Source organism: Engystomops pustulosus, chromosome 3 (genome assembly GCF_040894005.1).
Source record: "Engystomops pustulosus chromosome 3, aEngPut4.maternal, whole genome shotgun sequence".
Taxonomy (NCBI): domain Eukaryota; kingdom Metazoa; phylum Chordata; class Amphibia; order Anura; family Leptodactylidae; genus Engystomops; species Engystomops pustulosus.
Window position 1 is genome coordinate 178,772,283 of NC_092413.1, and position 133,491 is coordinate 178,905,773.

The window sequence follows — 133,491 nt, forward strand, 5'->3', positions numbered from 1 at the left end:
TTGGGCAAAACATACAACACAGGTGTTACCGGTGTTTATACCAGAGGTGGAATAAACACGCTTGTTTGTTCACAACATTGGAGTGCTGCCGTTTTTCTTTGCTTTGGATATCTTACCCACTCAGACTGGTGTGAGTGGAAGGATAGCACCCGCTATATTTCATTACTAAGGACTGTGCTGCTGTTTTTTTGCTTTTTTATCTATCTATCTATCTATCTATCTATCCTTCTAAAAAAGAAGGAGAGTCGGAAGCAGCACAGGCAGGCGAGGGTGCAGCAGCCGTAGGACCCTTGGCTGGGGTCCGTCAAGATATTTGTAGGAAAGAGGCAGCACTCCAAAGTACGTGGAAAAGGGTGAAGCTCCAAAGGGCTCTACAAATATCTATCCTTCTATCTATCTATCTATCTATCTATCTATCAATGTATCTATCTATCTATGTAAAACTTCAGCACATGAGGGTGCAGCAAATGAGGGCACAGCACATACGGGCAGAGCACATGAGGGCGCAGCACATGAGGGCGCAGCACATGCGGGCACAGCACATGTGGGCACAGCACATGCGGGCACAGCTTGAAGACTTGTAGAGTGTCTCCTGCCACCTCCTGCTGTGGAGTTGAGGTGATGAGGGTGGGGAGGGCTGCAGTTTCTGTCTGTGTGGATTATGTGTGTACACACAAGTGTAGGGAAAGCTGAGGAGAGATAAGAGTTTAGGTGTTTGGTTATTACATTAGTGAGGGCTTCTCCCTGCACATGACTGAGTGCTGCAGCACTGAGCCATGAGGTAATCAGCTGACTGCAGGTAGAGAAATTGCGGCGTGTCTCTAGCTCCATAGTCTCAGCTCCTTTCTGAAGACGGAATGTCCATAGCAACAGCCATATAAGAGATCACTGACATCTAGGGGAAGTCTGCAGAATGCAAGAGAAAGGAGCAAGATTCGGGTAACTAATCCAATTGCAAAAGGGTTTAAAATTACCTGCCCTACAACATATTAAAAGTTTTTTTGAAATGACGGTTACACTTTAAGGACACCCGACATACAGACGACCCCCAGTTAATGATGGACTCCTCTGCCCCCTATGACCTCTGGTAAAGCTCTCTGCATCCTTTACTATAGTCCCAGACTGCAATAATCAGCTGTAAAGTGTCTGTAATGAAGCTTTATTGATAATCCTTGGTTCCATTAGAGCCAAAAAATTTTTTAAATCCAATTGTCACTGGGGCAAAAAAATAAATTGTCTAGAACTACAATTATAAAATATACAGTTTCAACTTACATACAAATTCAACTTAAGAACAAACCTATGGAACCTTTCTTGTACGTAACCCAGGGACTGCCTGTACTGTGAAATCACTATGTATATAATCCCTAAACTGTGACTGTGCTTATTATCCCCGTACTACAACATCACTATAATATCCTTGCACTGTAACATGAGTGTGTGTTTTATCTATGTACTGTGACAACCTTCTGTGTATAATCCATGTACTGTGATATCTTTGTGTATATTATCCCTGTACTGTGACTGTGCTTATTATCCCTATATTATGGCATCACTGTAATATCCCTGTACAGTGATATCAGTGTGTGTTGTATCTCTGTACTGTACAAATGCTCTTTGTATTATACATGTACTGTGACATCGCTTTGTATATAATCCCTATACTGTGAAGGTGCTTCCTACCCACCCACAAACATGGTATTATTTTGACCTTTCCTCCATCCTCTTCCTGCAGCCTCCTGTCCCCCAGCCTCCTCCTACTGTCCCCCAGCCTCCTCCTGTGGCCTCTTGACCTCCAGCCTCCTGTCCTCCAGTTTCCTTCTGTCGTAAAGCCTCTTGTCCTCCAGTTGTCTCCAGTCTTTCAGCTTTCTCATGTGGCCTTCTGCCCTCCAACCACCTCCTGTCCTCCAGCTTCCTCCTGTGGCACCCAGTCCTCCGGGCTCCTCATGTAGTGCGCTGTCCTCCATCCTCCTCCTGTCCTCCAGCCTTCTTCTGTGGCCTCCTGTCCTCCAGACTCCTCCTGTGGTCTTCTTTCCTCCATTTTCCTTTTGTAGGTTCCTGTGCCTGTGGACAGGCAAGATGGGGCACAGGGAGGTACAAGGGTGCGCCTGCATCGCAGGAGCACCCATGCAGAAAACAAATAGTCAGAACAGTCCAATAGTCAGCACATGCAGCAATCCAAAGGAATCAACGTGACAAGCCAAAGGTCAGGCCAGGCAGATATGGATCAGTGTCAGGTCAAGACAGGTTTTTCAATGGAGTAGAATACTGATATATGGAGCAGAAATAGAGTCAGGAAATAAAGCTGTGGTCAAACTAAGGAAATCCAATACACAGAAGAACAGCACAACTTTGCAAGGATCAAAGAACCACAACACTCTGGAAGCTACCAGTGTACTGGTTCGGGGGGGAACAGGTTAGCCGTGTGCACAATGGCCCTTTAATTATCATCAGCTAACAGACATACACAACTTAGGACCCAGAAGCCGATGGCCAGGAGCAGGATGGTGTGTGAGGGCTAGAAGGTGAATGACAAGCAGCAGGAACGGAAACAGGACAGTGCCTACGGCAAGTAATTTGGCAATGGGCATGGATTGCCAATGTTACAGAATATCCCATTTGTTCTCTTAGAAGAAAGCTTTGTTAGTTAGGCATCACTGAAACAATTGCAAACACAGGGCCCAACTATATGATTGGTCCAAGTAACTAAGCAATGCTGGCTGGTGAAATAGAGGCTGCATTCACACAATTATAATTAATAATTGAAAAATAGAGAAGCATATTGGTGTGTCGCCAGATAATATGAGGGAATCAGTCACTGATTTAGTTGTAGGCATCTACATTTACAAGATATCTGAAGATGTGAGAAAGCAGAGTGTTATAAGCAGGGGTGTTGCTAGGGTGGTAAAAGGTCCGGGGCACGGGTCCCAATCCATATGCATCACACTTTCAGTAATGTCTATTCCTGTACATCACCCATAGCTCCCAACCGTCCTGGATTTGGCAGGACAGTTCCGGTTTTTCACCTCTGTTCCGCTATCACGGGCAGCTGGGAGATTGTGCCAAATATTCTGCCTAGATTCTGCACTGGCTAGGGTTGTCCCGGCTCTATGTCCCACCTAGTATACTTTCAAAGCCAGAAGTATTCAATACCAGGTTTCTGTTACTTGTGGTACTGAATGACTTCTGCAGACTCTACAGATGTATGGCAGAAATCCTTTTGAGACAAGTATCGGGTTGGTGCAGAGCGGCATCAGGGAGATATTACCATCTATTCATTTATGGTGTTTGCACATCTCCCGGGGTTTCCCCAGAGCAGACATTGGCAGGGAATCCTCTGTGTAGATGTGTCGGGTTAGCAGCAGAGCAAGGACCATGTCATCAGGCGGTGGTCTGTCCAATCCTCACACATAAGGTCTCTATTTAATTCAATCAAATAATTTTTTGCCCATCGCAGGATTTGAACCGACAACCACCACACTCCACCTGCCATAGAGAGACAGAGCCTCTATCCACTAGGCTATAGGCTTAGTGGTTGTCTATAGGAGGATTTTGTGCAACTGTTACATTGTGACACAGGCTCAGGCCCGGCGTCAGCACCCAGCTGACCTGGGCCCTAGAGCTCCAAAGTGGCCCACCACAACAATGTGGCAACGTATTACGGGCCCCAGAGCTCCAAAGGGGCCCACCACAACAATGTGGCGACGTATTATGGGGCCCAGGTTCGCCGCTGATTGCAGGAGGTGGGCGGAGTGGTAGTGGGACGTGCCCGGGGGCAAAGTATAATTCACCAGCCACTCCCAGCCCGTCCCTTTACCTCCCCTGATTGCTGATGAAGAACCTTAGCAGCCCCGCCCTGCCCTATCCACCTCACATATGGCCACCCCGCCCTGTGCTCCCTGGCCCATCCTGGAGACTTAACCCTGTCTCCCTATAGATGTATTTAATCCGTATATTATGACTCTGCTTATTATCCCTGTACTATGACATCATTGTATGATGTACTGTGACATAAGTGCATGTGTTATACCTGTACTATGATATCATTGTATGATGAACCTGTATGATGCACTGTGACATCACTATGTATATAATCCGTATACTGTGACTCTGCTTATTATCCCTGTACTATGACATCATTGTATGATGTACTGTGACATAAGTCCATGTATTATCTCTGCACTGTGACATTACTATGTATATAATCCCTATACTGTTACTTTGCTTTAATATCCCTGTATTATGACATCACTGTGTACGTTATCCCTGTACTATGACATCACTGTGTACGTTATCCCTGTTTGTTGACATAACTGTGTGAATTATCCCTATATTGTGACTTCACTATGTATATAATCCCTATACAGTCAGTCCCCTACTTAAAGTGTAACCGTCATTCTGAAATGTCTCCACACAGCCAGCCAGTAATGTTTCCACACAGAAACTTAGTTATGCCCCCACACATCCCCCAAGTAATGTACCTCACACAGCCCCCCAGTAACTAGTGCTCTAGTAATGTGCTCACACAGCCCCCACTTATGTCTCCCACAAAGCCCACAGTAAAATCCTTAAAATTTCACCTTAAAATGTCCCCCACACAACCCCTAGAAATGTCACCCACAAAACTCCAAAGTAATATGCTTACACTGCCCCCAATAATGCCCCCCAAACAGTCCCCCAATAATGTCTTCACACAGCCCCCCAGTAATGTGCCCACAAGGGGCCTAAGTAATGTCTCCCACACAGCCCCCCAGTAATGTGCCCACAAAGCCCCCAAGTAATGTCCCCACACACTGCTTTAGTAAAGTCTCCCACAAAGCCCCCAGTGATGTGCCCATAAAGCCTCCCAGTAATGTCCTTCACATAGCCCCCAGTAATGTCCCCACACATCCCCCCCAGAAATGTCCCCACAAAGCCCTCCAGTAATGTCCCCCACACAGCCCTCCAGTAATGCCCCCACACAGCCCTGCATTAATATCCTCACACAACACTTCAGTAATGTCCCCCACACAGCCCCCCAATATTGTCCCCACACAGCCCCCCAGTAATGTCTCCCACAATGCCCCCCAGAGCTGCCAAATGTCTCAATAATTCACAAAAGAAAGAAAAAACTATGATACATGTGCCCCACTGACTACCCTTTTGCTTCTACCCTAGCCAAGCCTGCCATGCAAATGAAGTTTGATCTCACAGGGCACTGCGGCCCAAGTCCTTTAATGGTTGCCCAAGGGACATTATTTCTTGTCTACCCGACTTTAAACTCAAAGAACATTATGCTTGCAGCTAGGAAGCAACAGGATTTGAACTTTGAAGGTTGTAAGGTCCAGCTATACCAGGACCTATCATTGCTCACTCTACAGAAAAGACGTCTCCTTCAGCCGCTCCTAGATATCCTGCAGAAGAACAGTGCCTTATACTGTTGGGGCTTCCTGTTCAGGCTGACAGCTTAAAAGGATGGAAAGTCTGCAACCCTGAGATCCTTTGAAGATCTGGACCTACCTTCCCCATATGGTACTTGCCCATCCCAAATATGACAGACTAGGAACTGAATATGTCAGCCCCTGCTCCTCCTCCGATATGGCAACCTGAAGACAACCGGCATCCCAGAACTCCACACAAGACTCCCCGACTTGACTTGCACCATCTCCCTTCATGTATGCTTTACACAGTGAATATGGGGTCAAAGGCTTTTCCAAATTTACCCATTTTTTTTACCCCACCTGATTTTTCTGACTTTAACTCTACCAACAAGGCTTATTGTGGTATGGTCATGCTGTATTGCAGTTGCCTACTCAGGGCTCCATGCTTTCTTTATTGCTATTTGGCCTATGGGTCACCAGGGTTCAGTAAATCCTTCTACTGATTTTCACTTACACCTAAATTCTCTTGGTGAAACGGTGGTGCCGCTGTTCCCCGCTTTTTTTTTGGGGGGGTGGGGTTAAACCACGACCCCCCTGCTCCAGCAGAGTGATCATAGGACAACATGCTTTTTGGTATAGACTAGGATATTCCTAGTGGTTGTTGCCACGACCGGTACATAGTATCCCTGGTTAAGGAATGTGCACCGGAGCGCTCCTTTCAGTACAGAATTTTGTGCTGCGTCGTGTGTAATGCAGCTGCAGCACAAATAAGTTGTATATGACACGTATGTGGCGCTGGCGCTTCTTAATTACACGTACATGCAGTTTTCACATAAAAGAACATGCAAGTCATGACAGAAAATCCATGAATGTTTGAATAAAAAATGATCACACAGGTCCCACATTAAAATAAATTAAAATGTCAGTCTATCCTGCACAGAGTCCGTATACCAAAGTGTAAAAAAGTTATTGGCCTCAGAATTTGGCAAATTTATTTTGTACAAAAATTTGAAAAAAAATACTAAAAATATATAAATTTGGTATCCCTCTGATCATGCCGACCAAAGAACAAAGGGAAAGAGTCATTTGAAGCAGAGAATAAAAGTCATAAAAACGGAACCCACAAGAAAACTCTGCAGATGTGTATTTTTGTCAATTTCGCTGCACTTGGAATTTTTTCAGCTTTCCAGTACATTGCATGGAATATTAAATGGGGCCACTGAAAAGTACAATTTGTCCCGCAGATACCAACCCCAAACACATCTCTGTTAATGGAAAAAGAAAGAAGTTGTTGCTTTTGGAATGAGGGGAGTAAAAAACAGAAACACAAAAACAAAAAAGGGCTGAGTCCTGTAAGGACAATCTACTTGCCATCTAAATAGGTCACAGAATTAAAGGGGTTTTCCCTCAAAGGAAAGTGTGACCCTATCCACGGGATAGAGCCTAACTTGCTGAACAGTTGGGATCTCTGAGATCGCGAAAATGAGGGGCCTGTCAGAACCCTCTTCGCTCCATCAGATAAATGAAGCAGACGACCAAGCATGACCGTTCTGTTCCATTAATATCAATAGAGCTGATGGAGATCTGTGAGCGCCGTGCTCAGCAATTTCCATCAGCTCCATAGAGTTTAATGCAGAAGAAAGGTCATGTGCGGCCGTCTGCTCCATTAATCTGACGAACCCCTTGTTTTTTGCGATCTGCTAGCGGCCTTAGTACTGAGACCCCCACTGATCGGCAAGTTACTATCCTTTGTGGGAAAACCCCTTTAAACATAAGATTCATAAAGCTACATTAACAAATTGATTAAAAACAGATTATTGGACAATACAATCATTCCTTTATAATCTATGTGCTTGGCAGTAGCAGCTCTTATAATTATTGGATACAATCACCTCTCTTCATGGTGTGTGTACATCTCATGCTCCTAGGTCCAATTTGAAAAAAAAGTTCCATTCATCCTCTTGTGCTGTAATAGGTGCGTGTATGGAAAAATCCTATCTGAGGTATCTGTCTGGCAAATTAATTAACCCTGTACTGCTGCCTCATTCCTCCTGTGTAATGGTCTGTGGTCATTCAGGCAACATGGAAAACATAACGCAAAAAAATCTCCTGATGTATATGTGTGTATACACTGACTTCAGTGCGTGTTTTATCCCTGTACTGTGACATCGGTGCATGTTTTATCCTTGTACTGTGACATCGCTGTGCTTTTTATCCCTTTATGTGACATCAGTGTGTTTTATCTCTGTACTGTACAAATGCTCTGTGAATTATACATGTACTGTGACATCGCTTTGTATATAATCCCTATACTGTGATTGTGCTTGCTATCCTTGTACTATGACATCAATGTATCAGAGTGAGTGGTGTCTGTACAATTGCGCTGCATGTGCCCCATCCTGGAAGACAGAAGTCATGTCGGTGTTAGTTCTAAGCTCAGTGACACAAATGGATAACTGGGCTTCCCCCTACAAGGTTGGACGCTGCATAGGGGACACTGAGAGAAAGAGGGACAAAAGTCCTATAGTCTTTTTGTAAACCATGACCTCATACCCACCCACAAACATGGTATTATTTTGACCTTTACTCCATCCTCTTCCTGTAGCCTCCTCCTCCTCTCCTCCAGCCTCCTCCTGTCGGCTCCTGATCTCCAGCCAACTGCTGTGGTCCCCTGTCCTCCAGCCTCCTTCTGTCTTTCAGCCTCCTCATTTACTTCATGTCCTCCATTCTTCTCCTGTGGCCTCCAGACCTCCACCCTCTTCCTGTGGACCCTGCCCTCCAGCCTCCTCATGTAGCTTCATGTTCTCCATTCTTCTCCTGTCCCCCCTATCCTCCAGCCTCCTGTCCTCCAGTTTCCTTCTGTCGTCAAGCCTCCTCCTGTCTTCCAGTTTCCTCCTGTGGCCCTCTGCCCACCAGCCACCTCCTGTAGCCCCCTGTCCTCCAGATTCCTCCTGTGTCCCTGTCCTCCAGCCTCCTCCTGTCCTCTAGCCTCCTCCTGTAGCCTTCTGTGCCCTCCTGTCCTCCAGCCTCCTTTTAACCTCCAGTTTCCTCCTGTGGCCTCCTGTCCTCCAGCCTCCTTCTAACCTCCAGGCTCCTCCTGTGGCCTCCAGTCCTCCTTCTAACGTCCAATCTCCATCTGTGGCCTCCTGTCCTCTAGCCTCCTCCTGTGGCCTCCTGTCCTCCAGCCTCCTTCTAACCTCCAGTCTCCTCCTGTGGCCTCCTGTCCTCCAGCCTCCTTCTAACCTCCAGTCTCCTCTTGTGGCCTCCTGTCCTCTAGCCTCCTCCTGTAGCCTTCTGTGCCCTTCTCTGCCCTCCATTGTTTGGGGATATTTTCTGCAACAGGAGTTGGACCTCTAATACAGCTACATGGCGTGAATGCAAGTGTGCATCAAAACCAACATGCGGTTCCTTCCTTGTGTTCATAACTCAATCAGCAATTTCCATGCAGGACAATGCCACCTGTCAGTCAGCAAAATGGGTAAAACCGTTCTTTGAAACAGAAAACACTGAAACAATGATCTAAACCCAATGCAAAAACATCTGGAAAATCTTTGGTGACAATGTTATGGCTAAGTACCCAAGACAAACCGCACTCTTTTCTAGTGGTGGTGCTCAATGTGGGATTCTCAATCCAAACTATCAAATCGGAAAACATGGCACACACGTTCTGTATTCTTATTTTTCTTTTTTTTATTTTTCAACACATTTTTCACATGATATAGCCTTTACCATAAAACAATAAATTAGTGATAATTGTTCAAAAGAAACAGATCAAAATTACGATGTTTCGGTCCTCCCGACCATTGTCAAGTTAGATCTGACCTGGAAAGGATAGAAATAATGTGAGACTTACATGACTATTACATAAGATAAATCTTATGACATTAAATTGACGCAATGGGGGTCATTTACTAAGGGCCCGAATCGCTGTTTTTCGTCCGGTTTCCCAAATATTACCGAATTGCCCTGGGTTTTTGGCGCACGCGATCGGTTTGTGGCGTATCGGTGCCAGCATGAATGCAACGGAAATCGGGGGACGTGGCCATCGGAAAACCCGACAGATTCGGAAAAACCACTGTATTTTTTTTAAAAAATGTGTCGCTTGACACACGCTTACCTGCACCCAGGAATTGGATGGTGAACTCCAGTGAACTCCGGGGGACTTCGGCTCAGCAGCGACACCTGGTGGACATCGGGCGCACTACTGTAATGAATCGCCGGAAGACCCGAATCCTCGAAGGAGAAAGCGCTGCTGGATCGCGACAGGACCGGGTAAGTAAATGTGCCCCAATATAAGCAAAATCATAATGATGGCGAGGAAGCAATCAGATAATAGAAAGGAAGGTAGACATTCCACCGTAATAAGACACAAGTATAGAAGAGGGAGGTCTAAATAAGTATATGTAGGAGAGCTGTAGTCAGGTAAATGGTATATACAAATGGTGTATAAAGGAGAAAAGGTAGAATGGAGGAAATTTAGAGCTGATATTGGGTAACCAGAGGTCTAGGTTAAGGAGAACAGGCACTTTGTAAGGAGCAGAGTGAGAAACAAAAGTACTTACTGCAAGTTGTGTAGCAGGAGGTTTTGGTGAGGCTGTGTTGCTGGCATGGACTGTGTCTGCTTTATACTGTGAGTGCGCGTCCTGATGTGTGCGTGGCGTAAGACCGGAAGTACGTCATACCTTCGATCTATTCATGTCCTGGTATGTGTATATCTGTTGCTATGGAGAGCGACAAATTTCGGCACGGCGTTTAGCTGAGCGACAGATTGGGCACAAGTCATGTAGATAAGAGACAGATTGGGCCAACGTTATAAAATTGTGTCGGTGAAAATGTGTGATGCTAGATACAGTCTTATAGTATGAGACACAGTGGAGAATATGTATACTGAAGAAATGGCAAAGAGTGGAATAATGTAATGAGAAAATAAAAGGGTTGGGCGGTTATAAGCTGAAAAGACATAACAGTAGCACACTATGCTATGTGTATTTTTTACCATCCAGGAGATCTATATAGAGAGCAGAGCACAGTGGAGGAGACTACTTTCTCTGTAAGAAAGGGGAGAGGAATATATGTTAGCAATCACATATTGAGCAATTGTAGAGAATTACCGGTACATAATGAAATAAATGCAATAGCATAGATTATGTATCATAGGCTCGATTCAGTCCGAGGGGTTCAATAGTCTGTAACGTATGCATCCAGAAGGATTCACGGTTGCGTAGTAGCAATGTCCTGTTGACACCTCGTCTGGGAATCTCCATGTGGTCAATTACCTGATATCGTAGCTGCGATGGATGATGATGGTGGGTATTGAAATGTGCTGGTACTGGTAGCAAGTTCTGGTTAGTACTTCCGGTGTTGCACAACACACACATCAGGACGCACACTCACAGTATATCTTATGCCCCAGGTACCTTCCCATCTATAAGGGATTGTGTTTGGAATTTCCATAGCCTACTGCTCAATGGGAAAACTATGGGGGTCATTTACTAAGGGCCCGAATCGCGTTTTTACGTCGTTTTACCCGAATTTTACCGATTTGCTTCGCTTTTCCCTGAATTGCCCCGGGATTTTGGCGCACGCGATTGGATTGTGGCGCATCGGCGCCAGCATGCACGTGATGGAAATCAGGGGCGTGGCCGTCGGAAAACCCGTCAGATTCGGAGAAACCGCTGTATTTTAAAAAAAAATGTGTCGCTTGACATGCGCTTACCTGCACCCGGCCTGGCTTGGTGAACTTCAGTGCACTCTGACGGAATTCACCGCAGCAGTGACACCTGGTGGACATCGGGGGAACTACCTTAGTGAATCCCTGCAGAACCCGAATCCTCCACAGAGAACGCACCGCTGGATCGCGAATGGACCGGGTAAGTAAATCTGCCCCTATGGGGCTCATTTACTAAGGGTCCGAACGCCGCACTTTCGTCGGGTTTCCCGTATAATACCATTTTGCGCCAAATTGCCCCAGGATTTTGGCGCATGCGATCGGATTTTGCCGCATCGGCGCCAGCTTGCACGTGACAGAAATGGGGCAGGCGGGCCGTCGGGCAACCTGTCGGATTTGGACAAACCGCAGAATTTAAAACAAGATCAAGCACTCACAAGCACCAGGAAGAAGCAGGTGAACTCCGGCGGACCTCTGCACAGCAGCGACACATGGTGGACCTGAATCCTCATCGGACAATGCACCGTGGGATCGCAACGGGATCGGGTAAGTAAATCTGCCCCTATGTCCTTTTTTCTCCTATTGTAGCTAAATAGTATATAAGAAAGCCAGGTGGTAACTCTCCCTAATAAATGGAAATGACCAGTTAACCTTTATTGCAGAAGTAATTATTTATTTTACTTTGTGGAAATTGAGTCGTGAGACTACAGACGCTGGACTAATCAGTAGTACATCATTTAATGCATTTCTGTATACTTCAAAGTACTGTGTACACAGCGTCCATCCCCGCTTTCATGTGGTCATCCACGTGACAGTGCACAAACCACGTTCCTCGGTTCTTTGCTTTCATGACAGCAGTTTCAGTTGTTCCAGGGAAGAGGTCAAATACATCTGTTTGATAAGTTTCCCCTCTCTGGAAGATAAAGAATATTACAAAGATAGAGGGCATCTGGATATCCCTATCAATACTGACACAATACTGTTAAAAAGTTGCCAATGTGCAACTATTCTAGTAGCCAAGAAAAACTGATATAGTCTAATAATGCCTGCAGCACCCAAAAAGAAGGCTAGTAATACCATACAAGATCACTCCACCCAAAACTAATGTCCACATCTGGCACTGGACAATTCTCCTGCAGTTTCTGTATCTTAATATCCCACTTATACCTTTGTCATTCTATGTTGATTTACAGTATTTTTCGGACTATAAGGTGCACCGGAGTATAAGGCGCACCATCAATAAGTGCCTGCTAAAATGTCTAGGTTCATATATAAGGCGCACCGGAGTATAAGGTGCACCTGATTATAAGGATGAATGACCAGCAGGTGGCAGACCTGTGCACAGTTCAAGGCAGCTGTTGTCTGTAAGTAAGGTTCATATATAAGGTGCACTGGGCTATAAGGCGCACCTTTGATTTCTGAGAAAATCAAAGGATTTTTTGTGCGCCTTATAGTCCAAAAAATACGGTACGTGTCATTCGTTTAGTTACCAGAATTAACTTACGAATAATTTGCAAGTGTTGTCCCTTTCAAGTTCTCTACAGGGAGGAGACAAACTCCTATCATGGTTTCTGAAAATGATTAGACAGCTCCTGTCACAGTTACCAAGCACAGCTTTCCTGACTGCATACTTATGGTCTCTTAGCTCATTTATGAAAATATAGAGGGAAAGATCATCCCACTGTCCTCGCAGCAGGCAAAGTGGGTACTGACTCCAGTTGCGTGGGTGATAATATGCTGAGACGTAGGGTTGAACGTAAAACAGAAGGCTTAAAGGAAATCTACCATGAAAATCAAGCATTGCAAACCGGGGACAGTAATTTTTTTTTAATATTTGTTATCCATCCTTAATCTAAAAATCAGCTTTTTAAATAATGCAAATGACCCTGGTAGGCTAGCGGGGATGTTACCAGAGCCCTTTTGTGCTACAGCTATACAAGCTGTTACTGTCCCATCCTTCCCCTCCCTCAGAAACTTCCTGTTCCTTCAGAAACTTTGCACTGCCTCCCTCTGCCTGCTGTAATATCACTTCAGCAAAGGATGTTTCAGCACATAGTGGGAGGGGGAAGTGCTTCAGCACAGTGTAACAGCCTGTGAATCTGCAGCACTACGGGGCTCTGGTAACGCCCCCAGAGCCTTTCACGCTCAGTGGCATAGTTTTATAAGTTGGTTTTAGAAGGGAGGAGGCCATGGATAACAAAAATAAGAAGATTATTACAGTCACACTTCCTGGATCTATGAGTAACTGCCCCTGGTTTATCATGCAATGATAGACAGTTGTGTTTCTGCACAAGTTTAAAGAAACATTTTAATAGATTAAAAAGGAAGGCTCTTTACCTTATACATAAGGCTGTGTGCATGGAAATGTACAGTGTGAATGTCCACCTCATTTCCTAAACCTATAAGATGCCAGTTTACTGTATCTCCAACCATCATGGTGAGGCCTTGCAAGTTTCCATACATTAGTCCATTGATATCTGAAAAACACACAATCTACAGTTTGTGTTTGAGGCATTAATTTTTGCACCATGGATCATCCACATATTTCTATTTACCATTTTCTAACTAGTGGGAACCAGGAATGGCCACACTTACTTATCATTTGATCCCATGCCTTATACATGGCTTCCACTGCTGTGTAATCCTTACCAGAACTCTTATCCCCTTTAAGACGCAGACATTTTGTACGTCAAGGCTCAGTCCTTTTATATTTAAATCCGACCAGCGTTTCTTCCTGTGGTAATAACTTTTTAACCACTTAACGACCAGGCCCTTTTTCGTTTTTGTATTTTCATTTTTCACTCCCCACCTTCAAAAATCTACTGTATAACTTTTTTTATTTTCCATGTAAAGAGCTGTGTGAGAGCTTGTTTTCTGTGTACCAAATTGCACTTCATAGTAATATTCTATTACCGGGAAGCGGGAAAAATTCCAAATTGGTGAAGTGAAAAAATAAAGTGAAATTGGTGAAAAATGCATTCGCGCCATTTTCTTATGGGCTTAGATTTTAAGGCTTTCACTGTGCACCCCAAATGATATGTGTACTTTATTCTTTGGGTCGGGGCGATCATGGGGATACCAAATCTATTTAGGTTTTATAATGTTTTCATACTTTGGTGTACAAAGCTGTGTGGTGTAATTTTTTTTTGTACAATAAGTTGAGTTCCTGACACTTGTTAATCACTTTACTTTGGGCGCAATTTAGGCACAGTGTAGGTGCAATATGGGCGTAATGTTGGATTCAGGCACTTACATGTGATCGTCCCACACCCCAGCATGAGAATGACCCTCACAGCGGAGCCCATGTGCGTGACACCCTGCACCTAGTGATCTCCTCAGCACTGGCTTCTCCCAGGCCGGGGAAGGGGGGGATCCTATAGTGCTGATCTTTTGCTTCCTCCCTGTAATTTGTGCCAGTATCCTCCTCAGACACCAGTGTGGTTATCCTGCTACACAGGGACACTGTACTATCTGCAGATCACCACTCACTTCTCTTCTATCCTGCTACATGGGGACACTTCTCTGTACTATCTGCAGATCACCACTCACTTCTCTTCTATCCTGCTACATAGGGACACTTCTCTGTACTATCTGCAGATCACCACTCACTTCTCTTCTATCCTGCTACATGGGGACACTTCTCTGTATTATCTGCAGATCACCACTCACTTCTCTTCTATCCTGCTACATGGGGACACTTCTCTGTACTATCTGCAGATCACCACTCACTTCTCTTCTATCCTGCTACATGGGGACACTTCTCTGTACTATCTGCAGATCACCACTCACTTCTCTTCTATCCTGCTACATGGAGACACTTCTCTGTACTATCTGTAGATCACCACTCACTTCTCTTCTATCCTGCTACATAGGGACACTTCTCTGTACTATCTGCAGATCACCACTCACTTCTCTTCTATCCTGCTACATGGGGACACTTCTCTGTATTATCTGCAGATCACCACTCACTTCTCTTCTATCCTGCTACATGGGGACACTTCTCTGTATTATCTGCAGATCACCACTCACTTCTCTTCTATCCTGCTACATGGGGACACTTCTCTGTACTATCTGCAGATCACCACTCACTTCTCTTCTATCCTGCTACATGGGGACACTTCTCTGTACTATCTGCAGATCACCACTCACTTCTCTTCTATCCTGCTACATGGGGACACTTCTCTGTACTGTCTGCATCTGCCTCTCACTTCTCTTCTCTTCTCTCTTGCTCTGAGCTGCTGCTTTTGCAGATTGCTTTGTAAATAGAAGGTCATGAGGTGTGAACAGAGGCTGCACGTAGTGTCTGTTGAGCCCTGCTGCTGGGGAGAAGCTGCTCTGCGCAAGAGCTCAGTGTTGTTTCTCAGTCTATGCCACCTTCAGGCTGGAGTGGTTTTTTTTGCCTGTTTTTGCACCTAAATGAACATGTTGCTAATGATGAATGATGATAAGGTGTGACAAAACATCTGGATTGGTAGGATAATGACGAAAACATGGTTATTTTTGCTGCACAAAAATAGTGCAACAAAATGAAAGGGTGCAAAAACAACAGAAAAAACAAGTGATACATCTGGTCCTATGTAGGATTGTACATGTGCATTCATCACATGTTGTAAACATTTATTATGTAAATGAATTTCTTCTGATTATGTCACTTCCCCTATAAATCCCCTATTTGTTTGCAACTTTACCACATTGCTTGTCAAAAGCTTCTGATTGAGAAGCTGAAAAGTAGCGCTCAATGAATAAAGTAACCTCCTTTTATTTATTTATTTATGTACCAGTATCTATCTATCTATCTATCATCTATCATCTATCTATCTCTTCTATTTATCTACACACAAACACAAAGATTCATGAAGGATAACATAAGCATTACTGTGCATCTTGTTGCTTTCAATGAAGTCTCCATCATCTTTATTTACTTCCTCTGGATGCAGGGAATATGTCTGGATATTGTCATCTAGATACCACGATTCATTTTCATCAAATATCATAAAAAGAAGAGAGAAATGCAAAAGGGGTTCCCTCAAAAAACGAAGTGGAAAATAATTTCTCTTGCAGACAATTAGGGGTCCAATCAATCCGCTATATGTGTCCTAAGAAAGAATACAATTATCTCAATTTCATTCTTATTGTCTGATAAACAAAATTTTCTCTTTGGGGGATGTCCACGTTGAAATTAAAGGACATCTACCACCAGGATTAAGGATTGTAAACCAAGTACACTAACATACTGGTGTGTGTCCCTTTGGCACGATCTGCTATTCTTTTAAATTCTAATGAGCTGGTTTTTAAAAAATAAGTTTTTTTAAATTATGGAAATGATCCTGAGGAGCTCCAGGCTCCATTAACATCTACAGTGGGGAAGATTTACTTACCCGGTCCATTCGCGATCTAGCTGCGTGTTCTCTGCAGTGGATTCGGGTCCGGCCGGGATTCACTAAGGCAGTTCCTCCGACCTCCACCATGTGTCGCTGCTGCGCTGAAGAGCATCGGAACGCATTCGAGTTCACCGAGCCATTCGTGGGTGAAGGTAAGCGCGAGTCCAGCGACACTTTTTTTTAAATGCAGCGGTTTTTCCGAATCCGTCGGGTTTTCGTTCGGCCACCATATTCGGTATTACCCGAATATTTCTGATTTGCGCCGATTTTCCCTGTATTGCCCTGGGATTTTGGTGCACGCAATCAGATTGTGGCGCATCGGCGCCGGCATGCACGCAACGAAAATCAGGGGGAAACGTCGGGAAACCGCAAATCGGGCCCTTAGTAAATGACCCCCAGTATGTCAGTGTGCTTGGATTACATTCCTTCATCCTGGTGGTATATGTCCTTTAAAGCAGTGTTCCTCAACCACTGGGAAAAGGGACATTGGGAAGAGGGGACTGGCTCCGGAAAAGAAGACTTTGGGAGGAGGTGGTCAGCTCCAGAGGGTGGGGGGCCAGCTCCAGGAAAGGGGCAATAAAAGTTATACATTTTTGGCTAGACAATTGACCCCCTACCCATGCCCATGGACCCATGGTCCCTGGAAAAAATGTATGCTCACAGCTGGTCCCACAGCTTTAAAGGATATCTACCACCAGGATGAAAGACTAATACCGCTAATACCTATGGAGCCTGGAGCCCCTCAGGCTCATTTGCATACAGTTCTTTGTCCTGGTGGTAGATGCCCTTTAAATACATTGGAGAAAATTAATCAGCTGTGGCTATGTTGTATGTAGAATTTAGCTGTTTAAACAGTCACAGGTTGCCACGTAGATCAATTACTAGGATACATACATACATCCAATTACTGAGATCTTTCAAGGCAACTCAGTCCTGGTTGATGCTGCAAGTGTGATGCGAGTTGGATGTATGATACCCGCTAATGGGTATGGAACCTTACCAAACATTTATAGAACTCATACACCACCACCACCTCCAGGTTGTGTGATGTTTTCAGAATACACCTGATACTACCGCCCATTACTGTACTAACACTGCCCAAAACACGTTTTATGGCATGGTAGAATTACATTTATTGTTTTTGTGAGACATGCCTCATCTCTGACTGCTACTGAATGTAGATTGATATGTTTTCTCTCTCAGAATCCACTTCAAAGACAATGAGGCAGTTGGATAGTGTAAATTTGTAGGTAGTCTTGATGATCTTTAAAGGGGTAGACCCATCTGGGCATTCAAATTTAATTTAATTCATTTGCCGCATGTAAACATTTCTTCAATTGCATGGTATTGAAAAAAAGGTTCCTGTGTGAAGATAATTTCTCATAAATGTAATCATGTTGGATACAACCACCTCACATTTTGGCAGCAGTGGCCAAATATGCTCTATTGAATCCTGCCTGACCACATAGAGTCAGCATTCATTACCACAGGACGGCTGTGGGACATGCAGTAACTCCCAGACGTTTCATATACAAAAATCCCTATGTTTCTTTGTGCAATCTCTCCAGCAGAGGTGGTCGTATCCAAGGACACAGTCTTGTTTGTAAGGGACCATATGACTACATTTATGAGAAATTATCTTCACACAGGTAACATTTTTTTGAATACATCTAATTGAAGAAATGTTTATATATGGCAAATTAATGAAACTGAATATGAATGCCCAGACGAGAATAACCCTTTAACTTTGCTGGACTTATCATCCAGTATCAGTCAGTGGCATAGGTTAAGGCTGCACAGTTTAAGCTAATGACAAAAATCAAAACCCTGACTGTTTAGCATGCGTTCACACGTTCAGTTTTTCAGATACAGTTTTCAATTTCCAAATCAGGGGTGGACTGAAAAAAATGAGGAGGAGCAGCACCGCTCAATGATATGTTCTCACCCTTTATAATCCACACCTACTTTTGGCTTTGAAAACAGCAACATGTGACTGCACAGTTAAAGGGCATCTACCACCAAGATTAAGGAACGTATGCAAATGAGCCTGAGGGACTCTGGGCTCAATAGGTGTTATTGGAGCTTGTAGCCCCTCAGGATCATTTGCATACAGTCCTTCATTCTTGTGGTAGTTGTTCTTTAACATTGGTTTGAAAACATTCCCCAGCCTCATCAGTGAAAAAAAACCTGACCTGACTACAGTTTTTTCTTGCAGACACACAGACTATGGATCAGTGAAAAAAAAAGCCAATGTGAAAACACCCATAGAAATCAATGGCTCAGTGGGGCATCTGTGATAATCACTGAACCACAGGTGTGAAAAACAACGCCAATGTCAAAGAGCCCTTAATAAGATGATTTAGAAAATGCGCAGCTCTTACCAATTTTCTCAAGGGTCCCATCAACACAAAATCCAAAAAAAGATCCAGCTTTAATTGAATCTGAAAGATGTTTCATCCACACAAAGCAACATGTCAGCTGCAACATATAACTTTCGCTCTAACACCTTAACAAAAAACCCTGTAATAAGAGGGCACCATCAGATATGGCTGTATAAAGAGGGCTCATGGGCTACTGTTGTACAACTGGGTACCGGAGTCTTCTCTGTGCCTGTTGCACAGCTCTGCTTGGCTGTGGGCAATGTTCTTCAGTCATTGCCTCTAGGTTGTGCTGGTCCTGCAGTCTCCATCCTGACACTCATCTCCTATTCCTGTTTATCTGTTCTCCCGTTGTAAACTTTGGGTAGTTTTCTGACTATATCTCCTTTGTCTGACCTGGCCTATTTCATGAACTTTGACTATACACAAACTCTGCCTGCCTTCACCTCGGATTGTTTACCAACAAAATCTAAGCTTATTCTTTTTATACCAAACCTTGAAATATTGACCTACCTAGCTCAACTGTGACCTACACAAGTACAAGTGCAAGATTTAACAGCGTGGCATCAAGGCTAAAGATTGATTTGGTCACTTGAATGAAACACTTGGAGGAGAAGCCCAATGCCAATCCAGTTGGTGCCACCGTGGGTCCACATCCACTGCACTAAATATGTCAACTACTTTGTATATTATGTGTGTTATTTTTGTGGCATTATTTGCTAATATTTTAGCAACTTTATACATGATAGCAGAACTTTGCATACAATAAGTGTAAAAAAGAGCATTTCTGGTTTCCAGTGCATAATGAAAGGAATATGATACTAAGACAATGAAGACATTGAAGTATCTACAAAAAATACTTGCCTTCACTTGATTAACTGTTGAATAGTAAGCCCAAGTCAGGCAATTTATTTCTTGGCTACTGGGTCCTGAACGTTCAAAGACATCCCAAACATACATCTGTAGTTGCCCTGTAATAATGTGAAAACAGAGAGAATTGCTCCATTTAAAGCCCATTATAAGAAAGCACTTCTGTTAATTATCTACAATTCTTACCTGGTTTAGTAGGTTTTATATCATTATCATCAGTTTTAACACCATGTGCATAGATGGAGTACGGTCTACTTGCCATGTTTTTAAATATGATCTGAATTCTGTCATCAATATTTGCTGTGAGGAGAGGACCTGTAGTATGAAGAGCAATCGATGCTGTGATGAAATCTGATTTTTTTTAAAATAGATGCAAAAATTCAAGATTTCTATGTGCCATACTGTAATCACATTCAATGCAAGGGATCATTCGTGTATTTGTCACCTACAAATACACTTTCCTTAGAGGGGTTTGCTCTCAAATGTTAAACCCCAAGTGATGTTTACACAATAAAGATAATTTTTAACCCCTTACTTTACAATTTTACTCAGTTTAATTACTGTTTAGCTCCTATAACTTAGTGATGGTCAGTGTAAAATTCCAGAGTGTGGCGAGGACTCTCAAAGCAGACACTTCATGATCCATCTAGTGCTATGAGATGCTATGTACTAACAATGTGCTTAGATTATCAGGGGGCAGGGTTTATCTACACTTTTATTTAATTTCTGAACATTCTACTGGTATCTGACACATAGAAAAAGAGCTATGAGACACATCAGAGTCATGAGATGGATATAAAACACAATGACACATTCCAGCTCTGCTATCTCATCTATAACAGACAGAAGTGTCTGTGCCTCAACTGGTCTTGTAATGCAGGGGAAGGGACAGAAGGCAGAGAACTCTGCGCTGTGCAGAAAAAGATTGTCTCTCAGGACCACCTTTCCCATATCTTTACCTATTTCTTATATTTTTCAAATTGCTTTATTTTCTAGAAGTGATAAAACCAGTTTCACCATGCTGGTGACTGTCTATCAGGGGAACAGCTACAGTGTAAGCAGCCATAGCAGCTGCTACAGGACCCGGGGTGTCAGGTGGCCCAGCTATCTGACCTGCCACATTAAAGAACAGAAGATGTGCACAATTACATACATTTTATGCTGCGCATTGTGTAGCATAATATGTGTATAACAGTGCACATCTTCCTTAGTACAAGCCTAAGCCAGAAGCTCAGATAAGAAATGTTGGGGGGTGGGGACAGTGGAAGCACAGGACCAGAAATCTCTCATTGCTTCTTCCTGCCATCTACTTCCTGAATGTGGTCAGCAGCTACTGGGCCCCAGTATAAGAAGACTGCCTGACAGTGAGTATAGACATATGTGTGTATAAATGTTTGGATGTGTATATGTTACATGCTCTATATATGTGTATATATGCTTTATGTGTTTGAATATGGTGTAAGGTATGCATGTCAAACACAAGGCCCATGGGTCAAATCCGGCCTGCGCTCATTAGGAGCGCAGTATGGTGGCAGGGTAACTCCGATACTCACCTTTCCCCGCTCCCCCGAAGCAGCAACCATAATCTTTGTCTTCGCTCCTGTGTGCACCTGTTGTACACGTCGGCTCTAGAGTTGGCACAAGTGATGTGACGCTAACACGTGTGTGCCGGCTTCAGAGTCGCATGTACACTGGAGTGGAAACAAAGAGGGCGGCTGCTGCTTTGGGCACCGGGGAAAGGTGAGATTTTTTTTCCACAGCAGGGCAGGGTCTGCTGGGGAAGGATGTGGGCACTGCTGGGGGTGGAAGATGTGGGCTCTGTGGCTACTGCTGGGTGGGGAATGTGGGCACTGTGGCTGCTGCTGGGGGAAGGTGTGGGGCACTGTGGCTGCTAAAGGGGGGAAGATATGGGCACTGTGGCTGCTACTGGGGGGAAGATGTGGGCACTGTGGATGCTGCTGGGGGGGAATGTGGGCACTGCGGCTGCTGCTGGGGGGAGGTGTGTGGCACTGTGGCATCTGAGAGGCAGGTGTGGGGCACTGTGGCTGCAGATGGGGGGAAGATGTGGGCACTGTGGCTGCTGCTGGGGGGATATGGAAACTATGGCTGCTGCTGGGGCAAGGTGTGGGGCACTGAGTCTGCTGCTCGCGGTGCTAGTTGTGGACACTGTGCCTGATGTTGGGGGGATGTGGGTTTCTGGCGGGAGTGATGGGGTACTGTGGCTTCAGGGGGGGCACTGTGGCTGACTTACTGGCCATGCTATTCACACTAGGCTATTGCATTGTGGTTGCTTTTCATAACGCACAGACTCTTCCAGCACTTACCTATTGAAACAAGATTGCGTTTGTATTCCATTACGTAAATTCAGGAGGACTCTGTGTCTTTTGAAATGCAATGCAATCACCACGTGTGAACGCAGCCTCAGGTTATTGTTATTTAACAATACGTTCAGCTTTGTGGTTGCCCTCATAGGGCTGATTGTAATGGTAATTCTGTATAAATTACATTTATACAATAAAAAAATTACATTTGGCCCCCTTAAGGCAAACACAAGGCTGATGTAGCCCCCCAGCGAAAATTAGTATGTGTGTGTTTACTCTATGTCTGTATATGCTACTGTATGTATGTGTGTATGTTGTATTAATGTATACAAGTGTATATATGGTGTGTTTATACTGTGTGTGCAATAACATGATGTACATATACTATATGTGTGTGTATATGTGATGTGTATATGGTGTATGTGTTTGTATATATACTGCATGTCTCTATATGGTACTGTATGTATGTATGTATAAGCAATAGGTTTGTGCAGTGTACAGATATCATATATATATATATATATATATATATATATATATATATATATATATTAGTGATTTTTTTTATTTTAAAGGGTAAGGGTGACACCCCCAGAGCACTTCTGTCTAAAAAAAAAATAATTTAAAAAAATTAAGTAGAAAGGAGGCCATAGATGAGTAAGTGTCCCTGGTCTATCATACTTGATTTTCATGGTAGATTTCCTTTAAAGAACAACTGTAAAGTATAACAACTTTTGCCAAACTCTGCACTAAGCCAAAATAAGCAATTCTTTAACTTAATCTCATTAGCCATCTGCAGCCATTTGCCTGCTAGCAGGGATTTTACCTTGCCCCCCTGGCTGCTCTCCCTCACTTTGTTTTGATTAGTTATCATGGGAATCTGTATCTTGATGTTGGAGATGAGAGGAGGTGGGTGGATCTTGTTGGGAGGGCCACTAGGAGAGGTGCGCCCTTCTGATCAGTAGTCTGCTAGATTCAGGAGAATATCAGTCCTGCCCACTTTAGGAGAAGCTGATAGGATTTTACAGATAGGGCTGATAGACATATCAGGTTGGATCTCAGGCTAGGAAGAAACCAGTGGCATGATATAATTATTATTGGAATTGATGCCAAAGGCTCGATCCAGTTGTGCTCAAACTGTTTTTCGTCAAGTAACTTTACAGTTACTCTCTAACTTTAAGTTACCCCCTACTTGTATGTTAATTAAAATACACAAATGGTAATACCCATAATTGCCAAGTGCTCCTCATTCTTGGTCCTTTCCTTTCTTCTTCTGAATGTGCCATCAGTATATTCTCGGTACACAACCTTCTTATATTTTGACCCAATAGATGTTCGGGTTTTGTTTAGGAACACATCTCCAGGGCTAAATAAGAAAAATTCACATATTTCCATTATAATGTGTCTGCCATATCTAAATATGCAGTGATGTAGAACTATAGATCCTAGGTGTGCTGGCATACATTATTGGTATATAGTGTGGATATGTCATAAATGTATTTTCTGGAAAACTCTTTTTAAGCTTCTGACCTCATAATATTAACTTACCTGCCATTTTCATCTGTATACCACATATACTCCCAGGTGCGGGTGGGAGAATATTCCCATTCCACTTCTTCAGCTGCAATGTAATGTGTTAGTTTCCGGGCATACTTGAATGTAGAATCCTTTTTGTTACATTGGTGCACCTTGTAGAGCTGTCTCATTCCACCTGTGTAGTGATCTGCTGTCATACACTCCACATTGAAAACACCTGATTGGAAATGATAGAGTTGTCAACCCAATGAGATGATACAATTATTGTATACACACATTCTATTATCGCAAGTTTTATGTTTTCTACTTTGCTTTTGTAATATAAAGCATTAGCTTGTATGGATTTTCCTAGGAGAAACTAAATAAAAACATAATGTACACATAACGCGCTTCAGCGCTCCGTTTCAGAAATGTTTGAGATCTGAATATTGTTCAGGTGTTCCCTTTCAGTTTAATTTAATTTTTTTCATTTTGTAATAAACTAATAAACTGTAGAAATAAATAACCGCTGTTAGCTATAGCAAAATAGAATGGGTTAACCAGAAAGATTTTATATATCTGCTTCTCTCTATCTCTGACTCTCTCTGTGTCTCTGTCTTTGACTGTCTGACTGTCTCTTTCATGGATAGTCTCTGACCGTCTCTTTCAGTGACTGTCACTGACCGTCTCTGTCTCTGAAAGTGACTTCCTCTGAAAGTTACTGCCTCCGACAACCTCTCAGTGACTGCCTCAGACAGTCTCAGTGACTGACTTCGACTGTCTGACTGTGACTGTTTCTGACTGGGACTGGGTAGATTTATCAAAAGTGTCTCAGAGCATATCATTCAAGCCCACAGGCAATTGGCACAGTTACATTTTTTTTACCAATTTAACTGCATTTGGAATTTTTTTCCGGCTGCCCAGTGCACGACATGGAATATTAAATACCGTCACAATGAAGTGCAGAAAACAAGCCACCACACAGCTCTCTAAATGGGAAAAAAAAACAAGTTATAGATTTTTGATGACGGGGAGTGAAAAATGGAAATTATAAAAAAAGGCCAGGTTGTTAAGGGTTTAATAAGTGTATTTTGGAAAGCGTGGGATTACAATTTCGGCTTGAAACTTAGTCGATGATGTTCCCTGAGTCAGAGAGCGGCTGCACGAAATTTGGTGATTGCAAATGCAACAGTGCAGATTATTCTAGCGGACATATGCAACATCCCCCACGGGGGCCTAGTCTTTTCTTGGGGCCTAGAGACAGCCAGGGCCCGGAATACCGGAGTGGCCGGCGGTTGCGGCCTAGGCACGCTAGTGTCATGGTGCTTGGTATGGGGACCGGAGGGCTGTCCTACAGCCTGGCAGGTCTCCAGCAGGTGGTGTTGGCAAGAAATGAAATGGAGGGAGAATCTGATGTACTGGTTCTCCCTGGGGCAGCCCTTAGAGTCTGTAGTGTGTGTTCCTGGTAGACATATGGAGCGCCCTTGGTTGTGATGCAGCTGTAGCAGGGACCAGATGTAGGCAATGTTGTTCATAAAAGTAACTTACAGTTCTTTATTTGAACCAACAGCAGCAACCCCCAAACGGTTCGGTACAAATGCAGTACTGGAGTGATCTTGGAGAGGAACCTCAGGAGTTGTCTCACCAGCCTGGATGCAGGGGCAGGCTGGGATATAGCTGTGTCCAATCCTGGAAGCTGCAGCTTAGTCCTGTTTGTGGTTCAGTATCACTCTGTGTCAGGTTGATGAGCTGAGGCCTAGTAGCTTCTCCTGTGGTGAGAGCTGGACCTGAGAGATCTGCTCTCTTTGAAGTTTCTGGAACTCTCCCTCTCCTCTGACTAACTCCTCCTTAGTTACTCCCTTGTCAGGTGGTCTCCTCCTCCAATCACACTCCAGTTACAAACAGTGGAACAGCATTGGATGATGACATAACATTGCTTTAACCCTTGCTTATCCAGGCAGAATCTACCGCTGCCCAATTACCTCTATATGCATTGTATAGGAAAAAGGGCTTATTCGCAATTCCTCTGCCATGCGCATTGGCAGGGAAGTTGCACATACATACATACACATACATACACATACATACACATAGGGGCATATTATCATTATCAGATTTAGCGCAGGACCCTGCCTGATACATCAAGAAGCTGAATCCTCTGTGAAAATGAGTACCGGCGTACGATAAATATCCCCTATACCAGTGATGGCCAACCTATGACACACGTGTCAGCACTGACTGTGCCTGTGCCAGTTAGGTAAGTTAATTTATTGAGTTGAGCTCTGCCGGGCTGGGCTGTGATGTACACTCTTTGGGGGGCACTTCTCAGGACACAAATGTCCTTAAAACTAGCTGTTGCTGGACTGCCACAGGTTCGCCATCACTGGAAGAATTCCCCCTCCCCCTCACTTATCTTAGTTCATGGCACCCCACACAAGTTAAATAACAGCAAGACCAACAAAAGAAACCAACTGACAGATTAACAAAGAAGTCACTAAGCAGGTAAGTTAAATAACTATACGTATTTGTTATTTTAACTCTAAATATCACAAAATTAGGGTTTTTTTCTCAAGGTGACACACCACCCGAGTTATGCTCGGTTTTTTGACGAATTTTGACACACCAAGCTCAAAAGGTTGCCCATCACTGCCCTATACACTTAGCTTTATATATTAGATATTCTGTTTTTAACTGATGTGGAATGTATCTACTAATATACAGTGCCTTGCAAAAGTATTCGGCCCCCTTGAACTTTTCCACCTTTTGACAAATTTCAGGCAGATAAAAAATGTAATTTTTTTGGGTGAAGAATCAACAAGTGGGACACAAATTGTAAAGTGGAATGAAAATGAATGAATATTTAAACTTTTGTAAAAAATAAACTTTTTCTTGGAGATGTATGTATTTTTCATAAATGCAGTTGGTTCATTTGGTTCACATATGTTGGGGCAGGTTACCTCTTTCCATATCCAGTTATGACAAAAGTGTGTATACCACTCCAAGAAAACAGATACCACAAATTTAAAAAAGATTGGGACTTATGGATAGTGAGCCCTTAGCACCAAGAGTAAATTTTGAGTTTTCTCAGGGAACTGTTTTTATGGTTACTGTTTTTGTGTTTACGACGGTTTACATGTAAACTTATGTCAAATAATGAATGAATGATATGCAATATAATATTCAATTGTATTATTAATCTCAGCTTTAACATACAGACATATATATGCAAACTAAACCTGTACCAAAGCAGAGAGAAATCTAGCAACACAACTCAAGGTGATGGACTGTAAATAAAATTAAAATAACCTCCTTTGGCTAAGACAAGAATCTCAATGTGCAAATTGTTATGTTGGAATATTATATGTATGTTTATGAAAAAATAAATAAAAACAAGTTTAAAAATATTCACAGACAGGGAGAGCTCTAGTGGATCTACATACCAGTAAATAGTGACTTGGAAGTCAGCCAACGGTAGCACACTGCAACATCAGTGATTACAGTTATAGCAACTAAGTTGAAGAACTAATAAAAACATTACTGATTTAATACATAGACAAATCAGAACTATACCACTGGCGACCTCTAGTGGTTCCCCCTGTATTGAACTGACACTCCGCTCTACCTGGACTTGCTTACAAATAATAATATATCCTACTCCATGGATTTGTAGAAATTTTAATTGTGTGTTTTCAAATAGGTTTCGGCAATCCAAGTAAGACTTTTTAATGCTCGAACATATTAAAAGTATTACACCTTTCTAAATTCTCTAAGGGATGTACGTTCAAAAATTAGGGTCACTTTTCAGGTTCTTCTCTGTTTTATACCACTAGGGTTCTCCAAATGCCTGTAAAAGATTTCTGTCAAATTCTAAAAGGAAAACATCCCTCTTTCCCTCTACTTTGCGTTCGTACAACATTTTATATGCACAGTTTTACACATTTTGGGGGGGTTATTACATTTTTTTATCCCTTGTGGTTATAAAAAAAATAGGGTTAAAAGAGACCTTTATAGGAAAATTTCAGTTTTATGCCAGAAAACTTGCGTTGATTATTTCACTAATGTCGCCCATTTTCTTAACTCTTGACATTGTATGATGCTTATTCTATAAAATGTTGGATATCAATATTATTACTTAGAATTTTCAGTACACATGTCATCAGTCGCTTACCCACATTATCAGGGGTCATTGCCACTGTGTAGGAGATGTGTGGGAATACGCTTGCTACATCCCTTGTGGTTCCCTTCATGTAAAAGGTATTTCCTGTGAAGTGGATCCCGTGCATGTCAATCTCCCCACCTAGTCCCATCATGTGCCAGCGAACTGTGTCTCCCTTACACATCTCTAGCCCGGGCAGGTTCCCATACATATATCCATTGATAGCTGTAAATAAAGTGTAAGATAATAATACTTGAAAAAATGGTGACTGGAGTTGCCAATGATAATGAGGGAAGGAGAGGTTTAGTTAAGCTACATTTATACCAGTGGCGTAACTAGGAGAGACAGGTCCCCACTAGCACACTACTGGCTTCCCACTTAAAAAATATACATATTAGTATACTCACACATATAAATACTCATATGCATATACACTCACCGGCCACTTTATTAGGTACACCTGTCCAACTGCTCGTTAACACTTAATTTCTAATCAGCCAATCACATGGCGGCAACTCAGTGCATTTAGGCATGTAGACATGGCCAAGACAATCTCCTGCAGTTCAAACCGAGCATCAGTATGGGAAAGAAAGGTGATTTGTGGCCTTTGAACGTGGCATGGTTGTTGGTGCCAGAAGGGCTGGTCAGAGTATTTCAGAAACTGCTGATCTACTGGGATTTTCACGCACAACCATCTCAAGGGTTTACAGAGAATGGTCCGAAAAAGAAAAAACATCCAGTGAGCGGCAGTTCTGTGGTTGGAAATGCCTTGTTGATGCCAGAGGTCAGAGGAGAATGGGCAGACTGGTTCGAACTGATAGAAAGGCAACAGTGACTCAAATCGCCACCCGTTACAACCAAGGTAGGCAGAAGAGCATCTCTGAACGCACAGTACATCGAACTTTGAGGCAGATGGGCTACAGCAGCAGAAGACCACACTGGGTGTCATGCCTTCTCAGGCACATATCTAGTTAATTTTGCCAGCTGCTCCACCTGTTGATAAGTTGTTGTATTGCAGCCTCATTTATTCTGCCTCATGTTTACCTGCAGACTAAACTTTTCCTACTTAGGCTTCCTTACTTTCCCATCATGCCTTTCTCTAGCCTGGCCCCATGCCTCTGCAGCAGCCATCTTGCTCCATAGAAGCTGCACACACTGTCTCTCTCTTGGACAGTTAATCTGTTCTTTTCCTCATCATAGAACAGTCGGTGAGTTATTATAGAATTCATGTGTCTTACAGAATGTGATGTACTGATATATGCTGTGTATCTTGTACTGAATACTGTTATTTTCTTGTAGTTTTACACTGATCCTATTAATAAAAGTTGAAAAGGACCCCCTGCGTCCAGCTCAATGAATTGATAGGAAAAGAGTTTAGCTGTCTGACAACTCGTTCACAGGGACGGATTGAGGGTGTCAGAACAGTAAAACGACTACTATATAACGGGGTTGAAGCACAGATCCTGTCTTCTATCAGCAAGCAGTCAAGCAGCTTACAGCAATGTCAGACAGAGGATCTGCTGCACGGTCCCATGTCAGCTCAGCAGCTTCAAGGACCTCTAAGAGCAGCCTTGCAGCTGCAACCGCCAGGGCAAAGGCAGAAGCCGCCAAAGTGAGAGCTGCCTTTGCTGAAAAGGAATTGAAATTAAAGAAGGAAAAAGCAGACCTAGAAGCCGACCTTGCAAAACTTGCTGTGGACATGGAAGCAGCAGCAGCAGAAGCCGAGGCGCAGGCTTTAGAAGCAGCAGTATGCGGCACTTGTGAAGGAGCCAGCATAAAACTCGAACCTGAACTTGGTCATCAGGATATCTCGCAGCGCACTTCAGAATATGTGCTACAGCAAGCCCAGTTAGACCAGTACCTACATCCACTTCAAAGAGTGAGATCAAACTCTGCTGATCATCTAAGACAACATCCTGTCATTCAGTCATCAACCCTCACACATCACCCTAAGCATGAAGGTAATTCTGTCTACCAATCACCCTGCATGCAACCTGCATCCAGACCTATGGGTCCCTACCACTCAGTGACTGCTTTCAAGAAGGAAGGTGCTGACAAAGACTACTTTGACAGCAATGCATTCTATAACAATTGCTCAACTAATCCTCACCACAGCAATGCTCATCCAGATCACCCTCTCAGAGACCAAGAGCTACCACCTTTCCTCAAGTTCTTTGCACGCCGTGAGCTGCTCACCAAAGGTCTCTCAAAATTTAATGACCGGCCTGAAAGTTACAGAGCATGGAGAGCTTCTTTCAGGAATGCCACAGCAGGACTTGACCTCTCTGCAAGCGAAGAGATGGACCTGTTGGTGAAGTGGCTGGGAGACGAGTCGACAGAGCACGCAAAACGCATCAGAGATATTAACATCAACTACCCGAGCAGAGGCTTGGACATGTTATGGGAGAGGCTCAATGAGTGCTACGGCTCCTCAGAGATGATAGAAGAATCCCTCTTTAAAAGGTTAGAGGACTTTCCTAAAATATCAAACAAAAGCTTTCACAAGCTAAGAGAATTGAGCGACCTCCTGACAGAACTACAAGTTGCCAAGTCTGAAGGAGACCTGCTAGGCCTCACGTCCTTAGATACAGCTAGAGGCATCAAATTCATAGTGCAGAAGCTACCTTACAGTTTACAGGAGAAATGGATGAACCGGGGCTCAGAGTACAAAGAAAGACACAACGTGCAGTTCCCACCATTCTTCTTTTTTGTAGATTTCGTACGTCAGCAGGCGAAGATCAGGAATGATCCTAGTTTTGACTTTTCCACCGTAGACCTCGTCAACCCAGGTACAGGTAATCCTGCTTTAATGCGTAACCCCAGAGGCACACCTATCACCGTACACAAAACAAATGTATCTCCTGCCGATTTATCATATGAGACTGATAGTATACCAGAAACCAGTGGGACACTAACAAAAGACCCAAACACTGAGTGCCCCTTACATAAAAAGCCTCACTCACTGCAGAAGTGTAGAAGTTTCAGGACCAAATCCCTTAAGGACCGCAGAATGTTCCTCAAGGAGAATGACATATGTTACAGGTGTTGTGCATCTACATCTCACTTAGCCAGAGATTGCAATGCCAGTATTTCTTGCTCCGAGTGCAACAGCCAAGAACACATTACGGCTCTACACCCAGGGCCAGCACCACAGATTCCCTCACCATCAGACAGTACTTCAGAGCACGGCGGGGAGAGGGTAGACAGTGCACCTCCTGATGTGTCACCCCTGTGTACTCAGATTTGCGGAGAAGATCTAGGTAACACATCTTGCTCAAAGATCTGTCCTGTTATAGTTTACCCCATAGGTCACAGAGAAAGAGCAGTTAAACTGTACGCCATCCTGGATGACCAGAGCAACAGGTCACTTGCAAGTACAACCTTCTTTGACATCTTTAAAATCAAAGGACATAGTTCGTCCTACTCTCTTAAAACATGTACAGGAGTGAGCAAAGAAACTGGGAGAAGAGTCACAGGTTACCAGATTGAGTCTATAGATGGTCAGACATCCTTACCCCTTCCTACACTAATAGAGTGTAATTCAATCCCGAACAGTAGGGAAGAAATCCCCACACCAGAAGCAGCTCTACAGCATGCTCATTTGAGAAGGATAGCACATCTTATCCCTACCCTGGATCCTCAAGCCAAGTTGGTCCTTTTGCTGGGTAGAGACATTATCAGAGTCCACAAAGTGAGGAAACAGATAAATGGTCCTCATAACTCACCCTACGCTCAGAAACTAGACTTAGGATGGGTCATCATAGGGGATGTTCACCGAGAGAAGCTCCCCAACTCAGCACACCTGAATACCAGAGAAGTCAGGCATGCCACCAATTACCTGTGTGATAGAGATGTGATCACCAAAAAGTTCCCATCTTCATTTTATGGAAAGGACTCTGCCAATGTCTGTCAGTGCCACAATGAAGCCAACTGTGACCACATCACTGAGCAGTGCACACGGAGAACAGGATTCACAGGAAAACATTGCAAACAGAAATGTCTGCCAGAGACTTTCAGATATGATTGCCGTCAGATGTGTGAGTGTCCACACAATGCAACCAGTGACCATGTTACTGGAACCTGTTATTGTAACCCTGGTTTCAAGGGCATCCACTGTGATCAAGCTGCCCTAAAGATGGAGAAACTAAACCCTTACACCAAGATCAGCCCTGTGCATGGCTCTGAGAGACACTCTGCAAGTGCCATTATCGGTGTCATTCTCCTACTGATCATAATGACCTTACTGGGGCTTTTCTTGTGCTACCAACAAAGGCAAAAGGACAAAGACCGCGACATGCCAAACGTGTCTTTTTCCCCAGCAAAAGCAGTCCAAACACGAGAGCGGTTACGTGGAAACGACACTCAGCCTTCTTCAGGACACGCAACACCAGATCCCAAACTACATGAAGAAACCTTGCGACCTGCCAAGGAACAGCCACATCCCCAGCCACTACGACCATCTACCTGTCCGGCACGGTTCTTTGCATGGGACATTTGGGACAAGCAAAATGGAAAACTGTTTCTTAGACCAGTTTCTGAACTTGTTCTGTTACTCTGTAGTTGAAATGTGGTATCCCCTGGAAACCAGACGGGGAGTGTCATGCCTTCTCAGGCACATATCTAGTTAATTTTGCCAGCTGCTCCACCTGTTGATAAGTTGTTGTATTGCAGCCTCATTTATTCTGCCTCATGTTTACCTGCAGACTAAACTTTTCCTACTTAGGCTTCCTTACTTTCCCATCATGCCTTTCTCTAGCCTGGCCCCATGCCTCTGCAGCAGCCATCTTGCTCCATAGAAGCTGCACACACTGTCTCTCTCTTGGACAGTTAATCTGTTCTTTTCCTCATCATAGAACAGTCGGTGAGTTATTATAGAATTCATGTGTCTTACAGAATGTGATGTACTGATATATGCTGTGTATCTTGTACTGAATACTGTTATTTTCTTGTAGTTTTACACTGATCCTATTAATAAAAGTTGAAAAGGACCCCCTGCGTCCAGCTCAATGAATTGATAGGAAAAGAGTTTAGCTGTCTGACAACTCGTTCACAGGGACGGATTGAGGGTGTCAGAACACTGGGTGCCACTCCTTTTAGCTAAGAACAGGAAACTGAGGCTACAATTTGCACAAGCTTGGACAGTAGAAGATTGGAAAAACGTTGCCTGGTCTGATGAGTCTCGATTTCTGCTGCGACATTCGGATGGTAGGGTCAGAATTTGGCATCAACAACATGAAAGCATGGATCCATCCTGCCTTGTATCAACGGTTCAGGCTGGTGGTGGTGGTGTCATGGTGTGGGGAATATTTTCTTGGCACTCTTTGGGCCCCTTGGTACCAATTGAACATCGTTGCAACGCCACAGCCTACCTGAGTATTGTTGCTGACCATGTCCATCCCTTTATGACCACAATGTACCCAACATCTGATGGCTACTTTCAGCAGGATAATGCGCCATGTCATAAAGCTGGAATCATCTCAGACTGGTTTCTTGAACATGACAATGAGGTCACTGTACTCAAATGGCCTCCACAGTCACCAGATCTCAATCCAATAGAGCATCTTTGGGATGTGGTGGAACGGGAGATTCGCATCATGGATGTGCAGCCGTCAAATCTGCGGCAACTGTGTGATGCCATCATGTCAATATGGACCAAAATCTCTGAGGAATGCTTCCAGCACCTTGTTGAATTTATGCCACGAAGAATTGAGGCAGTTCTGAAGGCAAAAGGGGGTCCAACCCGTTACTCGCATGGTGTACCTAATAAAGTGGCCGGTGAGTGTACACATACATACAGTGCCATATGCAACATACTCACATACAGTGTATACATACACCATATACACATCACAGATACTGCATATATACATCACAGTATATGTTATATACATATTATGCTGGACATGTGCAGTACAATATAGCTATAATGGTGCACATCCTCCATTCTTTATTGTGTCAGGTCAGATGACGGGGCCCCCTGACACCGCGGGCTCGATAGCGGCTGCTATGGCTGCTACCACTGTAGTTACCCCCCTGATTCATACCTCCTATTATCCCTCATATTATACGTATACGTAAGATTTGGGAGGGATATGCCCTCTTGTTCGGCTTCTCCCCCTGTAAGTGATTTGTTGCTGCCAATGTTTGGGAAGTCTACTGAGGGATGTTACTGTCTATATTTGGACAGTTACATCACCAGCGAAACGCCCACAATGGATGTGCACCAGATGTCGAGGATGGATGGGGGTATTGCGTATTCTGCACAGCCACGAGATGAGTTCTATACGGAACCAGGCAACATATATAGTTATTTGAAACAGTGACATGAACATTGGCACACGCAGGGAAGCCTGGTGGACTCTAGTCTAGTCTAATCATGTAGTCATGTCTTCATACAGTATTTGCTTCAAACATTCTTCAATCAACGCCACAAAAGTTAGGTTTAATTACCGTGCATCATATTGGACTCTTGAAAGCCTGCATCTTCTTTGTTGACACTTTGGGGGTCGCCTGTAAATAGCTGAATATTATCGTCCAGATACCAGCTTTTATTCTCATCAAATATAGTCGCCAATAAAAAGTAGTTGTGGTCAATCACCTGGTGTAAGGGAAATAAACAATAATTAAAGGCTTCCTTATGCTGTTTGAGGTAGATATATGTGTTTTAATTCTTGCTTTGTTTATTACACATCCTAAATGCACTCTTTGACTCTGGGTTATGTCATCATGATTTTTAAAGCGCTAAGGAATTTGATTGCTCTATATAAAGCTTATTATTATTATTATTATTATTATTATTATTATTATTATTATTATTATTATTATCATGTCATATCACAGCCCCGCATCCTTTGTTGCATCCTTTGTCTCTTTTAAAATAAATTGGAAGAAACACTTTATGTAAATTTTTATTTTAAGGACCATTATATAAATATGAAAAACCTGGGCGGATTATACATAATAATAATGAATTGAGGCAATCTGAAACTGATTAATTGGGAGGATTGTAAATAAAATTATTGATCAGAACAGCAAAATGTGAAATATAAGCAAAAAAAGAGCACTTTGTATAAAAGGAATAAGTAAGGAAAGTGCTATATAAAACCAAATTGATTAGGAGGGGCACTGTATAGGAAAAAAATAGAGAAATAAAGGGCATTATCTGTCTAAAATAATTAATTGCAGGGGCCACATTTCATGTGATTAATTTGAGCAACACAATAAAATAAGAAGTACGGTATTATTTATTTAGTGGCTATAGTATGTATTGTAATATATTGAGGGGTTATAGTGTAAATTTAGATATATGCAGGGAGCACAGGGTGTTTTTGTTATGGGGATATATTTGATATGTGAGAGGGCACAGTCTGGCACTTGTGTTATGGAGGGAGTAAATATTATTTAGAAGTACAATTTGGGAAATTATAATCCAGGTGGCATTATACTGTAAGTGACAATATTTATAGTGAAGCTGAAGATATCTGGTGGAAACTTTTACAGCTGTATATCAAGGCACCTCTGTAGCCAAAATCATCAAGCAGTTCTGGAGGTTCTGAAGGTATAAATATTTATCGCCTGGGAGGTACCAGATCCCACTTCTACCTTTTCAGAATTTTCTAATTGTTGCTGTTGAGTGCTGACACTTACATCCCTAACCATATCCCAACCACCAGCAGAAAGCCTGGGAATCCAAGGATATTTCTTACAAAAGCCTCTGCTAATAAATCAAGAGTATTGCACTGGAAGAGAGAGTAGTGAATGACATTACTGTATCCTTTATACCAATGCCTCCCCGCCAGTGCCTACAAATTCCCTGATCCAGATTCCTGGTGGTGAGCCCGCAGTGTCAATTTTACAGACACCCCAGCACCTTTGATCAGGCACCTTTCTTGATCATTTATGTTTACACTTTTATAAAAAGTGAAATTGAAGTGAAAAATTCAATAAAAAAAACCAACACTAATCAAGTGTATTTGCAGTCTAAAGTCTTCAGTGGGAACAATCTGCTTCCAAAGATCTCTTATCTGAGTTTTTGTTGAGTAGCCCCAGCTGGTAATACTTACCTTGTTATTACTCAAGCTCTTACATACTAACAAGGGGCCTACAAGCCCAGAATTTGTATCTCGGGCTACATCAACCGCAGAGTAGTACAGCCATGGTAAGCAGTTTTGATCATCCATGCTTGATGTCTTTAAATATGGTATGTTCCATTCATAAGTGAAGATGTCTCTGGGAGCCACGTGGGAAGCCTGAGAATTTTTGCCTGACTCTGAATCTGTAACAGTTGCAAAAAAATTCTATTGAAACATATTTATATAAATATATATTGTGTGGCACAGCTGGTTATGTACCAAGCATGAAATGCTGGCAATCTAATTTAAAGGGGTTGTCCACTTTCAGCAAATAATTGATATGGTTTGTGTGAGGAAAAGTTATACAATTTTCCAATATACTTTCTGTATCAATTCCTCACTGTTTTCTAGAACTCTGCTTGCTTTCCTGCTATAGAAATCTTCATTGTTTACTTACAGTGGATAGAAACCTGACCATGGTCACACAGGTGCACAGCTCATTAGTATCACAGTGTTATTAGAGATGTGTGATATAACGAGCCGTGCACCTGTGTGACGATGGACAGATTTCTATCCACTGGAAGTAAACATAAAATCTTTCTATAGAATGGCAGCAAGCAGAGATCTAGAAAAATGTGAGGAATTGATACATAAAGTATTTTGGAAAATTGTATAACCTTTTCTTACACAAGTCAAAATTATTTTTTTTTATCCCACCCCATCCCAAACACCCAAGGGTTTTTTTTTATATCCTCAGGCAACCCCTTTTAGGATCTGGAAGGTAGATTGGTGATGGACATTTAGAGAACATCTGTGGCCATTTTATGGACAGGAATGGAAGCAGAGATAATGGAATTCCTGAACTAGGAGGCTTCACATTACTGGGAGAGGGAGACAAATAAACTCCTGGGTAGAGTTTTCATATGCCGGCGCTCATGTGCCAGGCTTAGGCCTCCCGATGTGTCTGGACGGCCGTGTAGCATACATACAGGTAGGACCTGCCATAGAAATATGATGCAGTTTGTGTGACTGCTAGAAGCAGTGAGTGTCCAGAATTAGGACAAGAACATCCACTCCACTACCGTCCATTCGCTCTTCATGGCTCTCTATGCCTTCTTGTCGTGGAGCTTACATAAAAGGGATAATGACAGTTCACACAGCATTGTGATTATTTCAGGACTACTACACGAGCTTTGAATGATTGCATGAATGAATGAGAACACTGATTTATAACTTAATTCCCTCTCATCTCTTATGTCATTATCTTCACTTCAAAACATTACATAAAAATGATCTCCACCAACCATTGATGGCATTGCGGTAGTTGTAGAAGGCACCTTCCATCAATTTCTTGTAGCTCACACCATGAGCCTGGATGCTGTAAGGATAACTTGCATTGTTCTTAAAAGTAATCTTAACTGTATCTCCAACCTCTGCCCAAATAATTGGTCCTAGTAATAGAATTATAATTGTTAAAATATTAATAAGAAACAATTGATCCAATTAGTAAACAGTGGCTCATTTTCTAAGGGTCGTGCTGCACTTTTGTCGGACTGTTCGCCTTTTTTCGGGGATTGCATGGCTTGGACAGGTATTTTACAGGTGTCTGCACCGGGGGGGGCTGTAGTGTTCTCGCTTTTATTTAGCAGTCAGAGAGCCATATGAATAATAGTCAGATTAGAAGTAGTGGCAAAAATATGTGAGAGTGTGTGTGTATAGGGGAGACTGGTATGTGCTTTGTCACAAAACAACAAAATATCGGAAGTGAGTGGTGTGCTGGTGTGATCAACCCAGATATAGAAAAGGGTGACTAATTACCCCTACTGGATGGACACATACATAGTATCATCTGACCAATAGATACGATTGAAAAAGGTTACTTTGTATCAATCTAAAGAATTATAAACGATCACTACTGACATCTAGTGCCCAAACTATACAGTGTCCCTCATCCAGCTTAGAGTGAATGGAGGTATTGGTCTAAATTAATCACCACACCACTTTGTCCCCAACCAGGTATATATGAATAATAAACCAGTACTACACACAACCCTCCGGCCACAAATACATATTACAATCCAACAACTAAATCTCACTCTCTCGGCTCTACTGACTGTAGATTTTTAAGTGTTCTTGTGTAGTGTTGCCCATACCATTTTTTCTTAAAATATATACGAATAAAGATAGTTGTTTTAATACATAATCTTTTTTGACTAATGGGTCTTAGTGAGGCCATTTCTAGGCCTTTTTTGTGATAATCTGTTTGCACTGGGATTTTGGCGCACGCAAGCGATTTTTTACGCAGCTGCACTAGCTTCCATGTGACACAAATTAGGGAGCGTTCCATCGGACTGATTCGGACAGAATGCAGAATTTAACTTTCAAATTGTGTCGCAAGCCCAAGCACTTACATGCACCACTTAAAAGATGGTGAACTCTGTTGGACCTGAGCGGGGAAGCGACACATGCAGGATATCGGGCGCATGATCTTTTTAGAAGGGACTTGCCAGAAATGGTCAGAACAATATTTTTTGTGTTAAACTAAGCCTGCAGGGTTAGGGAATGCCATGAGACTGACTAGAAAGAAAGACGAGTACAGTAAGCCCTAAGACTTAACCCCTTCTGAGCTGTCCCTACCTAATTGCTCATGCTACCCTACGCGGTAGGTGACAACTGGTCATCATTCCCTTCCTGCACCAAAATGCAAAAATTGAGACTAAGACAGGCCAATACAAACAGCAAATCAAAGTCAACAAGATAGGTGTCAGAACCAAGAGGACAATTGCAGTACAGAATCAGTAGGCAAATGAATAGTCAGAAAAACAGGCAAAAGATCAAAAATACAAAAAAAAAAAAGATGAGGAAGTAGCCAAGAACAGAAATGTGATTGGGGGAAATTGTGTCTATCACAGCGGAATAGATGTTTGCCAGCCGAGCTCACACCACAAGAAACTGACGGGTATGGATGAAATCAATAAAGACAGCCATGAAAGTAGTAAACCAGTGTTCCGACTAATAAGGACAGAATGAAACAAAATACACTTATCAGCGCACCTGTACTTTACAAATGTCAAAGAGCCACTGTTAGAACATAGAATGTAACAATGTGACACATTTACCATTAGATTTTGTCATAAATATGGAACATTTTTGCACTAAAAGTTATACATTTAAATAAAAATGTAATTTCCAAGAAAAAATTAGACCTGATTGAGTAATACTATATGGAAGAGCATGATAGGATTCAAAGAATTACGGTACCCAGGAGTCCAAGATGTTTTTCCTCCTCGGATCTTTGTTTCTTTTTAGTAAAGGTTGCATCTGTGTACTCTACATAAACTGCTTTCTTGTAAGATCCACCAATTCTTTTTTCATTGTGTTTAAAATAAGTTGCTGATTCGCTAAATTGGGAAGGAAAACAATGTCAGGGTATGATCACACCATGATTTTTGTCTAGCTCAGATATCAAATATGTATATACTATTTATGTACGATTAGCTTTAGTCTTCCTGCTAGATGCTTGACTTATGAGTAAAATTAAATATGCATTACTAAATTTCATTAATATGGTGATATCAAAAGCTAATAATAATCTCTGACTAGGACATAAAGCTCCATTTTCTGACTTGGTGTCCATACCTCTCTGGATCATCAAGATTTTGTCCAGTGAACTGGTTTGTTGATGTTGGACCATAATTCCAGATAATCTCTTCAGCAGCCATATAATAATGTCTTACACTTGACATAAAGCCTGTTTTGTGTCCTGTACAGTTTTCTACGTCATAAATGGCCTGCATTCCACCTACAGAATAACAGATTTTACAAGTTTGTTTAAGTTATTCTACTCAACCAACATTATGCAGGAGGTCATGAAATAATTGGCTACATTGGCCCATATTTAAATGCCACCTCCCCCTGCACCTTTGCTGTGGCATGTAAATGGCTACCACCCGCTTCCCAGCACTGATCGCAGGTGTTAAGGATAGGTATTTGCTGCATTATACAGCAACCACCTGGTGAGTATGTAAAGGACTTGTGAGCTGTGAGCTCTCTTCATACATCCACAACCACACATGTTCTGTGATACCTCTATCCATGGGATTAGAGCCACCATTCTTCTAAAAAAATACATGGAGGCAGCAGAGCTGCAGTCAGTAAAGTTACCCTGCCCTCCTCACTGAAGCTGACACTGCTAACCTGACTGAAGAGAATTCCGGAAGGAGGGGTGAGGAGAAAGATTGATTTCTCTTCACACAACGGGGTTAATCTAATTCCTATCTTCTTAAAGTACTGGTTAATAATGTAGTAGAGCCAGGTTACAATCAACCACTGTCTCTGGAGGCTGTATATGCCTGTAGTTGAATATTGGCAAATGGTGCCTAAGTACCGTACCAGTTCTGTACTGACAGCATGGTGGTAGCAGTGGGAATCAGGAACAGGGAGGCATGGCAACAATGAATTTGCAACAATGAATATGCAGGACTCACTTACTGTGAATGGACTCACCGCAGTTGCATACACATTTGCAAACTGATTTTTTTTTGCATAACTGTATCTCTATTGAAATGTTTTTATTTTCCATAGACAAGCCAAAGTCAAACAGTGATAAACATTACAAACTAATTTTTTAACATTGCAACCATGGAAAGGAATTATTTAGGGAGAAGGGCAATGCAATTTTATCGTAGTTTATTATGAAGGACTTTTTTTGGGTGGGTTAATTTGAATGGCAGGTTCCCTTTAAAGGGTTAATTCAAATACAGCTAATTTTTTACAACTCAAAAAATTTACCTTCAAAATGGTCATTAACTTGGCAGCTGAGTAGCCATTTCCCAGGATTCCAAGGTGACATTGTGGCTTGGATCATTGTTGCCGGAAAAAGATTGAGAGTATCGACTATGTTATACTGATGAGTCAGCACCTGACCATGGAAATATGCTGAATGAATATCTACCTCGTTGCCCACACCAACCATATACCAGGTAACCTGTGTATTATCACACATGGAGAGGCCTGGAAGGCTCCCGTACATGTATCCATTTATGGCTGAAACACAAGAGGAGAATTAGTATTAGTATTAGCATTGCATAATTATTAAGGCACAACTACAAATCAATAGTTTTGGGATGTAGGATAACTTTGCCTATTATTTTCATTAACCATGTCCGGCAGTTTATATGGTATCCCCCACAGTTTAGCATGTCCCTGCAGTAGCTGTCTCCTCTGGCTGTGCTGCCTATGTATGTGAGACAGTAGCTAGTTTACACAAAAAACTGATAGATTCTAACTGCTAGAGTGGAGAGGCTTCTGCTCCCTTCTCACTCTGGAGGGAGGAGGAGGTCATGAGATGCTGCTCTGTGTAGCTACCATACATCATATTTCTGTATGATGTAAGTACTCCTGTCCTGTGTAATGTGTTCAGTCTATGGCATCCGGGCAACATACAGGATGCACACATTCATTTGAGAGTTTTTTTGGTACAAAAATGAGTTGACTTAGCTCTCACTTAGGATGTTTACCATTTCGTGTCTCTCAACCCAGCATTGCCCAGGGGAAAATCACATTAAATCTTTGTAGTAATAAACTTACAATGCATTTTATTGCTTTCTATAAAATCTGCATCTTCTTTATCCACAGAACCAGGATCGGAGCAATAAGTTTCAATATTTTCATCCAGATACCAACTAAGATTTTCATCCATCACAGTGAACAACAGGACAAACTCCTTGTTTTGTGTCTTCTTCAGCTTCTTATCTAGGACACCTGAAGGAAAGCACAGTAACACTTGCCTAACTTACTTCTTTCTTTATTGCAGACTCAATTCATGAAGACATGGTCATTTGAAGGGGTATTCCCATTAATAGTATTCATGACATATACACAAAGTACAGTAAATTATAAATAAATGATATATTTAGGCTACAGGCTTCACTAGGCCCCTGGGTGACTGAGCCTCAGTAAGCCCCTTTGCAGTGAACTCAGGTGGCGGCATTAAAAGATTAAAAAAGTCTCCTGTTCCCTTAAAAGTTTATTATCCCAAACAGCCCCCTCATCTTTATTTTATAAACAGCCCCCTTATATTTATTTTATATAACCCCCCTAACACCTTATAGATGCAATAGATACAGCCCCCCTCACCACATGGATTCCTTATGTACAGCCTTATGTGGACAACCCAGCAGCTCTGGGCCTCAGTACTTGCCCCGGTATGCCCAATGCTGGTGCCGGTTCTGGATTCAGGTGCCAACTCTTCCTTCCCATGAAAAGGCAGAATGGAGAGTGGCTGTGCAAGCTTGGCTATCTTTGGCAGCACAGAAATAGCCAAGGTCATGTTGTCACTCCCATGCACTTACATATTCATGGTCAACTCTCCATTTATCCCCTCTGCTTCATGGGGGCCAGTAGGCCCATATTTTCAAGATTCAGTAGATCTAGGTCTCAGATATGGGACATGTCCTATAAATAGTCATAGCTACTACACATAAGAATACGCCTTAAAGCTGCATAAATGGTAAAAGATTTCTTTTGTTTCTGAAATGATATTTTACATTGTAAATCATTTGAAACTTGTGCTTCACAACAACAAATTCCTAGGTATATTACTCCAATATGGATGCCATAGTGGGGTTTTATATTCAGTTACTAACCATGCATTAGATCATCTATGTGTTTGGGAGGATGACACTTTCAGCAAAGTAGCAGAAATGTATTTAGCCCTTAGCTGATATAGGAATATCCCTTCTATCTGTCAATAACCTAGAATTTGAATGGAGCAGTATATATGCTCAACCACCACTAAGTTTAGGAAACCTAAATTTAATAATGGCTTTCTGAAAATCTATATCTATTGAAACCTTCCTGTGTACAAAAGTCATGTGCTGTAATAGAAAAGTACGGTATTACAGTATTTGGAACAAGTGATCTGATAAAGGCATATTCAAGCTCAAAAAATAGACTTTTACTATTATAATGACCTAAAAATTTAAAGGAATGTATATTTTATACCAATTGACTCACGTTAATGCTATATTGCAACAGTAACAGTAATTGCACAGCATACCTTCCTTGCAGATAATTAAGGGGCCAACAATTCCGGAGTAAACATCTTTAATAGCGTCCACATGTGAGTGATAAAGCCTGACCACACAGTCATTGTCCTCTGCAGATGGACCCTGGTCTGGGACAACATCCCAATGGTAAGTGTATGATCCACCAGGTGGTATCCCATCATCTTCCTTATCATTCCCTGAAGTATTATCAGGATATAAGGCTCCTGTAATTCAGATTAACATACAATGTTGTCATACATTGCATACTGTTAGCTCTTTGTTAATACAATATAGACCAGAATATCCTCTTTTGTGACTGACGCTTGTCCTGTGTACAAAGATCTGTAATATGTGGAGTTTTATTATTGCATTATCCATACAGTATAACTTTTACGATTATTGTTGAGGACTGGTGAGCGCTCTCTCCTTTCTTATGTATACTAGAGAGTAAGGTTAAAGGGGTTTTCTAGGTAACAGATATTGAAGACTTATCATTAGAATATGTCGTCAGAACTGCGGCTCAAAAATATTCACTTTTGATATGTAAAAATCCATTTTATATTTTGCTCTATATGAACATTAAATATTTCACCTTCATTTTTCTTTGTGTATTCCACTCCATGTGCATGTAAACTGTACGGTCTGGAAGCAAAGTTTTGAGCATGAATAATTATTGTGTCACCAACTTCAGCCTTCATGATCGGACCCATCAATCCCAGCCAGTCCGGTTTCTCTATTTCTTCTGTGTATGTGTCATCTGTGTACTGCTTGCAGATGACTTTCTTATAGACTCTGCCTATTCTATTGGGGCCAGGTTGTAGATAGATTCTGGCATGTCTGGGTAGAAAAAAAAGATCACAATATATTGAAGAATAGCTGAATTATAAGGATTTTCCATGATCAGCATATTTACCTTGCACTGGCCCCCCATTCATAGGCAGTTTCTGACTGGGGGTCTACCGGTAGTGGGGATGTTGAGAGCCCACCCTCCATCCATAAAATCAGCCTAATGGATAACCCATTTTATTTGTGAATTATCTAATAACAAATAAACTTTAGTTTCAAGTGATTGCCCCAGTGACCACCAATGATTTTTTCTTTTGCTGGATCTTAGGGCCCATTATAATGTGTCAGACCTTTTGCTCCCTCCAAGATTCTCTGCTCTGCTATTTATGTGCTACCCCTAATCTCAGTAACAGAGCAGTTGAGTAAGCACATCTCTGAATATAGATAACGAAATTTTAAAATAATAACATAATAAAAGACTGTGCTATTTGTCAAAATACACATGAAACAACTTTATTGAGAGCAGAAAAGACAAGCAATTATAAAAGCATCAAAAAAGTTCTAAAGTACATATATATACAATATCAAAGGAGAAGGAAAACAGAGTTTATATTCTAAAGAAATAATAATGCACATAACCTGTGGATCCTAGTGTAAACCCTAAAAGCCACACACAACCTATGCATGGGCCCATGCACACTCACACCTTCACATGTCAACCTCCACACAAATATAAAAATTAGTGAATAGTATATATAAAAATGGTTATCACCTAAAACATCAGGCAAAATTTTCATTAGCATGTAACATATTATAAGATAAACCATCAACTAGTCAAATAATTAGAAGGTAAAGGATTAGGTGAAAAGAGAGCAAAACTCTAAGAGGCATAAGGCAGGTGATGCCGATACCCCTAGTCTCCTGGCCATTGTTTGGCCTCAGAAGTCCCGGCTTCCCTGCTCAGAAGTGTGCCCAGATTGAATATGGAGAAGGGTAAGTATGTTTTACATTTTTTTCACAATTCCCCTGCCCTGGTTTCTTAATGGTTTCTGGTAAATCCGGAAAACTACATTTATACTCAAGGATTGGGAAAACAGTAAAAAAATTTTATAGGGAAATATAACTGATATGCTTCGGTAAGGGAATGGCCTGGATGGACTGGAACAACAAACAAGGTTTATGAGCCATAATATTAAAAAGCCCCTTTCTAGCCATTCCTGCTTAGGTCCGCAGCCTACCCTAAGCGAGAGGCGTCAACTGGACTTTATCTTTCTGTCCCAAAGTGTAAACATGAGGACAAAAACTGAACAATATAAATCAGAGCCAAAAGGAAAACGCAATACTGAATTGACAAAATGGAAAGTTAGAAAACAGGCAAAAGTTCGAGCAATCCAAAATACAAAAGTTAGGAGATAAACACCAGCAAGAACCAAATAAGACTTGTAGCAAGCATAGGGAAAATAACAGGTGAACCTTATATGAGATGTCAGAGTCCCAGTTCTCTGCCATCCAGACAAAGCAGGGGAAATGTGATGGGAGGAAGATTCTGAGGAACTTAGCTGTTTGCAACCAAGACCATAATCTACAGACAGATGGGACAGTTCGAACAAAAAAAGCTGAACTCATTTTGGATACAATCCTTACTCTAGGCTGAACTTGGTTATGTTCCTATGCTTGTTCTTCTGTCTCCTGATGAATTAGTATACTAACAGGCCACTCACAGCTAAAACACTACCTTGCTTCATTAACAAATTGTTACTGTAATTCCTATAGTAACAGCTTCTGATTTTTTTGGTAACGGAGCCATATTAATATCTTCTAGCATGTTATTGTATATTCTACATAGGTAGAAGAAAATGAGTAACATATTGTGACTCACAGTTTATACTATAGCATAGAACACAAGTAATGGTCCAGTGGTCCACATACAGATAATACTGACACCTACGGTGTATTATATTATATTATTAATCCTATATTATATACTTACTCATCCTCAGCTATGGGTTTTCCAGAAATTATATTCATGCCACTGGGGTTATAATTCCATTCTAATTCTTTCATTCCTATGTAGAAGATTCGGTTTACCCCCACAACATCCCCAATGCAGCAGAGGCAGAGCAGACATGTTCCTAACAACTTCATTATCCTGGTGGACAAGGGCGCTGACAGGTCATTGTAGTTCTTCATAGATGGCTTTGTCCCGGTACAATGCTCTTCTTCAGTACTTTGTGGAGCCGAAAGTGACAATATCACATTTTTTGATCAAAAGTAAATAAACTTTTTGTACAGTTAAGGCTGCCTTGTTAACCCCTTAAGGCCAGCCTATTTCAAGGAAATCTACCATCAAAATCAGGAAGGGACATCTAAACATAGATCCAGGCACCGTGACTGTGGTAATCTTCTTATATTTGTTATCCAACTATTAAAATTATGCTAATGAGTCCAAAGGTTCACTTTAAATCATGTATTTCCACCACCTAAACAGAAAATAATAACAAAAGAGCCTAGAGCAGTGATGGCGAACCTTTTAGCGACCGAGTGCCCAAACTGCAACCCAAATCCCCTTCATTTATTGCTAGGTGCCAACCAAAATTAGAGTAGTATCTTATTGCTCCCTGTTCTTCAACAACGTTCAATCTTACTGGCCTACTGAGGACACCAACACAGTAGAAAGAAAGGAGGGAAAATTTGCATCATTTTAGCTTCTTTCCAGTGTCCTTCTGTACACAGAGAATCGTGGGGCCAGCAGGAAGTCCTTAAGAGGTCGTTCGGCCCTGTGTACACATTCTCCCTCTTCCTACAGTCCCAAGTAGCCAAGTAAGTTACTTTAAAATATCACTGAAAGCAGCATCTTTTAAGTCGCTTGGAACTACAGGAAAATTCTTTGAGTCCTGTCTGGTGTGCTGGGGCGATGGCCCAGGTGCCAACAGAAAGAGCTTGGGGTGCCACCTCTGGCACCCGTGCCATAGATTCACCACCACTGGCCTAGAGGGTTAAATTATTTACCCTGAGAAATTGGTTTCAGGAATGTTTGTCTGCCGAATCAAAGCTTACTCACTAACTAATGTATTGAGAGCTACCTATGCTAGCATTGCTGAATATTTTAGACCCAGGTCTAGGTTTTGCCTGTCTGTACAATATGCCACTGAATTTGTAACACAGGAGAATAGCAACAATGGTACAACTACCTATTTTCTTAAGGGTACATTCATACGGCCGTATGCCACAGCCAGGCGGGCATACAGCTGTGCGCTGGAGAGGAGGTAACCCCTCCCCCCTCCATAGAAAAAAACGCAGCACAGTTGCTCTACCTTTTGCCTGTGTACGGCGCGGATCGGTGCCACACATGTGTGGCAACGTACCGCCGTCAGGCCACCATTGCCATCTATGGGGATGTATATGTAGCCACAAATTTGCGGTCGCATATGCAGTCCCCCAGACGGCCATGCGAATGAGGACTAAAACTGGATATACTGTACCCTATTCTTCCTGTTGCTTGTGTCAGACTCTCACAGATCAGACTTTTGTGGCAGAACCTGTCATCAGGTTGTCAGAGAGTATGTAAAAATAGCGAGGTGGCCTGCATGATCCCTGATACCTGATACAGTGCTGGGACACTGGTTGAGTGGGCATTCCTGGACGTCCAGAAGTTGTCCAAATTGAGCTTTTGAGACCCTGTAAACAAACAGGACAGCGACATTGGACAGAGGAAGTACCGGACAAGGTGAGGACAAGTGTATTTTTTTTATGCAGCCCCTCCCCAGAAACCTAGCTATATTTATATACTCTCTGACAATACCTTTAAGTAAATAGTAGAGATGAGTATGTTACATAATCTGATAATATACTTATAGAAATATATAGTTGAAATGCTCTATACTATATGTATAAATTACAGACAGGGTACCTTGTCCAGTACTGGGGGCCCACCTAACTCACTGGCCCACCGGTGGATCCCCCTGTTCACCTGTGGGCCAATTCGAGCATGATACTATAACGGAGTAAAATCCAAAATTTTTTGGTCAATTTTCTCTTTCAATCTTTCAAAATTGTCCACCAATTCCCTAAACCAATCTAATGTTGATGGGATTTCTTTTATGTATTCTGTCCACATATGTTTAAGCAGTCCCATAAAGTCCAAATTGTCAGGTCAACTTTATAAGTTTTAATGGGGGTTATATTCAAACCATCTACAGAAATACAGCACTCACAAGCACAATATATCCTCTATAATAATATAATAATGTCTGTAAAACATTGCAATTTATATGTGTAATATATCTTATATCATTCCTTATTCTGCAGCATTTTATTTTCATGGAGTTTGATGTGATCCATTAATGTTTGAAATTTGCTTCAGCCCAGTCTTCCTTCAGTGTGCCCAAAATGTCCAGGAATGCCTTTAATAAGTGTCTGCAATGTACTTTCTTTCTCTGTATGGGAATATAAAAATAATACATATTACTAAGGCATTGGACACATCAGGGAACCACTTTAGGAACATCCAAACAGGGGTTAATATTGTTGGTAGCTGACAGTTATGTCTCTGGCAAGTTCAAATAACAGGACAGGTACCAGCTGTTAACTGCCACAGCACCTAAAAAGCGGCAGAGCATGGGTGCCATCATATTGGAGCCATAAGGTGACCATATGGTGTCCTAATCTCCACGACTCCCGTGGCTATCATCCAGCACTTTCTAACAAAGCCTACAGTATTGCAGTGTATCGCAAGAATGACCGAACCCCCTGGTATATATATATATATATATATATATGTATATATATATATATATATATATATATATACAGTATATGCTATATCAATGGACACCGAAGACGTTTCTTTGGAGAGTAGCAATGGTAGGTGACCCTATCGCCTCTGCTGAAGCAGTGAACAAGACCTGCAATGATATCATGATGGAGGAAGAGACAGAAGTATTCTCCGGCACAGCTGTGTCTGCACTATTAGAGATATCTGTAATGATCTGCAAAGACCAAAACAGGACACTACTTTAGGCTACATGCACACTGCCGTTGCCCGCCGTACCGTCTGCTCACCCCCGCCCCTTTCCATAGAGTAATATGGTGCACGGCTACGTATTCCTGGCAAAAGATAGGACATGTCCTATCTTTTCATGGGGTACGGAGCAGTACAGTGCCGCACGTTGCGCGCCGTGCACCCATTCTCGTCTATGGGGGGGGGGGGAACGGGCGTATATACGTCCCCCATAGGCAGTGTGAATGTAGCCTCACTTTACAGAATACTCTTTTTTTTACAATATATTGTCCTGCTTTCAGGAAAACATGAGCTTCACCCCTCCCCAATCATGACATCATCAATGGTCAATTTTTTGTCTGATCCCAATTTTTTCTTTTTTCTGTGTCATGTATTGCAATGTCTGATGAAGGTCATTAATCATCCAATGTCACACATTTCTATCTTCTACTATCAAATCAGAGTGAATGGATTTCTGTGTATATGAATAACAGTCCAAAATTTAAAAGGGAATAACACCATGTGAACAAGTGCTAAGTGTCCACCTGTTTCCTATCCTACCTCCTATTAAGCTTTAGCCATTTATGTCGTGCATGGATACAATTCTGTTATATATAGATTTGGATTACATAGTGGTCGTGTCTGTAGCTGCCACATTTGCAACTCTTGGCAAGCTAAACATACTGAAAAAAACCAATAAAGCAATAATGCGAGCACTTACTTTCCGTTTCCAATATTGTGTACAAAGTCTCCATTCCACCATATATATGGTCAGTCACATGACAATGAAGCAACCATGTTCCTGGGGACTTTGCTATCATGTCAACTGTCTGAAATGTTCCCGGGAAAAGATCAAATACATCTGACTGATAAACATCATTTACCTAAAATTCAGAAGGGAAGTGACAGATTAGTACTTGATAAGTAAAATAATCTCACCGTATATATCCAAAAATAGAATGTGTAATAAATGACATGTTACTACAGTAATAGGGCCTGTTCACTGAAATTACCAAGGTTTACAGCTGTTTAATGTTTTTGTTTGTGAACAGAGATTATTTAAGGCATGAGGTGACAGAAAAGAGGTTAGAGCACAAAATGAAACATAAAAAATGTGGATTTGAAATGTTACCGTGTATTTAAAGCTGTGTGCATGAAAGTGGACCGTGTGTAAATCCACTTCATTCCCAAGTCCAATGAGATGCCAATTTATGTGGTCACCAACATGCATTGTAAGGCCTAGCAAATTGCCGTACATTTTACCATTGATACCTAAAATAGAGGACATCACAGACCATTATTAAAGCAAACTAGAAAATCCATGAATTACATGAGTATATCTCTACTAATGCCAATAGTCACCGTTCAAATATATGGGCCTGATGTATATAATATATGTTAGCGTACCTGGCATCTCTCCTGGAATGTTCCGGAGAGTATGAGTTTTCCCCAGTTCCTGATACAAAGCACCATTATAGTATTGTTTGCAATAGTACTTGGACCCACCAGATTAACCTATTTCAACCCTACTGCATCCAACCTTGCTAGGTTGTCTTCTGCTGCATCACTAGAGTTCAGCCATAGGTAAGAGCCTAGGTCCAAAGAAGGATCCTCTGCTGATCCTCTACTCTGGTGAGACTGTCTGACACTGGCACCAGGGCAGAGATGGGCAGAGATGCACAGAGAGAGAGGTGAGCGTCTTAATGTATGGTCATGCTCAAAAGCCTTGCTATATTTGGTTATAATCCAAAATCATATTTAAAAATATATGACACACAAAGTAAAAGGCTCTTATTCTGTCAAAATATATTTCTGGTAATAATTGTATTATCTTGCTCCTAGTCAATGGGTGGAACAACATTACCACCAAGATGTAGAAATGTGTATACATCTGTACTGTATATGTGTATGTACTGCTATGTGACTTGAAAGGGTTAATGTTTTGTGTATAATCTCTCTGGTAACACAAGCTGTCATTGGTTGGTATCTCATAAGATGTAATTACGGTCCAAGGTAATATAAAGACCTGGTCTGGAACTCTAGTTTAGTTATGAACTGAAGTCATGAGTTGTTCTGTGGAGATAGAGCAGTGATGGCAAAACTTTTGGAGACGGAGCGCCCAAACTACAACCAAAATCCACTTTACCATGAAGAGCCAACATGGCATTTTAAGCAGTAACTTATTGCTACCTGTTCTTCCACATCTTTCAATCATATCGGCCTACAATACAGTTGAGAGAAGGAGTGCAAATTCAGACTCTCGTAGCAAGGTCTCCTTGTAGAGGAAGAATGGTGGGTCTAGCAGCAGGACCTCCAAAAATATTGCAGTTCTGTCAATACCTACTCACTTTTCCTTCAGTTCCAAACAGCCAATAAAGTGTTGCCTCAAAATAGCGCTGGGGGTAGGATCTCTTAAGTTGCTAGGGACTGCAGGAGGATTTGGTGAATTTGGTCCTGTTTAGTGAACTCTGTGCCAGTCTGAGTGCCCACAGAAATGGCTATGACTGCCACCTCTGGCACCCATGTCATAGGTTCACCACCAATGAGATAGTGTCTGCTGCTACAGACACCATCCAGACATTGCAAAGCTGCTGATGCAGCAGAGCCGAACAGGCTCCCTAGGAGACAAGCCAGCCTAGCCAACATAAAGTTAAAGGGCGGTGGTTATTAGCCAGTCCTGCAACTAAGGATTATTGCCTACACTAAAGCCAACCAACAAATAGACCGGCTTGCTAAAAGGAAATTTTTTGCCAGACTGCACTTTGTGGTTTTTCAGACTGTTTGCTGATCAAGGAACTGTAAACTTTTACCACATTACTTCAGTGTCTCCAATGTGCATCCCTGACATACTGTTAACATCAAGAGCCTCCCTTCTGCCACCTGCCAGGGACTGACCAATTGTACACACAGGGAGTACCCCAGGGTGACTATCTACCTTACTACGGCCTAGCCCTTCTTTTTTCAGACAGGGGTGGAGGAGGCCTAGATTAGGACCAAGCCATCGTTACACCAGTCGCAAAGCCACTACCACCTAAATTCCCCCATCCAATGTCAGTCCCTGCAGGGGACACGTTGCAGGTGTATTAGGTGTATAAAGATGTAACCTACTATGCATCTTGTTACTTTCAATAAATTCATCATCATCTTTCTTCACTTCCTCTGGATGCGTGGAATATGCCTTAATATTTTCTTCCAGATACCAGGATTCATTTTCATCAAACACCATAAAAAGGAGAGCAAATCGTAAGATTGTCTTCTTCAACATCATCGATGGAAGGAATGGTTTCTTACAAACTACAAGAGGCCCAACCAATCCACTGTATGTATCCTGAAAAAAAGAAAATAATCCATGATTTATTGTTTTAGAAACAATAAAAGGCAGTTAGCAATCAGCGGAAAAAACTATTAATTGCTCATAATAAAGTCTATAGTTATAGAGCCAATAAATCAAGAGCTGTTCTTTAAGCATTTACAAGAATGGGTCTATGTTGGCCTTCAGGTCTAAAGGAATTCTTTTACTTTGAATTCCAAAAACTATAGATTTTTGTTTTTGTGGTTTACAAAGCGGCATAATAGGGGTTTATTCTGCATAGCTAATGGAACTATTTTGAGGTACCTTTTGTTCTTTTGTTTTTAACATATTTTGTATGGGCCATTTATATAAGTAAAGTCAAGAGGGACACTTTGGGCTGCAACTTCCAATCTAATGGCAACTACTATACAGATATAGTATACAGGTGGAACCTGACTTACAAATGACTGTGACCTCTGGTGAAGCTCTCTGGAAGCTTTACTTTAGTCCCAGGCTGCAATGATCAGCTATAAGGTGTCTGCAATGAAGTTTTATTAAGTTTATGTCTGGAGCTACAATTATAAAATTATAAAATTTACCAAGTCTGACTTACATACAAATTCAACTTAAGTACAAACCTAAAGAGCCTATCCTGTGCGTAACCTGAGGACTGCCTGTAATCCCAAATATATAGAGGAAAGTCTAATTGATCTGCATTACAGCTGGATTTGTACTCAGTGCTCCTCGACAAGTATTTCAGAACTCTTGCTACATTCACTGGATTGCAGATAGGTGAAAATAACTTCCCACATTACAGAAAATAATGTAATGATTCATTAGGGCCACAATGATCTGAAACGAATACACAGTACACTACACATTACAGGGGCAATAAATCAGTGCAATAATGTTCCCTTTGTTCTGCTCAATGGCAGCTTTTCCAGTTAGGGATTGGAGACGATCTGCAAACACAGGGCAAATTCAGATGCAGGTAGCCAACACTATGATGGATCGAATGTTAATAATTAATGATTGCAGGTAGAATACAATCTGCATTCATATGAGTTTTAATAACCTTAACATGCTAATAAGTAGAGCAGTATTGCCAACGGAACAGACATTCAACAATATACTGGGGTGATTGTTAAACCTGGTGCCCTGGTGTCTGCTGGTGTAAGGTAGGTTACGTATACATTTGGCCTGGTGCCATGCTGCTAGACAATATTGGGGAATGAAGCACCTGCCGAGTTGAGGGTATCCAATGGCCAGTTGGGCAGATTATCCCAAATTGAAGTTTTGTGAATGTTCTATAGGTCTGATATGCAATCTGGTTAATTAAATTTCTAAGCATCACATAAAATAGCTGGTAGAGCTGCTCTCTTTTCACTATTTTGGAGTGTTGCCTCCTTTTTTACCTTACTGGGCATCACTGATATTTTTGTCATTTTTAAAGGCACAGTTCCTGACCACTACTCATGATTCCAGGGTGTTGGGGATTGCGGCCTATGTATAAAATTATCAGTTGTGCATTCATTCTGCCACCCCATACGATTCTATAGGACTGATGAAGATAATATAGTGTTATATATTCTGTGTCATCCAATATAAAGTAGGTATAAACAAGTATAAACAAGTACAGGTGGTCCCCTACTTAAGGACACCCGACTTACAGATAACCCATAGTTACAGACGGACCCCTCTGCCCACTGTGACCTTTGGTGAAGCTCCCTGGTTCTTTACTATAGTCCCAGACTGCAATGATCCGCTGTAAAGTGTCTGTAATGAAGCTTTATTGATAATCCTTGGTCCCATTACAGCAAAAAAATTTGAGACTCCAATTGTCACTGGGGCAAAAAAAAAAAAAAATTGTCTGGAACTACAATTATAAAATATACAGCTTCGACTTACATACAAATTCAACTTAAGAACAAACCTACGGACATTATCTTGTACATAACCCGGGGACTGCCTGTACACATGAGACTGCACAACATTACTCCATTCATATATGAATAGAAAGGAACACCTTGTAGTGATTTTGGGTTTGGGGGTGGGGTTCCAGCTGTCTGACGTCACATATCAAATACTTATGATTACTTTCCCTATTAATATATGTTAAATTGTAAACTTTTAGCACAGAAGGGAAGAGTCAGAGCTGAATTCTAAGGCATTTTTTCTTAGGGTTGCAGTCACACGTTGCAATTAAAACGGCATCGCAATCAGTTTTAAGGTGGTTTCAGGTGTAGTTCTGTTAATTTAACAGGTGAATGACATGAATTAAACAGCTGAATTTGATTATGAAGGGGAAACTTGATCAACAAATGTCTTTCACCTGTTAAATTAACAAAACTGCACCTAAAACCACCTCAAAACTGAGTCCTTTGTCTCTGTGTAGTTTAAAATCTGTGTAGTTTAGAGCAGAATTGATTCGTATGTTAATGGCATATACCAACAATTTAGACATAAAATAAAACAAATTAAACCCAATTTACCTTAATTTGGTCAACTGCGGAGTAATAAGCCCAGGTCAAACAATTGTCTTCTTTTTTTATAGGTCCAGATCGTTCAGGAACTATCCATACATATGTTTCTGTATTTCCTATATGAAACAGAAATCATTTCTATTATATAATAAACAATATACACATACATGTATATAACGTGGAGTAATATGTGTTCACCTTAATATTGTATAGGTACCTTATTTCTGTGATTTTATACTAGCATGTTTTTTTTTTTTTTTTTTTGCTTTTTTTGTGGCCCTTGTAATCTTACCAGGTTCTGTTGCTTTGACTTCATTATTATTCAGTTTAACACCGTGTGCATAAATAGAATATGGGCGACTTGCCTTGTTTCTAAATATAATTTTAATTTTTTCTCCAACATTTGCTGTTATTATTGGACCTGTAAAAAAAAGACTAGCTTGTACATTATTGTTGTTTTTTTTTTTTACAAAGTATTTAAATAGTATACAACATATAAAGTGGGAACACCATGCATATATCTGAGCACATGAAATCACAGCATGCCTGCATAGAGGCATGAAGAGGAAGCATGTTGTGACTTTATATGGTTAGATATACGTATGGTGCACAGTTTGATAATGTTAGGAGGCTAAAGGACCTGATATGATTTAACCCTGGTCACATGACATTACTGCTGCATAGGGATAAGTTGCTGGATTCAGCCGGAGGCCACACCCCCCGCCACTCGCTATAGATAACCTTGGATACCAGGTAAACTTGTAATGTTGTTTATTTGGGGATCTGAAGGTAACAATTTTTAGCTAAAAATAGCTACAGCCACCTGCTGTATTTGTGAAAATGTGGCGACAGGTTCCCTATAACAGTGCACTTAAAAAAAAATCCTTTAACTCCTTGGTGACATCTACCACACATGAATAAGAGGCAAAAACATCCATAAGATAAAAACCACAGCCTTCTTGCTTACCTAGAATACCCAAATGCTCTCGGTTTCCAGTCCTTTCTTTTTGTATTGTGAATGTTGCATCAGTGTATTCCCGGTAAACAGCTTTTTTATATTTTGAACCAATGGAGGTCCTTGTTTTATTTAGAAAGACATCTCCTGGGCTTTGAGGAAACAGAAGGATTAGGGGATATAAATCTTGTATTGTGTGTTGCCAAAAATAACAAAGACACAACAGAGAATGTTATAGGATAATACCAACCATAAGCCACTGCACTACAGACTTGATATAGTTCATGTATATCAAGAGGCTCCTGAACAGCTTTAGGATGAAAGGGTTATTTATAAATGAACTTTCTCTATTACATCTTACAATTTTCAAGAAGTCTGCTTACAGTCATTGTGTAGTGCCAGTGATAACAATCAGTCTCAGTCATGTCATAGTCACATGGCTTAATGATAACCATAGTGTAGCTATTGGGGCACATTTACTTACAAATTTGGACATTTCACTAAAAGTGCATTGTCTGTGTATAATGCTGCGTGCGGCGATTGACTAAGATCGTGAACCAGAAATCCTGAATCTGTCGCTTCCCCGCTCAGGTCCGACAGAGTTCACCATCTTTTTTGTGGTGCACCTTTAACATAGGGCGTGCAACACAATTTGAAAGTTGTCGGAGAGTTGTCGGTCAGTCGGACCTTCCGACAGCACGCCCTCTAATCTGTGTTGCATGGAGACCAGCGAAGCTGAGCCTCAAAAGGGTTAGTGTGACACAATAGCAGTGCAGACACTTCTTAAATACCTCTGCAAGCCATTGTAGCCATGAAGAACGTGCACAGTCCGACAAAAGTACAATGTGCGACCCTTAGTAAATGTGCCCCATTGTGATGCACACTGCTATCATGCTATGGTGCAGATTTATCAAGCTGTCTGAAAGTCAGAATATTCTCAGTTGCCCATGGCAAACAATCACAGCTCCCCTTTAAAATATTCATGAGCACTAGTAAAATGAAAGCTGAGCTTTAATTGGTTTGATAATCTGTCCCTATGTGTCCATCCATATTAACCAGGAGAGATTTATATCTCCAAGAAGGAAAAAATGAAAGTTTCACAGAATAGTTAAGAAATAAATTACATTCATATAAAATTATACACAAAGCATTATTCTTGATGTATACATTTCCCTTATAAACATGCCATATTTTATTACCCTCTAAATTTTCAATGACAGGCATATAGTGGGAAGGGAAAGTAATCAGACCCCTTTTAAATTTTCACTCTTTGTTTCATTGCAGCCAATGAAAAGTTAATTTTTTTTTGCTCATTAATGTACACCCTGCAACTTATCTTGACAAAAAAAAAAGAAATGTAGATATATTTGCAAATTCATTAAACTACAAAAACTGAAATATCACAGACCCTTTGCTGTGACACTCCTATTTAACTAACATGCTGTCCATTTCCCTCTGATCTTCCTTGACATGGTCCAGCTGGTCATTGGTATTCAGACCCCTTGCTCAGTATTGAGTAGAAGCAGCTTTTGAGCTAGTACAGACAGGAGTCTTCTTGGGAATGATGCAACATGTTTTTCACACCTGGATTTGGGGATCCTCTGGCATTCTTCCTGGCAGATCCTCTCCAGTTCTCTCTAGTTGGATGATGAACGTTGGTAGAAGCCATTTTCAAGTCTCTCCAGAGATGCTCAATTGGGTTTAGGGCAGGGTTCTGGCTTGGCCAGTCAAGAATGGTCACAGAATTGTTCTGAGGCCACTGCTCAGTTATTTAAGCTTTATGCTTAGGATCATTGTCTTGTTGGCAGGTGAACCTTCAGCCCAGTCTGAGGTCGGGGTAATCTGGAAGAGATTTTCATACGGAATATCTCTGTACTTGGCCACATTTATCTTTCCTTCATTTGCACCCGGACATCCTGTCTGTCTCCATAGCATGATGCTGGAATTGTATTTGGCAGGTGATGAGCAGTGTGTGGTTTTCTCCGTACATACCACTTAAAATTAACACCAGAAAGTTCAATCTTCATGGCTTTTATATGTCTTGCACTTCTGTCGGCAAACTCTGCAATAAATCTTTGACTGGTGGAGGGCTGCAGTGTTAGTTGGCTTTGTGGAACATTCTCCCGTTTTCCTACTGCATCTCTGGAGCTCAGCCACAGTGATCTTGTGGTTCTTTTTTACCTCACTCACCAAGGCTCTTCTCCCATGATTGCTTAGTTCGGCTGGACAGCCAGGTTGAGGAAGAGTTATGGTCGTCCCAAACATCTTTTTAACATTCAAGAACTAAGAAGGCCACTGTGCTCTTAGGAATCTTGAGTGCTGCAGAAATTATTTTGCAAAGTTGGCCAGATGTGTGCCTGGCTGCCATTTTGTCTCTGAGGTCCTTGGTCACAGAGTTGTTCTGAAGCCACTACTTTGTTACTTTAGTTGTATGCTTAGGATCATTGGCATGTTGGAATATAAGAACCAATGTGATGAGCCCACTTGGGCTGAATAACAAAAATGACGTATGGATATTTTTTTAAAGGTGAATTAAGTATCTCTAATATAGAGTAAAACTTGTAATTCACAAGATTTTCTCCGATTGATATTAGTAAATTACTAGTAAATTTCATTGTAGCATGTGCCCAGAAAGTGTTCAGTTTCTTATATTAACGCTAAAAGTTTTAGCCGACATATTTAGGCATATGAACCAGAAAATGCATTGTATATGTTTTCTGGTTCAGAAAATTGTTTCAATCTTTTGCTTAAATATATAGGACGTAGGCTACATTCACATGAACGTTGGGGTACGTATATACGGCCGCCGTACATACATCCCCCATAGGCCGGCAATGGGCGCACGGAGCGGTACAGTGCAGCACACGTGCGGGATATGTCCTAGCTCTCCCCGGATTATTGCACTGTGCGCCATGTATCTCTATGGGGAGGGGCGGGGGCAAGCAGCGCTCACCCCCTCCTTCTCTCCCGGGCCCCGATGTCATGGCAGGCAAACGTTAGTGTGAATGTAGCCTTAGCTGTCCAGTGTCAGGGAGGTTTTCTTCCCAGCACCAGTTAGCATCTTAGTTACCTGGTTACTACGGTAGTGACGTCTCGCCTGCTTCATTGGTAGGTTGGTGAGGACGCCACAAGTAAGAAGCAAGAGAAAGCAATGGACGATGCGAAACGGATGTCACCTGAAACCCCCTTGCTTATACCTCACTTCTGCCTGGTGATGTAACAGATTTTTAACCTTTGGATGAAACAAAGAGGACTGCTTTTATAGGTGAGTGCAGCACCTTTTTGCTTTGTGCTGTAAAAATACTTATGACCATATGATATTTCTTGTTTAATTAATTAACAAAAACAAAAATATCTATATTTCTTTTCTTTTTTTGTCAAGGTCGGGTTCAGAGTGAACATTAATGAAAAAAAAAGAAGAACTTTTTTCATCTTACCAATTGGCTGCAATGAAAAATCTCACTTTCCTTGCTCCCCCGAAGCAGCGCCAGCAGCGTCTTTTTTTTCTTCACTTATTTTTGGCATACGTATGAGGGGGTTATGCACACAAATGGACACTCAAAAATTCTGTACATATGCATTGGATGTCCATGCTACTGATCTTTTATGACCCTAGTAACGCCCCTAACGACTTGTATTCATCATGATGCTTCATTTCAATGCAATTATTAGCTAAGACAAACATCAGGAGGAGTGACTGGTTCTCTTTAAGAATACTAAGGTTTAAGATATGTATAACATATTTGAGAATAGAACATAGAACATGCATTGACTTGATTGTTTTAGTGTTTACTTCTCTGTAGGAAATGACCTGTCATGTAAGCAGGTTATACTAGTTAGATGACATTCATGGCAATTTAATCACAAATTTATTAAAAACAGATTATAGGACAACATATTAATTTATGATGATACAAATATATCTCTATAATCTATGTTCTTGGCAGTAGCAGCTCTTATGAATATTGTATAAAGTCACCTCTCTTCATGGTGTGTGTACATTTCATGCTCCCAGGTTCTGTTTGAAGAATAATCCCATTCAACTTCTTCTGCTGCAATGTAATAGGTGCGTGTATGGAAAAATCCTATCCGAGATATCTGTTTGGTACATGACTTAACCCTGTACTGCTGTCTCATTCCTCCTGTGTAATGGTCTGTGGTCATACATTCAACATGAAAAGTGCCTAAAAAGACAAAAAAAAAACAATTTTTTTGTAATGGGATTATAATGATGTTGAGATTGGGGGGAAACAGAGGCAAGAAGAATGGGTAATGTTATAAAGTTAAATTGGACCATTTGGAACATTGATGTGTATATTACCTCTATGATGTAAAATATCTGCTTTAAAAATACATTTAGTAATGCAAAATTCACTACAATGTCTAACAAAATAATTTAATATTGTGATCATTTTAATATTTCCTGCTCTTACCTTCATTGTCGGGGGTCATCATAACTGAGTAGGAGATGTGTGGAAATAATCCTGCCACATCCCTTGTAGTCCCTCGGATGTCAATGGTATTTCCCGTGAAGTGGATTCCATGCATGTCCACCTCTGTGCCTAGTCCCAGCATGTGCCATCGTATTGATTCTCCCCTACACATGTCTAGCCCGGGCTGGTTCCCATACATATATCCATTGATAGCTGTTTAGAGGGCACAATATTAAAACAAACTTACAAGAACATAATATATCTTGCGCTGGATAGAGTATTTATTTGTATATTTTGTATCTTTATAAAAAAAATTTAAATATTAGTTAGATGTGATTTCTCCTTCTTTACTTTTCATCTAGTGGATCCAGTGTGGATCCAGGACACTAGACCTGACGAAGGCTCATGTACTGAGCCGAAATGCGTAGCACGTATTTGTTTTATATTTCCAATAAAATTCCTTTGAATTATACTACATAAGTGTAGTATCCTGGAACCACTTAGCGCCAGAATATCCCGTATCTTACCTGTTGGGTGCTTCCATCGAATCTCTGCAACTCCGTTGACTGGAACGGGACCTGCGGATTCCAAGGGACCATCGGCCGCCGGTGTGCATATTTCTGCACCTTACATACAGCACGCTAGTTAAGACTACCTCACGAGGTCAGCGCACCTGTCTCTCTTTTGTCTCTTGTCTCCTTTGCACATCCATCCGGTTGCTTTAAGAGACCTTCTGAAGACAGCACCTCTCCAGAACCAATGCCGTTTGCTTTACTATGTTGACATATCCATTAAATAAAAAAAAAATCAAGGTATTTGGGCTTTGGTTGCAAATAACTTTTACTCCGTGAGAAAAACAGCTGAATATTATTGAAACCTCATTGCCTAGGTGTCTCTGACTAGACTCCTCATGCATCTTCTTTGATTCTTGGTTTTTGCTGGAGCAAGTTTCTGCAGATTTACAGTTCAGGCTACAGTCAGTTATCTCTCTGAGATGACTTCTCAGGTGCCAAGTAGAGTGACAGTCCGCCAGGGATGGCTGGAGGGATACCATCAAATCGCTCTATTTGCACCTGCTTATTTAATACACATGTGTCTACTACTAACTTTGTCTTTTTGGCTCCTATGATATTCTAAATTACTCTGCTGAACCTTGACTGTTCTTTTGTCTTACGATTTTGTACTTCATGCCTTATTGTACCTCATGTAATTTGGCTTATTGTTTGTTGCTCTATCTTTCAGCACTGTACACTTATCTGGGGTAGGGACCACAACCCAGTTGTTGCCTGTGATTTAGCACAGGGCTGACAACTAGGCAAGAACAGAGATTTTAGGAAACGCAGGGCTTGCACTTCCCTGTTTTGACGCTTGGACTTTATTAATGCCCTGGATTTTATTGAAGCAAGAGATAGAGGAGGTCTACACATAATATGGATCTGGAGCCAAGAAAATAGGCCAAGTATCAAAATATATAAATATAATGGTGAGTAAGCAAAAATTTATGTTAAGGCCCATGGAAATATTTTTGGTATTTGGTTTTAAGGGGGGTATCTAAATGAGGATACAAAAGCTTGCTTCCTTTATGATCCATTGCTATTTTAGTTTAAAAGCTGCATGTTAGTTTCACATCTGCACTAGTGGTTCCATTAGGATCCCCCCTAAATCTTGCATGAAAAAGCAAATCTTGCTATAAATTAATAAAAATGATATAATAGTTTATAGCTGAATAGTACATCTAAGTAAATACTCACAGTGCATCATGTTGGATTCCTGAAAATCTGGATCTTCTGGGTTTACAGTATTGGGGTTTTTTGTAAATTGTGCTATATTTTCTGCCAGGTACCAGCTTTTATTTTCATCAAATACATTAGGCATCATGAAATAATTGTGAGCAACTCCTCTCTGCAACCACATGAAATTATTTTACAATCACATCAAATACTTTTCTATAGAGCCAAATACATTTTTCTTTCATACCAAATGCCAAAACCCAGAATTGGCACCATCCCCTAACAACTGTACTATATGGATAAACTGGTTTCCTAATCACAAAAAGTTCAGAAGATAAAGATAATAAAGGATATATGTATACTGTATTAAAATATGTAACAAAAAAGTAATAAAACTAATACTAACCTGTTTGTCATTAATTAAATGCTTACAGACCAACAGAGGACCCACCAATCCAGAATTTGTATCCCTGACCACATCAACGGCAGAGTAGTACAGCCATGGTAAGCAGTTTAGGTCTTCCATAGTTGATCCCACACTGTCTGGTACTTCCCACTCATATGTGAATATTTCTCCAGGGACTACATGGGAAGACTGTGTTTCTGTATTATTATGGAAAAAATAAGAACATTTTCTTATTTTCAATTAATATTTAATCTACATATTAAGCTGAATAAGTTCTCTAGGAATAAACCTTGATGGCCTATCTGCAGGGCATGTTCATTCTACAATGTGATTGGAGTGGTGGTCAGCAGTGGACCCCTGCTGATTACTCATTGATCATCTATTTGGCAATAAATTTTAATTACTAGAAAACCTCTAAAAGTCTTTAAGGGGTTTCTTATTGACAAAAAAAATAGTGATCCAGGACCCGTTCCCAACACTGCTCTGTTGGTCTTCATTAACTGGTTATTGCTTTAACCAATGACTGACTAAAGAGCAATGCTTTTTTTTAGCAGTCCCTTACTCTTGTTCTCTGTCATTTCTCTCTAAGTGTAGTTCTGCTGGACTTGGATATCACATGGGTGCAGGGACAGATTTACATATATTGCAACCCATGTCATTGCTTGGGGCCTAGATGACAGGGACACTGACATCCTCAGTCTAGATGCTCTCAACAAACTTACCTGTATGCTACACAGACACATTACACATTGTGAGAGGGTTTATGATGCGGCTACTTTAACTATTTCAGCAAAAAACGTTCACCAGTAGGCAAAACTGCCTTTCTTTGTACCTTCAGCTACATTTGCTGTGTTGTAGGAAGCTCCTTCCATGGATTTGGCATAGCTCACCCCATGAGCCTGGATGCTGTATGGGCGTCTTGCTTTGTTCTTAAAAGTGATCTTGATGATGTCTCCTGTTTGGGCCAAAATTACTGGTCCTGAAACATAAGATAGGAAAAGGAACAGATTTATTTCACTAATCTTTATAGTGGATACACGTTCTGCAGCGTGCTACAGAGAACGTTCACTCAAAGAGTTGTTGTTATACACTGTTCCTTTGTACAAAAATATAAGCAGATACTAAGACCTGCAAACAGCTAACAGGACAAGAGTGTGCAATGGCCAAATATACAGAATAAAAAAATATCCTACTACTATATACTATTAAAGGAACATAATAATAATCATTTTTTAATGCATGGTCTCAAATCAATTACCAAGTATTCCAAGATGTTCTTCTTCCTTGGATCTTTCCTTCTTCTTTGTGAAGGTTGAATCTGTGTAACCCACATACACTGCTTTCTTATATGAGCTTCCAATTCTGTTATCACTTTGTTCAAAAAATGGTGCCGATTCACTGTAAATTGTGAGGTAGATCTTTTATCTATATGACAATATTATAGCTGCTGTCATCTATACAAAACATTTAGAGGGGGACATTTGTCAAGGCTTGTGCTCCAGAATTCTGGTGAACAAGCCCTGAAAAAGGCATACAAGCAGGAATTTCATGTCTTTCCTCTGCTATGCCGCCTCCACACCAAGTGAACATGGAGGAGCATGAATGGGGGCATAGCTGGCAGTGTAGCGGGCTGGCGTTCCTGCTGCGCTGGCATACTAGCTATAGCCTGCACTCATTTAGGCCAATCCTGACCTAGAACTGCCTGCAGCACAACCACTGGCGGTTTATCAGGAGGAAAGTGATTGCATCATACAGTGAAGGAAATAGTTTTTCAATCCCTTGCTAATTTTGCCCCATGAAATGAACTGCCTGTAATTTTAAGGGTAGTTTTTTCACATTGAGAGAATATCAAAAATAAAATCCAGAACATTACATTGTATAAATTAAATAAATTTACAGCACAGACCAAAAGTTTGGACACACCTTTTTATTCAAAGAATTTTCTGTATTTTGATGATAAAAATTGATGATTCACACTAAGGGCATCAAAATATCAATTAACACATTCGGAATTATATACTTAACAAAAAAGTGTGAAACAACTGAAAATATATTCTAGGCTCTTCAAAGTAGCCACCTTTTGCTTTGATTACCAACAGTCTTGAAGGAGTTCCCAGAGATGCTTAGCACTTGTTGGCCCCTTTGCCTTCACTCTGCGGTCCAGCTCACCCCAAACCATCTCAATTGGGTTCAGGTCTAGTGACTGTGGAGACCAGGTCGTAGCACCTCATCACTCTCCTTCTTGGTCAAATATCCATACACAGCCAGGAGGTGTGTTTGGGGTCATTGTCCTGTTGAAAAATAAATGATGGTTCAACTAAATGCAAACCGGATGGAATAGCTTCTGCTGCAAGATGCTGTGGTAACCATGCTGGTTCAGTATGCCTTCAATTTTGAATAAATTCCTACAGTGTCACCAGCAAAGCACCCCCACACCATCACACCTCCTCCTCCATGCTTCACGGTGAGAAACAGACATGTACAGTCCATTCGTTAACCTTTTTTGTGTCACACAAAGACACGGTGGAAGATCTCAAATTTGGACTCATCAGACCAAAGCACAGACTTTCACTAGTCTAATGTCCATTTGTTGTCTTCTTCAGCCCAAAGAAGTCTCTAGTGCATGTTGCCTGTCCTTAGCAGTGGTTTCCTAGCACTTTACCATGAAGGCTGCTGCACACAGTCTCCTCTTACCAGTTGCTGTAGAGATGTGTCTGCTGCTAGACCTCTGTGTTTTTCTTTATTAAGCTGCTTTTTTCTAGCCATAATACAAATTCAGTCTATTCAGTAGGACTTTCAGCTGTGTTTCCACTTGACGTCTGCACAACACAACTGATGTTTCCAACCCCATTTATAAGGCAAGAAATCCCACTTATTAAACCTGACAGGGCACACCTGTGATGTAAAAACCTTTTCAGGTGACTACCTCTTGAAGCTCATCAAGAGAATGCCAAGAGTGTGCAAAGCAGTAATCAAAGCAAAAGGTGGGCACTTTGAAGAACCTAGAATATAAGACATATTTTCATTTCTTTCACACTTTGTTAAGTATATAATTTCACATGTGTTAATTCATAGTTTTGATGCATTCAATGTGAATCTACAATTTTTATAGTCATGAAAATGCAGAAAACTCTTTGAATGAGGTGTGTCCAAACTTTTAGTCTGTATTGTAGATACTGTTAGATGTCCCCTCTTCTTTAAGCTTCGTATGCACTTATTTAATGTTATTTGCTTGAAGAACCAACAAGCCATATCTTCAATGAGTTGAATATATATATATATATATATATATATATATATATATATATATATATATATATATATAATCAATTGGTATATGGGGTGCTCCAATATTGACAAACAGCATCCAGTTATGGCATAGAAAAAAGAGGAAAAGAGAGTGGCACTCACCAATCTTGCAATATAGTAATTGCTTCTTTAATTTCGTAGAATAAAGTGCATACCCACAAACAGCTGACTGTTGACTGCGTTTCTTCCAGAGGGGGTCCTATTCAGAAACCTGCTATGGGGCCCAGCATCTCCTAGTTATATCGCCTGTATATAAGGCACTGTCTTTAATGATTAATATTGTCTAACTGGTCTGTAGGAGCCATAACTCTTAATGGTTGGTAATGATTAATTACCGTATATACTGGAGTATACTTGAGTCAATAAAAAAAATAACACTGAACTCACCTTTCCAAGGCCCCTACAGGTCCTCTTCTTGCTTCGGATGCTCTGGTGCCTCTTTGGGACCTTCGGGTCCTCTTTGGGTCCTTCTGCTCCTCTTCAGCTCCTCTTTAGGTCGTTTGGCACTTCTTCAGGTCCCCTCGCAATGTTGGCGGCTCACAAACAATGACGTTACAATGTCTGTACCACCAAGCAATGGACCTATATTTACCATATATGACTTGTGTTACCTTTCAGGATCATCTAACTTTTTCCCAGTAAACTGATTCACAGATGTTGAACCATAGTTCCAGATTATCTCTTCAGCAGCAATATAATATTCTCTCGTCTTTGATCCAAACTTATACGAACTCTTGGATTTTTTTGTGCAGTTCTTTACTTCATAAATTGCCTGCATACCACCTATAAAACATAAGGGTACTGGCTAAACAGGAAAACTACACAACCGTTTCAAATCAATTGAACAGAGATTTGGGCGGTTTAAAAAATTTCCAAATGATTTACCTTCTAGGTGATCATTGACCTGACAGCTGAGGAGCCATTTCCCAGGGTTTTTGGTTTCCATTATAGCTTCAATCATTGTTGATGGGAACAGACTAACAGTATCAACACGAAACCCCTGATGAGTTAACACCTGACCATGGAAGTATGCCGAATGAATATCTACTTCATTCCCCATTCCAAACATATACCACTTGACCTTTGTATTATCACACATGGAGAGGCCTGGAAGGTTCCCATACAAATAACCATTGATAGCTGTAACACAGAAAGAAATGACTTAAATGGATAAGAATGTAGTGGATATAATCTGTTCTCATAAGAATCATGTATAGTAGAGAAATACATTTGGTTGCTTTACTCAGTATTTTGCTAATTTTGTTCTCTCAACTAATCACAGCACAACTACTGGGTAGCTACGTATAGACTAATAAAGGATAAACATCTATAGAGAAGGGAAGGGGGAGCAGACAAGATCTGATTCAAAACAGTTATGTCTCCACCCACTGGCACAGGGAGAACTGAAAATCACAAGTATAGTCTGCATAGGGAAAAACTGCTAAAAAGTTGTGAATATGACTCATCTAATGTGCAGAAGCTTTGCTACTCCTCATTTACATTTATAAAACTACTGATTTATACAGTGTTTGTTGAAAGGTTAGGTGTACTATAGTGACTATACAGTGACATACAGTAAGTAAAGTATAATAGACTTACAATGCATTTTATTGCTTTCCTGAAAGTCTTCATCTTCTTTATCAATGGATTCAGGTTCAGTGCAGTACGTGTTAATATTTTCATCCAGATACCAGCTGAGATTTTCATCCACCACTGAGAACATTAAAATGAACTCTTCATACTGTTTCTTCTCTATTTCTTCTATTTTACCTTTTAAAAAAGGGAAGAAAGACATTTAAACTTTTGTGCTGTCAATTTCCATTGTACGTTATACAGTGACATAAATAGTGGTAAAACTGGTGAAGTTAGAATAGTTTTCACTGCTCACCTTTTTTACAGATGATTATAGGTCCAACAAGTCCAGAGTAGACATCTTTAGGACCATTTACATGTGAGTGATAAATCCTGGTCACACAGTCTACATCTCTTGCCGATGGACCGTGATCTTCTACAACATCCCATATGTAAGTTTGTGACTGGCCAGGCTCTACGGCATCATCTGTTTTCTGTGTTTTGTAAGTATGGTCAGGGTATAAAGCTCCTGTAGACAAAACATACGCTCAATTATAAGTTCTCTATTGACTATATTGAAGGTAATGTTGGATTCAGCATTTTCAAATACAATTTTCAAGACACTGCTCATATAGCTGGCACACATTTATCAAGATCGTACTGTGTGGAAAATGTCAAGTCTAAGGATTTTTGGCAGGGTCAGGTACAATGACTTTTTAATTTACTCTGACCTGCACTTTGTCCTTTGTGCCTCATGTTCAGTCAGTTGCCAAATCCTTCTATATGCAAGTAAAATTCATATCTGACTTAACTAACACTGCTAAACACTAATGAAGGTCCTAAGCTCTCCACCATATTGTCTTATCACGATAATCTAACGCTGTGACCTACAATACTGATCTTCTTAATTAAAGGGGTTGTCCACTTTTAGCAAATAATTGATATTGTTTGTGTAATGAAAAGTTATACAGTATTCCAACATACTTTTTTATGAATTCCTAACACTTTACTATATCTCTGTTTGCTGTCATTCTATATAAAGCTTCTAAATGTATAGAAATATGTCTATGGTCATGTGATGGACAGGCATGAACCATCAGTATCTGATAACTCTCTGTGATAATAACATCTTGTGCACCTGCATGTCCATCTCAAGACCATGGACACATTTATTTACTCTCGGTGTAAACAATATTAGAAAATGTATAACTTTTTGTTACACAAACAATATCAATTATTTGCTGAAAGTGAACAACCCCTTTAAATCTTCTCACTTTTAACTGTAAGACTCTGCCTGACTCACTACCCTGGATTTCTCATGTTCAAAAGTGCTGAAAGATTCTTTATCACATAAAAACAAATGGCTTTAGTCATATTACTATAGTCCCTGTTCCACATCCCAGCCAACTTCGTCATTTACATCATCAAGGAGTGGTGATCCACTGGTTCCACTTGCCATGTTGCCAGTCACACTGCCTGGTGATGAGTTTGTGAAACTTTATTTATATTTCTCTTGACAAAATAAGGGGCTGGTCCTTTGCTCAAAATTGAGTACATGGTACAAATATCTATAGTTCTACTGTTCCTTTGGTCAGATAAATTAAATTTTAGCTTTACTGCTGGTCAGATGTATCTTAGCAGTTTTTCCTTATTTATATGTAACATCCCCCACTGGGGCCTAGCCTTTTCTTGGGGCCTGGAGTCAGCCGGGGCCCGCAGTACCTGAGTGGCTGGCGGTTGCGGCCTAGGCACGCTAGTGTCACGGTGCTTGGTATGGGGAACCGGAGGGCTGTCCTACAGCCTGGCAGGTCTCCAGCAGGGTGGTGTTGGCAAGAAATGATGAGGGAGAGGCTGCTATAGCGGATCTCCCTGGGGCAACCCTTTGGTGTCTAGAGTATGAGTCTCTGTGTGGTGGACAGGGTGCCGTGATGGTGACAGCCGTAGTAGCAGGGACCAGACGGAGGCAGAGGTTGAACAAAAACAACTGACAGTTCTTTATTGGAACCGACAGGAACCGCAGCAACGTGCCTTTAACAGAATGGTGGAGTGCTGAGTTGCAGTTGGATGGAGCCACAGGAGGTAGATCACCAGCCTGGATGCAAGGGCAGGCTTGGATGTAGCTGTGTCCTAGTAGGATGCTTCAGCTTGTCCTGGAGTGCTTCAGGTATCACCCTTAAAGGTAGGATGATACCCCTTTCCTCACTATACTAGCTATTAGCTCCACTCTTCAGGCAGGGGCTAGGCTCACCTGCTCTTGGTCTGGTGTGCTAGCTGCACAGACTCTTCAGAGTCTCTTACTGAATTAATTCCAGTCTGCTTCTGAGCTACTGCTCAGCTAACTACTCTCTGCTCTCTTCCGAGAGAGAACCAACTGCCTCTTCTGGAAGTTTCCTGACAAGGTCTTGTAACTCCCCTGGTCAGGTGGTGGCTGCTCCTCCAATTACATCTCAGCTTACATTTCAGCTCACAGAGACAAAGTATAACACCTGTGATTGGATGACACATCTTACATCACATAAAACAATTAACTCCTGCCTTGCCCGGCAGGATATACTACTGCAATGTTCCCCTGGATCCTATAAGGACTATGTAGTGTGATGTAGTGACATGCTGTGGGGCTGACTAGACCCTACACAGGCTGCAAGCTACATGGTGGGACGTATTCGCAAACACAGCTCTGCCTTGCATCGGCGAGGGTGTTGCATACCCCCGGGGCAATTGAAAGAGCCGCCCTCGGCTCGACTACGAATTGATTGGGGCGCAGAGGTAGATAGGGGCACTTCTGTGGAGTGCAGGCTACATGATCTGTAGGGACAAACCACCCATGGTCCTGGAGACAGGCACCTGGGTTGGTGTCGGACTAAGACAACGACATGTAAATGCGAAGTATGACAGTTGGTCACTAACGCCATTAAACCAAACTGTACAGTAGGAAAGGTGTGGTGTCATGTACTGTAATCCACTCCTTGCACCAGGGCCTGTATATTTGTTATATAAACGCTTCTTCCCTGGCGACAAATATAGTATGTATATGCATTACATTGGCATATGTGACACAATTAAACATTATACAAATGTATAAGTACCTGCCGACTGAAATTCTTACCCTTGTATGAGGGGCATCCAGGTGCTAACTCTGTAACACCCCCGGTCCCCTAAGGACCCGCAGTTTACGGACTACCCCCACTTACAAACTTCGGTTTGAGGCATAAGATAGCGGTCAGGGTTTTACATATTGGACGGTCTGACACAGCCACACTACAATCTGAAAAGCCTATAAAAGGTTAGTGCAAACTACTGGCATAAATTGACAGTGTGCAAACATTTGGTAAACTCACATTGGCTTAGGAGCCCAATTGGTACACATCTTATAACATAACGTTGCAAACGTTACAGGAGGTAGGCTACTCAGGGTAGCAGAATAAAATGTCTCTTTACCTGGAAAGGAAAAGGCATAAAAGTGCATGCAGAATGTCCATACCTAGAAGGAAGGCATTAAGTGCAATATAATAAGTCAATAAAGTAGCAACTTTTCCTTGGAGTTGGCAAAAGTCTCACAGAAGGTCTTTAATAGCAAAGTCCATCTTCTGGGTACAGCCCTTGATGTGGGGAAAAGTGCAATAAAAGAAGCAAAGGGTCTCCTCTATGTGTAGAGGGACAGAGTCCTTTGAAGGAATCTCTGCGGTGGCAGAGGAAGGGGTGCTATCATAGCACATTACAATGGGCAGTTCAAGGAGAGTCTCTTGACTGAGATAAATAAGGGTGAGAGTCTCAGGAAAGTCTCTGGCTCTATAGGGATAGCGGAAATAATATTTACATATGTACACAGTATTCACAGTACCTGAAGTGGGCTACAGCCCATCAAGGGTTCCATCCTTCTTCTTCACAAGGACTCTCCCGGATAACGTTGGCTGTCTTCATCTCTTGTACCAGCTTTTTCACCTCTTGGTAGCGGGCTGGAGGTATGGGCCGGTATCGCTCCTTGATAGGGGGATGAGAGCCAGTAGGGATGGTATGTTGGATCAGGGTAGTCTGCCCAAAATCCAGTGGGTGTTTGCTGAAGGCCTGGTGGTGCTTCATAACGACATCCAGGACACCTTGTACTTGGTCTGCAGGAGTAAAATCGTCGTCTCCAATATTGAGCTCAAGCCACCAGGATTGCTCGGCAGGCTCACCTTCAGCACTTTGCTTCAGTTCCAACTGTTGGGAGGCAGACAGAGAGGTTTCCACCAAGTCTTCAGGATGGACGCTGAAGAGAGTGGCTACGGCTTGGTACTTTCTCAGATCCACTGGGGAGTCTCCCACATTTAGTAGTCGAATGGGTACTTGTCCTAGGGATACAGTGACTAGGCTCCTGGCGGCTAGAATGGGCAGGTCTTCATCAGCTGGTAGAGGTTCTACTATCGCCTGCTAGTCTTGACCTTGGACGCCCATGCAGGCTCGACACCATACTAACGTCTCAGTCCCAGGTTGAAGGCGGACAGGTTAGGGATCCTTGATCCGGGCTCTGCAGATTTCTCCATTAGGGCCAGCAAACTTCTGTTGCGCCGCTAGAACCTGCATAGTCTCCTGAATTACCTTCCGGGAACCGTTGGGCACTGTTGGCAGGGAGTCGTGGAGAGCCTTCAGCACTTCAGGGTAGCAGTTGCGGAGGACATTGGTACCCAGTACCAGGGAGAAGTTACCGTTTTCGGGCACTCGTGTCACCACTACGTCCCTGTCTGGTTAACTCAGTGTCTCCAATGGTTAGCGTGGGCTCCCAGTAGCCGCGGATGGGTACGGGTTCTCCGTTCGTAACAATAATGTTCAAGTAAGCCTTGGGAGGCTGGACTAAGGATGCTCCTCCTCGGCATTTCTCGAAGGCAGCACTCCGGAGGGTGGTCACTTGAGAGCCGGTATCAATTAAGGCCGGTAGGGTAACTGTGTTGATGGTTACATGAACCATGGGGCGAGTCCCCACGAACCTGGGCATCCAGTTAGCATCTCGGGTACTTACAGGTTCTTCCCTTGGAGGTCGTCCCTTAGCTCCAAGGGTTTGTCGTTTAACTGACGACATCCATCCTCTTCATGCCCATATTTATGGCAGTAGCTGCACCGCTGGCGGGGTTTCTTCTGACTCCAGGTACTTAACGACTTCGCTTCTCTTGGGCGCTGTTTGGCCGGAGAGTCACGAGGGGTAGCTGACCGTACAGAGTTCTCTGAAGGTTTCTTCCTCATAGCGGAGACAGTCACTTCCAACTGGGTCAACCGATCGAGAATTTTATGCAGGGTGTCCGCCAGATTAGGGACCTGTCCTGCTAAGCCAGCAACTTCCGTAGCCGCAGGAGTAGGTGATGTCGACTGCGTTGGATGGCAAGCTAGAGCAGATTCCTCCATTTCCATGGATTCCGGCTCTTTCTGCGGTCCAGTAGGCGGTCGGTCCCCTAATATGTCAATGGCAATTTCCTTAAACTCAAGAAGGGAGGCCTGGGCATGTTGAGAAGAGATGATCTTTAGTTGACACCTTTGATTTCTATCAACAAATCCATTAATGAATTGTTCCCTCAGGGTTTGGTCAGAGGTTTCAGCATCTTTGGGATCAAGACGGGTTATGGCCTTCCATGTCTCCTGTAGGGAGAGGGCAAAGTCTCGGAGGGACTCTTGGGGCTTCTGTCTTTTCCCGAAGAATTGCTGCTTCAACTCTGAGGCAGTACACTTGTCAAAGGTGTTGCGCAGCCTATCAAGAATTTGGACAACATTCTGACACTGTTCTTGGGGCCAAGACTTGACTTCCCGGAGAGCGGGTCCTTTCAACTGCCCGGTTAGGAAGCCCACTTTCTGTTCCTCTGTGAACGGGTAGAGGGCGAAGGTGGCTAACAACTTGTCTCTGAATTCAGGGAGAGTGTGTGATTCTCCCTCGTAGTGGGGTAACCAGGGGGCCTCCAGATAGTAGGGCATAGTCAGAGGCATCATGGTGGGGGTCCCAGGGACACTAGCTGTAGCAGGGCTGAAGGGACTCTCTGGAGGACTTAACATGCTCCGGCACCCTGAAGAGGGACCAGGGGACGGGACCTGCTCCAGTCCCGTATCTTCGTCCTGGGCGGACATGACTGGCCTAGCTGAGGGAAGTCTGTAGGGTTACACAATGTCCGTTGCTATGGGCGATGGCTAGAATGGGACGTGGGCACTTTAAGACACAGTCACTATTCCCTGGGAGGTGAGCCAATAACCTAGCGTCGGAAAAAATCTCTACCCCCCTTTAACTTCCCAAGCGGTACTCACTCAGGATCAGCCGCGGTGACAGGACAGCTCCAGTGCATGAAGGACTCCGTTCCCGATGTCCAGCAGGCAGCAGGGGCTCGGTGATGCTCAGCGGTGTTCTCCTCCAGTCGCAGGACACGTGCGCCGGAACTCCGGATGAGGCGCACACTGCTGGCAGGCTTCAGGCGCGGCCTGCGCCGAAATCCAAGATGGCCGATTAACCCTCTTCGTTGCCGGCCGCACACGCTCCAGCTCCTCCTCCACGGTACTTCGCGCCACTCGCGCAGGGGGCGCAGCCTAGTGACGACTCTGGAGTTCCCGCCAGTGAGGATTTGGTGGGCTGGAAATACTTGCTGCGCCACACGTCTCTGAGGTAAATGCTTAAGGCGCAGCAGCGCCGGATGTAGCAGAGCTGACAAAGTTCTTTGCAGGGTTTAACCTCTTGAGTGCTGGAGCGGAGCTCAACAGCACGTGGCAGCAATATAACACAGTTCAACGTAGTAAGGCACACAATCACTTGGGCCTAAACCCGGATGGCAGCAGGGTTAGGCAGCACAGTCTTTGTAATAAAGTACAGTCTATAGTGCCAGAATAAGGCACAGAAGTATATATTCTGTGGTTCGTGACGCCACTAGTAACATCCCCCACCGGGGCCTAGCCTTTTCTTGGGGCCTGGAGTCAGCCGGGGCCCGCAGTACCTGAGTGGCTGGCGGTTGCGGCCTAGGCTCGCTAGTGTCACGGTGCTTGGTATGGGGAACCGGAGGGCTGTCCTACAGCCTGGCAGGTCTCCAGCAGGGTGGTGTTGGCAAGAAATGATGAGGGAGAGGCTGCTATATTTATATTTGTCCGACTACTTTTGAGGCTTGTAGATAAATGGCTGCACTAAACTGGATATTCTTTGTTCAGCCCCTTGCACTATACCTGAAAGTCTACTCTTCAGTTGTATCTCATTTGTATTATTTCAGATACAATATGGTGGCATACAGATCCCAAATCATCAAGACTATTTCACTATTCTAATATTTCTGGACCTAATTATGCTTGGCAGCAGAGATGATGCCCTGTACTACAACAGGTGAGTACAGAAGTAACCTTGTTTCTATTAAAAGGGGTCTCCGAAACTTTTCAAAAACGTCTATATGGCCGGGAGGGGGCTGCTACAAAAATAAACCTGTACCCACCATATCTCAGCCCCTAATACAGCGTTGGGAATAGGGATGGTTGGGCGTGGCCAGCCACCTTGACCAGAAGCGGATGTCAGCACAGGGGAACGGACAGTGGCGCGGGACACTGGGAGGTACCAAGGAGCTAAGTGAAGGTTTAATTTTTTTAAGCAGCTCCCAACCACATAGCAGATTTTTAAAGTGTTGGACAACCCCTTTAAAGGCGGACAACCCATCTAACTTCTTCAATAGTTTTTTAACAACCTAGTACCGTTTAACTAGTTTCCAGTTTCAAATCTTTAAAATCAAAGGAGGGCATTTATCAAACTTTTTTGCACCCTTGTTGCAAACGACTTTTTGGTGCCATTTTGTAAAGTTAACCATGTTGTTTTTTTTAATTAAATATAACTGGGGAAAATACCCACATAAATAGACACAAATAAGCACCAGACCAAAGAAAACTATGATAAAAGTCCCCCCAAAGTATTTTACCTTCACTTTCTTTTGTGTATTGCACCCCGTGTGGGTGTAATGAATAAGGTCTTGATGCAAGGTTCTTAAGATGAATAATAATTGTGTCACCGACTTCGGCTCTCATGATTGGGCCCAAAAATCCCAGCCAGTCTGGTTTCTTGATTTCTTCAGTGTACAAATCATTGGTGTATTGAAAGTACATAGCCTTTTTGTAGATTCTGCCTATTCTATCATACGAAGGTTGTAGAAAAGTTCTTGCATGCCTGGAAAAAAGAAGATGCCAATTCGTTACTATACGCACAATGAATTATTTACCTACACACATAAATAATACATTCCTATGGAATCATTCACCACCTGGACTATTGCAGCCACAAAACAAAAACTTTTTTCTTTATATGTGATGATATAATGCAACACAAAGGTTTACCAGGTATTGTGTATGTATAAAGTTTATGTGAAGTGTAAATAAGATGCTCGCTTTTGCAAATTTTAGCAAATTATAAAATACTAAAATTGCAAGGATAGCCGCAGGTCTGTTGTATATCTCTACCAGATTTGCACATCTAAGTCAGGGTTTTTTTTTTAAAATACTACAAAAAGGAGATATTCCAATACAAAGGCAAAGCCAGATTCTTTTCACAAGAGAATACAAATCTAAGGATAAAACGTACAAGGGATAGGGCAATAAACAAGAACGGCCCCAGTCTCTAATATATAATTGCATACCACAACCATCTTAATTTTGAAATCCAAGACTTGCAGGAAGAGAGAGTATATCACACCTCCATTTTTAGCTATACCCTTGTACATTTATATTTTATCCCGAATCATTACGAATCTGAGATTTATGAAAGAAAATATGTATCACAACTTCATTATTAGCTAAGCCCTTGTATATTTATATTTTATCTCAAATCATTACAGGGAGAAAATATAACCTGTTTCTTCATCTTTCCTTCCCACCCACTCCCACCCTCTCCCTCCGACACAGGGGAGGAGGGAAAAAAGGGGAACAAATGAGGGGGGTACTCAACAGTACCAAGAAACCACAGTTTAAAGCCATACCAACCAGATTTTATTCCATTTTCGCTCCTTTTGAATTATTTTAAATCTATACTTTTTGAATTCTTTAATTTGCTGAGATAGTCTCTTTCGGGGTAACATTTGAACAGATTTTCCGAACTATGACAGTCAATGCCAAGTTCATTAATCTTATAATCAAACAGCTGTACAAATTATCTATTGTTGAGTCTTCCACCAACCTAAAAAGTGCTGTTGTCATTAGTAAGGGGAGGTCGGTCTTAATAATCTCGTCAGTTCTACCAAATACTTACCTCCAAAAATGGACAACCCCAAACCATATGCAGAAAATCTGCTTCAAGCAATTGGTATTTCCAGCACTTTGATTCCTCCTGCAGCTTCATTTTACATAATACCTTCAGTGTATAGTATACCTGATGCAGGATATTAAAGTGAATTAATCTGTGACTGCAGTTCAAGGAACATTTCTTTGTGTTTCTGTGATTTTTTTCCATTTTTCTTTACTCAGTGACCCTTTCCACTTATTTTTAGAATTGCTTATCATATTCAGCGGGTAACTATTCCTTAGTTATACATTTTTTATATTATTCTACTTTTATTCCCCACCATCTTGACAAAAGATATAAAGTCATGTGATTCCAACTTCATTTCTATATGATGTACATTGTGTCTCAATCCACCATCTTAATTCCATATAACCATTGCATCAAGGAAAATGATATAAATTGTCCTTCTGACATTATTTGTGATATATACCTAATGCCTAAATCCCACCAAAATTCCTATCAGGTAACTCCATTACACCAGTCAGATTTGAATTAAACCAAAGAGGAGTATAGTATAAGTAACCCTGCACTCCCATTATTTTTTTAGAAGCTTTTTTTTAGAACCAAAACAATTGTACCTCTTCCTCAATCTGAATCTGATCCTTAAGGATACAAATCCAATTTCAATTTCGTTTGAAACAATGAACGAAGGATTTCAAAATAATCATAACCGGAGTATGATCCGACAAAGTAATATTTTCATATACCATTTTACAAATCAAATTAAAAAGGCCAGGTTAGACAGGTATAGGTCGATTCGAGACAGTCTCCAATACGAACGACTCATACAGGAAAAACCTTTTCGGTTACCATACAATTTCAGACAGACATCAATCCAACCTAAGTCCTCACAAAGACAGAACAATCTTCCATTCGGCCTATGTTCCGGTGCTGCTGTCTCAGCCAACCTAAACCTGTCTATTACTGCATCCATCCCTAGATTGAAATCCCTCATTATCATAAGGGGACAGTGATCCCAAGGTACTATAAAATTCATTAAAGTATAAATCACCTCTAATGAAGCCGGAGGAGGAATATAAACAAAGGCTAGAATAACTTCAAGGCCCTTCAGTAATCCATGCAGAAAGACAAACTTGCCTTCTTGATCAATCAGGGCATCTTTCACTTCAAAGTCAATGGGGCACATGTATCATAGTTTTGTCTCTCTGAGGTGAATTTTAGAGACTTTTGGCGGATCTTTTTTGCACCTTATTAGAGATGAGCGAGCACTAAAATGCTCGGGTACTCGTTATTCGAGACGAACTTTTCCCGATGCTCGAGTGCTCGTCTCGAATAACGAGCCCCATTGAAGTCAATGGGAGACTGGAGCATTTTTCAAGGGGACCAAGGCTCTGCACAGGGAAGCTTGGCCAAACACCTGGGAACCTCAGAAAAGGATGGAAACGCCACGGAAATGGACAGGAAACAGCAGGGGCAGCATGCATGGATGCCTCTGAGGCTGCTTAATCGCACCATTATACCAAAATTATGGGCAACAGCATGGCCATGACAGAGTGACAGAATGAAGCTAGATAGCATCTAAAACATCCAATAATTGACCCTGACACTATAGGGGACGGCATGCAGAGGCAGCGGCAGCAGGCTAGAGAGTGTCATGGCGACATACCCTAAATGGACTCAGGCTTCAAACCAATGGGTGGCAGAGAGGAACCAAAGGAGGTGAGCAAGAAGCGCTCAAATAATATCGGTACATGATAAAAGTTTGCCAGTATATTTTGTGGATTACACAGCAGGGTGGCGACAAAGTTAACATGGAAGCCATGAAAACAACCCAAAATTCTGCCTGACACAGCTCGTTTGATAAGGGGACCATATATGGAGGCAGTGAACTAGTAGTAGATTAAAGGTGCTGCAGTTAAAACTATGTTAGTTGGATCTTGGCATGGAGCTGGCGCTCCGCTGCCAGGCGAGCTTTCGCCAATCCAAGCCCCTGTCTCTAGGCTACTCCCCAAACAGCACTTCTAAGAACCTTTTGTATAAGATCAAGTGTAGTAGCGTTCTTATAAGTTTAGGATATGGCGGGTGAGGGGAATGTAAACAGATGCGCAAGAAGCGCTGAAATAATATCGGTAAATGATAAAAGTTTGCCAGTATATTTTGTGGATTACACAGCAGGGTGGCGACAAAGTTAACAAGTTTGATGTGGAAGCCATGAAAACAACCCAAAATTCTGCCTGACACAGCTCGTTTGATAAGGGGACCATATATGGAGGCAGTGAACTAGTAGTAGATTAAAGGTGCTGCAGTTAAAACTATGTTAGTTGGATCTTGGGATGGAGCTGGCGCTCCGCTTCCAGGCGAGCTTTCGCCAATCCAAGCCCCTGTCTCTAGGCTACTCCCCAAACAGCACTTCTAAGAACCTTTTGTATAAGATCAAGTGTAGTAGCGTTCTTATAAGTTTGGGATATGGCGGGTGAGGGGAATGTAAACAGATGCGCAAGAAGCGCTGAAATAATATCGGTAAATGATAAAAGTTTGCCAGTATATTTTGGGGATTACACAGCAGGGTGGCGACAAAGTTAACAAGTTTGATGTGGAATGCCCTGTAATAGCTCTTGGGCGGTGTGCCTTTTATCGCCTAGGCTCAGCAATTTGAGCACCGCCTGCTGTTGCTTAGCGACGGCACTGCTGCTGTGTCTAGAGCTACCGACTGATGGCGCTATGGCCACGGATGGTAATTCGGAGGAGGAGGAGGTGGAGGAGGGGTGGGAGGAGGAGGAGGTATAGTAGGCCTTTGAGACCTGGACCGAGGTAGGCCCCGCAATCCTCTGCGTCGGCAGTATATGACCAGCCCCAGGGTCAGACTCGGTCCCAGCCTGCACCAAGTTAAGTGTAGTAGCGTTCTTATAAGTTTGGGATATGGCGGGTGAGGGGAATGTAAACAGATGCGCAAGAAGCGCTGAAATAATATCCCTAAATGGTAAAAGTTTGCCAGTATATTTTGTGGATAACACAGCAGGGTGGCGACAAAGTTAACAACTTTGATGTGGAATCCATGAAAACAACCCAAATTTCTGCCTGACACACCTCGTTTGATAAGGGGACGATGTATGGAGGCAGCTATATGGACGACTTTTGGAGGTAGCAATGGAGACAACGTGTGGAGGCTGCTATGGAGACAATTTAATTTGGATAGTGCCTGTATGTGGCAGTCCAAAAAAGTTTTCAAACCAGAGGAGCAGGTAGGTGGCCCTCCAGAAAAATGAAATAGATTGAGTGCCTGTATGTGGCAGTCCAAAAAAGTTTTCAAACCAGAGGAGCAGGTAGGTGGCCCTCCAGAAAAATGGAATAGATTGAGTGCCTGTATGTGGCAGTCCAAAAAAGTTTTCAAACCAGAGGAGCAGGTAGGTGGCCCTCCAGAAAAATGGAATAGATTGAGTGCCTGTATGTGGCAGTCCAAAAAAATTTTCAAACCAGAGGAGCAGGTAGGTGGCCCTCCAGAAAAATGAAATAGATTGAGTGCCTGTATGTGGCAGTCCAAAAAAGTTTTCAAACCAGAGGAGCAGGTAGGTGGCCCTCCAGAAAAATTGAATAGATTGAGTGCCTGTATGTGGCACTCCCAAAAATTGTTTAAAACAGAGGACCGGGTAGGTGGCCCTCCAGAAAAATTAAATGCATAAAGTACTATAGCTAGAGCCAGTGGGCCCTGTCAAAAAATAGCCAGTTTCCTCTGCTTTAGTGTACAAAGAGGAGGAGAAGGAGGAAAATGAGGAGAAGGAAGAGTGCATAAATTATTCAGGTTGAGCTTCCTTCACCTGGTGGAGATTGGAAATTATGAGAAATCCAGGCTTTATTCATCTTAATAAGCGTCAGCCTGTCAGCGCTGTCAGTCGACAGGCGTGTACGCTTATCGGTGATGATGCCACCAGCTGCACTGAAAACCCGCTCGGACAAGACGCTAGCGGCAGGGCAGGCAAGAACCTCCAAGGCGTACAGCGCCAGTTCGTGCCACATGTCCAGCTTTGAAACCCAGTAGTTGTAGGGAGCTGTGTGATCATTTAGGACGATGGTATGGTCAGCTACGTACTCCCTCACCATCTTTCTGTAAAGATCAGCCCTACTCTGCCGAGACTGGGGACAGGTGACAGTGTCTTGCTGGGGTGACATAAAGCTGGCAAAAGCCTTGTAAAGCGTACCCTTGCCAGTGCTGGACAAGCTGCCTGCTCGCCTACTCTCCCTCGCTACTTGTCCCGCAGAACTACGCACTCTGCCGCTAGTGCTGTCAGAAGGGAAATACTGTTTCTGCTTGTGCACCAGGGCCTGCTGGTATTCATGCATTCTCACACTCCTTTCCTCTCCAGGGATGAGAGTGGAAAGATTTTGCTTGTACCGTGGGTCCAGGAGAGTGAATACCCAGTAATCGGTGCTGGAATAAATTCTTTGAACACGAGGGTCACGGGATAGGCAGCCTAGCATGAAATCTGCCATATGCGCCAGAGTCCCAACTCTCAAGAATTCACTCCCCTCACTGGCCTGACTGTCCATCTCCTCCTCCTCCAACTCCTCTTCTTCTGCCCATACACGCTGAACAGTGAAGGTCTGAGCAATGCTCCCCTCTTGTGTCTCGCCAACATTCTCCTCCTCTTCCTCCTCATCCTCCTCCACCTCCTCCGATATGCGCTGAGAAACAGACCTGAGGGTGCTTTGGCTATCAACAAGGGAATCTTCTTCCCCCGTCTCTTGTGACAAGCGCAAAGCTTCCGACTTCATGCTGATCAGAGAGTTTTTCAACAGGCCAAGCAGCGGGATGGTGAGGCTGATGATGGCGGCATCACCACTGACCATCTGTGTTGACTCCTCAAAGTTACTCAGCACCTGACAGATATCAGACATCCACGTCCACTCCTCATTGTAGACTTGAGGAAGCTGACTGACCTGACTACCAGTTCTGGTGGAAGTTGACATCTGGCAGTCTACAATCGCTCTGCGCTGCTGGTAAACTCTGGATAACATGGTTAATGTTGAATTCCACCTCGTGGGCACGTCGCACAACAGTCGGTGCGCGGGCAGTTGGAGGCGGCGCTGCGCTGCCCTGAGAGTGGCAGCATTTGTGCTGGACTTCCTGAAATGCGCACAGATGCGGCGCACCTTCGTGAGCAAATCAGACAGATTGGGGTATGTCTTGAGGAAACGCTGAACTATCAGATTTAACACATGGGCCAGGCATGGCACATGTGTCAGTCTGCCGAGTTGCAGAGCCGCCACCAGGTTACGGCCGTTGTCACACACAACCATGCCTGGCTTCAGGTTCAGCGGTGCCAGCCACAGATCAGTCTGCGCCGTGATGCCCTGTAATAGTTCTTGGGCGGTGTGCCTTTTATCGCCTAGGCTCAGCAGTTTGAGCACCGCCTGTTGTCGCTTAGCGACGGCACTACTGCTGTGCTTAGAGCTAGCGACTGATGGCGCCATGCCCACGGATGTTCGGAGGAGGAGGTGGAGGAGGGGTGGGAGGAGGAGGAGGCATAGTAGGCCTGAAAGACCTGGACCGAGGTAGGCCCTGCAATCCTCGGCGTCGGCAGTATATGACCAGCCCCAGGGTCAGACTCGGTCCCAGCCTCCACCAAGTTAACCCAATGTGCCGTCAGCGATATATAGTGGCTCTGCCCGGCAGCACTCGTCCACGTGTCCGTGGTCAGGTGGACCTTGTCAGAACCGGCGTTGGTCAGAGCACGGATGATGTTGTCTGACATGTACTGGTGCAGGGCTGGGACGGCACATCGGGAAAAGTAGTGGCGGCTGGGGACCAAATACCGAGGGGCGGCCGCCGCCATGAGGTTGCGAAAGGCCTCGGTCTCTACTAGCCTATAGGGCAGCATCTCCAGGCTAAGCAATCTGGAGATGTGGACATTAAGGGCTTGGGCGTGCGGGTGGGTTGCACTATATTTGCGTTTCCGCTCCAGCGTCTGGGGTATGGAGAGCTGAACGTTGGTGGATGCTGTGGAGGATCGTGGAGGCGACGATGGGGTTTTTGTGCCAGGGTCCTGGGCAGGGGGCTGACTAGCAGCTGACACAGGGGAAGGAGCAGTGGTGTGCCCGGCCGGAGGTGAACGGGCTTGGTGCCACTGAATGGGGTGTTTAGCATTCATATGCCTGCGCATACTGGTGGTAGTTAAGCTAGTAGTGGTGGAACTCCTGCTGATCCTGGTTTGGCAAAGGTTGCACACCACAGTCCGTCGGTCATCCGGTGTTTCCTTAAAGAACCTCCAGACTTCTGAAAATCTAGCCCTCGCCGCGGGAGCCCTCGCCACGGGAGCTTCACTACGTGACACATTTGGCGCTGATGCACCTGCTCTGGCCCTGCCTCTCCGTCTGGCCCCACCACTGCCTCTTCCAACCTGTTCTGGTCGAGGACTCTCCTCCGTCTCAGAAGCACTGTGTTCACCCGGCCTCTCAACCCAGCTTGGGTCTGTCACCTCATCATCCTCCGATCCCTCAGTCTGCTCCCCCCTCGGACTTCCTGCCCTGACAACAACTTCACCACTGTCTGTCAACCGTGTCTCCTCATCGTCTCTTTACACACTTCTTCCACTACGTCAAGAAGGTCATCATCACCCACAGACTGCGACTGGTGGAAAACCTGGGCATCGGAAAATTGCTCAGCAGCAACCGGACAAGTGGTTTGTGACTGTGGGAAGGGTCCAGAAAACAGTTCCTCAGAGTATGCCGGTTCAAATGCCAAATTTTCCTGGGAGGGGGCACACTGGGGGGAGGAGGCTGAGGTGCAGGAGCTGGAGGAGTGCCGATTTCGGTGACTTGGGTGGACTGCGTGGAAGACTGACTGGTGGACAAATTGCTCGAAGCATTGTCGGCAATCCACGACATCACCTGTTCGCGCTGTTCTGGCCTCAACAGTGCTCTACCACGAGTCCCAGTAACTTCAGACATGAACCTAGGGAGTCTAGCTCTGCGGCGTTCCCCTGCTCCCTCATCAGCAGGTGGTGTCTCACCCCGCCCAGGACCACGGCCTCTGACCCCTGCAGTAGTCGGACGCCCACGTCCCCGCCCTCGTCCTCTACCCCTAGCCCTCGGGTTAAACATTTTGAAAATGAAAGTTTTTTAACTTTTTTTGTGTTTTTTTGTGTTTTTTAGTTTTTAAAACCAAACGATGCTATCCTATTGCTATGGCTATTTTCTAGCCAAGTATGAAAGCACACTGATGAGATGACGCTGAGTTATGAAAAAATAAACGTAAAATAAAAAGAAACTGGCAGACTGTGCCTAATTGAAATCCAACCCCTAATAAATTTTCCCACTTCGGTCTTTGCGATGGATATGTGCGTCACTAAGCGCTAAACACAAAGGTCGCAAGTCTCACTACAAATTCCTCACAATTTGCTAGTAGATGCACTGCAGCAAGGACAGCCACCAGCAGATCAACCAGAAATAAAATATATATAACGCTATTGTAGGCGTAAGTAAGCCGTTTGGATTCTCCTTTGGCTATTTTCTAGCCAAGTATGAAAGCACACTGATGAGATGACGCTGAGTTATGAAAAAATAAACGTAAAATAAAAAGAAACTGGCAGACTGTGCCTAATTGAAATCCAACCCCTAATAAATTTTCCCACTTCGGTCTTTGCGATGGATATGTGCGTCACTAAGCGCTAAACACAGCGGTCGCAAGTCTCACTACAAATTCCTCACAATTTGCTAGTAGATGCACTGCAGCAAGGACAGCCACCAGCAGATCAACCAGAAATAAAATATATATAACGCTATTGTAGGCGTAAGTAAGCCGTTTGGATTCTCCTTTGGCTATTTTCTAGCCAAGTATGAAAGCACACTGATGAGATGACGCTGAGTTATGAAAAATTAAACGTAAAATAAAAAGAAACTGGCAGACTGTGCCTAATTGAAATCCAACCCCTAATAAATTTTCCCACTTCGGTCTTTGCGATGGATATGTGAGTCACTAAGCGCTAAACACAGCGGTCGCAAGTCTCACTACAAATTCCTCACAATTTGCTAGTAGATGCACTGCAGCAAGGACAGCCACCAGCAGATCAACCAGAAATAAAATATATAACGCTATTGTAGGCGTAAGTAAGCCGTTTGGATTCTCCTATGGCTATTTTCTAGCCAAGTATGAAAGCACACTGCTATGCCAGATGAGATGACGCTGAGTTATGAAAAAATAAACGTAAAATAAAAAGTAAATGGCAGACTGTGCCTAATTGAAATCAAACCCCTAATAAATTTTCCCACTTTGGTGTTTGAGGTGGATATGTGTGTCACTAAGCGCTAAACACAACGGTAGCAAGTCCCCCTGCAAATTCCTCACAATATGGTACTAGCTGCAAATAAAAAAAAAAAAGTATAACGTTATTGTAGCCCTAAGAAGGGCTGTTGGGTTCTTGTAGAATCACTCCTGCCTAACAGTAAGCTAATAGAACACCCTAACGCTTTCCCTGACCAGCAGCAGCTCTCTCCCTAGCGGCATCCAGACACAGAATGATCCGAGCAGCGCGGGCAGCGGCTAGTCTATCCCAGGGTCACCTGATCTGGCCAGCCAACCACTGCTATCGACGTGTAAGGGTACCACGTCATGCTGGGTGGAGTGCAGAGTCTCCTGGCTTGTGATTGGCTCTGTTTCTGGCCGCCAAAAAGCAAAACGGCGGGAGCTGCCATTTTCTCGAGCGGGCGAAGTATTCGTCCGAGCAACGAGCAGTTTCGAGTATGCTAATGCTCGAACGAGCATCAAGCTCGGACGAGTATGTTCGCTCATCTCTACACCTTATGTATGATCCTGTCTTTTTACTTGTGATACATGTTCAGTTTTTCCTATCCTGGCAGGCGCAAATTTTGGCTTCTTTTTGAGACTTTTTGTTGCAAATGTCTTAAATCCACGTGGACACAAGCCATGTGAGGGGTTATATACAGGAGAGGATACAAGCCATGTGAGGGGTTATATACAGGAGAGGACACAAGCCATGTGAGGTGTTATATACAGGAGTGGATACAAGACATGTGAGGGGTTATATACAGGAGAGGATACAAGCCATGTGAGGGGTTATATACAGGAGAGGACACAAGCCATGTGAGGGGGTTATATACAGGAGAGGATACAAGGCATGTGAAGTGTTATATACAGGAGTGGATACAAGCCATGTGAGGGGTTATATACAGGAGAGGATACAAGCCATGTGAGGGGTTATATACAGGAGAGGACACAAGCCATGCGAGGGGTTATATACAGGAGAGGACACAAGCCATGTGAGGAGGTTATATACAGGAGAGGACACAAGCCATGTGAGAGGGTTATATACAGGAGAGGACACAAGCCATGTGATGGGTTATATACAGGAGAGGATACAAGCCATGTGAGGGGGTTATATACAGGAGGGGATACAAGCCATGTGAGGGGTTATATACAGGAGAGGATACAAGCCATGTGAGGGGGTTATATACAGGAGAGGACACAAGCCATGTGATGGGTTATATACAGGAGAGGATACAAGCCATGTGAGGGGGTTATATACAGGAGGGGATACAAGCCATGTGAGGGGTTATATACAGGAGAGGATACAAGCCATGTGAGGGGGTTAAATACAGGTGGGGATACAAGCCATGTGATGGGTTATATACAGGGGAGGATACAAGCCATGTGAGGGGGTTATATACAGGAGAGGATACAAGCCATGTGAGGGGTTATATACAGGAGAGGATACAAGCCATGTGAGGGGTTATATACAGGAGAGGATACAAGGCATGTGAGGTGTTATATACAGGAGTGGACACAAGCCATGTGAGGGGTTATATACAGGAGGGGATACAAGCCATGTGATGGGTTATATACAGGGGAGGATACAAGCCATGTGAGGGGGTTATATACAGGAGAGGACACAAGCCATGTGAGGGGTTATATACAGGAGAGGATACAAGCCATGTGAGGGGGTTATATACAGGAGAGGATACAAGCCATTTGAGGGGTTATATACAGGAGAGGACACAAGCCATGTGAGGTGTTATATACAGGAGTGGACACTACTGTTAATTTGGGATTTAACATGTGCATTTTTAATGCATTTTGAAACCTATTACAACAGCTGAGGAGAGTGGATTTTCCTAATTACATTACTGTTAACATTCGAATTTATAAAATGCATAGTAAACGCAATGTTAACACATGCATTAACGTTCCGTTTATATTGTGTTTTGTAAATGCAAATGTTAACAGTAATGAAATAAGGCAAATCACCTCTCCTCAGCTGTTGTAATTAGTTTCAAAATGCATTAAAAACACAATAAAACCGCTACGTGTGACCTCACCCTTAGAAGTAACCATTCGAAAAAAAAAAAAGCAAAAATGTTAGAATTTTGATAAAAGAAGTTACTGTGAAAATTGTTAAACAGTTAAAGCATGTGAAATAATTCCAATTTATATGTTAAAAACATGTAAAACAATGATACATAAGGCACACTGCACATAGGTGCAGTTAAAAGTCGCAAAAATGGCGCAAAAACGGCAAAAGTCGCTAAAATTTGACAATTTGCCCAGCTGAAACTATGATATATGTGCCCCAATATCTTTATGAATTAATACCGATACCCCTCTTGAAAAAATAGAACCAAACGCATGAAATTCCTCACCAACCCACTTTTTCTTGAAACGATGCACATTTTCCGATGTCAGATGGGTCTCAAGAAGGCACATTATAGCTGGAAGATAACTGCTAATGACATGAAAAATTTGGCATCGCTTCAATCTGTCACTTGCCCCTCTTATATTCCAAGTTAGTATTCTGGTTTCCATATTTAAGGGAGAAGGAAATAAAAGCCTGTCTTCTCCTCCTCCTTCTAAACAGGTCTCTCACCCCTCCTAACGCCACCCTCCTCCTCACCTCCCTTGCCCTCTTTCAATATTCAAAAAATTTATATTCAATTAGAGCCCTACCCTGTTATAAGCCTTGCTGGTCGACCCAGTTCGTGACCTCAACTGAGGAGTTAAAGAACCAGCTTTTATCTTGATATATGATGCATAATTTTGCCGGGAAAAGGAGTGCATATTTCACATTCCTTTCAAACAATCTTTTCTTAACCCCTTTAAAACCCGCTCTTAGCTGTTGGGTCTCTCTGGAGTAATCTGGGTAAATTGCAACCTTCGCTCCCTTCAAAGTCAGACCCTTTAATTCATGACTTTCTCGGGAAATATAATCTCTGTCATGGGAGCTTATCAATTTTAACAAGATAGCTCTGGGCGGGGCACCTGGCGGTGGTTTCTTAAAAGGGATTCTGTGGGCTCTCTCAATACCGAAAACATTGGAGAAACCTTCAGGGCTGAACGTTTCTTGAAACCATTTTGTAACCTTGCTGATCATTTATCAAAGTCCCCTTTGGGACGCCTACGATCCTAATATTGGATCGTCAATCTCTACCTTCTAGATCAATAAGTTTGTCTTGCAATTTTTTATTTTCTTTTTTAGTGATATCTATTGTCATCCTCATATTTTTGATTTCTTCCTCCAAGTTTTTACAGCTACTTTCAACCCCCTTAGTTTCATCCTTAATAACCATTAAATCTGACTGCACAGATCCCATTTGTGAATTACATTTTTCTATGGCTGTTTTGGACTTGTCAACCGACACTTTAGTTTCTTTTACAGCCGCTAGAATTTCAGTTCACCAGATGAAGTGCCTTCCTTTGACCCTTCCTGCTCTTTAGGTGTCTGTCTAGTTTTTGTAGGTGACGGTTTCCACAACTTATCTATGCCCCCTCCTGACTTCCGTTGTGCATTTTTAGGACCCATTGGGGCAGATTTATCAAGTGTCTGAAAGTCAGAATATTTCCAATTGCCCATGGCAACCAATCACAGCTCCCCTTTAAAATATTCATGAGCACTGGTGAAATGAAAGCTGAGCTGTGATTGGTTGCCATGGGCAACTGGAAATATTCTGACTTTCAGACTGCTTGATAAATCTGCCCCATTATTCTTCAGAAAAAAAGTGAAAGAGAAAGGGAAAAAAACACAATGTGATAAGCCAAAATCATGAATCACCTACTTCAGGTGTATCATTCTAGGTCATATACGTTTCAGGATATTAAGCTTTGATACTTAGTCCTGCCTTACAGCAGCTCACGGAAACACTTGTTTTAAGAAGGAGTGATTACACCATGTATTCACCAAGAAAAGAGAAGAAAATAAATAAATAAACTAGAGTCTTATATCACCTGCTCCAACCTCTACTATAGCATCAATATTTTCCAATATTACAGGTAAAAAAAAATCACATTTCAGAATGTTAAATTTTGTTCCTCAGTCCTTCATAACAGCAGTTGATGAAAACACCTGTTTTAAAAGAAAAATGATTGCAATAGTTCACATAAACACCTGTTTTTAGAAGGAATAGTTACACTATATATTCCTATGGGAGTGGAGTAGTGCAAAAACTAGATAAGCCAAAGTCCTGTACCACCTACTCCAGTCCAATCTGCTGTATCATTTCTCAGTTCTAATTAGATCATAACCATGTCCTTGCAACTGGATGTACTGTACAAGACAAATTCAAATTTAATCTACTTCATTCTTTGGGTCAGTACAGCCGCAGAGATACAATATTTGTTTAGGTTTTATAATGTTTTCATGTAAAAAAAAAAAATTCAGCATTTTGCCGTCTTCTGGCGCTGATAACTTTTTATACTTTTGTGTATGGAGCTGTGTGTGCTGTCATTTTTTGCGACTTAAGATGACGTTTTCAATGCTACAAATTTTCAAAATGTCAAAAAAATTACATTTTTGAATTTGGGGGTTAAACACAGCAAAAAAACGTTATTATATTTTGATAGATTGGGCATTTATTGACACAGCGTTAGCTAAGGTGTGGTGTGAATTTTTAGATTTTTTTTATATAATTTTAGAATTTTTATTTGTACTATTTTTCAGATTCTTTGAGTCCTGTCTGGTGAACTTCATACTGGGGTGATGGCCTGGGTGCCCACAGAAAGGGCTCCGAGTGCCACCTCTGGTACCCGTGCCATAGGTTTGCCACCACTGCCCTAGGGTACTTTAAACCTAGGTTGTCTGTTTGATCCTACCATATACTGCCATACCTCTGTATGGCAGGATATGGGGATTTTGCACTTCACCTATTACAATGTGCAAATTGGACATTGTAATAGATATCCTAAAACATGACAGCCTCGGTCTTTGTGTGACCCAAGGCTGTCATGGCAATGAGCCGCTTCTCCCTGATGACGTTACGGGGAGGGCCGATCAGAGCCAAGATGGTGGTGCCCACGCCAACTGCTTGTTAATGTCGCCGACAGCATTGCCGGCGGCGATCATAGGATTAACACCCGCGATCTGTGTTAGTAACGGGTGTTTGCTCCATTGTGCAGAAAACACCCGGTGAGTATGAAGAGGGCTCAGCCTGTGAGCCCGCTTCATACTCCCCCCTACGCAACAGGACATTCAGGAACGTCTTTTTGCGTTAAAGGGTTAAGCAATGCACCCCCACAGCATGAAAAGTTTGGTCTCATATGATCAGAGCACCTTCTTCCATATGCTGTATCCCCTCGATAGCTTTTTGAAAACTGAAAGGCGACTTTTTCTGGCTAGCTTTCAAAAATGTCTTTCTTCTTGCAACTCATCCCCCTCTCAGCTGTGTCTCCCTGCAGCTTCTCCGGAGGGAGCTCAGGCCTCTTGGTTGCTTCTCCTTGTCTGAGCTGTCAGTTTAGGTGGACATCTATGCCTTGGTATTTGAGCAGTTGTGCCAAACTCCTCTCATTTACTTATGATGGATTGAACAGTTCTCCGTGAGATTTTTTAGAGCTTGGGATGTTTTTAAAAACCCTGCAATATACCACAACATTATCCCTGAGCTATTTGGTATGTTCCTTGGTTTCATGATGGCGTTTTCTTCTCTGTTCTACATTTGCAAAAACACATATCTTTTTCTTACACTAGGTATCAAATGTTATCAAATGTTGTTATCAAATATATTAATAAAATAAATGTAACTTTTTGGGCGAAACCAGGAAAAATTCATCAGTATGAATACATTTGTAACCTACTTTATCCCCAAAGGGCATGACAGAGCAGCACATATATTTTTGCCTACAGTGCCAAAGCTATTAAATGTATTGGGGTCCTGAGGAAACCAAAGCGGATTCAAGCAGGGAGAAATAGATCAGCATCATAGTTCCTCCCTGTTCCTCAAACTAGTGTACAGTATTAAAAAAAAAAGATAAAACTCTTTAGTGTAAGAACTTTAGCTACAGAGCAATCTGCTACAGTCACAATGGGGCTCATTTACTAAGGGTCAGCGGAGCGCATTTTCATTGAGTTTCCCGCTGATTTCCATTTTGCGCCAAATTGCTCCAGAATTATTTTGGCGCATCAGCGCGGAATTGCATGCAACAGAAATTGGGGGCGTGGCCGTCGGACAACCCGACAGATTCGGACAATGTGCGGGATATAACATTTAGAAATGTGTCACAAGACATGCACTTACAAGCACCGGGAAGAAGAAGGTGAACTCCGGTGGACCTCGGCGCAGAAGCGATGGAGCAGATTTACTTACCCGGCCTTGTCGCGATACCACGGTGCGTTGTCCGACGAGGATTCGGGTCTGCCACGATTCACGAAGCTCGCGCGCCCAAGTTCCTGCATTCGTCGCTTCTGCGCCGAGGTCCGCCGGAGTTCACCTTCTTCTTCCCAGTGCTTGTAAGTGCTTGTCTTGTGCCACATTTATAAATGTTAAATCCTGCGTGTTGTCCGAATCCGTCGGGTTGTCCAATGCCCCCCCCCCCATTTCTGTCACGTACAAGCTGGCGCAGATGTGGCAAAATCCGATCAAGTGCGCCAAAATCCCAGGGCAATTTGGCGCAAAACGGACCCTTAGTAAATGAGCCCCAATATCTCTGATCTATCTCCAATCTTTCTCTATTAGAGAGATCCAAGAACTAAAATGAATTGTTCTGAAGAGTTTATTGAGTGAACCATTTGTCTACTATGTCACTTGTCTTCAGTTAGGTTTTACATGTAAAATACCCCAAAAAATTAAACAAGTTTTAACTTTATTTCAATATACTTCTCTATATCTCTTCAGAAAAATCCATCATAAAGCTTAAACACATAAGTACACCCTTATAGCTGTTACTTACTCATCATCAGCAATTGATATGTTGGAAATCATGTTCATCTCATGGGGACCATAGTCCCAATTTACTTCTTTGATTGCCATGTAGTATGTTCTGTTATTTCCCTCCACACATGCCCAATCCAGGATGGTGATGAGACATATTGCTAGGACCTTCATTATTCCAGGACACTTTAGAAGAAGAACCTGTCTCCGTGAGCGTCCTAGTCCACTGAAACCTCTAAGCAATTTGTATTGCAGAAGTTTCACAACCAAAACCTGTTTGTTTGGAAAAGTAAACATTGATTCCAGTAAAGTCAAATGGCAATAATCCTGCACTGTACCAGGTGATTTCATGTAATATGTATGATGAAAACCATGTGTAAGAGGTAGATATGAGGGTAATGGTGATATATGATGTTATAGAATAAGGAAGAAGAACCAGATATGAATCACATTTATCTGGTCATGCAAGGAGGGGGAGTATGAAAGTATATGTACCCACCTCACTTATGATTAATGTATGCTTATGTCTATGATTGGCGATTGGCGCGTGCAGGGTGTTCCAGATAGGTGTGCCTGTCTTCAATAATCTGGCGCACCATGCACATTAGTGCGGCACTACTGTAAACTGCTGTCCTTGCTGGTTCAAATATCTAGTATAGGGGAAGCTTAAATAACTATTGGAGGAACTGGGATTCTGAGAGTCAACACATGGTAAATTAATGGGTAACATGCTTAAACACTGAGCGCAGTGACTTTGCGCTCAGCATCCAATATATCGGACGCAGAGCTGATGCTGGCTCAGTTCGAGAGCGGAACCGACCTGGCATCAGGATACACCGGACCACCAGGGACAATGACACAAGCCGACACCTGGGACCGGAATCTAAGTGGTACCCGGTTCTCACCAGAGTCGCCGCAAAGCGGGTAGGTCTTGCTGTGGCGTGATGCCACCAGGTCGTTCCAAAGACGCGACTTGTTCGCAGTGGCAACCAAAGTGTAGGTACAGAATTGGCAGGCAATCTCGTGGTCAGGGATAGGCAGATGGTCAGGGCAGGCGGCAATGATGCAAGGTCAGGGATGGAGCAGGAGGTCAGGGCTAGCAGCGATGGAGCGAAATCAAGGACAGATCCGGGGTCATTTTCATGAAGCTCAAAGATTCGGCAGGGAACGCTGGGAAGGGCCGGAATTTAACAGATAAGTCGGAGTGATGCGCTGGCCCTTTAAGTCTACAAGCAGCGCCGTGCGTGCTCCCTGCGAGCTGGAAACGCGAGCGCTGGGAAGCTGGGACGGGAGCAGGAGCGTGGCGAGGTGAATGAGGATGAGGGGAACGGCAGGCGCCGCCATGGAGAGGGGCACACATGACTAATCCCAGTGTAACACCTGTGGTAGTTGGGCGCCGATCCTTCCTATGGCAGCCCTATGGTCTGCAGCCAATTAAAGGCACAGAGCCAGTCTATGCATGTGCATAGGCTGACACAGCTAATACCCTGCTAATGTTGCAGGGTATTAACATAAACAAGCAATCAGATGAGTGCTTGTTCATGTCCTATGGTGGAACTAGTAATAAAGTATAAAAAAAATTTTTTAAATAAAAAATATATTAATAAAGTAACAAAAACGGCCATAAGCCCCATAAACATATGGAGAGACAAATAACGCGAAAAAAGTCTAAATCATAAAACAAACCCCACATATATAGTATCAACGTATCCTTTACGACCCGTAGATTTAAAAAAGATCATTATTGAACCAGCTTGATAAACAATGTAGAAAAAAACGTTAAAAACCCACCAGAAATTATATTTTTTACCTATTTCATCTCATAAAAACATGCAATAAAAAGTGATCAGAAAAAGATATCTACTCCACAATGATACTGTTGAAAAGTACAACATGTCCTGCAAAAAAACAAACCATTAACCAGCTCCATAGCCCAAAAAGTAAACATGTTATGCCACTTGGAAGACGGAGAAGAACAAATGATAGATCCCCCCCCCTATTAGGGTTTTATTTGGCAAATTTAATAAAAATAAGAAAAAATATTCAAGTATGAAATCCCTGTAATCGTATCTACCTATAGAATAAAGATAACATGATTACTAGGCTATGCGGTAAACACCAAAAGAAATTAAAAATCCAGTACCAAATTGATGCATAAATTTTCAACAATAGGAGGTACCCACCCCAAAATAGTAACACTGGAAAAAGCGTCTCATCCTGAAAAAAAAAATGCCATCAAATGGCCCCAGTGACAAAAAAGCTAAAATGAATAGCCTACAAAAGGGGCCAATGAGAAAATTAAAATCCTGGCAGCTGCAGGGCGCTCCTTCCCTTCTGCTCTTCACTGTGCACCCATGAAACAAGTAACGTCCACATGTGGGGGGTTGTGAGGGAACATAATCCATTTTCTATTGTGTTCTCCCTCTATATGTCTTTTTCTTTGGCTCTATTGATAGAAAAGACTCCTATGCACCATTACCCACCATCCCCCGCGTACACAGATCATCTTTCAGTTACATCCTCTTGAAGGCTATTGGAATGTGGGTATGGTCAGTAGGCTCCTTTGTCTCAAGAACCTATAAAAACTGCCTGCAACCTAAATAAATTGGAATTCTCTCAAACATGTGAAGGTCTGAGTAATTCACCGAGCAGCTCGTACTATACAATGAATTGGAACCACACATCACATCGAGATATGGGGATATTTCCCTGACAAAACATGGCGCCCGAACAGGGACCTGGGTTTGCATGACGCCTACCGGAGAAATTAGGGATCATCCTTTCAGGACAGACAGACCATGCAGCTGCACAAAAAGGTAAGAAGTTTTTTTCTTACAAAATTGCTCTGTCTCTCCTTGATTAGATTGTTCCACGTCCGGTGAGTTGCATGCCTATATTGCCCAGTCCAAAGAATCTTGTTAGAATATTTGAAAACTCCATGTGATGTGTGGTAGTGTATATGGGTACTGTGTGAGTTTGAACATGTCTGTTTGATAGCGCTATTGTGATACTGTACTGTACTGGTTTTAAGAAAGATTACATTCTGGAATCGCCCCTACCTAAAGAGTCTCCTAGACTAGCTGCTTTTTGGAACGTAATTCGCTTGAGACAAAGTAGACTGAGTTTGGACAGTCGGACTTTATAAATTTATTTTGTGTGGTAGGTTCCAGAGCTGCTTCATGGAAGGAGACTGCAGTCATTTCTTGACAGGCAAACGGTTTAAAAAAAAAAAAAGAAAAAAAAAATTTTTTTAGAGTTAGAAGTGGTTAAAACTGCCCTATGGAAGAGTGAGTGACTGCGAGGGTGTGCCGGCACTAGAGATATATCGAAAATTATGGAAAAATAATTGCTAGGTAGGATGAGAGGCAATTCAGAGGGAAAACCAGACTTACGGATCTTGAATGATAAAAAAAAGAAGCTGTAAAACGATGTCAGAGAATGTTGGAAAAGGAAAAGTATATCAAAAGATGGTTGTTTGTATGTTGGTAAATGGAAAGGTTCTTAAAAGAACAAAGGCTGGTTGCATGATAATGATATGATAATGGAAATTGTAAGTGGATAGAAGAAAGATACAGAGGAATTGACCAGAGGAGGTTATAAAGAAACAGCCATAGGAAATTGTGTGTTGTATGAGTGTTATGACGATGACGGACAAAAACGTTGGACAGACAAAAGACAACATTTAGAAAAGGTTCGGCCTCCACCCTAAAATGGTGGATGAATTGATGTATGGAAACAAAGAAACAGACTGGTGGAGACATGTGAATGCAATGTGGCACCTAGACCCAACCCCCACACTGGAATATATCCGGTCAAGACTAGATTTGAAAAAGTGCGGGCTCCAACAGGACAAAGAAGTAGCGTTCAGATGTTTCTCCTGTAGGGGGCAGATGTTTCTCACTTTGATATACTTTAGTAGACCAGTGATATGGGGAATAATGCATTGCCTAAAGATCTTTGGATTTGCATCTCACAGTCCGCTCAGCTGTATTGTTGTAACTTTAGAAGACAACTAAGATATAGTACCCAGGGAATAAATGTAGGAGACTGTGCCTGCTTATCTAAGAGTCACCTCTCAGAACTACAAGGTCCAAAAACCCGGGTAGTAACATATTTGTTACGGATTTTGGTCTTCTGTGGGGAGAGCTCCTGGACGGTTGTGCAGTCCCAATTGGATTCCCTGAGCTGACCCTTGCCAGATACTGTAGATGTTCTATGAGTTTATTCCATTATACAGTCCTGCAGATTATGGCAAAGAGATAAATATGTGTTTTGTCTATATCATGTGTAGTGCTAATGGTATTTCATCAGTTACCAGATGTGAGGAAAGCACAGCACACAATTGTGGACATTGTTCATTGTAGGCTTGGACCTGAGACCTCCTGTGATTTATGTTTAAAAACATCAGAAATGTAGTGTAAAACTTTATAAATACACCAAAAAGTTTGAAGGGTGTGGTCAAAAGTTTTAGCAATTTGTGTAGGATGATGGAGTGAACTTAGATGTTACAAATGGTGTGTTGGATTCTTTCTTTGTTCTCTTGGTATGCTGGGACACTTAGTACTACAGACACCACAGGGAGAAGGAGGGGGCTGCCTCCCCCCTTGTCTCAGTGAACACAGGAGGGGGGGGGGGAGGGGAGAGCACATGTTGGAATGTTAAGAGAAGAAAGGAACAATGAGAATGTGTGTTCATGATAACCCTCATGGCAGATTTTGGGATTGATTCGGTGCAACATCTGTAATTTTAATGTTTTAACCAGGAGTAAAACCTCCCTATGATCCCATAGTATTAGTCTTATTCAGCAGCTATGACTGAGATTATTATTAGGAGCTTTTTAGGCAGAAGTTAAAACACCCCTAGAAGCCTCCTACGTCACTGTCTCTAGTGATGCTTCTGCTCAGTAACACTGTCTCCTAGTATGTGCCCCTAGTATGTGCCCCCAGGATGACTGTATAGTTTTATAATTATACAGCATTGATACATCGGCATTGGTCCCAATACTGTGTTTTTCTGGAATATATTGTTCACTTTCTATTGTTCTCATTTAAGTTTAAGCCAAGCACCTCAGAGGAGAGGACACAGGCCGGAATCTGCTGATCGTGTGTCACATGACAACCTGGATCCTTCTTGGTTTTGTATCCTACTGCTGCCTACGTATATAAAGCTTCTGTAGTAGTTTTGGACTATCCTGATAGTATTTCACCTCTTCATGACTAGAAAACCTTGGTTATAATGTGCCCTCTTGATGATGTATTATGTTGAATCCAGCTCCACTATTTTCGCTAGATTCAAAGGGGGGAGACATGAGGTAGATGGGGGGGAGACATGAGGTAGACGGGTTGTATGGTTGTATTTAAAATTTTCTATTAACTTAATGATAAATGAACCAGTTACCTTTTAATATGTCAAACCTGAATATATCATTAATCTGCATTTTGAGTTTTTTGTAGATGGCTTTAGAAACCAGGAATAGGGTTAATTCTACATCAGATGTGCAGTGGTCACACAACATGAGGTAACAGCAGCAGAACCACTCCTGACCTACCTGTCTGTACAGGAGGCGGAGGTGAGGGCACTGATGGAGGGGTGTAAAGTGGCAGAGGGGAAGAATGTGAGTCTTTTGGGATTCCTTATGATTCCTAACTTCATATAGTAAGTTTATCAACAACTATGAGACTTTGAAATAGCTGATAGAGGCCTTAGTGTTACAATAAAGGTCCACAGTAGAAGGTAAAACCTCTAAAGCTATAACACATGAGGTGACCATACTGGTTACTAGGAAAGCCTAGGGGAAAGGAGCCTGGATCAGTACAGTCCGTGACCCTCGCTGGCCCAGTAGGGTTATCTATACTCCTGTCTTTATAGAAATAGGCTTCACAGGTGAGGAAGCAAGACTGGAGTAACACTGGGACCCCATGGATGGAGGGTGGACTATGGCAAAAAGGTGACAAGCAATGTCTGCCAAGGGCCCTTTACCCTATGATGGTTCAGTGCACCCACAGGGTGAGACACCAGTCTAAGACTCTATATGCTCCGTGGTGGATAAGTATTGAGTATCACTTAGATTCACTTTTGCTACTGTCCATTTACACAAGTTTATATATACCTAGTACAATGTAGGGAGAGTAGTGAAGACCCTCATATATACACTCCGAAGCCGCTTTACCCCTTTCAGAGGTTGTAGATTGGCTAAGTACAGCTACAAAAGGTAAGTAGCTCTGAACATGTGCTTATGTGTGTGGACCTCTTTTCTGGGTAATCTGAACCCTATCCGGTAACTAAAGCAACTGTAAAGACCACAGCCAGGGATCGAGGAATATGTTATTCCACTTATTCTACAGACTAAAGTAATAATCCCTATTGGGATAGTAATATAGTTGACGAGAGCTCTAGGGATTAAAAAGTCTTTTCACCTACTGAGGTTGTTTTTAGAATTGAATGGATGAACATATACTTCCCTAAGGTTGTCCAGAGGTGTCATAGAGAATTGGTGGGGTGTCCAAAACCTGCAGATACATTTTTCTTAGGTGCATAACCAAGTATCTGTTTCAGTTCCAGAACCTAAAGTAGCGAGAGCAGAGGACCTGCACCCAGGTGATGAGATGGTCCTGATGTGACACCTGAGAGTCTTTTGAAGAGTCATCCCAAATACCTCTGACACATCAACATGTAGAAACTACAACGAGACAGCGACAGCTGAAGAAGAATGGTGCTGGACCCAGAGACTGTTGAACATGAATCTGTGTAGCTCGATGCTGCTATGGACATTATCACTCCTACCACTCCTACTACAGTGTGTGCGCCGTATACCATGTCTAATAGTACTCAGGGGTCGGTAGAATGACATGTATGAGGATATACACCAATAGGATGTAGAGATTCTACCCTTTACAATGGATTTACATGAATTGTGTTGTGATATAATGTTCAGGATGCTCAGGAGGGAAGCAGGTGAAGTGGTCAGATAAGTCCTGGATGTGTGACTAGCACATGTCAATGTACCACCTGAGCAGTACATGAAATTATTCACAAAAGGGAGGAATTGTGAGGGAACATAATCCATTTTCTATTGTGTTCTCCCTCTATATGTCTTTTTCTTTGGCTCTATTGATAGAAAAGACTCCTATGTACCATTTCCCACCATCCCCCGCGTACACCGATCATCTTTCAGTTACATCCTCTTGAAGGCTATTGGAATGTGGGTATGGTCAGTAAGCTCCTTTGTCTCAAGAACCTATAAAAACTGCCTGCAACCTAAATAAATTGGAATTCTCTCAAACATGTGAAGGTCTGAGTGATTCACCGAGCAGCTCGTACTATACAATGAATTGGAACCACACATCACATCGAGATATGGGGATATTTCCCTGACAGGGTCTCTGTACTCGGGAGAAATTTCATTACAAATTTTAAGATTTGAGTTTGGGAAAATGTTCACCAAATCTCCCGCACACAATATATAACTATTACAGGGTTGCCCGACTGGGACAGGAAACGAGTGGATGTGCCTGACTGCCAGGAAATTGTCGGAGCAGAGCCTCAGTGCCCCTGTAAACAAAAAAAATCTTGTGGTTAAAACCTGCCCAATGAATGTGGTAGTTCCATATGTGTTATCTTCTATATAAGCTGTCATTCAATGTACTCAAATTACATTTGAGTTTCTGGTCCTTCTCCGATAAGTAGGTTACTACTATCTGTGCAACGAAACAAAAAAAATTTACACTGGCACTATCGGACATCTGGCAAGTTCTGCCAGAGCTGCTATGACCAAGAATCTTATGGATTCAAAATGAGGATGAAATAAAGTAATTTTCTTATTTTTTTTATTTTTGCTTAGATGTTATACTATGGTTCTTTTTTGAATTTTTGGGATATACACACTGATCCTGGATCATGAGTCTACACAGTGGCATGCAGTTGGCATGGGAGGAAGGTGAGCTGACACTTCATTTTGTTTTACGCCAGTGAACCCCACATAAATATATAAATATAATAATAATATTTATTTATATGGGGCAATAGGAGTGATGGACCTGCTCGCAAAAGCTTACAGTCTATGAGGATGAGGGGGGGTCACACAAGAGGTACAGGCGGTTCCCTACTTTAGAACACCCTATTAACAGACGACCCTTAGTTACAAATGGACCCTTAGGCTACAATAAACAGCTATAACAGTTATCTAAGGTGTCTTTAATTAACCAGTTTGCGACTGCGCTGCATGGAGAGGGCTCACGGGCTGAGCCCTCTCCATAGCCGGTAACTCTTTGGTGCATATTGCTAGCATCGATCACGGGTGTTATCACAGCGATGGCCGCTCCCCGTGACGTCATCGGGGAGCGGCGATCCGTCTCCATGGTAGCCTCGGGTCTTCCGAAGACCCGAGGCTAGTTTTAACCCCTTCATGAATGAGGAGGAAAATCCCCATATACTGCCATACTGTAGTATGGCAGTATATGATAGGATCGATCTGACAACCTAGGGTTAAAGTACCCTAGGAAGTCTGAAAAATAGTAAAAAGAAAAATAAAAAAAGTAAAAAAAAAAAATGATAATAAAAAAACGTAAAATTTCAAATCACCCCCTTTCCCTAGAACTGACATAAATGTAAATAAACAGCAAAATTATAACCCCGTAATGGAAAATAGCGCCCAAAGTCGAAAATGGCACTTTTTTGCCATTTTGAAAAATATAAAAAAATCTATAAAAAGTGATCAAAACGTCGTACAGTCCTAAAAATGATATCATTGAAAATATTATCAAATTTCGCAAAAAAATGACACCACGCACAGCTCTGTACACCAAAGTATAAAAAAGTTATTAGCGCCAGAAGTTGGCAAAATCAAAAAAATAATTTTTTTTCAGGAGGTTTTAATTTTTGTAAATGTATGAAAACATTATAAAACCTGTACAAATTTGGTATCCCCTTAATCGTTAATTTTTTTCCCGCTTCCGAGTACATGGCATGGAATATTTAATACCATCACTATGAAGTGCAATTTGTTACACAGAAAACAAGCCGTCACACAGCTCTTTACGTGAACCAGCCATCAGCCGCCGTCTTATATACAGAGTCCAAAGTCAATGGGACTACAGGGAAGCCTGATGTTTGGTATCTGGTGATTGCTGGATAGCAGACTGGAGGAGGACACAGGATGGGTTAGTAAAGGGAGAGTTGAAATTTCATGCAGTTAGCGAGTGTCCTCAAGAGATGGGTTTTAAGAGCAGGTTTGAAACTTTGGAGCTTGGGGCATTTCAGAGAATTGGTGCATCTTGGGAGAAGTCTTGGAAGACATGCATGAAACGTTCAAATTAAGGTAGAGATTAATCTAAGATCACTGGCAGATCGGAAAGTACAGGTTGGGATAATCACAATATAACATAGCAAATCATTAGGACCACATAAATACTAATCTGGACAACCCCTTTAAATATAACATTGCCTTTTGCTGGAACTTTGTTTTAGAGCCCACTAATTCTCAGGTGGACTGTTACAACCTTGCTTTGTGTTACAAACCTAAACACATTGGGGCACATTTACTAAGATTAGTGTAAACTGCGCTAAGTGTGGCTTACCGGTGTATACTGAAGGGTGCGCCAGATTCATGATGTCTAGCGCCCGTTCTTCATGAGCATGGGACACACTTCTGTTGGACTTGCATGTTAAATCTGGCACATGTGGGCACATTTACTAAGGATACGAACGCCACACTTTAGTCGGGTTTCCTGAATATTTCCGTTTTGTGCCGAATTTTGGCGCACACGATCGGATTTTGGCGCATCGGCGCTGGCTTGCACTTGACAGAAATTGGGGGGCGTGGCTGTCGGATTTGGAAAAACCGTGGAATTTAAAAAACGAAATGTGACGCAAGATCAAGCACTCACATGCACCAGGAAGAAGAAGGTGAACTGCAGGAAATTGGACGAACGGACCTTAGTGAATCACACCGGATCCGAATCCTTGTCAGACAACATGGTTTGACTGTGCACCAGAACGCCCCCTTATTTATGTTGCATGGTGCCTATTGCACAATAGTGGCACAGACCCCTCTTAAATACCTGTGGAAGTGGTTTACACTAGAAAGAACGTGCCAAGTCCACCAGAAAACTGGTGCAAAGCTCTTAGTAAATGTGCCCCCACAACTGATTTCTCGATACATCTGGGGATTAGAAATTAATTTACACATTTCTACAACCACCAGAGAAACAATGTGTCGTTTTTCATTTCAAACATTTTAAAATGAAGAAATAATAACAATATAATAATTCCTTTATTTATATATAATACACTTTTAATAAAATGAAGATAAATAATGTGAAATCAACAATGTCACTTTAACTTGTCCCGGATTGCCCACTTACTGTAGACCTTAAGTGGTACAGCATGGCTGCAGTCTCTCCTGCTCTTCCTCAGAGCAGGACTGGAACTATGGCTGTCAGAAACAGCCTAATACCATAGATAAAAGGTAGAAGTGCTTTACTACCACTTTTGACCTCTCCTTTCCTCACTAAATATCCCTGACATTGTGTTATATAGTGTATAGAGGAGGCGGCAGTGACAATGCTTCTATAGAATAGGTTGTCACATGACCATTTTTTTTACTTTTTGTAATATTAACCCCAAATAAACCAAAAGATAAAAAAGAAATCCTTTAACATGTGTTAATACTTAGCAAGATCAATGTGTCACAAAAAAACGCATTCTTAAGGTAGAATTTAAAAAAAATTAAGTTATGGACTTTAAACCACTTTGTCTGCAAAAACTGATAGGATCAGCAAACCCAACCTGACCTGAAGGTCGAAAGTGTTTATCATTCTAATGCTGGGCAAAGGGCATTTCATTATTTGTCAAAAACTAAAAGATCTAGAAGTTAAAAAAGACACATTTATAAACTGCAGAAATGTTTGCCTTGGTCAAGTAAGGTCGCTGTTTGTATAGCCAAAAGAGAATACTGGATGTCTAGTTACTCCAGGGCCAGGTGCTTGGTCCGCTGCTGGGAAGGTCCTGGCTGTTATGTCAGTTTCCATGTCATGTGCTGTGTTATTCCCTGGAGGCCACTGATGGACAAGTCACCGGCTCCTCCATCAGCCGCCATGTTCAGGCAGGGGGCTCTGTGTGGTCAGGGGTATAAAGTATCACTACCATACACAATACTAACCCTGCTGTTTCTGTTGTTATGGATACAAGGCAGAATTTGGAGACATGTGGACGGGGTATTCCCCCAGCAATGGATCCAGTAGGTTGACTGATGATTTATTCTCTTGTGTTATGTACAGAGAAGCTTTACTGCTTTAGACCAAGTACATAGATTCTTATGGTATTGATCTCCTATCACACATAAAGAACACATGGTTTCTGTACATTTATTACTGATCTCATTATCTGTTTTTGTGTTTTCTTCAGCCTGCGCCAAAGTCTCCTGGCAGGAGCATGGAAGACAGCTGGCCTTCTGCAGGACACTGCTGCCATCTCCCCTCTTCAAGAAGGAGCATCTGATGCCGACCAACCTTGAGGCCCAAGAACTCTACCTCCGATAACATGAAGAACATCCAAGACCCAGTGATGTGGACAAGACCCTGCAAGCAAGAGCCAACATGGCAAGACTGCTGTGTGATGGGATAGAAGATGAAGTATGGCAGACTTCAATGAAGAGGAAGAGGAAAAGAATGAAGAAAAAGAGAAGAAATCTTCAGATCAAGAGGAGCCCAAGCAGACAAAGGATCAGACAGCACTCCACCTGCCAATAACCATAGTGTACAAAAGGAAAGAAAAACATCTAGAAGAGATTATAATAATACAGTACAGTATAATAAAAGTAATAGTATAATAATACAATAAATAACTATTATATATTATAGAATTATTGTTATAGTTTAATAATCATAATTCCATTATTTATATAGCTCACACAGATTATGCAACGGTGCACAGCCGGTCCCTGTCCCCAACGGGGCTCACAATCGTGTTTTGCGGCGGAAACCCTCGCAAACACAGAGAGAACATATACACTCTTTGCAGGTGTTGACCCTGGGACATGAACCCAGGACCCCAGCGCTGCAAGGCTGTAATGCTAACCACTAAGAAAAAAAACATTTAAGATAATATTAGAAATTATATGTAATGATCGTGGGTACACCCGTGCCCTTCTATATGGCGTGGCAAACCCCCGGCCCTGACTTACGGCCGCACCCGCGATCCTCGGTATGGATCATGGGTACACCAGTGCTCTTCTATGTGGTGCAGCAACCCTCTAGGACTGACTCACCTGTCCATGAGCCTGCTTCCTGATTCTCGAGGTTGCGCGTGTCCCTATTCTCTAGGGCGCGCGCTCGCTCTTCAGGATTTAAAGGGCCAGCGTCCTCCTGATTGGTGCTGGCATTTCCAGCTCTGCTAAATAGTCCAACGGCTCCCAGCATTCCTTGATGGATCTTCAAGTGAAAGCCTCCTTTGTGTCTCCAGCGTGTTCCCGTGTACCCTGCGTTCCAAGTCGTGGTTACCGTGGTCCATTCCTGTGTATCCTGTGGTCCGTTCCTGTATCCTGTGATCTGTATCCTGTGGTCCGTTCCTGTATCCTGTTGTCCGTTCCTGTATCCTGTGGTCTGTATCCTGTGATCCGTTCCTGTTTCATATGGTCTGCATCCTGTGGTCTATTCCTGTATCCTGTGGTCCGTATCCTGTGGTCCATTCCTGTATCCTGTGGTCCGTATCCTGTGGTCTGTATCCTGAGGTCTGTATCCTGTGGTCCGTTCCTGTATCCTGTGGTCCGTATCCTGAGGTCCGTATCCTGTGGTCCGTTCCCATGCTCCTGTGCTCCGGCCATCATGTGCTCCTGCTGTGCCTTCCAGGGTTCCACCCCTGCGGTGTCTTCAGTCCGTACCAGCGTTACCAGTGTTCCTCTGTGTTCCTGCTGTCATCCCAGGCTCTGACTGTTTCCTGCATTTGTTACCTTGGCTGCCACCCTGGCTCTCATTCCAACCCCCGCGGTGGTCCAGAGGGTCCACAGACTCCTCCCAAAGAGACTCTCCACACTCTTTGGAGTGTGACATTATATAGATAGTATAAGTGCAAGGTTGGAGATTCCAAATCAAAATCTAGGAGAGGAGCCCAAAAAGAAACAGGATCAGACAGCACCTGTATCACTGCACACAGGGAAAGAAGAACATCTGCAAGATCCTGCTGTGGCTGATCTGCCACTAATCTAAGGCTGCACATCAGCATTAATAATATTAGTAGAAAAATCAATAATTATAATAATAGTTCAGTATATTATAATAAAAGTAATAGTAAATGAAGTATTAGATAATAACTGGTATAAATTATAAAATAAATAATAAACCACATAATTATTATAAGATAAAATTAATCTTATAAAATTAACTATAGTTTAATAATTTGAGCATTTATAATAATAATAAAAATGTTTTTAAAAAATTATGATAATAGAAATAGTATAAATATTAGGTTGAACATTTATTCAATTATAATTTTAAAGATATAATTAAGAAACTAATAGTATAATGCGTAATAGTGTGATACTAGTAATTATAGAATAATTATTTTAAAATGAAAGAACTAGATGTAATATTAGCACAGTATTAATATGTAACTGTATTAATAATAGTATAATTTAGGTGATTATATTATGATTATTATACAAAATCATAACAATATTTGATCCAGGGTTCAAGAAGGAGGTTTTTGCCTTCTTCTGGATCATTAACTCTAGGGTTAGGAAAATAATAACAATAATTGTAATAAAAATTGATTCTAGAAATTTCACTTGTGTCATTTTCCAATACCCAAATCTTGTATCTTTTAGGCTCTTTTCACATTGTGCTTTTCATGCTCTAGGTAAGGAAAATTTCCTGAAATGGCCTCCAAATACAAGTCAAATAGTAGGTTAAACAAACATATACTCGGAAAGGGGTGGAGACTATCTTTGTGGGATGCATAATACCATGTGTCACGGGTGCTCCTGCGACCCATATCACGGGTTGCGGGCTCACCTGTGCCCCTCGCTGCCTGCCGGCACCATGCTTGCTTGCGCCATTTAAACAAACATGCTCCGGTCCCGACGTGCACATCCCAGATTCCCAGGGCACGCCCTCGCTGACGCTCGAAGATTTAAAGCACTAGTGCACCGCTCATTGGTGCTAGCCATCCCCTGGAAAGTGCATAAAAGCCGGTCTCTCCCAGCATTCCCCAGAGAATCTTCGTTCTCTATGCCCTCGAAAAAGCTTGTTTCCTTGCCTTGCACCAGTGTATTGATTTCCTGTTGTGACCCCGGAACTGTTCCTGTTTAAGCTCCACCGCTGCCTGCCCTGACCTTCTGCTTAGGCTCTGACGTTGACCCTGTGCCTCCGGTCCTAACCTCCTGCCTGTCCCCGACCACAAACCTGCCTTACGTTTCTGTACCTCGCCTTGACTGCCACCGGGAACAAAGTCGCACCTGTGGAACGACCTGGTGGTACCCCGCCGCAGAAAGACCAACCCGCTTTGCAGCAGGCTCTGGTGAAGACCGGGTGCCACTTAGACTCCGGTCCCAGGTGTCGGCTTGCGTCATCTTCCACAGTGGTCCAGTGGGTCCACTACCCCTGGAGCCTGACACCATGTAGGCAGACAACACAGCTGAGATTGGTCCTATGAAGGGGGAGGAGCTTGTAGACATGATGGGGAATGGTGGCATCAGAAACCAGCTGATTATGTTGTGTTATTTTCATACATTTTTGCAGAGGTGGGAAAAATTAACTTTTGTATTCTGTCTACAGTAAAAAAAAAATATTCAAATAATTGCAGATTGTTTCAGCTCCAGATTTTTTGTGCAGAGTGCTGAGTGGGATTTGCATAAATCTCATTAACTCTGCTGATAATATATTACACTGTAGGTTTTGTGCCCAGGCAATCTGTGCATCATATGCCTTGTGTGCAGATATATATAGCTTTATTGTCACAGTCAAGGAGAATAGTCAGTGGACTCCCTGGACCACCGCAGTGATAACAATAACAAATCTAAGTGAACTCCTGGTCTTTGCCAGAGCCCACCGCAAAGCGGGATGGTCTTGCTGCGGCCGGGAGTCACCAGGTCGCGCCGCGGGTGCGACTAGGCCCGTGGTGGCAGCCAAGATAGAGACACGGGTACCACGGGAAGGCTGGCAGGACCACGGGAAGGCTGGCAGGACCACGGAAAGGCTGGCAGGACCTCGGATGGCTGGCAGGACCTTGGAAGGCTACTGGATTACCAGACCGCCACAGGATACCAGGATCGCCACAGGATACCAAGACCGCCACAGGACACCAGGAACATCACAGGACACCAGGACCGCCACAGGACACAGAAACACCACGGAACACAGGAATCACAGAATACACGGAGGCGTCTGGAAACGCTCGAAAACACGGAGGGCTTTCTTTTCAGTAACAGGACATGAAGATCTGGCAGGGGATGTCGCCAGGCTATAGAGCAGAGCCTTGATGCCAGCAGCGGGGACGCGCGCGAGCTCGTCAGACACCAGGAGCACCGCCGGACGTGCCGGAGCCAGGAGCCGAGACTCAGAGACAGGAACCAGGGCATGTAAGTATGGAGCTGGGGAAGCGGGGGCAGACACGGCGGAGCATGGGTGCACCTGCGATCCGCAACATGGATCGCGGGGACACCCGTGCCAGTATAGCAGGTCGGGCCGGACAGCGTTTAGGTGCAACCGCGATCCCGAGACATGGATCGGGGGTCACCCGTGACATTTATACTTCCGTACATTAATTTGCTTCATCCTCCTGCAGCCACCACTAGAAGGAGCTCAGTGCAGAGAGAATTTTGCTGCTTCCTTTACAATGGCCAGCAGTAATTTTTAGTCCTGAGCTCTACACTCCCCCTAGTGGTGGCTGCAGGGAGTGAGTATTATCATTCAGAGCTGTATAGGAAATGTTTGTCAAGTAGGTTATAACAGGTCTCTAATGTAAATATATAGGAAACTATGGTGATCAGAATGAGCAATATATTAACCCATTAAGTACAAGGCGTTTTAAAAACCAAGCATTTTTCTACAAGACAGAGAAATAGCCAGTTAGTGGGAATTTTTTTATTATTTAGCTTTTTACACAATAAATATTTAATAATGAGTAGAGATGAGCGAATACACATTAGCGTACTCGAAACTGCTCGTTGCTCGGACGAGTATTTCGCCAGCTCGAGAAAATGGCATCTCCCGCTGTTGTGATTTTTGGCGGCCAGAAACAGAGCCAATCACAAGCCAGGAGACTCTGCACTCCACCCAGCATGACGTGGTACCCTTACACGTCGATAGCAGTGGTTGGCTGGCCTGATCAGGTGACTCTGGAATAGACTAGCCCCTGCCCGCGCTGCTCGGATCATTCTCTGTCTGGATGCCGCTAGGGAGAGAGCTGCTGCTGGTCAGGGAAAGCGTTAGGGTGTTCTATTAGAATAGTGTTAGGCAGGAGTGATTCTACAAGAACCCAACAGCCCTTCTTAGGCCTACAATAGCGTTATATTTTACTTTTTTTTGTTTGCTTGTGGCTGGGCTTGCTGCCACTAGTAGTGCAGCTAGTACCATATTGTGAGGAATTTGCAGGGAGACCTGCGACCGTTGTGTTTAGCTCTTAGTGACACACATATCCAACTCAAACACCGAAGTGGGACAATTTATTAGGGGTTTGATTTGAATTAGGCACAGTCTGCTGATTAATTTTTTTTTACGTTTATTTCTTTTTATAACTCAAAGTAATCTGGCAAAGCAGTGTGCTTTCAGTGTAGGCTAGAAAATAGCCATAGGAGAACCCCAACGGCTTACTTAGGCCTACAATAGCGTTATATTTTACTTTTTTGGTTTGCTTGTGGCTGGGCTTGCTGGCACTAGTAGTGCAGCTAGTACCATATTGTGAGGAATTTGCAGGGAGACTTGCGACCGTTGTGTTTAGCTCTTAGTGATACACATATCCACCTCAAACACAGAAGTGGGACAATTTATTAGGGGTTTGATTAGAATTAGGCAGAGTCAGCTGATTTATTATTTTTTTTACCTTTATTTCATTTTATAGCTCAAACTCATCTTGTAAAACGTTTATTTACTTTTATAACTGAAAGTCATCAGGCAAAGCACAAAATCCAGTTGTGTGCTGTGAGTGTAGGTTAGAAACTAGCCATAGCAATAGGATAGCATCGTTTTGTTTAAAAAAAAAAAAACACACAAAAAAACAAAAAAATGTACAGTTTACACTTTAATTTTGAAAATGTTTAACCCGAGGGCTAGGGGTAGAGGACGAGGGCGTGGACGTGGGGGAGCAGGGGAACGCTGCAGAGCTACACTCCCTAGGTTCATCATGTCTCAAGTTACTGGGACTCGTGGTAGAGCACTGTTGAGGCCAGAACAGTGCAAAGAGGTGATGTCGTGGATTGCGGACAATGCTTCTAGCCATTTGTCCACCAGTCAGTCTTCCACGCAGTCCACCCATGTCACCGAAATCAGCACTCCTCCAGCTCCTCCACCTCAGCCTCCTTCCCCCCAGTCTGCCCCCTCCCAGCAAAATTTGGCATTTGAACCGGCATACTCTGAGGAACTGTTTTCTGGACCCTTCCCACAGTCACAAACCACTTGTCCGGTTGCTGCTGAGCTATTTTCCGATGCCCAGGTTTTCCACCGGTCGCAGTCTGTGGGTGATGATGACATTATTGACGTAGTGGAAGAAGTGTGTAAAGAGGTGTCGGACGATGAGGAGACACGGTTGTCAGACAGTGGTGAAGTTGTTGTCAGGGCAGGAAGTCCGAGGGGGGAGGAGACTGAGGGATCGGAGGATGATGAGGTGACAGACCCAAGCTGGGTTGATAGGCCGGGTGAACACAGTGCTTCTGAGACGGAGGCGAGTCCTATACCAGAACAGGTTGGAAGAGGCAGTGGTGGGGCCAGACGGAGAGGCAGGGCCAGAGCTGGTGCATCAGCGCCAAATGTTTCACGTAGTCAAGCTCCCGTGGTGAGGGCTAGATTTTCAGAAGTCTGGAGGTTCTTTAAAGAAACACCGGATGACCGACGGACTGTGGTGTGCAACCTGTGCCAAACCAGGATCAGCAGGGGTTCCACCACTACTAGCTTAACTACCACCAGTATGCCCAGGTATATGAATGCTAAACACCCCACTCAATGGCACCAAGCCCGTTCACCTCTGGCCGGGCACACCACTGCTCCTTCCCCTGTGTCATCTGCTAGTCAGCCCCCTGCCCAGGACCCCGGCCCAAACACCTCCCGTGCGAAAACCCCATCTTCGCCTCCACGATCCTCCACAGCATCCACCAGCGTTCAGCTCTCCATACCCCAGACGCTGGAGCGCAAAAGGAAGTATAGTGCGACCCACCCACACGCCCAAGCCCTCAACGTCCACATCTCCAAACTGCTTAGCCTGGAGATGCTGCCCTATAGGCTGGTAGAGACCGGGGCCTTTCGAAACCTCATGGCGGGGGCCGCCCCTCGGTATTCGGTCCCCAGCCGCCACTACTTTTCCCGATGTGCCGTCCCAGCCCTGCACAAGCACGTGTCAGACAACATCATCCGTGCCCTGACCAACGCCGTTTCTGACAAGGTCCACCTGACCACAGACACGTGGAGGAGTGCTGCCGGGCAGGGCCACTATGTATCGCTGATGGCACATTGGGTTAACTTGGTGGAGGCTGGGACCAAGTCTGACCCTGGGGCTGGTCATATACTGCCGACGCCGAGGATTGCGGGGCCTACCTCGGTCCAGGTCTCAAAGGCCTACTATGCCTTCTCCTCCTCCCACCCCTCCTCCACCTCCTCCTCCGAATTACCATCCGTGGGCATGGCGCCATCAGTTGGTAGCTCTAGGCACAGCAGCAGTGCCATCGCTAAGGGACAGCAGGCGGTGCTCAAACTGCTGAGCCTAGGCGATAAAAGGCACACCGCCCAAGAGCTATTACAGGGCATCACGGCGCAGACTGATCTGTGGCTGGCACCGCTGAACCTGAAGCCAGGCATGGTTGTGTGTGACAACGGACGTAACCTGGTGGCGGCTCTGCAACTCGGCAGACTGACACATGTGCCATATATACAAAAAGTCCTCCAGCTCACCTGGATCATGCGGCAACTTAGTCCGCTAGCACGGATCCACCCCGCTGCTGGGCGATGTAGTCCACAAAAAAGAAATTTCCGGATCCAGCTAGGTGCAGATTAAAATCGCCTTTTTTCGATTTTCAGGGCATCCATCAGATAAAATACAGGTGGCATGGTATAATCGTCAACGCGTTTCTAGCACATACAAGTGCTCTTAGTCATGATTAAGAGCACTTGTATGTGCTAGAAACGCGTTGACGATGACACATGTGCCATGCCTGGCCCATGTGTTAAATCTCATAGTTCAGCGGTTCCTCAAGACATACCCCAATCTGTCTGATTTGCTCACGAAGGTGCGCCACATCTGTGCGCATTTAAGGAAGTCCAGCACAGATGCTGCCACTCTCAGGGCAGCGCAGCGCCGCCTCCAACTGCCCGCTCACCGACTGTTGTGCGACGTGCCCACAAGGTGGAATTCAACATTAACCATGTTATCCAGAGTTTACCAGCAGCGTAGAGCGATTGTAGACTGCCAGATGTCAACTTCCACCAGAACTGGTAGTCAGGTCAATCAGCTTCCTCAAGTCTACAATGAGGAGTGGACGTGGATGTCTGATATCTGTCAGGTGCTGAGTAACTTTGAGGAGTCAACACAGATGGTCAGTGGCGATGCCGCCATCATCAGCCTCACCATCCCGCTGCTTGGCCTGTTGAAAAACTCTCTGGTCAGCATTAAGTCGGAAGCTTTGCGCTCGTTACAAGAGACGGGGGAAGAAGATTCCCTTGTTGATAGCCAAAGCACCTTCAGGTCTGTTTCTCAGCGCATATCGGAGGAGGTGGAGGAGGATGAGGAGGAAGAGGAGGAGAATGTTGGCGAGACAGAAGAGGGGACCATTGTTCAGTCCTTCACTGTTCAGCGTGTATGGGCAGAAGAAGAGGAGTTGGAGGAGGAGGAAATGGACAGTCAGGCCAGTGAGGGGAGTGAATTCTTGCGCGTTGGGACTCTGGCGCATATGGCAGATTTCATGCTAGGCTGCCTATCCCGTGACCCTCGCATTCAAAGAATTTATTCCAGCACCGATTACTGGGTATTCACTCTCCTGGACCCACGGTACAAGCAAAATCTTTCCACTCTCATCCCTGGAGAGGAAAGGAGTGTGAGAATGCATGAATACCAGCAGGCCCTGGTGCACAAGCTGAAACAGTATTTCCCTTCTGACAGCGCTATCGGCAGAGGGCGTACTTGTTCGGGACAAGTTTTCTGGAGGACCACCTACCTGCTCCTCTGGTTTGAAAACTTTTTTGGACTGCCACATAGAGGCACTCAATCTATTTAATTTTTCTGGAGGACCACCTACCTGCTCCTCTGGTTTGAAAACTTTTTGGACTGCCACATACAGGCACTCAATCTATTTAATTTTTCTGGACGACCACCTACCTGCTCCTCTGGTTTGAAAACTTTTTTGGACTGCCACATACAGGCACTATCCAAATTAAATTGTCTCCATAGCAGCCTCCACACGTCGTCTTTTTAGCTGCCTCCACACGTTGTCTCCATTGCTACCTCCACACGTCATCGCCATAGCTGCCTCCAAAAGTCATCCATATAGCTGCCTCCATACATGGTCCCCTTATCAAACGAGCTGTGTCAAGCAGAATTTTGGGTTGTTTTCATGGCTTCCACATCAAACTTGTTAACTTTGTCGCCATCCTGCTGTGTAATCCACAAAATATACTGGCAACTTTTATCATTTACCGATATTATTTCAGCGCTTCTTGCGCATCTGTTTACATTCCCCTCACCCGCCATATCCCAAACTTATAAGAACGCTACTACACTTGATCTTATACAAAAGGTTCTTAGAGGTGCTGTTTGGGGAGGAGCCGAGAGAGAGGGGCTTGGACAGGAGAAAGCTTGACTGGCAGCGGACCGCCAGCTCCATCCCAAGATCCAACTAACATAGTTTTAACTGCAGCACCTTTAATCTCCTACTACTTCACTGCATCCATACATCGTCCCTTTATCAAACGAGCTGTGTCAGGCAGAATTTTCAGGTGTTTCACCAGATACATAGTGGAACTCGGCCCATCTGTCGCCGCCATGCTGGAGACCTGAAGTTGCAATCATAGCAGCGCAATATGGATCCCCCATACTGTCGCTCTTAATCATGGAAGTCGTCTCCACATGTCGTCCCCTTATCAAAAGAGCTGTGTCAGGCTCATTTTTCCGGTGTTTCACCAGATACGTTATGGAACTTGGTCACTATGTCGCCACCCTGCTGTGTTATCGACTAAATATACCGTCAACCTTTTGTTGACATAGGAAATCATTTCAGCGCTTCTTGCTCACCTCCTTTGGTTCCTCTCTGCCACCCATTGGTTTGAAGCCTGAGTCCATTTAGGGTATGTCGCCATGACACTCTCTAGCCTGCCGCTGCTGCCGCTGCCTCTGCATGCCGTCCCCTATAGTGTCAGGGTCAATTATTGGATGTTTTAAATGCTATCTAGCCTCATTCGGTCACTCTGTCATGGCCATGCTGTTGCCCATAATTTTGGCATAATGGTGCGATTAAGCAGCCTCAGAGGCATCCATGCATGCTGCCCCTGCTGTTTCCTGTCCATTTCCGTGGTGTTTTCATCCTTTTCTGAGGTTCCCAGGTGTTTGGCCAAGCTTCCCTGTGCAGAGCCTTGGTCCCCTTGGAAAATGCTCGAGTCTCCCATTGACTTCAATGGGGCTCGTTATTCGAGACGAGCACTCGAGCATCGGGAAAAGTTTGTCTCGAATAACGAGTACCCGAGCATTTTAGTGCTCGCTCATCTCTAATAATGAGTCATTGTCATTATACTGGTCATAATAGACTACAGCCCCATAATCCAGTAGTTATACACATGATAACACCAAAGGGTGACTGAAAAACTACCTGCCACAACTGGGGAAGTGACCTCTTTCAGGTATTGCAGGGCAGAGCACATATACAACTATGGCCTGGTATTTCAATTTAAAAATCCTTAGATGCCGTTGCATTCTCCCCCTCCTCATAGATAGATGAGAGGTGATATAACGCCAATATTTTATTAAGATATTTCAGACACTAATATGGGGGAAGCTGCATAGTCTATAGTAGGGGATTCACAGAGCCCCATCCATACTTTTCAGGAGATAGGAATATTAATTTAGTAGGTGGTCAGGAAGTGGTTAACCTCATAAACAATATGCAAGGCACACTCACACTTTTCCAAAAGCTATCACACAGGACCTCTCACCCCAACACTTCAAGCTCTTCCTACCCCCACTCTTATAACACACAGGGGCCCATCTCCACTAACAACAGAAAGGATGCTATTCCCCCACTCCATGAATCCGGCCCCCAGTAGTTGAGCTATTGTACACACTTACCTCTAGTTCTTTCTGTCCTCACTCCCCATTCCTGTTGCTTCTACTCATTGTGGCTGGTAGGGTGGCAGTCATGGGGTGGCCTGGATGCTGGATGTTAAAGCAGCAGCAGGACAGAAACAAACCCAGTACTGACTGGTTGATGCTCAAACATTTACCACTAGGTTAAAGGGGTTTTCCAGTTCCATCTATGAATGACCTCGCCTATAGGTATCCTATGGGGGGGGGGGGGGAGGTCATGGAGGGGAGAGGGCACGCTCACCTCCAGTGCTGTCCCCGTGTTTTGCTTGCACAGATGTTGGTGTCTGGTGTCGCTGGAGCTCCAGTATTGGACATCACAACTGTTACAGAATGTGGAACACAAGTCATACAATATGACAACATTTAGTCTTCCTCGACCTTGTGAGGCTTTTGAAGTTATCTAGGAAACTGCACAAATTTTGTATTAGTGTTACATTTATATCAATATTTGATGTGACAATAGAAAAGTGCATCTCAGAAAAGACTGGTACATCTACCATCTAAAAAATGTCATAACTCCCTCTAAAAGGCGATTGTGCACAAAAACCAGTTCTAACTTGTACATGATTTGACAAATATAGTCACAAAGATAACATTTCTCATAACCCAGTAGAACCACAGCGCAATAGTTACAGATAAAGTATAATAGTTTGTTTATTGTATGAAGATAAATGAACAATAAAAAATATGAAAATATGAAAGTGTAATACACAAAAGTGACCACAAGAGGGGGCAAGTATAGCAGCAAATATTGTACAATAGCAGCAACAGTTTTTTTTTATATATGTATATACTGTATATTGTTCTTTCCATTTAGGATAAAGTCTAATTGTTCTTCCACTTCTAGAACAGTGCAAAGGATTCTGGGTTTCACTGACTTTCTGCTTTCCATTACATTTGATGTAAATATTACACCGCATTATAATTATTTTTGAATCTTCTTATATGGGATCAGGCTGTAAAACAAACATATTTTTCATATACAATTTCTGAAATTTCTCTCTTTTTGTTTGATGAAAATGCTTTAGTAATTATCTAACAATACATTATAGGAATTACACAATAAATAGATGTCTATGGAGAGTAATCAAATAAAGCATACAGACAGGACGGGATTGAATATAAACTTCTAGAATGCATTTAGAGCAAAGTTACCTCCACACACCACATGCGACATTCCAAAAATAAAGTCACAGTAACATATTCCATTTTCTTTTCTTTTCTGTAATTACTATATTACTATAATTCTTCCTCTTATTTTCTCTTGTTTATTCCTATTTCCCTAATCCGTTATCTATTTATAATATTATGTGTATATATATATATATATATATATATATATATATATATATATATATATTCATTTTCATTACATTTCTCTAGATTACAAAGCTGGCACAGCTTATATGTTATAGATGAAGTTACTTGTTACCTGAGCTAAGATCTTGTGAGTCCCACACAGCATCGCCATCACATCATATATGATCTTATAGATGCAAATTATCACCTGAAGTGCACTGAGGGCAATTAGAATGGAGAACAATATTATGTTCCACTCCACAACATTGCCTGGTTCTAAGCACTGAGACCAGGACGAATAGACCACAAGATACCTAGAATGAAGACACAGATATACAGATCACAGCACAGCAGTATACTGGATATATAAAAGGAGCACGACTATAGAATTTCTATATTTATAAATGGAGAAAATGTGACAAATATGACATGGATTTCAGATATTATTTCTAACAACGTCTAGTGTAAAATGTAGTTCATTTGTTTAGTCCCTCACCACTAAGCCCCTCCATAACACTACAAGGTTTCGTAAGACTGCCATGCAGGGGGAAGATGTCCCAGAGTTCCCAAACTGAGGTGCAAAACTGCCCCTGTATCTTAAAGGACTTCTAACAGCAGGATTAGGGATCATAAACCGAGCACACTTACATGCTGGTGTGTGCCCCCTCTGTAAGGATCAGCTATTCTTTTAGCTTCTTATGTCCTTTAAAAATTATGCAAATGAACCTGAGGGGCTCTGGGCTTAATTAACAACTGTGAAGCCCAGAGCCCTCGAGCTCATTTGCATAATAATTAAAGCCTTTAAAAAAAAAAACAAGGGCATATAAAGCTAAAAGAAGAGCTGATCCTGTCAGAGGGGGCACACACCAGTATGTCAGTGTGATTGGTTTACAGTCCCTCATCCTGGTGGTAGATGTCCTTAAACTTGTGACATGATAAAAAAATTATATGGATATCAGCTCAGAATATTCTGGGGTACAAACATATGGAACAATGTAAGGTATAGGAACTCCATCTTGCTAGCCAGGTACACAAAGATTGGGGCACAGGAATGACTCGGGAGTAACACCTGAATGGAAGCCTACGCTACCCTATGCTAGTCCTTGGGATACATCAATTTAATCATTTCGGAAGCAGAGGTGTGAACCTAGCCTTAGAAATGTCACAGGTCTAAAGATTAACTGCAGTATACTTTGCTATCATGTACTACTATTATTTTATTAGAATACGATCAGTACCCTCCAGCTGTGTTAGCAAAGGGGTAACTCCATCCAGTCTCTGTTCTGCAGTACGGACCTTGAGACAATCCCAGGGAGGAGATTATCAGGGAATAGCCAGAAAACAGCACACCCAGCAGAGCAAACAGCGCAGACCCTAGTCTCTGTAATACAGAAAAGTGACATATGTTAGGAAATACAATGGGACCAAATCAGCAAGCCATGTATGCCTGCCATCTCACATGACTTTTTTGACAAAGTGGGCAGAGCAAGCCAGAGTTACTACAACTTGTGGAAGAAAATTGATGCAGTATCCAAGCAGTAGAGGTACAGACTACCGGCACTACCACATTCGCATATCACATCAAGGACGAATTCAGGTCCGGGAGCCGGGGTTGTAAAATGGATCACATATACCAAGTCCCAAACCGAAACAAAAAGAAAAAAGACATGCGGCACTCACCGGTAACAGGGATAATGTTCGCTTTATTGTGGGGAAGAGTTCATAGCAGGTAGGATGTACGCCACGCCGGGGTGACGGGCCGTTTCGCGCAGTGTGCGCTTTCTCAAACCTCGGGCAAAGGTTGCAGATCTGCATTGATGCAGACAGTGGTGATCCTAGACTCTCTACTGACTGAGATGAACTATATAAACTACCTGCCCCATTGACCATACAGAGTCTTCCACCCATGCGGACATAAGGTGTGAAGGGACTGTACTGCAGGCAATGCAATTGCTATGAAAACCATCCCACGTTTTGTTAGTATTGTGAATGGTTTCTGTTAACAACAGGATGCTGCCCCTATGTCCTACTGCAGGTGCTCCCGTCTGAGGCAAGAGGCTCAAGTCACCTTCACCAAGGGCCACATCCCCACAATGGTTGTGGTTAAAGGGCTGATTGTTCTTGTTCCTGTAATTCGTATCTTTCCCACCATACACGTTAATACTTACAGAGCAATGTATGTTATATGACTGTCTCCCAGCACAGCAGGATGAGCTGCATTTATAGAAATCCACCAGCAGGAGCACAGCAGATAAAATGATCATCTGTAAAAGCAGAAGATAGTTATTGTGTTAGTAAAAGATTAACTTTACTATAAAGACGAGCTGGTGTCTCCTGTTTATTCCTCATAGAAACAGAAACAGAGAGGATGTTGTCATTCACAACCTTCATACATTATACAGTTGCAGTCATTATATTTTTAATCTTATTGCAAATTAGATTACTAAGTAAAATTAGCAAATTTTCCAGCTGTTTGCAAAAAAGCAAACAATAACTACTGTATGTTAATATCTCTACAAAAGCCACATTATTTATGTGATTTCACAGGTGGTCTTCACAGGTGGTCCCCTACTTAACCCCTTCCCGCCGCAGCCCTTTTTCGTTTTTGCGTTTTCATTTTTCACTCCCCACATTCAAAACTTTTTTATTTTTCCATGTACAGAGCTGTACGACGGCTTATTTTCTGCGTAACAAATTACACTTCAAAATGGTGGTATTTAATAGTCCATGCCGTGTACTGGGAAGCAGGAAAAAAATTCCAAATGCAGTGAAATTGGTAAAAAAAACACATTTGTGCCGTATTCTTGTGGGCTGTCTACTTTATTCTTTGGGTCGGTACGATTACAGGGATATCAAATTTGTATAGTTTTATAATGTTTTCATACATTTAAAAAAAATAAAACCTCCTGTGCTGATAGCACATTGTAATGCATGGGTTAACCCGAAGTATCTTCAGGTACTCCGGTTTCCTCCCACACTCCAAAACATACTGGTACAGTGTTTTGATTGTGAACCCCATGGGGACAGGGGCCAAATTGGCAAGCTCTGTGCAGCGCTGCGTAATCTGTGTGCACTATATAAATCAAGTATTATTATTATTAAGAACATCCTACTTACAGCCAAATGGCCCTCTGGATGTTTGTCATTAAATGTACTTTAGCCCTGAGCTACAATAAACAGCTGTAATAGTTATAAAAGGTGTCTGCAGTGAAGCTTTATTATTAATCCTGGTTCTGATGACAATCCAACATTTTTAAAATCCAATTGTCACAGAGATTAAAAAAAAAAATTGTCTGGGTTTACAATTATAAGATATACAGATCCGACTTACATACAAATTCAACTTATGAACAAATCTACAGAACCTATCTTGTACGTAACCCTGGTGGACTCCCTGTATGAGTATACTGGTAAAGACAGCATACTGACAGTGTAATCCCATACTGTACATGTACCCAGTACTAGATGTTACTGTGAGACCGGTCTGTCCTTTTCCCTGTTGTGTAGAGCTGCATTGTGTTCTCCCTCCCCCATCAGCCAGACACGACTGCGCATGCACTATATTGGCTCAGTGTGTCTGTCTCTCTGGAGGAGCCTGACATCCAGAGGAAACTGAGGGACCAACACAAATAGATCCACTGCTTTACACTGACTACTTCTCCCCACAACCACAGACCTTGCAAATAAAAGGAAAGTTGGGGCATTTAGCACAAAAATGTTCAAATTTTTTTCAGCCGTTTCCTAAAGATAAATCAGATGCAACACTTGAAAACTCAGTTGCTGTAAACTTTTCTGGGCGGTTGAAAAAGTTTTTTGGGAGCAAATCTACCAATGTACCCAAAGAAATTGCAAATATAACAGAAGAAAAAGAAAAAGCACAGATAAATGATCCCCATTAAGTTACAAGCACAGGAGCAGACAGGCTGGGTGGAAGGTAAGGTCTGCTCTCTGATCTTCCATCAGCCATGTCCTGGAGTCGTATAACTACTACTAATTACATTTTATAATAACGCTAAAAAAATCACTTTTCTTCTTTTCCATTCATTAAGTGATATTATTATATTTTATATCACGGCAACCACAAGTAACAACTATGAGGTGCTGAATCTATCTTTATAGCCATAACTATACAGCAAATATTGTTCTACCATGTAATCAAAAAATATCTATTTGAGGAATTACAACTCTAATAATGGCCAGCTAGGAAAAAGGATATTTTTGTTTAAATGAAAAATTCTATTATTGCTCTTTGCATTTTCTCCACGTCACTACAATTACAGATATTCAAGGTTAGTGAAAAGTCCCAGGACAACCCAATTTTAGAAAGTAAAGAGAAAATGACATCTCTGAATATCCCATCTAGTAATGGATGAGGGGGTCTATCTTTTACAGCATGTCCCGAACATGCCTCCAGCTTGAAGGCCGCCACACTGTAACAAGGACAAGTTTTTCCCATTGGAAGATGGTCATGTTATGCTACATGACCATCGACCAATTGTTCTATCAAAGAAGAACAGAATTGTAAATTGTGAGTTACAAGTTATTAGCACAGAGAATGAGCTTGGTGTTCAGAGCTATAGATAACTTGTGAAATAACTGTGCATCACTGGGAACGTTTCCAACTGCTTGCAACGTTCTGTGTTGATAATGTATGAACCACAAGATTTTGCAAATCTGCAGCAATTGATTTCTGAGAACATTCTGCGCTCATTTCATATGCTAGATGATCACCTTTCCACTTCCCCTTGACCCAAGATGGCAGCCATGTTGTGGGCATAGCCTCAAAGAGTGACGCCCTCACCCATTACGTGGTGTTCAAAAATGCCATTTACCCTTTTGCTTATGAAATAAAAAGTTCCTGTGACTTTTGTACCTGTACAAAAAATATTCCATAAAATGTTTTAATAAATTACTCACCATAAGGCCCCCAAAACAGATCCCTTGGAAGTACCAAACATAGTTTGTGAGCTGATTGCTGGCAGCATACGTGCTATCACCATTGGGAAAGTATAGAAGGATATTCACAACAATACTCCATACAGCCAGGGGAATTAGAGCCAGAATGGAATATTCTGAGCAATTCTTAAGAAACATCTTTAAGCAGCTACTAGCGAGGAGCTAGGCTTGTATATCAGGTCACTATGGTGCCGTGTGCGGACAACTCTGCTGAACCGGCAGGTTGCTGGGAAATCATCAAACAATACACACAATGGACGACCTGGAGGCAAACAGCAAACACAGGACTGACAGGAGGATTCCAACCTTCTGTGTAGAGAACACAAAATCATGCAATTTTCTATTATCCATGTAATTGCAATTCAATTTTTTTCATATTAAAGTTTATTAAAGATTTTAACAAGTCAATAACATAACAAAGCTTAAGACAATACAAAGGTAAGAAAGTTGTTTCCACTTGGGATATACATTAAATAGTGCTAGGCTGCAGTCCACAGACTGTCAAGGATAGTTATTACAATATTTCATGCAATTTCAATTTTACTCCATTTTATTATAGTTAAAACCTTCTTCTAAAGATAACAAACAAAGCAGTCATGTGACAATGGAGGAGCACATCTTACACTGATCCTACAGTTCCATTTTAAAGATAACCAAGTGTTGATCATGTGAACACACTTCGTTCACCTAGCAGAAGTGTTTCCTTATATTCGTCCACAATGTAATAATGCAATTGTATGCATATCAAAGCAATACAGTCAAAGGGGTTGTCCAAAGGTTGAAACATGGCCGTTTATTTTTCCATTTATCTCCATTAAAAAACTGGCATAAACCATAGTAAGGTGTGGAACTGTTTTTGGAAGAAATCAGCCCTTCTTTTCTACCTCCGGACAACCCCTTAAATAGTAAAAAAAAGTCATAAAAACTTGTCAATGTTGTCAATTTGTTCATGAAGTTAACTGAGAAAAAAAAGTACAGGGTAAACAGACACAGAGAATGATATGGGTGCTCCTTCTCCATAAACACGGACAGATAAGGTAATGAAATGCTGTAGTAATTCTGTATATACACAGACACACATGATGGGGAGATCCTGTAGTAATCCTGTATATACACTGACACACATGATGCGGAACTGCTGTAGTAATTCTGTATATACACAGACACACTGGATGGGGAACTGCTGTAGTAATTCTGTATATACACTGACACACATGATGCGGAGCTGCTGTAGTAATTCTGTATATACACTGACACACATGATGCAGAGCTGCTGTAGTAACCCTGTATATACACACTAATAGACATGATAGGGAAATGCTATAGTAATCCTATACAGTATATACACAGACACACTGGATGGGGAGATGATGTAGTAATCCTGCATATACCCAGATAGACATGATGAGGAGATGGTGTAGTCAGGAGTGAACTTAGCTTGTCTGCTGCCTGAGGCAAACTATAGAAAGACACCCCTCTCCCCCCAAATTTTGAAGCCACATATTTTTTTACATTCTTATTGTGCAATCCAAATGAAGTTAGTATGGTCAGTATTATAAAATGTATATAGATTAGATTTATATAAACACCTTCCTTCAGGAATACTTGGATGGGGAGGGCTCACAAGCTGAGCCGTCTCCAAACAAGGTGGGTGTTAGCTACATATTGCTGCATATTGCTGGCACTGATGGATATGATCACCCTTCCCCTGTGAGGTCAACAGTGGATGATGATCAGTTGTTATGAGAACTGGTTAGTCATTCATGAAACCGCCACATTCATCGCCACAGTATATGGTAAAAGCGATGAGACTCCCAAAGGTCAAAGTACCCCTGGGGGGGGGGTCTAAAAAAGTTAAAAAGAAAATTATATTAAACCCTAAAAGTTTAAATGACCCCCCTAGAACTGATATAAAAATAAACAACAAAAATCATAAACATATTCTTTATCGTCATGTCCCAAAATGTCCTGATCTATCAGGTTATTCCCGGCGTTGAAGCCCGTAATACAAAATACCGCCCATATGTCTGAACCACCACTTTTTGCCATTTCCAACCCATTTCACTGGCAAGTAAAATTTGTTTAGCTGAAAACAGCTCCACATACAGATCTGTATGTTGAAAACTGAAAAAAGTATGGATTTTAAAAGGCGCGGAGCAAAAAACAGGGGAACAAAAAAAGGTTGTTAAGAAGTTAAAAAAATACACCAAATTCTGAGACCCATAAATTATTTGTGCTATGACGTAAGGAGCTATGCAAGGTGTAATTGTTGTGGGATAAGCTCATTATTGGAGACTATGTTGAACATGTTGAACACTTTTTATTAAAATTTTCTCAAAAATGGTGAAAAAGCAGACTTTTTTTAATCTCTATTATTTATAATGCGTTTCAGCCAGTCTTGTGATATGGCAGCACTGTGTCCACTGCGACACAAAACTCTGCACCTAAAGATGGGTTCCATTGCCGATTTGACATTGCTCCACATATATGTCTAAAGTCTGACATAATTGTACGCCCGTTAAACTGAGTGCACCAGGAAAAAAATCTTGTGCACTCAGTTTAAGCGCTATAGGCAAGTGCAGGGAGCCCGGATTATTGAAGACCGCGCACTGGTCTTCAGTAATCCGGCGCACTCTTCACACTAATCCCTAATGATAAATATGACTCAATAAATTCATTTGTAACCTCATTCATTCTACATCTGTCCATCTCAGCCCTGCTGCAACTTACTATTGTAGTCAGATGTAGCAGAGATGGGGTGGACACCTCAGCCCCTCTACATAAGGAAGGGCATTTTACTTTATCTGTACACATACACACAGTGCTACATACACATGGCCATACACAGTCATCTATCATGGGGACAGATACAACAGTAAATATACAGATATAGGCACATACTGTACCAAAGATATATACTTACATAATTATAGAGAGATTTTAGCAAACCTATACAGGCACAATTCTACCTTATTACTGACTTAAGTGTACAGGAGAGGGGCAGCTTGTGCCAGGGGTGAGGGTCACATGCTAGGGCTTTCCTTACCCTCACAGCAAGCATAGGGCTGCTGGGCAGCATGATAAGACGTCATAGACCTGCTGCTGCTGAGCCTCATGGGGACAGATTCCCTGGTTGTGAGTGCAGCAGGACACAGTGGAGTCTTCTAGTGAAGTGCAAGCGAATAGAAAGCTGCCTGCCATTGTGAGTCTTCAGAGGCAACTCCTCTTTTTGCCTACAGATGAATCAGCTCAGGACTTGCTTCCCTTAGCGTTCCTGACACACAGCATGTACTGGGCTGATTGTTTGCTTCTCTAATCAGTACAATCGCATCTCACTGCCCTGCAGGAAACTTTATACTAAGCTTTGTGCCTCTACTGCACATGCCAGTTCTGCCAGTAGCTGACTGATGCACTGACTGAACCTCACCTGGGACAGTGGCTGTGCCACCCCCTGCCACCTTACAGCCTGTGACTCGTAGGCAGCCAGAATGTGCCGTGTTCAGAATTATTATGAAGTTCAAGTGACACATACGGACTGCTTCCATTACTTGTCGACAAGATGCCGCCCCATGTGTCCACCACTTGGCGCCGCCTGAGGCGATTGTCTCAAGTCGCCTCCTGGAAGGTGTGCCCCTGGTTGTAGTCATTATGTATATACATTGACACACATTATGGGGAGATGCTGTAATAATCCTGTGTATACACTGATAGACATGATAGGGGGATGATGGAGTAATACTGTATATACACAGACACACATGATGGGGAGATGATGTAGTAATACTGTATATACACTGATAGACATGATTGATCAGGAGTCATTCTGTATCCACAGGCTGTGCTGAGCTGTGCTGAGGACAAAAATACACCAGGTCTGACCTGGTATAGCTCTGCTAAGAAACCTGCAAACAATTATTGGTGAATGTTTGCAGATATTTAGAAAGTACACAGGCACGGGTTGTGAACAGCACTATACTGGTGGTTGTGCCCCTTGATGCCACCTCCATGCCCATAAGGAGTGGAGGTGGTGTAGTAGCATAATTAATTGTGATCTCTTGCAGTGTGCAAGAATGTGCAATTATTGCAGGGCTTCTACGCCACAAAACTGTAGTAGAAGCACTGATAAATCCACAAAAATAAGGCCTCATATAGCTAACATGACTGAACATGTAAAAAGTTAAGACTATTGAAAGGTGATAAAAATTACAAAAATCTTTGGACATGTTTTCCCAAGATGGTAATTCACCTTCAAATTCCATTCCATTTAAAACCCAATAATAAATATAACTAAATATTGCAAGAAAAGTGTAATGGAAGAGTAATAGAAGACAAAACTACTTTAATTAGTATCAGCTTCATACAGTGTTATAATGAGGTTATACAACCAACCCCAACACAATATCTGCTTTTACTTCATGACTCATTCCATACAACCTTTGTATAAAAAGTAACATTTATTGCATATCCAGCTACGATATTAAATACATAATTCTGTACAATCACATATACAAGTCATATAGCAAAAATACAACGCGCTTCTTCATATTCATGTCCTGCATTCCAGGAATCAGCAAACGTATTGCTACAAAAAGAAGAAAAAATACATTTCATAAATAGAATTGTCAAGATCAATCTAATTTAAAAGAAAAAACAAGACATTTATCATGATCACGAAACAATAGCAACATCTAACACTGCATATAAATAAGTAACTTCTAATAATTTAAGTGGGTTAGAGTTAGAACTTGGCCATGGTTCGCTTTATATGAGCTATTGGTCATCACAATGATTGCATCTTCAACAGAATGCATATAGACAGAGCAATAATCTGTATTGAATGGTTCATACGTAATGGGGGAGATATATTAATGTGAGGGTCTTTAGATCAGTGCAGAGTAGAACTAGACAGTTCTCCGCTGCTCCAGATTAATCATTGTTATTGTATGTGGATGATTAATCTGGTGCAGTATAGGACTGAGGAGTTGTACTTTGCACCTCCTAGTGGTTGGTCTAGTTTGCTGCGCCACAATATTGAATTTTCTGGCGCATGCGTTATTTTCTAGTGTAGTCCTCTTTTACTGAGGGGTGGAGTTGGTAAACCACCTAAAAATGGTCTAAAGAATGTGGCGCAGGGCATTTCAAGTGTAAACGACTCCAGTTTTCTGTCGTAGACAGATTGATACATCTCCCCCTATGAGTGATCATTGATGCGCCCATTCATTTACATTACTTTTGGCTGCATAAAAGATTAAATCAGCCATTAACTCTTCGCTGACCTATGTCTTGTACAAATGAGGCGATGATCAGAAGAGATCATTGTTATGAAAGGTCTTTCAGATGATAATTGACTTAAAAGGGAACCTACCACCACAATTCTACCTATAAAGGTAGAACGGGTGGTAGGTGGATGTATGGGACGTGAGGATAGGCCCTTTTAGAGCTAATCGTCAGGTCCGGGCTATCTTTTAGAAAACTTTCTACCCTTACATCTTTAGTGCGCAGCTCCTCGTAGCTGCGCGCCCTCGACTGAGAAGCCGGAGTTCTGCATATGCGCAGTAGCTCCAGCTTCGAAACTGTGGCTGCGCAGCCGCGGGCCTGCGTTCTGCGCATGCGCAGAACACGGCTTCTCGGACGAGGGCGCGCAACTAGCAGGAGCAGCGTGCCAAAGATGTAAGGGTAGGAGGAGAAAAGAGGCTACTGGGGGGTGGAGTAGCTGCGACGTGTAGCCTCATGTCCGACTCTGTGATGTAAATGAGGTCACTGCTGTATAGACACCCCCTACAGAATTTGCAAGTGTCTGTCTATTATTATGCATAGACCTATTAGCTAGAATATAAATTACACTTTATCGTAAAAGTACTCTAACAATAATTACACGGAAAGTTATAAACAATTTAGTAATTTTGTACTTTTGCATAGCAATTCCTTAAATGGGGACTCACATAGAAGTTGTTCTTGACTTCTATTAAAATTATTAGTGTTACATGCAGGAACAATGAACAGATATGTATTTATTTACCTGGGATTTTTCTTGACAGCAACAGGCTCCACATATTCCTCCAACTAAGCCGTTGATGACCTGTATTAAGCATAAAATGATTTCGATGCCGGACAAACCCAGTAAGATGGAGAAGAGGGTGACATTCCATACAACAACATTTCGTGGTTCTTCACACCGAGACCAAGTTGAATGGTCAGCCAAATAGCTGCAAGACAGACAGCAAGTTATATAGTGTAGAGGAATAAATAAAAAGCAGTCTTTAAAATGTATCCATAGATTGCTACATAAAGTAATATTAATATATCTATATCTATATTTGTCTAGTAGCCTGAAAATTTGAGAATTTAGGGACCTAGATCCATAAAAAAAAATCTGTTTGGAACCAAACCCAAATGAGCAACATCCAAGATCAGTTCTGGCATTTATCGTGGGTGTTAACAGTTTGAAAGTCTTCGGCATAGATGGAGATGGCCTCTAAATCACAGTGGTCAAGGGTGTCGGCACTAATATAGCACCATATGCTCCATTGAGTAAAAGATTTAAAGGGAACTTGTCACAAAAGACAGGTTAGAGAAGCCCATCACACCTGCAGTGCAGATATGCCTTTATGCCTTCTCTAAGTATTTGCATTAGAATATAATTGTGTGTTTTAACTTACCTTGCACCCTGACAGAATCAACTGTGTAGTCCCAGGGGTTGGGCTTTGGTTTGCATTTCATAAAACAACACGTGACTCATCTGTGCTGCAGAATGCTCAGCTCTTGGCGCCAAACTTTTTGCTTCTGAACAGCTCCTCCCTCCTGCTCTCTCACAGAGCTTACAGCCTGGTGGGCTGATATGAGTGGGGAAGGGAGGAGCTGTACAGGAGCATAAAAGTGGGGGCTGAGGAGTCTGTATCACAGACAAGTCACATGTTGTTTTTTGAAATGCATCCAAACCAAAGCCCAACCCCTGGGACTATACAGAGGATTCTGTCAGGGGGCAAGGTAAGTTATAACACATACTTATATTGTAATCCAATATAACCTGATCTAGTTTGGGTTTTGGATCTGCTGAGCACTACAGTAGTAAGGGCGTTCCAGTAGTGAACTAGAAGAAGGCAAATAAAGTCATTTTATGAACTTAAGTTGCCCCAGGAGTTGAAAAACTGAAATGTAAATTTAAAAAAAATTATCTGGCTCAGAGCCACAAAATTCAGTTTGATGATCAGTGCAGAAGACTAATCACATATGACTTGTCATATACATTAGGAGGATGTGGTTTCTATTTCTGAAGACCTGTAAATCTCCCCCCTTGATCCACAAAGAGACCCGGCGCAGTACGTTCCAACTCAAAATCTTTAGCAAGCCTTAACGTTCCGCGTCGGGTCTCTTTGTGGATCCACGGGAGAGATTTACAGGTCTTTAGAAACAGAAACTGCATCCTCCTGGTCCTTTGGTCGGTGTTCACACCGAGATACCTCCCAGAGGCAGCGCATCGTTCGGAACCCATTAACTTATACATGAGTTGTGCCATCAGCACAACCACATAAGGTGAGTGGGTCACTCTCCTTATCTTTTTGTCACATACATAAAGAAATTGACAGACAATCTCTCATTTGTTAGATGACCATCACACTTGTCCGGCAGAGGGATAGGACATATTTTTAATAATTTAATGAAAAAAGCTACATACTGTGTATTAGTATTTGCAAATGGATAGCTCCACGTTCCATTGTTATAGCATTTAGGTCCTTCTGCTAAGCCCAGTGCAGAAATGATGAGACAATAACCGGCACCAACTATTCCAATTAATGCAGCCACAACAGATCCCAGCATCTGGAAGCAAGAAGAAGCATTAGTGTCTGTTATATCCAGTGCTCATTCACTCTAATATCTGCAATATTATTATTACATTTTTTATGTTCAGTTTAAGAAACAAAAAATGAAAATAATAATTCAAGAACTGGAACCATCAAATGACAAACATGAATGCATTTAATGGATCCCACTGACTCAAAAGAAAATATTTGATGTTATCAGCGCTGGATAATTCATAGTCATGTGAATTTAGTCTTATAAACAAACTTACTGCACAACTTCTGCCACAGTTCCTATTGCCACAGCATCCACAGCAATCCTCTTCTTCCAATCCAATGCACACGAACGCTGGAATCAGCATCTGGAAAAAAAACATATGAACTAAATGACGGAGACGTATTTCTGTGCACAGCTAATTTTCTGTACATTCATAAGTTATGGTGTGTTAAGAAAACAACCCTAGAAGCAGCCGAAAACAGTTTGTTAGCAAAAGTGTCAATATAAACTTCGAAGTGGACCACGGTCTTCTCTTCCCCACTTAGAGTCATGCAATAACACCAGAAGTTAAAATGACTATTTTGGGAGGAAACCTGGAGTGGATGTTATGCAGTACATTTTGTACAATGTATATGTCCTGGCTTAGACAATTTCACTGAAATGTACTTTTGCACACAGAGGAAATAAATCCCTGTAAGTACAGTCTATTGTTTCCTGGCAGTTTCCCACTGACCCTGGATACAATAGGGGACATTTATCAAATGAACTGGACAAAACAATTACATCAAAGAAGCCATCAACATCTGTGACGTCAGAGTCGGTGGCTGTTCAGTCGATTTGTGCAAATTTCACAAAATTTGTGCAAAAATCCGATATAAATAACAGCCAAAAAGCAGTTCAGAAATCATCAACACAAGAAAAATAGAAGAATAAAGTAATGAAAATTGTGAATAAGGGGGGAACCAGTTAAGGGCAAACACAGATGACCGGGGTCACCTTGTGAATTACATATAGTGCATTGTACTGTTTAACTGACTGAGCACAGTGTCGGGATAGGACTCGCACCATAATACCAGCACCAAAACTGTAATCATAAGTATATATCACTATGATGCACAGAGCCCGGTCCTCTGCACTGTGGTCAGGCCTTGAAACAGAATACTGCATCCTCCGGGATTCTGACCAGCCACGGCCAGTGTGAATTTGCCCTAATGCCATCTACAAAATCAGAGGGTATCCCGGTATCTGTGATTTCAGTAGAAATCTACTCAATGTGCCACAAGGACGCACAGCTATGAATAGTTTTAATCTGTATGTGAACTTAAGGTTTCCTTATCTCGTTACACCCTTTTGTAAAGTTCTTGTTGTTATTGGGATTGAATAAATAAAGGTTGTAGAGAACAGGTACAGATTAACAGCTTCTCCAACGTGAACGGACAAGTCAGAGGAGGGCAGGGTCACTGAGTCACGTGTATCTCCTTGAAACCATTGTATTGTTTAAACAAAGAGGAAATATTATTGTGTTGGACACATATCTACAACCTATTTGTGGGTCTAATACATTAATTAATGTAGAAAATAGTAGATTCACACGGCACTCCTTATAGCCCGGGGCTTGGATAGGATCCTGCTACCTACAGTTAACCTGGCACTGAAATGTGTTTTGCTAATTGAATTCTTTATCAGCCATCAAGACAAACTCGTGACCATCTACACCTTTCTAAACCCCTGATTAATAAGAAAAGCAGGTTGGCATTGGTGACTAGCGCCAACTGGCTGATTTTCTTAAAACTGATGGTTTGATAAAAGTTCCTGACAGTGAAGGAAATGCAAAAGTTTATGCTTTCCATACAATGTATCATTATTTCATCATTGTATCAATCTCCAGAGCAGGTTGCAGAACGGACTGTATGTATATTGCTAATCAAAACTGCTTAGATTATGAGAAAACCATGGAAAAGCTAATGGAATAATGGGTACTCTTTAAGGGTAGTTTCACATTGGCGTTGTTTTTTACATCAGTGATTTTTCACTGAGCCCATTCTAGGTTATGTTATATATATTTCATTTTCTGTACAGTGCCTGAAGAAGGTCTGATGTTATAAGACCAAAACATTACATTAATTTTGGATTGCCGATTCACTATAATAAAATATGCAAATCAAGTATCACAGGAGTGCCACGTTTTTTTCAACATTCTAGGTTATGGACACATACAGTTTTCTCTCCCTGGCTTCAGTGATTTTTGGACACATACAGATTGGTTTTCGCTTCCTGGCTTTAGTGATTTGTCACTGATGCCTTACTGAGCCATTCTTTTCAGGGGGATTTTTCACACTTCTGTTATTTCCACTGATCCAATGTTGGCAGTGAACACAAAAAAGCCTGGTTAGAACAGGTTATAAACTGATCACAGATCAGTGTCGAAAAAGTCCATTGAAAAGAATGGTTCAGTAAAGCATCAGTGACAAATCAATGAAGCGAAAACTAATCTGTATGTGTCCAAAATGGGTTTAGTGAAAAATCACTTGTGTGAAATAAATGCCAATGTGAATGTACCCCGAGAGAACCGGGGTCAGTGTGTGAATCACAGATCTGCAGTGGCCGGATTTCACATCATAATGATATACAGTAGCACAAGGAGTCCCTTCTTCTCTGCTAAAAATGCAGCACCAAACTACAATCATGAGAACCTAGGAATATATAACTGTGATGCATTATGCCCAGTCCTCAAGGGCACCCCGGATGGTTCATAAAATCCAGCAAATGTAGGTCTATGAAACATGGAGTGATTACAGTTTTGTGTTTAGCCCTAACTTGAATGATATAGAACAAACTATCAGCAAAGATAACAATATAGGATTTCAAGCAGAGTTCCTATACTACAATATCAAAAGCTGCTGTTACTAAAACCTCCTTTGCAAGAACAGTTGAAAGAACCTACTGATAAAACATTAAAAAACATATTAATAGGAACTAGAGATCGATGGAGCCGGAAAGAACTACTCATTCATGGCACAGACCTTAAAACATAGACAAATTAAATTATTGTTATAAAAAGTAAAACTAAAATACTTACAACAAGACCAGCTCCTGCGAGACCTTCGAAAAACCATACATATCTGGACAGGTGGCCGTCTCTGGCGTACTGTGTTTTTCCATCGGGGAAGTATAACAAAAGGTTAGCAACAATTGAACATATAGCCAGGATGAGCAGAAGATAGCCAATGCACTTTGCACATCTGCCGAAACACATCTTTGCTGTTCTTGTGGTGGGGATCTGCTATATCCTCTGCAGGTGCTGGTGCAGGTTATACAGTGAGAGCCTTTTGTTCTAGCTCTTAAATACCCAGACCTGTGTTAGTCACCAGGGTGAGACCTATTAATACCAGTACAAACCACTTACTACAGAAGGTGAGAATCAGGAGGTTTTTTTTTTTGGATCCTACCACCCATGTATTAAAAAAAAGGCGGGGTGAGATAACGTCTTATTTGCATTGCAACCTGCCTGAGCGAAAACCGTGACGTCACCTTTCTCTTAAGTAGTTTTCTATGAGATTCATTCTCATGTGATGTGTGTATGCAGACTTACTAATGTTCTCAGTAATTTACCTAGAGAATACAAGCTCGGAGCTTTGCTTCCATTACCTGTTGTCATCTGCATTGAACATGTGCACTTACAATTGCTGAACAAGCTTCCATATCTCTGGAGGCCTCCTTACAATATATTTGCTCATCCGCATTTTCATTGTTCATTAAGATCTACAGGCAGCTGGGGCCCCAGGGCTGAGGGTTATATTTATATCTTGTCCCTATAACACTATGTCACCAGGTCACCAAGTCACTAAACGTATAGCATGAACTTATAATCTTTAACGCCTTAAATCTTAAATGTCCCCCAATATATGCTCTGGAAATATGATCAAATGACAAGCATACTCAGATATGGTCCCTCAGCATAATGTGACCAAGTTGTATCCGTGAATTTACACTGATACATGGCAAAGGACTTAGATGCAGACACTGTATAATTAATTTGCTTAGACAAATTGGTTAAGTAGACAGGGTCAACCATAACAGAATAAGGCTGGGTTCACATTGCATTTTGTGTCATAATGAGGATTCCGATGTCCTTGGCAGACTTACCCTGCTGTACGCCAATACAGTGGGATACATCACCCAGGAAACTCCTCCTCCCTCCTGAATGCAGCAGCTTAGCATAAACGAAAAACGTGATGTGAACCCAGCCTGAAAGCCTTCTAAATCAAGCATGATAACCCAGGGATACTGTCCCTGGTCGCAGACCTACCTGTGTGCCTCCCTGTGCCCCTGGAGCCCGTCTGCAGCCTCACTTACCTTCCCTCACTCCAGCGGCCAGTGGCGTAACTACCGCCATAGCAGCCGTAGCAGCTGCTACGGGGCCCATGAGGTTCAGGGGCCCGGGGATGCACGGACCCTGTGTGCAGTGCTTTGCAAAGTGGTCCGGGAATGCACTACCGGGTGCCTGGAAGATCGTGTCCCCGGGCCCCTCCCTCTGTGTCCCAGCTACCGCCCACCTCTCTCCTGGCGCACCCACCTCTCCTGGATCGTCCAGTCACTGAAACTCCCCCCCGCCACCTCGCTGACCGACCCGCCCACCAGCCACCTCCCGTCCGCCGTCACAGGTGAGCGAGGCCCGCCTACCCCCCTACATAGGACTGCACAGTTGACGACCACGCCCCCAGCCCTCCCGCCCAGCGAACACACCCCCCTCGCCCTCCCGCCCGTGAACGGATCACCCTACCCCCTCCAGGCCCGCGCGCACATCCCCCTCCCCCCGCCCGAACAAGCAACCGCACCAAACCCCCCCCCCCTTCTGCCTGAACAACCACCGGAACACCCGCCTGACGCCACGGCCGGGTGGTTACCCAAACAGCCCCCAAACATCATAAAAGGTAAGTATATTCATATGTATTTATCTGTGTGTATATACTGTGTATATACTGTGTATATATGTATATACTGTGTATATGTATGTACTTAGACTCCGCTCCCAGGTGTCGGCTTATGTCATCACTCACTGTGGTTCAGTGGGTCGACTACCCCCCTGACAGATACTTACTCAGAGATAGAGGCACTGTCTTAATTGTTATGCACGGCCACCTTCCTTCTAAAATGAACTTTTACAATAATGTTAAGAAATGTTAAGAAGGGCTCTAGGAGGGTTTCTACCACAGCTCCATCATGCTGTAGCTTTACAGGCTCTTACTGAGGGAGCAGAGTGAGAGGGGAGACAGCCTGTGAAGGGGTTCTGCAATTTTGGTCTTATCACAACATTAACTAACAGATCACAGACAATTGTAACGCGACACAAAAAAATGTAAACAATTTTAATACAATCAACCATAATGCATGCACTAAAAAATTACAACAAAGCAGCCAGCAGAGCCGGCATATGTATGGTATACGCTATACTGATTATGTCTGTTTCAATGAAAGGAGGCCATTTAGTCACCACTAGATCTCTGTCTCTCCTGACAACTATTATTCAGGAAGAATTGGGAGGCTGGTTGATCACATCGAAATCAGATTGTCTTACACCAAAAGAGTAACAAATGCATTTATATAATCCAATGCTACAGATAAAAGCCGTAACCTAGATTGGATATGACAAAAATAATGAATCATGAAATAGAATGACTGACACATGAACCATGTTGTATTGTCATCATGTAGAGATGTTTACCCGGAAGACACTGCACTTACTGGTTTCTAAAGTCAGTGACGGGTTCTGTCAGCTAAAAGAGTTCAGCTCTGGATAAGGATTATTTTTGCTACAGTCAAATATGTATACTGTGACATGACAGATTAATTGTTTGGAGTTG

General features: G+C 42.5%; 4 protein-coding genes across 4 annotated transcripts; all 4 read right to left on the bottom strand.

Annotated features, from left to right (window-relative positions):
* Positions 1–11,720: 11,720 nt before the first annotated feature.
* Positions 11,721–47,142, bottom strand: LOC140122345 (ceruloplasmin-like). Its single transcript, XM_072143100.1, has 18 exons — positions 45,547–47,142; positions 43,363–43,607; positions 42,782–42,994; positions 41,311–41,484; positions 40,513–40,767; positions 39,361–39,523; positions 38,983–39,122; positions 37,026–37,172; positions 35,713–35,924; positions 34,100–34,247; positions 27,662–27,874; positions 23,527–23,731; positions 23,205–23,344; positions 19,844–19,972; positions 19,652–19,758; positions 15,905–16,124; positions 13,366–13,505; positions 11,721–11,941 (listed from the first exon to the last, which is right to left on the bottom strand). Exons 1-18 carry the CDS (start codon positions 45,744–45,746, stop codon positions 11,786–11,788), a joined length of 3,207 nt encoding a protein of 1,068 aa, XP_071999201.1. The 5' UTR covers positions 45,747–47,142; the 3' UTR covers positions 11,721–11,785.
* A 567-nt stretch (positions 47,143–47,709) lies between these two features.
* CP (ceruloplasmin) lies at positions 47,710–91,336 on the bottom strand. Its single transcript, XM_072143099.1, has 19 exons — positions 91,107–91,336; positions 74,631–74,875; positions 67,052–67,264; positions 66,763–66,933; positions 66,049–66,303; positions 65,775–65,946; positions 63,113–63,252; positions 62,684–62,833; positions 61,855–62,066; positions 61,470–61,620; positions 59,719–59,931; positions 59,265–59,469; positions 55,298–55,437; positions 54,623–54,751; positions 54,340–54,446; positions 51,664–51,883; positions 49,688–49,827; positions 49,277–49,439; positions 47,710–47,992 (listed from the first exon to the last, which is right to left on the bottom strand). Exons 1-19 carry the CDS (start codon positions 91,259–91,261, stop codon positions 47,916–47,918), a joined length of 3,258 nt encoding a protein of 1,085 aa, XP_071999200.1. The 5' UTR covers positions 91,262–91,336; the 3' UTR covers positions 47,710–47,915.
* Positions 91,337–114,221: 22,885 nt separating this feature from the next.
* TM4SF18 (transmembrane 4 L six family member 18) lies at positions 114,222–124,003 on the bottom strand. Its single transcript, XM_072143104.1, has 5 exons — positions 119,792–124,003; positions 117,043–117,138; positions 116,113–116,255; positions 115,008–115,188; positions 114,222–114,531 (listed from the first exon to the last, which is right to left on the bottom strand). Exons 1-5 carry the CDS (start codon positions 119,966–119,968, stop codon positions 114,517–114,519), a joined length of 612 nt encoding a protein of 203 aa, XP_071999205.1. The 5' UTR covers positions 119,969–124,003; the 3' UTR covers positions 114,222–114,516.
* Positions 124,004–124,152: 149 nt separating this feature from the next.
* On the bottom strand, positions 124,153–131,024 carry TM4SF1 (transmembrane 4 L six family member 1). The gene is made up of 5 exons (XM_072143102.1): positions 130,707–131,024; positions 127,902–127,991; positions 127,506–127,648; positions 125,850–126,036; positions 124,153–124,412 (listed from the first exon to the last, which is right to left on the bottom strand). Exons 1-5 carry the CDS (start codon positions 130,881–130,883, stop codon positions 124,398–124,400), a joined length of 612 nt encoding a protein of 203 aa, XP_071999203.1. The 5' UTR covers positions 130,884–131,024; the 3' UTR covers positions 124,153–124,397.
* Positions 131,025–133,491: the final 2,467 nt, after the last annotated feature.

Bases quoted from the DNA above. Each gene is read 5' to 3' on its own strand.
- TM4SF18 (XM_072143104.1), bottom strand. From the start codon at position 119,968: ATGTTTCTTAAGAATTGCTCAGAATATTCCATTCTGGCTCTAATTCCC. The intron at 116,256-117,042 runs GTAAGTATTAAC...TCTGTATTACAG, and splicing joins CATATAACATACATTGCTCT to AGACTAGGGTCTGCGCTGTT. The intron at 115,189-116,112 runs GTACTGATCGTA...TCTTCATTCTAG, and splicing joins TTTGCTAACACAGCTGGAGG to GTATCTTGTGGTCTATTCGT.
- CP (XM_072143099.1), bottom strand. From the start codon at position 91,261: ATGAAGGTCCTAGCAATATGTCTCATCACCATCCTGGATTGGGCATGT. The intron at 63,253-65,774 runs GTAACACAAGTC...CACAATTTACAG, and splicing joins AAGTTAGATGATCCTGAAAG to TGAATCGGCACCATTTTTTG. The intron at 59,470-59,718 runs GTAAGAGCAGGA...TTGTCTTTTTAG, and splicing joins GATGACCCCCGACAATGAAG to GCACTTTTCATGTTGAATGT.
- LOC140122345 (XM_072143100.1), bottom strand. From the start codon at position 45,746: ATGAAGAACTACAATGACCTGTCAGCGCCCTTGTCCACCAGGATAATG. The intron at 39,123-39,360 runs GTATGGACACCA...TTCCCAATTTAG, and splicing joins AATCTTGATGATCCAGAGAG to CGAATCAGCAACTTATTTTA. The intron at 23,345-23,526 runs GTAAGTTAATAT...TTTCTTATTTAG, and splicing joins TATACAGATGAAAATGGCAG to CCCTGGAGATGTGTTCCTAA.
- TM4SF1 (XM_072143102.1), bottom strand. From the start codon at position 130,883: ATGTGTTTCGGCAGATGTGCAAAGTGCATTGGCTATCTTCTGCTCATC. The intron at 127,649-127,901 runs GTAAGTTTGTTT...TCTTGCTTCCAG, and splicing joins ACTGTGGCAGAAGTTGTGCA to ATGCTGGGATCTGTTGTGGC. The intron at 126,037-127,505 runs GTATGTAGCTTT...TCTGTCTTGCAG, and splicing joins TTTGCAAATACTAATACACA to CTATTTGGCTGACCATTCAA.